This window comes from Gymnoscopelus braueri (assembly GCF_963280865.1).
Source record: "Gymnoscopelus braueri genome assembly, chromosome: 13".
In the NCBI taxonomy this organism is placed as follows: Eukaryota; Metazoa; Chordata; class Actinopteri; order Myctophiformes; family Myctophidae; genus Gymnoscopelus; species Gymnoscopelus braueri.
The window spans coordinates 53,332,451-53,434,950 of record NC_137615.1 but is presented as its reverse complement, the minus strand read 5'-3'; the positions used below and the strand labels follow the sequence as shown (position 1 = coordinate 53,434,950).

The following is a 102,500-nucleotide window of genomic DNA, read 5'->3' as shown; positions in this document are numbered from 1 at the left end:
TATTCATAAATCTCCATTTGTTTTGGGCACAGGCCGGCCGTAATCTCATCACAGACACAAAACTGTAATTTTAGCAGTCTAGTCAGTAGATATTCCTCGTTCGCTGCCTGTGAGCAGCCTGTGAATGATCCAAGCACCACCGAAGAAGAGTACACCCAGAAATCACGTGACCACAACAAAAAAAAGCGTGTGTTAGTCAGAACAGACAACATATCGACGATATGCTACGTCAACAAGCAGGGAGGCACGAGGTCCCGTGTGCTGCACTAGTTGGCACACAGACTGCTTATCTGGAGCGAACCACAATTGCTGTCTCTCAGAGCATCGCATGTGGCTGGGATCCAGAACAAAGGGGCGGACCTGTTGTCCAGGGGACGGTGCCATTAGGGGGAATGGCCCGGACATAGCAGAACTGATCTGGGCTCGTTTTGGGCGACCTCAGATAGATTTGGCAGAGCTTTCTTCACCTTGAAGTTCTATCTGGCAGCCATCTCAGCATGTCACATTGGCATAGGTGGCGACACGGTGGGTCAACACCGACTGGTATGCCGGTTCATGAAAGGGGCAAGACGTCTCTTGCCAGTATCCAAGTCCCTGGTGCCATCCTGGACCTGTGTCTGGTTTTGGACGCCCTGTCTAGGGCGCCGTTTGAGCCACTGAACCAGATTAGCATGAAGCATCTGGCACTCAAAACTGCGTTACCGATGGCCTTAGTGTCCACTAAGAGAGTCAGTGATCTTCACGCGCTGTCAACACATGACGAGTGCATGCAGTTTAGTGATGGCAATATGCGGGTGGTGATTAAAGCTAGACCTGGTTTTATCCCCAAGAACCCACTAGCGCCTAGTGTCCCTGTGACCTTGGTGCCGTGGCGTTTCACCCGCCCCCATTCTTATCACAGGAGGATAAGAGGTTGCCCGGTGAGGGCATCGAAGGTGTATGTTGACAGATCAAAGACTTTGAGTAAGTCAGATCAGTTGTTTGTGGCATGTCAAAGTCCAGCCAATGACTTGTCTGGAAGTGAATCAAGAAATGCTTCTGTGTTCATGAAAGGGGGACCTCACTAAGCCATCCGATCAGTAGTAGCGACGGGCGGTGTGTACAAAGGGCAGGGACTTAATCAACGCGAGCTGGTGACTCGCGCTTACTGGGAATTCCTCGTTCATGGGGAATCATTTCAATCCCCAATCCCCATTACGAGCGGGGCTCAGCGGGTTACCCGCGCCTCTCTGCGAAGGGTAGACGCACGCTGATCCGCTCAGTGTGGCGCGCGTGCAGCCCCGGACATCTAAGGGCATCACAGACATGTTATTGCTCCTTCTCGTATGGCTGAACGCCACTTGTCCCTCTAAGAAGTTAGTCGCCGACCACACAGGGCTGAGAAACTAGTTAACAAGCCAGAGTCTCGTTCGTTATCGGAATCAACCAGACAAATCACTCCACCAATTAAGAACGGCCATGCACCACCACCCACAGAATCGAGAAAGAGCTATCAATCTGTCAATCCTTTCCGTGTCCGGGCCGGGTGAGCTTCCTCGTGTTGAGTCAAATTAAGCCGCAGGCTCCATTCCTGGTGGTGCCCTTCCGTCAATTCCTTTAAGTTTCAGCTTTGCAACCATACTCCCCCCGGAACCCAAAGACTTTGGTTTCCCGGGCGCTGCCCGGCGGGTCATGGGTGTAACGCCGCCGGATGGCGAGTCGGCATCGTTTATGGTCGGAACTACGACAGTATCTAATCGTCTTCGAACCTCCGACTTTCGTTCTTGATTAATGAAAACATTCCTCCTCCTCTCGCCGTGGCTCCTCTTCGGGGGAGCTGTCACTCACGGGGGCGTCGGTGGTGGGCCGGAACGCCGGGTAGGCAGGCAGGGGTTCTTGTTGTCTGGGCCGCGGCGCCCGGCGGCGCTGGCGGCGGGGTGGTCCGCTCTGCCGGCCGGGGGACCAGTACCGGCCGAACAAAGCGCAGTCCGTGCCGATGAGCAGAGGGACCGGAAGGTTCGGCACCACGCCGGCCGTCACGACGGCGCTCCCACGGGGCGTCTGGACGTGGAGCTGAGTGACGGGGTAGTGGCGGACGTCGCCGTGTACACAGGTTACTGGCAGGGTGGCGTCGCTGGTCGGACCCGTCGACGCGGATGAGCGTGACCACGCTCCCGGAATCCAAGAGGGCGTGGGCGTCGTGGCCCCCCACTTTCACGGGCAGGGTGGCGCGCTGGTTGTGGCTGGTCCCCGTGTGCAGACAGGTCCGGGTCCCGTCGGATCCGGTGGCGGAAGCCATGGTCGCATCGCGGTCTCGGTCTGGGCAGGTCCAGGAGATGTGGTCCGCCTGCCCACAGACGTAGCACCTCCTCTGCTGCTGGGCCCGGCTGGGCCTCACGGGGCCCGGGCCTCGGGGCCAAGTGGGGGAGGTGGTCGGCGGCGGCGTCCGCTTGCGGGGCCCTTCGTCGGCTCGGGTCGAGTGGTCCTCATCATCTCCACACTCACTTGGTGGTTCTCGAGGAGGGCCACGAGGGCCTCGAGTGAGGTGGGACTCACTTGCGAGGCGTATCGGCGGGCATCAGGCGGCAGGGAACGGATGCAGCGGTCGATGACCACCCGGTCCACGATGGGGGGCTCACCTCCTCCCGCTAGCCAACTGTGCGTAATGCGGAGGAGGGCCACCACTTGGGGCAGTGGTGGCTGTGCGGCCTGGTAGGCCCAGTTGTGGAATCGTTGCGCACGGCCGGGGAGGCTGTGGCCCTGGCTGGCCAAGATGGTGTCTCTCAGGGTGGGGTAGTTTCGAGCATCGGCTTGCGTCAGGTCGTGGTAGAGGCGCTGTGCGTCGCCGCTGAGGAAAGGAGCCAGGAGTGAGGCCCAGTCGGCCACTGGCCACCGTTCACGGGCTGCGGTGCGCTCGAACACTTCCAGGAAAACTTCCATGTCATCGTCAGGAGAGAGTTTGGTGAGCACCTCTCTAGGTGCGCGTGCATTAGCTACATCTCTGGCCATTCTGTCAATTAATCGTTGCACCGCTGTCTGCAAATCAGTTTGGCTTTTTAGTGACGCCGTCAAGGCGGTGGTGTGCTCCATTGTTTGAGGTCTTGGCGTTGATCAGAAAATACCCGTATTCTCCACCATTTGTGGGGTATCGATCAAAGCCAAGAGTCAGACAGTGGTGGTACAAGCCCAAATCATGGGTTTTTATTCAAAATGGAGCACAGAGTTACTGCATAACGTTCAAATAATATCAATGGTGAGTGTCTAGCACGCTGTAGGATGATCAACAAAGGTTCTTCCCAGGATCGGGGCTTGGTTCAGACATCAATCATATAGCAGAGTGCGACACAAGTTCAATGGTGGGGGGGGGGGGGGCAGCGAAGCTCCAGCTCACACCTCTGGCCCAGAGGGCATTGTTTACACAGTAGGTCTCTTCATTTACGGGGCAGACCTGTCCCCCGGGCTGTAGGCCTCTTTCACTTCTCACATTACGGCCTTTTGCATAAGTTCCATACAGTGTCTATAACATATAAGAGACATAACTTTAGCGGACATTTCACTTAGCAAACACAGAGCTTTGGAAGGGAAATAGTGGAGTATTGTCTTACCGCCTGGCGCCCGTCCTTCACCATGGAGAGTACTAGTGAGAATACTAGTGAGAGAGACAGAGCAGAGAGTGTTTGTAGCCAACGCCCGGCCTGTCACACAGGTTCTCTCTGTCTCTCCTCCACTGTCTCCCCATGGTGAGGCGCTTACCTGCCAGGCGGTCTCGTAGCGAGACTCCACAACATTTATTATACTTCTAAAAGCACTATAATTTCCTTCCATTTACCATAACATAATTTCTCAACTTCTAGTAACCTGACTGTACCAGAGATGGACGGTCCATCTCAGGAACATCTAATCTACAGTGGTTATCTGCGGTCGAAAGGAAGGCGTCCAAAAGTAAGGCTTGATTGTATCAATTACAATGCAAGTTGAAACTCTACACATGTTCTCTAGTTCACATTCAAGATTATATTCCCCTCAAAAAGGAAAAATGTGGTTGTGATCTTTTCTGTGCAGGCTTTGTGCGGCGGCAGGGACTGGCGAGTTACAAAAAGAAGGCGTTGGAGAAGGAGAAGGGGAAGATGGAGGGGGAGAGGAAGTGTTGCTTTAATTCTGGCCTGTTTTTGGGGAAGCTTGAACCGGGCTGGAATGACTACTTCTCCTTGACAGCCAACAGCATGGAACAGAGGTATACCGTTTAACATCACAGTACACATTTATCCACCATTTTTAATTTTCTTCAAAACACACCTTTTGCACCTTCTCCTACAGATTTTGTCCAAATCTCACAAGAATGCTACTGTTTAGAATGCTACGCTTTGTTTTTTTCCCTAAAGCATAACAAAATGTGATTACACCCAATCTTGGCCTATTGTTTGAAATTTGATCTGTTGAAAGATGGGTGCCATATATTTTTATATAATAATAATAATGCCATAGATATTAAAATAAGGCTCCAGACATCCCAAAACAAACTGGTAAGGCTACTTCTTGGCCTTACACCTACAACTCATCTAACCCCTACTCACTTTGCTAGGGTCGGATGGCTCAGGGTAGAGGAGTACAGCAACTTGCAATGGGCCTGGTCTATAAGATACTACAACGTTAAGATACCCATGTACCTGTCAAAGTACTTCAAAAACAATCACAACAGCAGAGGTAGCTCCACTGATCACGTCCAGCCCAGATTTGGCACAAACAAGGGGTTGAATCCGTTCTCCTGCTATGCAACAAGAATTTGGAAATCCCTACCAAAAGCAGTGAAGGAGTGTAAAACCCCACTCTCCTTCAAAGCAGCCCTAAAAGAGTACCTTCAGGTGGCTGCAATTCAAAACTGGCCCCTGTAAAAGTCATACAAAAATGAAAATGTGTGCAAATCTCTGAATATATATATCTAGATATATATTATTTTCTTTTAAAGCAAACATTTTTTTAACTCAAATCTTTGCTTCTGGGGTGTCCCTGGAACCAAATATTTTGAGTGAGGGGTCCGCAGCCAAATACATATAATTCATTTTGGTGGTCCTTGGCAATTATGAAAAAGTTTGAGGACCACTGATATAGCAACATACTTTTTTGGGGAAAACTGATTTAAAGGACATTTGTAGAATGGGCTTCGTGTCTTTAATGGGTTAAAGAGTGTGTAAGTTTAAGACTAGTGTTTAATGCGTGACCCTTCTCATCCTTGGTCCAGCAACGAGCAAAAACTGAGCAAAATGAGTGATGTGGCAGGTGGAGGACTATTGTGATGACGCACCGGTTTGTGTGACAAAGAGAATAATTATGAAGTGTCAATGTTACAGGTACCAGGATCTGGCACCTAGTAGCAGATATATAGTTACCTGGAAAACAGGTTAAAGTTGTATAGAAGAATTAGAGACAGTAAAACATGGTCTGTTTCCACCGAGTCTCCTCTCAGTTATGATTTATTCACAAAACACAATTATACACAATAAACCCTAACTGTCTACTGTTTGCATTTGTCCTTTTACTTTAGTATGTACCCAGCATTTAATACTGTATCCTTTTACTCAGCATAGCAATACTGCATTTTTACTGTCTATCTAGACATATAGTCACATTGACTTGTTCATAGAACCTTCACAATTACAACACAATCCAACAATAAACATTCTCTGTCATCATTCTGATCCAAAATACATTCAAGATCAACACATCATGTAACCTTTGTGTCTCTCTTACTCTTTGCATTCAACTCCCAAATTCGTTTGGTCATTAATTAATTTGCATCTTAAGTGCATTTTTACTATAAAGATGCTCTAAGCACCACTAGGACTTGCATATCTCAGTAACAGTAACACTACTAAATGAACATACTATTTACATCTGCATGTTTTGCAGTTACAGTTACATGGTTTGAAACCATTTCCCTCAAAACCGTTTTTATCTCTGTTCAAAATATACATACACATTAAATAATAAATGGAGCCAGCCAGTATACAAATCAAAACACAAACCTAACAAAAAGAATGGAGATGTGATACCCAGACACACACAATTAACGTGGCACACAACGGAGCAACGTGGTGGACGCCATTACAAACATTTCAAATAATGAGACACTTTTCACTCACTCCTTTTACACTTAAATTTGACCCAAAAGTAAACACAGTAAACTCCAGTATTACCCACCTGGAAAACAGGTTAAAGTTGTATAGATGGGTTTCCTGTTTGTAAACATGAGAGGATGATGCGCGCGCAGCGGAGGGATGAGCCTGTAGAGGGCGCTATTACCCGCAGCAGCTCTGGCCATTGTACATTCATAAAAATAAATGGTCTTCACCGGGTTTAATGAAAGTAGATTAAATGATGCAGTTTGTAATATCTTCTTTACTCAATAAAAATGATTTGTCGGAAGTTGGATCTGTTTGTATATAATAGCAGCATTATGCCTATTATGCCTAAAATAGCAGCATTATGCCTATCTAAATCCCGAAAATAACAACAGAGTGAACGGCGCTTCCGGTTCGTTCTACCTCCCGCATGCGCAGATGACGCACTCTGCTCTGTGATGACGTCGCGCGGAAACCCATCTATAGAAGAATTAGAGACAGTAAAACATGGTCTGTTTCCACCGAGTCTCCTCTCAGTTATGAGAAGAACCAGCAGCGCATGCGCACTAGACTACCTCAAAGACAATCTCAGTGGCAAAGCAGGTCGATACCATGGTGTTACACTGCCACCTATTGACCAAAGTTATTGTTGTTTTTAGGTGAAAACATTATAATGACAACCTGGGTTTGAAAGGTAAAATAAAATACAAACACTTCTCAAAACACTGTGACACATAAAACAATCACACTAATGTGATCACACTTTAGTGGGCATCACATCAACATGGCAAAGAAAACACCGCTTCTAAGCAGTGTTGGGCATAACAGCGTTTAAATAAACGGCGTTACCTAATGCCGTTATTTTTTTCAGTAACGAGTAATCTAATTAATTACAATTTCCATCGTGACAACGCCGTTACGTTACTGACAATGAAATGTGCTCCGTTACTATGTCAAGCGTCCCCAAGCTTTCTGTTACCACGGGCCGGCTGACAGTGTGTGTGTCTGTGTGTGTGTGTGTGCGCGCATCGCTACTACAGGCTGGGGCTGCTGCTCCTGCTGCAAACATGACACGGTTAGAAAAAATACCAAGGATACGACAGTGATGTCTCTTACTTTTTGCTGTTACGCAACCAGGAAGTAACACGGACTCGACGCTGTTTAAGCAGTGACATGTGACATAACATCACTGACGAATCCTTGGTATTTATATCTTCATGGGTATTTTTTACACACAAACCCAGCGCGGCGCACGCACAAACAAACTAACTTTAACAACCAGACCAGTAGAGAAGAGATGGCGAGTCACGAGCAATCCGACAAGATGGCTTTCACAAATTGGCGGTACAAGCACTACTTTACCTTTATTGAAAGGAAAGGAAAGAATGTACATGTGAAGTGCACGTTGTGTGCCGGGGGGAAGCGTTTGTCCACGTCTGTCCAAAGCAACTCCAATTTAGTGTGTGTGACAGCCAGTTTGTGTCTTTAATTCACACTAGTGTTAAAAGCACTTGTTGTTGTTTAACTGTTTACTTCTGCTCAAAGAAAATACTTGAATTAGGCTACAGTATTGTCTACCAGTACCATACCAGTTGTCTTGTCTGAAGTTGTAACTAAGACAGTTTTTCTTTAATTTACACTAAAAGCACTGTAGTGTAGTCCAGTGTTGTTCTTTATAGTTGACAAATGTATGTGAACATGTTGCTCTGTAAAGCTTTAAACCAAATTAAGGAAGAATTTTGACTAGCACAACTGTCACTGAATGGGAAATAGGTTACTTAAAAAAAAAACGTATTTCAACATATTGAGACTTAAAAACTGGACTTTCAAAAAGTTTGAGAACCACTGGTGTAGGCAATTACACCTGTTTTACTGTTGTTATCTACCAGTTGCTGTGCGTTGAGCTGCAATAAATATTATATTGAAGTGCAATACATATATTGAAGTTTATTTCTCCCTCTCATGGCAAAGGTTATTATGTGTAAGTAGTAAGTACCTGTCTATGCTGTTCTACTCTATGCACCTGGCTTGTGAAACCTGCTCCCAAAAACAATCCAAATTCTTTGACATATTACAACTTTTTCACGCAAATAGTTACTTTTCCTAGTAACTAGTTACTTTTACAATAGAGTAATTCAGTTACTAACTCAGTTACTTTTTTGGAGAAGTAACTAGTAACTATAACTAATTACTTTTTTAAAGTAACACGCCCAACACTGCTTCTAAGGCTAAGGTACATTGGCAGAACCATATAGGGTTGCCTGCAACTATCTATTAGTCTCCTAGTGATTTATTCTATCCATTACTTTACCCATTAATCGAGAACCGTGCTTTTTCAATGAATCAACACAAAACATTCAAATAGATTTTTTTTTATAATTAACTAAACCATTGCCCTGTTTTATACTTTGTCGTATAACCGTGAAAATAGCTGATCTTTTTTTTTAATGGTTGATTAAGTTTGAACTAAACAAAGACTCATATATGCAGGTTTACAATTAGTTTAGCAAATCATTTCTGTCAGACCGGTAGGGCTGTCACAATTACACATTTAAGTTGACGATTAATTGTCACTCAAATAATTAATTGTGTGTTTGGCATTGAACATTGGAACACATGAATACAATTTTGCCTTTTAGGCTTCGTAATCACAAATTGCACAGGGCAGTTATGCATGGTCAAGCTGCCGTCAAAATGGAGGCATCCAAAATGGCAGAGACGGCTCCAAAAAGTAAGGCTTGATTGTATCAATTACAATGCAAGTTAAACTCTACACATGTTATCTAGTAGGAATGAATCATAACACAAATGTACAAACTAAATGACAATTTATCGTAAATTCACAACGCATGCAGCTAAACAATGCAGTTAATTTCAATGATATTTCCACAGATGACCAGAAAATGACCTTCCTCGCGTCCACCTACAGAAGCCCCGCCGCCAGAAACTGGGGGAGAGCGAGTGGAGGAGATGGATGTGGGAGAAGGGTCGTCGAGGAGAGGAGAGGCGAGTCGTCCCAGGCGGGCACGTCGAAGGCTGGGACGGCTCCAGATGCTGGTAACTCTGGAACGGCTCGCTGAGCGAGTCGCTCCAGCGCTAGAACGTAGCACTGCAGCGCTAGAACGCAGCACTGTAGCACTAGAACGAGAACGCAGTGCTGCAGGACTGGAGCGGCTTGCATATTTGTGTTGAGTGAAGAACAGAGGAAGTGTTTCAAGTGCAAGATGTTTGGAATCTGCCTAGTAAACCAACACAATGTTGGAGCAGAGGTATACCATTCGGTATTCGCTGATATGACGAATAAAAACAATTGATAACAAAACAAATTGTAATAGCCTACATAACAGGATAGGTGGGCTACCTCTGTATTAAATGGGCTCTTGTTTCAAAATCGTTTCAAAATAAATATTTGGAAAATGTTTTCAAGTAAAGTACATGATTAGAACATGCTTAAACATGCTTCAATATTTTGAACTTACTTACTTGCCATACATAGTGCAATTACACTGTGACATGTAAAGAAATATTAGACGAATGTTTAAGCATGTTGTAATCATGTACTTTACTTTCAGTGGTGTAAAGTATAGTACATTCACCCAAGTGCTGTCCTTAAGTAGCCTACAATTGTGAGTTTTTTTTTACTTTAATGGAGTATTTCCAATCTTCACTACTTTTACTTCTACTCCCCTACATGTCAGAGGCAAATATTAAATTTTTACTCCACTACGATTATTTGAACATTTTAGTTACTAGTTACTTTGTAGATTTGTATTATAATTACAAAACATATATTAACCACTTCAGTCCTATATGTATTTCAGCCATTTGAAAATAGCAGATCTACAAGCTCACAATGCTGGCATTGTGAGCTTGTAGATCTGCTATTTTCAAAACATTTTATACATTTGAAAACTTGTGAAATGCTTAAAGTAGCCTACTTTCTACTTTTGATACTTAAAGTAGGGTACTAACAATGTACATTTTGATGCCAATATGTGTATAGTTACTAAACTTGATTGATTGAATGTGATATTCTTAATTAACATTGGAGTGGAGCCTACTTTTTGTCACCTACCCCACCCGCGTAGCATTGATCACAATGTAGACTGAGCCAGGCCGTTGCGCGCGGGATGCCACATGCGCACGGGAAGCGCGCGCAAATCTTTTTAAATTAAATTCAGTAATTAACGACCATAAAACGGGTTGAATTTATTTCAGAGTGCGACCCTCCTGTCTTTTTCATTTGGCTAGGGTAATTGCTCCAAAACCTCTATTTCCAATCCTTTTGGGTATAAACAATACGTTGAAGGATAAATGTAGGTCTGATAATGATGTACCATGTATGTTCAAGTCATGCATAGGCCTACTTTACATTAATTAAGATAATTTTCCCAATATTTATTTTGGTTGGACAAAATAGCCTATTTGAAAAAGAAAATACTTTTAAGATATCGTTTGGATAGAATTTGGTTGTTTAACTTCATATATGTGGTCAATTAATCATGACAGAGCCTATTTAAAAATAAAAATTATATAAATAAATTATAGTATCCGAATAAGGCAACCTATTTTGGGCATGGTCGTCTCAAAAGTCCCGTTGCGTCACATTAGTCTGGAGGTGGTAAAAATGCACTGGCTGAAGGGGAACACTGCTGATTGGCTCAGTCGACATCACGGTCTTGAGCTCTTTAATGTTGCTAGCTCAGCTGTCACACCGGCCGCAGTGTGTCTATGTAGGTGGTGATGCGCCTCTTCCCCCCCTAGCTGTACCTTGGGTTGGCTTCCACAGTGTCCTCTCTACAGCGAGTGGTGCCATCGGCAGAGCACATAATGGGAGGGGAGCTCCCCGTGCTCCAGGAACTGTACAAAAACGCTGTGTAGTCAAAGCCCAGCGCATAATCAAGGAGTCAAGGACAAGCACAACACCAGCCACAAACTGTTCAAACCCCTACAACGACCGCGGCCGGGCAAGAGTCCTACCGCAGTATCAAGAGCAACAAACACCACCAGGTTCATGAACAGCTTCCAGCCGGCTATCGTCAGACTGCTGAACAAGGCATGAGCACCGCCTGTCGTCAGGCTGGTCTCAGACTTTTGCTCTTCCTTGGACCTACCTGTGGATTATACCAGGGACAAGTGACTGAGACTTTTTTTTTGCTCTTCCTCATGGACCTACCTGCGGATTATACCAGTGTCAGTTTACCTTATGTGGAATATAAGGGGAAGTGAATGCCAATGGAATGGAGCTGAAACCTTTCCCAAACATGAAGTCATAGACATGATTGGTGTCACAGACTTAGCCTGCAACCCTCCCTCCGGAAATCTCATTTGTCATTTATTTCAGGAGTGAGTCTGGCATGATCGACCATTCTGCAATTTTGGCTGTGGGCTGGAGTTGGGCGGGAGTAATACCGTTGACTGACAACTCCTTCAGCCAATCAGCAGTGTTCCCCTTCAGCCAATCAGCAGTGCATTTTTACCACCTCCAGACTAATGTGACGCAACGGGACTTTTGAGACGACCATGCCCAAAATAGGTTGCCTTATTCGGATACATGCGTGTCACTGCCTGCCCCTGCCGGTTCTCTGAATTTTTATTTTTAAATAGGCTCTGTCATGATTAATTGACCACATATATGAAGTTAAACAACTAAATTCTATCCAAACGATATCTTAAAAGTAAATTCCGTGCCTCAAAAAATAAGTTTGAGAGCATTTTAAAACCGAAAGTAAGAAGTGAAGACACCGCACAAACAATAATGGCTACCGTTCGTCTTTTGTCGGCTGCACTCAGGCTGCACTCGGTTTCATTCAGGCTCACTCGAACACGCCACCTGATTGGCCATCGACCGATAACCTATATAGGTTATTGTGGTGCCGCTATAGGCCAATGTGAAAAGGGTGGCATTTCTTCTTAGGCCATTCACGGCAATCGGACGCTGCATTCATGATTTGATTTATACAAAAATGTACCTGCTGGTGGGGCTATAACAGAACAGTGTGAAAAGGATGTCATTTCTTCCTCTGCCTATTGGGAATGTGTGTGGAAAATGTCACGGAAATCGCACGCTGCGTTCATGATTTGAGGCATTTTGTTCAAAACGGACCAATCCTGCACACTTTCGAAGCCAATCTTAGCCAATTAGGGTGGAATATGAAATATCGGACAGATCCGTCTTGATCACATGACTATAGAGATACTGTGTTACTGATTTCCGTGATTTTTGGACAGAATCTGAAGGAGTAATATCAAAACAATTGTTTTACAAAAGTTGGCCTCCTGGTGGTGCTATAAAAAAGCATGATTGATTGACAGAATATTTTATTAGACAAAAACAGCACGAGTACAGTCAAACTTTTTTATCTAAAAGGATAATACAAAAACAATCCTTGCGGTTTTGTTTCCATTGGGGTCCTAGGTTCCATTAATGGGCTTTTTAAAAGGTCCAAATTCTTAGGGCTTACCTATTAATCATTATTATCTCCCATATGTTTACTGATATATATATATATATAAAGTATGTACACTTTTGACAGAGTCTTGACTGCTCAGCTTCTCTGGATTGCACATTTGATATGAGAATGAATATGCTACTTCTAAATGTTCTTTTTAAATGTGTGTGTGTGTGTGTGTGTGTGTGTGTGGTGTGTGTGTGTGTGTGTGTGTGTGTGTGTGTGTGTGTGTGTGTGTGTGTGTGTGTGTGTGTGTGTGTGTGTGTGTGTGTGTGTGTGTGTGTGAATTACTGTAGGGCACCTACCTAGGAAGTGTGTGCACGGCCCGGGGCCCAGACAGCACTAGCCCCCAACCACAAATTGGTGTGAAGATGACATACAGGAAGACGTTGAATAAGTGTAAAACAGTTTGCACGCCATCAGGTTTTGTGGCTTAGACTAGTTTTTTTTTTACCGATCTGCAGTAAATGAAGGATGTAGCTAGTCTGTGAGATTACACTGTTTTCACAGTTGGAGGAAGAATGAGAGTGAATCTTAAGATTGCTGCCAAGATTTATACTTTGTAATGCGTGGACTACTTCATCAAAGGAAACGATTACTGAACATAAAGAGAAATGTCAGAACAAAGATCCAGTTTCCTTCACATTGGAGACATCGTCTCTCTTTACACGGAGGGCGCCGTTAATGGCTTCATCAGTACTTTGGGGTATGTTCCTCGTCCTGTCTTTACCACTTTCAACCTGCCCGCCATTGTGTCATTGTGGGAGAAATCTTTACAAAATGTTTTGTGATTTTCCAAAATATTGTACAATATTGTAATAAGTACATACAGTAGGGCTCAAGTGGTTCAGTGCTAACTGGGAAGTTTATTTGGATTAAACGTTCTGGTATGCACGCTCACATTAACACCTTACCTTATGACATACCAAAATGTTCACTGTCATTTCATAACTGAGTGACGTTAGTGACACGGCGCGGCGAGTAGAATAAAAAGGTAAATGTGTGACTTATGCTGCTTGAAATGCCACACTCCAAAGCTCACACATTTTACTCAAACTACACAGTAATATGAACCTGATCAGTGATAATGAGAGTTGACAATATAGCGCACACTGGGTTGCTGTGTGAAGAATCTTATCAGTCTAATCGAAGCGTAAATCCTCCTGTTTTAATGTGGTGGTGTTACTAAGAATGGTGTTAATTATTCATTCATTCATTCTTTTGTCAATTAGTTTTTGAGTTCCATACATACACAGTAGTTATAACAGTTGCAAACAAGCAGTATGCAGCACACACACACACACACACACACACCAATAAATGCATAATGTTAATAATAATAATAATACATTAATTAATGTATTAAGCCCAGTCCACACCAATGATTCGTAATTTGCAGCCAGTTGCAGTGGTCTGGATTGACCCGTTGCGGGTCGGTGTAGTTTTGGGATTCTGTGGGTTGCAGTTGCGAGTCATTGGTATGGCCTGGGCTTAGAAGCAATGAGCGCTATTACATCACCAAGGGAGCAGCTGGGGGTTAAGTGTCTTGCTCAGGGACATTGTGACACATAGACAGGGGCCGGGAAACGTCCGTTTCCCAGACGGCTCTCTCTATCCCAGGGGTCTTCAACAGGGGGTCCGGGACCCCTAGGGGGTCCTCAGAGTTACTACAGGGGGGCCACCAAATCTTTGCGGGATAGGAAAAAATATATACATGAACCACTTGAACCCTAGCATCCCTTTTCTGAAGGGAACTGATCTAAAAGCTCACAACGCCTCGCAGCGTGAAGCATTGTGTGATTGTAGATGGGCTACTGTATTTTCTGCTAAATGGTTTGGTGTAGGTGGAAAAAAGAGCAGAGCAAGTACAGAGTGAAAGGTAAAGTTTACTAAGTATTGACGGTTTAAGTTGTTAAATATCTGAAAATACACATGAACATGAATCCAACATCCAACACTGATGATAGCGTTGTCAAACAAGTCTATGAAGTCTATTAATCTGTAACACAATTTCCTACAATATGTGGTGAGGGGTCCCTGCTTCATCTCTCTCTCAGCTAAGGGGTCCGTCACCTGAAAAAAAAATAAACGTTGAAGACCCCTGTTCTTTCCACTCAGCTATGACCGCCCCACATGGTGCATATGGCTGCGGCAGAATGGAGACCACATCCTGTGGTCAACCCAGACGTGTAGTGGAAAGTACCTCTTGTGAGGACACAAACATTTCTTAGAAACAGAAAGAAAAAAAATGGTGTACTAGTAAGAACGAGCTAGGCCTATTCCACTAAAACAGTGTTTCCTATTAAATTAACAATAGCAACACTGAGTATTGTAGTATGTTATCTTGTGATCCCACTATTCGTTTCTCTAAAGAAATCAAGAGTACACTAGACTAAGCTTTGTCTGACCAAATCATTACCAAGGATGAATACAAATTTATGTTCAGAGAACACCCAGTACGCCCTATTCTATACACTTTGCCTAAAATACATAAGAGCTGTGAACCTCCGGTCCCTGGGCGCCCTATAGTGGCAGGTATAGGCTCTTTGACCGAACCTATTTCACAGTACATTGATTATCATATCAAAGATTTAGTGTTTAACTTGCCTTCCTATCTAAAAGACACGACTGACTTTTTAAACAAGTTAAAGTCCTTAGGAGATATCTCAGATTCTGAATTTATATGCACCATGGACGTAACCAGCCTTTATACAAATGTACCTCACCAAGAAGGTTTAGAAGCCCTTAAATACTATATGGAGTCAAGAGCGACTCAGTCACCTCCTACAGACCTTATCATGAACTTGGCCAATGTGGTCCTTACAAAAAATTATTTCAATTTCGACAATGAGTTCTATCTCCAAAAACAAGGTGTTTCAATGGGAAGCCCATTCGCCCCAAATTATGCGAATTTGTTTATGGGTAAATTTGAAGAAGACTATGTGTATAAAGACAACCCCTTTAGTACTCAGTTAAAAGGCTGGTTTAGGTACATTGATGATATATTCTTTATTTTTTGTGGTACTTCTGAAATGTTGAAAGAGTTTACAGATTACATGAACTCAAGGTTACCCTCCATTAAGACAACAGTGTACCGTAAAAAGACAGATCGAAACAACTATCTCCATTTTTCTAGCTATCACCCTTCTAGTCTAAAAAGAGGGTTACCGTATAGCCAAATGTTAAGACTTAAAAGAATCTGTAACAGTGAATCTGATTTTGATAGTCAGTCTACAGAAATGTGCAGTAGGTTTAGAGAAAGGGGTTATACCGAAAATATTTTAACTAATAAGTCTAAAATCAAGCCCCTCGATAGAACCAGTCTCCTTGCTCCTAAATCCTCTTTTGCTTTAAACAAACAACCTATAGTTATGACAACCACATTTTCCCCCATCTCCCAAACCATTAAACAGGTGGTCAAAAAACACTGGCATATACTGTCCAGTGACCCTGTGGTAGGAAAAGCCTTTTCCACCCCCCCAATTTTTGCAAACAAGAGAGCAAACAATATAAGTGATAAACTAATAAAAAATGATGTGTATATTCAACCACAACACTTTTTATCTACTATACCCTCAGGGAATTTCCCGTGCAAAGGTTGTATTAATTGTAATGCCATGATAACAGGAGACTCTTTCTCTCACCCTCATAATGGTAAAAAAAAATAAAGTCAAAGGAAGAATTACATGTAAGACAAAATATGTGGTTTATCTTTTAAAGTGCCCTTGTGGTTTTTGCTATGTGGGAAAGACCAAAAGAGAATTGAAAACCAGAATTACAGAGCACAAGAGTAATATTAGAAATAAAGATGAGAAGTCTCCAGTTGCCAGGCACTATAATATGGTTAAACATGACATATGTACACTAAGATTTCAAGGTTTAGAAGTAGTCAATCCACTGAGAAGAGGAGGGGACAGAGACCGTGTTCTATTACAAAGGGAGGCTTACTGGATCCATGCATTAAATACTGAATTCCCTAAGGGATTGAATGAAGAATTATTATTGAATTGTTTCCTATGAAATGTTTTCTATGAATTGTTTGTTCTGGTTGTGGAGGTTGTGGAAACTTTAAGAACATTTTTACTAAACAAATACTATGTGTAATGCTTAAATGTAAACATTAATAGTACAATGAATTGTAAGTGAATTGTATTCACCAATGAGAATCAGCTGTACACTATCGCATAGCTATGTCACTTCCTGTTTGATGTATTCTAGTTTGAAACGCTGAGGAAGGCCGACGTGCCGAAACGCGTCCGTTTCTCTAGATAGACCTGTCTGCTGCGGCTGTTCACCCTTAAAAGAATAAATCAAGAATATAACTGAAGAGAGTGCGGATGTTCCTTTATTTTATGTATTATCAAGAATCTGCACCCAGTTAATCCCAAGAGACTACTTCTCAAGATCCCCTTGAGTAGAGCACGCCTTCTCCTGACGGTAGTATCCGGGTAGGAGAGTTGTCCTCATCCTATTAAATTAAACAATGCCGTAACGTTAGCATCTTAATCAATGTCCAGTATAGAGAACGTATACTGACTAAGAAGTCACACAGTGCAGAGCCTTGAAGGGGTAAATCTTGCTCTGTATTAAACTATAGAGTTTGACAGCCACAAACCACAGAGAAGAGGAAGCAAATGCTCCAACATCTAAGCTGATGCTATCTGAGTTTCTAATAGCACCTTGAAACCACAGAACCAGTATCAGTCTCTGCAAATGAATTAGCTTAGTATTAGTGATGCGTAGACCACAAGGGCATAGCACACAGGTTTTCAAAGTGTGTGCATGTGATGTGTGTATGTGTGTGTGTGTGTGTGTGTGTGTGTGTGTGTGCATGTGTGTGTGTGTGTGTGTGTGTGTGTGTGTGTGTGTGTGTGTGTGTGTGTGTGTGTGTGTGTGTGTGTGTGTGTGTGTGTGTGTGCGCACACGCGCGTGTGTGTGTGTGTGTGTGTGTGGGGGTGGGGGCTGTTTGCGAGTTGCGAGTGGGGGGCTGTTTAGAGAGTGGAGAGGACCTGAGTTTGAATCCAACTCCTGTCATACCACATGTCTCCCCTCTCCCTCTACACTCTCCTATATAAAATAAGTCCTGAACATGTGACTCTTCTCTCTGTAGGCTCCTTGATGACCGGTGCGTGGTGCAGTCTGGCGCCGGGGATCTGGCCAACCCACCCAAAAAGTTCAGAGGTGAGAGGAATAATGGCAGTTAATAGTTAATACATTTATATATTAAGTTTTTTTTTAACCCATTAAAACCGGGTAAGTATCTGACATTTTAGATTTTAGCGTTTGCTATTCAAAGAAGCTGCAAGCTTGTATCTGCTATTTTTTTACATTTTTGAAAAATCTTGAAATTGTTATTATTTTGATTTTTTTTAATATAAATCTTCTCTTCTGGGGGTCCCTGGCACATAAGATTTTCAGATGGGGGATCCGCGGCAAAATACAAATCATTTTTGGTGTCCTTGGCAAAAGGTTTGAGAACTGATTTAGAAGGCATTTTATAGAATCGGCCTCAGGTCATGGGTTAATCTCTGTGAGGGTACAATTTTAACCAAATGGACCCGTATTGATGAACACTGCAATGTTCGCTATGAGTAGAGTTACAAGCTCTACTTTTAAGCGTTACTTGTAAGAGTTATAAGCTCACAACGTGTCGCACTGCGACACGTTGTGAGCTTATTGATTGGCTATTTTCAGCAAAAGCTTTCCCCACAATACGGATGCTGGGGTTTAAGTGGTTAACTTTTTTTTTTTTTTTTCCCTCTCCCAATTCATCCTATTGCCAATTCCCCCCATGCTGACCTCTACTGGTTGGCTCATTCGGGAGGGGGTAGACAAACATGTGTATTTACCAGTCTGCTTCTTTTCAGTGAGGGGTTTCACCAGGAGGACGTAATACATGCAGAGGAACATGCTATTCTACTCAATTCAGCTTCAGTTCAGCTTCCCACTGAACAGGCACTCCTGTAGGAGCTGTTAGTGCAGCGACAGAGATCACCCTCCCTGCCCGGCCAAGCTGGATGCACCCAGAGGATTCAAACCCCTAGTATATCACAAGTTAAATTTAGTTTAAAAATGGATACATTAGAGAGTGAGGAACAGGGTTGTATGTATGTATACGGATTTTGGCCATCAGAGCCTCTGCCTGATGACCAAAAGCTTAAAGGTTCTATGACATTCATTTTAACTTTTTATATTTTTAATGTTTTTTTGGGGGTTTTATCAATTACACCCCAAAAATCTGAACTTTGAACATTCAGTGGATTTTCTGTGGTCTGGGGTTTTCTGAATAATTAGGCTGAAAAGTAATCTGAGCTTAGCCCTTGGGCAGTGAAGTCACAGGCCATTAATCCCGCCCACTCTCCTCCTCGCCCCTCCCCTCTCCTCTTAAAACTTGTTGAAGGACCATGACAAAGACTTTTAATGTGTGGTAAAACTGAATGTCATGAAACCTTTAATATCTCCACCGGCCAAGGCGGCAGTCCCCTTTAGGCTAGTGGATAAGATGCTGTCTGTAAAGGTTGACCAAACGGCCAAGGCTCCAAAAAACGAACAAGTTCAGAAGTGCAGATTTTGGTGTTTTATATATCAGAAAACTCCAGGACACAGTCCCGTGCGGCATATAAACAGTGACGGCCTTGGAACTACAAATATAAAAATAAGGCTTGGAAAAAACAGACTTGCCAATATTGCAGCTGTACGGAAAGCTTGGACTATCGTCTTTGTATCTGCCAAGTTTTTGTTTCATAAAAATCCACCATAGACATGTTATGATGTCAGATATTAACACATTTTCTGCCGAGTATTAATTAATTAATTAATTAATCCGCTACTGCCAGCGTTTTTTACGCCACGGTGTGGACACGGATATAAACAAGGGGGGAGGGGGAAGGTCTCGTCTATCCACCGGAACAAAAACATTTTAACCGCGATCGTCCTTTCTGTTGTAATCGGCAGTTGAATATAGCTCGTTTTCACAAAAAAAAGAAGAAATCCGAGCTAGGTGTGTTTTTCTACATCTCATAACATAGGAATGGACTTGTGAATCTTTTTGGGATGACGTCATATCCGTCCATTCCTTCTCTTGCAGTCAAGAGATCATTCATAGGTTGCGGAAGAGTGCCCTCTAGCGTAATTTCTAAAATGATGTTTTGTTTTTTATTGACGGAAATCTCTGTTCAATGGCAGTCAACGGTTGGATTTGAAATGACAGACATTTCCATCAATGGCAGGGAATGTGTTAACAATAGCATATAAGAGTTGCGTGTATGTGTGTGTGTGTGTGTGTGTGTGTGTGTGTGTGTGTGTGTGTGCACGGGCTGCCCCATAACAGGCTTTCCACGTGAGAGACCCGGGTTTGAATCTTGGGCGTTACATACTGTATAACCAGCTTCACCACTTCAATGTGAATAAACAAACCTAATGTGTGTCTTATCTGTCCAGACAGCCTCTTCAAGGTGTGTCCCAAGAATACGTACTCAGCCCAGAAGCAGTTCTGGAAAGCAAAACAGAGCAAACTGGGAAATAACAGCAGACATGAGGAGCTGTTCAAGAAGTTACAGGTAGAATATGTCTCATAGCTGATAACATTGCACCACCTTCTGATGCATTTTTCAATTCATACCAATGCCTCGCTATGTTTTTAATGTATTACCCAGCATGCAGCAGAACTGGAGCAGAAGCAGAATGAGTCAGAGAACAAGAAACTTCTGGGAGAGGTTGTCAAATACAGTAACGTCATCCAGGTACAACCATAGCCTTGGATCAAGACTATCATAGATGTAGGCTATTTTATCGATTTTGACATTTGCATAATGTCAGACTCGATACAATACATCTATGATAGTCTTGATCAAAGGCTAGTAGAACCACAGCTCACTGTTGATGTTAGCTTTTGTTGCATCCAGAGCAATGTTCATGTTTTCATGTTCACTTGTAGTGCTGTAAACTACTTCAGTGCCTGAGGTGGACGTACGACTTGCATACTAACACAGGGGTTCCAATATTTTTTAGCTCAAGACCCAAAAGAGAAATTAGACGTTTGCCCGGGACCCAAACTAGTGAAAAGCTCACAACACGGCCCGAAGCGACACGTTGTGGATCTTGTAGATCTGCTATTTTCACTACTTCTTAAACTTTGTTTTTTTATTTTTTTTTACTTCTAAATTTTTATCCCACTATTTTGTAACCCTATTTTTTACACCCAGTGCCAATTGTCTATGTAATCCTGGGCACTACCTTCCCTCTGCCAACCTAGGGAGGCCAGGGCCGAGCTCATGCCTCCTTCAATGCATGAGAGCCAACTGACCTTCTTGTCACCTGACAGGGGAGAATTTCCCTGGTTGGACGTAGCGCGTGGAAGGAACACGTTATTCCAACCAGTTCCCTTCCCCTCCATCAGGCGCCCCGGCTGGCCAGGGGGAGGCAGTATAGTGACCAGGATTACTGCATGTTTTTGTGAGGGTACCTACCCTAGGAGACACAGGGAGAACATACAAACTCCACACAGAAAGGCCCTTTCGCCAACCCCACCTAGGGTATGGGCACTGATGACGCGGAGGAGAGAACACGCCCCCAGCGCCCATAGCTTCCCCTGCGGGAATCGAACCCAGGACCTTCTAGCTGTGAGGCGACAGCACTACCGACTGTGCCACCGTGCCCTAAACTTTGTTTTTATTTATTTATGGAAATTATTAGATTGTTTGGGAAACAGTGTACTAACACATACAGCAACAATACACATGATTGTTTCTGTTTTAGCTCCAGCACATAAAGAGTAACAAGTACCTAACTGTCAACAAGCGTCTCCCTGCCTTGCTGGAGAAGAATGCGATGCGGGTGTTTCTGGACCAGGATCGGAATGAAGACTCCTGGTTCTACATTCAGCCATTCTGGAAGCTACGTACTGAAGGAGATAACGTAAGTACATATTTTGAAAAGCATCCTTTTGCAGTGCATATATTGCCATCTACATAGGCGATTTTTGCCTCTGCCACAAGGGGGGTGTCAAAGAAAATAAATGAACATATATGTTTTTATATATGGAACATATATGTTTATCATATATGTGACACATACGAAATTGGCCGCCTGCATATATGTCTCGCTATGTGGTCTCTTAGAAGAGACATATATTTCCGATATATGCACATATATGAACCTGAATATGGCAAATATGTGGTATATATTCTGCATATACTTGCCATATATTGGCAAAAAATAAATAAAAAAAATGTCCGGCCACCAGGGGGGGCAAGTGCCCCCCCATGCCCCCCCCTAAAATTGCCTATGACCATCTACCTGACATTCAAATAAGGGACACCCGGCCGGGCGTCCCTTATTTGTCTTGGAAATAAGACCGGCCAAAAGATAAAATCTCACTGTATACACTGTATGTATAGTTTTTGTATATCATATCAACCACTTGAATCCCAGCATACATATTCCGAGGAAAACATTAGCCACAAATAGCAGATCTACAAGCTTGTAGATCTACAAGCTTGTATTTTTGGCAAAGAGGTTTGGTCTAGACAGAAAAAAAGCAGTACAGACTGGACAATTCAGGTCAGTTTACCAAATCAAGAGGGTTTAAGTGGTTTACAACCTGTATTATAGTGTATATACAGTATATGAGCTGTTTGAACATGTAAGATGGGAGTCTGTCATTGATTGATTCCCAATCATAAGGAACAAAGTGTGTCCCTTGTCAGTTCAATGAGGGGCACGTCTTTTAGTTTCCAAATAAGGGACGATTCTGTATTTCAAGGGACGGTTGGCAACCCTAGAAGATGACCATTAAAATAATCCAGTCAGTTCTTAATACACGATGATAGTAATTGCTCTTAAAGGTTTTTTATTAGAGCGGTGCTATAACTAGAACAATTATTTGCTACAATTCTTTGACTGAACCTTTTTACTGTACCCACCTCAAACACTTATGTGACAATACAGTCAGTGTGTCCCATCCTACCACACAATCATTTAGTTTTTCCTGTAGTTCCCCCTGTAAATGAATCTATGTATGCTGACATAAAGGTAGCTCTCCACCAAACAGACTGCAGATTACAACAGACTGACAGTCGAATGAAGTCGGGAGATCAGTCCGTTGGAAAAAAAAGTTGCTGTATGCACCTGAGTGCCGACACCGACAGATGGCTATTATGGCGCTAAAAATAGCCTATGGCATGATGTCTTTTTCAACGACAAGGCCGCTATCCGACGGTCGAAATCCGACCAAGCTTGCTCGCTCGGCTTTCGACGCTTCCCTACAACTTCCGACCCGGCGCAACAGTGTACCCACCCGCCCATTCAATAGCTGATTTTCGGCAACAGACATTTTCCAACACTTACTGCCACCGAGTTAGTGCGGTGGAGACGGAGAGCTACCTTTCTACATACTCCTTGCATGGTTATCCTCCGATTTTCTGTCTTTGAAGAGTCTTGCTTTTTCAGCTCACACCATGTCTGAGCCTGTGTCTCTTCTCAGAATATAACTGTTTGGATTTCACTGCTTTCTACTGCAGGTGGTGGTTGGAGACAAGGTGGTCCTGATGCCAGCGAGCGCAGGGCAGCCTCTTCATGCCAGTGACAGTGAGCTTGTTGCTAACCCTGGCTGCAAGGAGGTGGGGTTTCCTAGTTCATTAATGCCCTTTATCTTTTGTTTAATTAATTGGGAAGAACATACAGTGCATAACACTGCATGACTTAAATGCTTGTGGTCATAAACATGTTGTATCAACCACCTGTAGGTCAATGCTGTCAACTGCAACACCAGTTGGAAGGTCGCCTTATTCATGAAGTATAGTGACTATAGAGAAGATGTGCTCAAGGGGGTAAGTGGACATATGAGTGTTTATAAAGATATGAAAAAAGCTTTATTGTCCAATTAACTTTAACATGAAATGGAAATGTGCCTTTGGCACACATGGCATCCAGTATACACACAATAAAAACACAACTAATACATAAAATACACAAATGCAATGCAATACAATATAAAATACATTCCCGTAACACAGCAACAGTAATCATGGGCTGTAGGGATTGGGTGGAAGGGTTATTTTAAAATGTTCTTATTTAAAATATCCACTGCAGCAGATGGCACAAACACATTCTTGTAACCCTTCTTTGTATTGCAGTGTGTGTTTTGAGCAAAGTTTTGTGCGTGTTGTTGCATATTTTAGCATGCACCGGTCGGTCTATATGACAGTGGTTCTCAACCTTTTCAGGCTGTGACCCCCAAAAAGAATCATATTTGAACTGGGGACCCCCCACCCTGACAAGCACTTGGAATTGTAGGAGTTGAGGCATTACATTTAGTTTGCCTCGGTACCACAGATAAATACGTGAGATCACAACGCGAGGCGTTGTGATCTTGTTGATCAGCTATTTTCAACTATTTTGCCTATTATTTGACAATTTGGCCAATGTTTGACCAGTTTTATAGTGTAGTTTGTTGATTACTTTTGATGCATTAATGGATTTTTCCATTTCTTTCTTCTTAATTTTGTTTAGGTGTTAAAAAGGTCTTAAAAGTCCTTAAATTGACTCTTTACTGTCATCTGGGCACCCCCCAAAAATCATGTGGGGGTCCCGACCCACACGTTGAGAACCACTGCAGTATGACATGAATGCGTGTTCTCTTGCCAGGGAGATGTGGTGAGGTTGTTTCATGCCGAACAGGAGAAGTTCCTGACCTGTGATGACTACAGGAAACAGCAGCATGTGTTCCTCAGGACCACCCTGCGGCCGTCTGCTATGGATGCTACCAGCAGCAAAGCACTCTGGGAGATCGAGGTACGTATGTTACCTGCAACCTAGCCTGGGATCAATACTTTTTCGGGTTTGTGATCCGGTCGGGAGCGGAAGTAACCCTTCGTGTGTCATCCGCGTCATCAGGTGGCCGGAACCGCAAATCCGGAAAGACTTCACCCCAAAATAACTCTGTCCGCGATCAAGGGCATTGTAATTTTAAGGCCTACCCAATAAAATCCTTGATGCGGCGTAGTTTAGCTTATTTTTTTAATATAAATGTGAGTGTACTTTCCGGAGACTATTTAGCTCTGACAACGGGCACAGTGGATACCATGGATACAATGGGCAGAACTTGTATTGCATAACCAGAGGGGCATGCGTTCACAACTGGCACCGTTACCAACGGACATTGACTGATTTGTCTCTCTGAACTCCTACAGTTTAATTGCGTTATTGGGTTCTGAAGGGCATGTGGACACATTTTGATTAGAATGTATTGAGTTTCTAATAAAAAATGTTGTGTACCCCAGGTTGTGCATGATGACCCCTGTAGAGGAGGAGCTGGCCAGTGGAACAGTGTGTTTCGCTTTAAACACCTAGCTACAGGGAGCTACCTGGCTGCTGAGGTATTCGTTAGGCTTTAAACACCTAGCTACAGGGAGCTACCTGGCTGCTGAGGTATTCGTTAGGCTTTAAACACCTAGCTACAGGGAGCTACCTGGCTGCTGAGGTATTCGTTAGGCTTTAAACACCTAGCTACAGGGAGCTACCTGGCTGCTGAGGTATTCGTTAGGCTTTAAACACCTAGGTACGTATGGAAATTATAGATATGCCTACTAGGAAAGGGATTTGAGTTAATTTATGTGGTTTGGCTGTTTCGTTATGTGATGCTATGAAAAAAGAGAAAATTCTGAGAAAATGGCCACCAGTCGGATTAAAATGCTTTTTATTGAACAATACGGAAGATACGGGTACTTATACCCAACCGTAGTTAATTGTAACATCTGTGGCCATGGGGTAAGCACTTTATATTTGAAATCTGAACGTTTATGTAGATGTATGGGCTGTAAAAGGAAAAAGTGCAAAAACCAGGTTGAAATTTCTTCATGATATGACAGTCAGGTTGCATTGCTTCACCATCCACCACAACCGACTCCAAGAAGTATTTTAGGATTTTCTCGCATACTACGTCGGGCCATTTCAGGGTCTATATTGTAGACGGTGTGGGATTAACAATCCGTCCTTTAACAGGAAACGCTGGGAATTAATCAGTTGAGTCAGTTGAGTCTAACCTCGCGTCACCAGGCTTTCTGTGGAAGGTTTCCACAGAACAAAAAGTGCACAATGCAGGTGACAGGTCTTCTTCTTCTTTTTGGGGTTTTATGGTGGTTGGCATCCGTGAACGTTGTATTAACGCCATCTACTGATATGTGTAATGCAAGTACACCGGAAACCCTATATATTTCACACTCGGATCGGATAGGATAAAACATGAAACCTACCTAGTCCTAATGAAATCTACAATATCACACAGATTAGTTTTATTTTCAATTCACTTATCAAGGCTGGAGAAATATTAACAAATTCACAACAATGTATGACACGTCCCAAAGTTGAGAAATTGTTAAAATATTTATAAAATATATGCAACTTCAACAATAGTGCAGAGAGTAATGCAGGCCTACAGTAGAACTACTAACAATTATTTAGCAAACCTGGCTGAGGGAAACCAAGCTCCACCCATTTGATGGTCAAAGTTATCCTCATAACAGCAAGTCATTCAATTCTGTAGAATGTATATCATTTAAAAAAATTTGATTACAGGTTATATTAGTATTTGGCTCCACCTGCTCTATCTGCATCGTACTGCCCACATGGGCTTCTTCATAAACTGACAGGTAAATCATTGCAAATATTTTGGAATGTGAAAAGATGAGAAGGACCTTGCCAAATCAAGTAGCTAGCTGGAGAGTGGCCTAGCTTAAAGTTCATTTAGTGTAACAGAGCCTATCCAGTAGCCTACATTGACAATAGCAGCACATAATAGCAGTTTCACCAGATTGGAACAGAGACTTATAGTATCACTGTTAACATTAGTGCACATAGAGCCTAACAATAGTGTACTTACAACATAGATACTGTACAAATTCTGAAGTGTATCTTTCTCTTTTTTTAGTTTTTTTGTTTACCAGAATGGAGTGTGATGACATTGGATCCCAATCGTTGTATCATCTGTGGTAAACATTTAGAAAAAGTAAAGAAACAAGATCCATATTATGTCAAAAAGCCCTCAGCAGAAGGCCTTCAATGCATACTAAATGTTGCTCAACAGACAGCTCTACACCTCTACTCGTGATCCATGAAAATGTGTCCGTGACCCACAAACGTGTCCCGACCCGGTGTTTGGGAAACAGTGGTTCATTGCATGTGTGGGTGCTGTAGAATGATATGTATTCTGGTTTCTCCAAGACGGAGCATCAGGCGGCAGAGAAGATCTCTCACACGCTGGTGTCCGTCCCCCATGGTAATGACAGCTCCTGTCTGTTTGAGCTGGACCCCACCACACTGCAGAGACCTGACGGCTTGATCCCCAGGTCAGGGCGACACTTTAACACTATTGGCCTCTCTAGTTTGATGGCAATCAACTATAGCATTGGTTCTCAAAGTGGGGTCTGGGGGTCTTTTATAGTTTGGCTATACAAAAATAGCAGATATACAAGCTATATACAGGATATATATATATCTTGTATATGTATATATATCTTGCTATATATTTGGGGTTCCAAATGGCCCCTTACGGATGTGTAACTCTGAGAGTGTACAAATGGAACCAAATGGACCCTTACGGGTCCATTTGGTTCCATTTGTACACTCTCAGAGTTACGGGTGTCCTTGAAATTAAAACGTTTGAGAACCACTGTGCTACACAAAATGGAACAGAGCCTTCATTAGTATCATTGGTAACACCTGTGAAGGAAGTAAGAGGCCCAATTTATTTCCAATATGGGTGCTGTGCATAGAGCCTATTGTCTCATTTCTTTACCTTCACTCGTATTAACGGGTTGCCACCCTCAAACTAGAGGCTTCCCTGTCACAATAATAATAATAATAATAATAATAATAATAATAATGATAATAAAAAAGAATTGTATCTCTATCATCTCTACATCGCACAGCTTTTTCTTAAATTATGAACTGTTGTACTATTTATGCAATTAATTTCAGATGTTTATTGTATATTAACTGTTGTTATTGTAAATCACTTTGTAACTTTTGTTTTTGAAAGGTGCTACGTAAATAAAGTTATTATTATCAAAGTTGATGCTGCATCTCACTACATATACTGTGAACGGTCAGTCACTTTGGGACACAATGATCTGGGCTTATGAGATGAGACATTTTAGGATCTTGAATCTTGTTGTCTCACTGTAAAACTAACTACATCTGCTAACAGCAAAGTTTTGCATGTTGTGCTGTAAATAATAATTGCTACCATGCTTTCTCAGAAACTCCTACGTGAGGCTGAGGCACCTGTACACAAACACTTGGGTGACCAGCACCAGCATTGCCATAGACACAGAGGAGGAGCGACCTATGCTCAAGGTTAATGCACGCACGCACACACGCACGCGCTTGTCTTTGCACGTGCGTGCGTATGTGCAAAGATTGTTATACATTTGAAAACTTGAAATGGGACATTCTGCATAATGAGTATGTTTACTTTTGTACTTTAACTTTATTAAGACCTGGAACACATCTGTGTTTTTAGATTTGAGCTAAAAATACATATTTTACACTCTTGGCTATTCAAAAATAGCAGATATACAAGCTCATATGCTCTTCTTATGCGCTATGAGCTTGTAGATCTGCTATTTTTGAAAAATTGTGAAAATGTGTGCAAATCTTTGAATATATATATTTTTTAAAGCGAACATTTTTAACTCAAGTCTTTGCTTCTGGGGGTCCCTGGAACAAAATATTTTGAGATGGGGGTCCGTGGGCAAATACATATAATTTTTGGGGTCCTTGACATGAAAAAGATTGAGCACCACTGATATAGAAACATACGTTTTTCAGAATACTGTTGGAATTTAGGAGACATGTAGAATCGGCTTCAGGTCTTAATGAGTTAAATACATTTTGATGCCAATACGTTTGTAATTTTACTCAAGTACGTTTAGACTTCTAGACTTTTACTAGTAACAAAGTATTTCTATATTGCAGTATTGATACTTTTACTTAAAGGGATATTTCACTTTCAAAAAAACTTTTGGTCATTTTATCGTCTACTCAGGCTTTTGTGAGCCCCCCAGACCGTTTTTAAGTTGCTTGATTCAGTATTTAGATATTTAATATTCATTTTATCAGACACGCCCCCTTCCTATACAAACCCATTATAACTTCAAACTCAATTTTTAACATGTTAGATTCGTCAAAAACACCCGTCCTTGGTTCTGGTGACACACCCTGCCCTCCTAATACGCGAGGGGGCCGTGTTTTTTCGATAACTTTTTTCATTTATTTTTTATATTTTTTTTGGAAAATGAAAAAAAATGTATACATTAAAAAAATAAAATAAAAGAAATGAAAAAAGTAATCGAAAAAACACGGCCCCCTCACGTATTAGGAGGGCAGGGTGAGTCAGCAGAACCAATGACGGGTGTTTTTGATGAATCTAACAGGTTAAAAATGGAGTTTGAAGTTTTAATGGATTTGTATAGGAAGGGGGCGTGTCTGATAAAATGATTATCAAATATCTAAATACTAAATCAAGCAACTTAAAAACGGTCTGGGGGGCTCACAAAAGCCTGAGTAGACGATAAAATCACCAAAAGTTTTTTTGAAAGTGAAATATCCCTTTAAGTAAAATGTTTTTGTACTTTTTCCACCGCTGATCACAGATTGTTACCTGCCCCGAAAAAGAGGACAAAGAGGCATTTGCTATCGTATCCGTGCCCTTGTCTGAAGTCAGGGACTTGGACTTTGCTAACGATGCCAGCAAGGTCCTGGAGTCTACCGTGCGAAAGCTTCAACACGGACAGATTTCTCTGAACAAGAGGAGGTGCGGTACGGTGTGCAGATGTAAACGTTTATGCGAATAGAAGCATGAGACAAAACCAAAGTCTGATGTCTTTGCTCCCTTCCTCATTTTGTCAGGTTTGTGACCAAGCTCCTGGAAGACCTGGTTTTCTTTGTGTGTTCACTGACAAACAACGGCCAGAATGTTTTAGATGTGGTCATCATCTCCAGGCCCAACAGAGAGAGACAGAAACTCATGAGGGAGCAGGACATCCTTGCCCAGGTCAGTAGGCTACACATATCATAGCTGTCGGGCAGAAAACTCTTATCTCCATATTCTAACTTTTTGTGTTTTTTTCGTAAATGAACACCCTACTTGATCAAACTACAGCGTCACACAAAAGCAAAAGCCACGTTTCGAGCTTGTAGATCTGCTACTTTTGATACTTTTGAATTTGAATCCTGAAAAGCTTATAGATCTGCTATTTTTTGTACAGGGAAAAAAGAGCAAGCAGACCAGGTACAGAGCCAAAGGTCAAGTTAGCAAAGTATTGAGGTTTTAATGTCTGAAAACACACATCTAACACACATCTCTCTCTCCGCTAAAGGGTCCTTGGCCTGAAAAACGTTGAGGGTTATTTTAGAAATTGTAATTGCTGTGGTGTCATACAGGTGTTCAAATTGTGAGTGCCTATGTGCATGTGTCAATGTACTATAGTTACGCATGTGCATCCATGAACATTTCTGGTTTCAGCAAGTGTGTAACAGGCTAATAGGTTTCTTGTTTCTTTGTGTGGGCCCGACGTGGGGTTATAGATATTTGGCATCCTGGAGGCCCCATTCACTGACCAGGGGGAGGGTCCTATGCTCAAGCTAGAGGACCTGCGGGACCGACGCAATGCGTTCTCACTCCCGAGACGGCAAACGGCAACAGGCTATGCTCACTTAAAGTACATGCTGAGGCTCTGCTACAGGGTGCTACGGCATTCCCAGCAGGACTACCGTAAGAACCAGGCACGTTCAGGTTTAAGCATCCCCATACATGTTGATATGCACTTGAGCTGGCCAACTAGGCATATGAACAATGCTAAGTGACGTTTGCTGTACTGATGATCAATCTAGCCCAATTGCAACGGTTTCTGATGGTGGTGAAAGTCAATGAATTTAAAGGGATAGTTCACCCCCAGAATGACTTTTTTTCTTTCGATTAGTCACCCCATGGACACTTGAATTCATGGATATTGTTTTGTTTTTGTCACATTCCTAAGCCAATAATTTGATGACCAGCGGACAGGTAGGCAGCGGTTCCGGTAGGTGACACAAAGGAGACTCTTTGTGTCTCCTACCGGAACCGCTGCCGGTCATCAAATTATTGGTTTAGGAATGCAAAATCCATATATTCAAGTATCCATGGGGTGACTAATCGATAGGAAAAAAATATATTTTGGGGGTGAACTATCCCTGGGACAGTCTTTACACTCTCAGAGTTGAATCAGTGCTCAGGATTTGACTGTGTACTTATGCTTATGACTGTTGGTACATTTATAATGAACTGTCCATAACCACATGCTATCACTGTGCCTCCCAGGAGTACATAGCTGAGAAGTTCTCCATCATGCAGAAACAGATCGGCTATGAGATCCTTGCTGAGGACACCATCACAGCCCTGCTGCACAACAACCGCGAGCTGTTGGAGAAGCACATCACCTCCAGGGAGATAGAGACCTTTGCCTGCCTGCTCAGAGAGAATAGAGAACCCAGGTCAGCCAAACAGGCATCTTGTGAAGGCCCGAGTGGAAGGCCCGTAGTTCAACTCTTTTGTATTTTCTTCAATAAATCAATGCTAGTGAACATCCTTTACGTTTGTCTCTGGGTTTTAGAAATATTGAAGCAATGCATTGGTACCAAAGTATTAAAAAGTGCTTCTTTCTAAACCTCCTGACTCCAATGGATTGTCAAACTGTTGGTCAAACCTCCTCCTAACTCCACCCCTCTCCCCTGCGTGGCACACACACAGCGCAGCTGCAGAGCTGAAGATAAATAAACTTTATAAGGCATAGCATTGGCGGCCATATTCTGGTTCTTCGGATAGAAAGCCTATTTTTTTTTTAAACTAAGCCATCCAGGCTCCTGGTGAATCATGAACATAAAACATTTGATTCTGTGTCAAAACATTTTTGAAAAAAGGGTATTTATTAAATATGGTATCCTCCTATAATTTGACAAACCTCTGTAGTGCGTGGTGTAGTGCGTGGTGTAGGCCAAAATTGGTTCTGCCCGTTTCTCCTCAGTGGCTGGAGCTATTGATCTGAATTTGCACATTACCATGTGCACCTAACAGCAAAGCCCGTTTTCCGATTACACGAAATCTCAGATGTTTATTAGCGTTTTTGTGTTCGCTGGCTCCCGGGTTGCCAGATCATGTGCACATATCCCCCCACGGGTATGGTCTAGTATCATATAATTAAAGGTAGGGTAAGCTCTATATTCTGATAGTACTCATTGCTATATAGTGTTTGTTCAGTAAAAGGAGTCTCCCATGTCTCTCCAGCTCTTTATTAAACAGAAAATGCATTTTCAGTGCAAGTTCGCTTAAGTTTTGTCACCTACCTGAAAATGTACTATATTCTGTTTACTAAAGAGCTGGAGATGACCGAACAAACGCTCTGTAGCAATGATTACTATCAGAAAATAGCACTTATAACCTTTTTAACCAAAAAGACCCCAAAAAACCCCAACAAATATCACTTACCCTACCTTTAAATATAATATAATTAAATAATAATAAAAAAAAATACACAGACACAATCATTGATGTGTACTTGTGCTCACGTTACTGCATGAAGATTTGCTTGAATCCTCCCTCTCAGATTCCTGGACTACCTCTCTGACCTGTGTGTGTCCAATAAGACGGCCATCCCAGTCACCCAGGAGCTCATCTGTAATATTATGTTCAGTGTCACCAACACAGACATTCTCATTTACACCAGGTGAGTCAGACATTATTATTTACACATACAGTATAAACACGATTAACCATATGAACCTTACCGCCCCTATTCTGTGGGCGTGTGGGGGGGGGGGGGGGGGGGTCCTACAGATCTAGTCATTTAGTGTGGAGGGAAATACTAGAGGACCTACATGTACAGTAGTATAGAGCTCTGGGGGGAACCCGATAAATAAAGTGTTTAATCCTATTTTCAAAATGTTGGTTAGTATTGTAGTTGCTAAATTTTTCATGTTAAAACAGTGTGTTTCCATTGCGTTTGTGTGCACATGACAAAATATTTATTTTCATTTGACCTCTCTCTCTCTCTCTCTCTCTCTCTCTCTCTCTCTCTCTCTCTCTCTCTCTCTCTCTCTCTCTCGCTCTCTCTCTCTCTGTGTGTATGTCTCTCTCTCTCTCTCTCTCTCTCTCTCTCTCTCTCTCTCTCTCTCTCTCTCTCTCTCTCTCTGTCATTCCTTCTCCTCCTCCAGATTAACCCCCAACGTGGAGCCCTCCCTGCAGCAGGAACAGTTGGAGGAGGAAGAGGATATTTGTCTCTACTGGGTTGACAGCCACAAGAAGCATTGTGACAAATCCATCCGCCACCTGGCCCGGGATGCCAAGGGCTGCCACAAAATGGATGTTGACATCATTACTTACTACAGGTTTGTGTGGAAGGATTCTAGAAGTTCCTGTGTCTTCACTGCACCAGTAGGCCTACCCTGTCAAATATATGACATACACATTGAATTCCTTTTCTATCCTCAGTATTAATTGCACTCTGAGCTGGGTAAATTCACAGAAGGAATGTGTTGCTAAATCTGAACTAATCAGGAAACGTGCCGTGCAATTCTCGAAGCACCTGCAAAAGAAATGCATCCCTTACTGCCCTGCCAGGCAAACAGTGTCTTAGTGTTCCACTGCTATTTTCACATATTGGAATTGGGTAATTAATTATGCGTACATATAATGCTCGGTGTCTTATTTTCTTAAACACTTAAACCCTTTATTATACTTCATTGACCGGGGTCCCCCAGGGGTTTATACTTGGCTCCTTCCTTTTTTCCCTCTACACCAAACTCACCGAAAATAGCCGATGTTGCAGGATTTCCTTAGTGAAGGTGGGCATTCTCTCCCAGCATGTGTACGTATAGCTTCACCAGTAAGTGATGGTATGTAATTTTAAATAATATAAGGGTGCCCAGGTGGGTAAAACTCTGTGGAATTGGTACTCTTTACTGGTGAATACTGGTCCAATTCAAGCACTGTCTGTCTGGGAAAAGAGATCTTGTGAAGGTTTAGTTTGTAAACAGAAAATTGGCTACATTGGTCAAGCAAAGAGAGCACGTCAGGTAGTGAGGTATTTAGATTGGAGGCATAATATTAACAATTTGCTCAGCTTCTCTCCAGATGCCTAACAGGCGGCTACAGCTATGGAGGGCTAGTGTATTGCCAATGGTTCAATCGTTACATTATAGAGCAAATAACTTAATAGGCCTACCCTGGCGTGAGCTGCAATCTACATGCCATTTTGATTATTGCACCTCTCTTGGTAACATCTCAATGTTAATAAAAACAAGCTTCACAGCTCACAAAACAAACTGATACGACTACTTCTCGGCCTTAAGCCCATGACCCACCTAATTCCAACACACTTTGCTAGTTTGGGATGGCTCAGGGTAGAAGACAGGGTTTAGCTAATATCACTGGGATTGGTATAATTAAGATAGTCAAAGAGATAGTCCCCTCAGTGCCCTCAATACCCTCATACATGTCGAACTACGACACCCAATTGAGTGACCACAGCCACAACACTAGAGTGAGCGACCATGATCTACCACCAAAAAATGTAACAAATATGGGAAAGTTCTCATTCTACTGCTCTGCCACCAAAGTGTGGAATGCCCTGATGATGTGTGACACTGGTTTCTTTCAAAATTAGCCTAAACATATAAGGAGACCAAAAGGGGACTTTTGTACATATACAGTAGTGTTTTTATGTTGTTGATGACATGTATAATTGTGTTAATTTTGTATGCTACATGTTGATGAATTGAATACATAGGACCACAATGGAAACAAGTCCCCAGGACCTTTTTGTGTTATCCTTTATAGCTTTAATGTCTTGCTGTACCACGTGCTGTTTACATTTCTGACTAATACAGTATTCAATCAATCAATCAATACATGGATTTCAAACAGATGTTCCCTCATGCTCTCACCCTTTGTGTTGCTGTAGGTACCAGTTGAACCTGTTTGCAAAGATGTGTGTGGACCGTCAGTACCTGGCCATCAACCAGGTGTCCACTCAACTGCCAGTGGACCTGATTCTTCGCTGCATGTTTGACGACCGCTTGCCCTACAACCTGCGGGCGTCCTTCTGTCGCCTCATGCTACACGCGCATGTCGACCGCGACCCACAGGAGGCCGTGGCGCCCATACGCTACGCCCGCCTCTGGACGGAGATCCCCTCCAAGATCAGCATCCACAAGTGAGCCTCTACATCAGTTAGTTCTCAAACCCTTTTCATGTCAACACCCCCAAAATGATATGTATCTGGCTGTGGACCCTCATCTGAAAATATTTTGTGCCAGGGACCCCCAGAAGAGATGATTTATGTTAAAAAATGTTCGCTTAAAAATATATATACTATGTTCAAAGATTTGCACGATTAAAAATAAATAAATAGCAGATCTACAAGCTCATTGCACGGATATGCTTGTATATGTGCTATTTTTGAATAGCAATACAATACGGTTAAAGTGGTTAAAATGATTGTTTACGCTATATTAACTAATTTTGTTGGGGACCCCTTGGTACCCCCCCAAGGGGTCCCCGGACCCCACTTTGAGAACCAATGCTCTACATTACATGTGGACGCTAATGTGCTCACTGTTGGTTAACGGCTTGTTTTTGAATTTTGTCAACTCCCTCATGCCTGTATGTGTCCACAGGCATACGTATGAGTTCCCTAAGACCTCAAGAGAGGAGGAGAAAAGGACGTTTGCCCCCACCATGGAGTTTGTTGAAAAATACCTTATGGACATGGTCGACCAGCCATTTCCATTTGGGGAGAAAGAGAAGAATGAACTGACTCTAGAGGTAAAGTACTTTAACCTCATCTACTGAACCTCCTACAGGAGTAAGTCATCTTTATCCACTATTAATTGTGGATAAAATTATCTAATCTTAATTAGGGGGACAAATAAGTGTGTAGGCACATCATGGGATCTGTTTTTCCACAGTTCAGGCACAACCGCCCACTGCGCCCAGTCGCTTTTTAAGAAGCATTACAGAATGGCAGAAGGTTGTGCCAAATGTTGTTGAAACTAATCTTACTCTGATTGCTCAAGAGTTACACTTTAACAAAACACAAACTTGGAACAGGCATAACTTATGCACCGTTTGACCTACGGCCAATTTATACCTATGCCTCTCCTCATGAGGAACACATTTGCATTAAAGGTACTATTACATTCATTTTCACTTTTTATTTTTTTTACGTTTTTTTATCTCAATTACACCCAAAAAACCTGAACTTTGAACATTCAGTGGATTTTCTGTGGTCTGGGGTTTTCTGAATAATTAGGCTGAAAAGTAATCTGGTTTTGGCCCTTGGAGAGTGAAGTCACAGGCCATTAATCCCGCCCACTCTCCTCCTCGCCCCTGCCCTCCCCTATCCTTTCCTTTGCGGGGGGCGGAGCAGAGGTGATGATTGACAGGCACAATCCCTCAACAGCGACACCCGCAGGCAAAGATTAATTTTTTCATTGCAGTTGAAAAGGCTTTAGAAATGTGAGAGAAAAACACCTGCAATGGCTCACTAGAGTGGAATTTTCAGTTAAAAAACGTTTATACACGTTTGAAGGACCATGAGAAAGACTTTTTTGTTGTAAAACTGAATGTCATGAAAGCTTTAAGGACCCGTAAAGTTCCGCCTACAAAGATTTTTCACAATTTAGAATTTTAGGAAAAACTCATACAATGTTTTTGAGACGTCTCTGTGAAACAACCCATTGACCAATTTTTCTGAAACTTTGTACCGTGGTAGGAGGAGGAATATAAAGCTGGTTGGCCTCATGGTGGCACAAGTAGGCGGTGTCGTGTGGTGCCATGCCAGTGGGAATGGGGCTTAATTGTCTCCGCCAGGCCGAAAGGCATGGCGAGAGAGTATGTTTTACCCCCTGTCCGTCGGTCAGTCCGTCCATCCGTCCGTGTGTGTGTGTCCTGTCCGTCCGTTAGCAGCTATGCCAATTCAGACCTTCTGCCCCAAATGTTTCACATGGGCCAGTTATAGCGCCACCAGGAGGCCGATTTGTGCAAAACCCATAATCTGACATTACAGATTTTATGCAAATTGGTACACAGTATCTCTATAGTCATGTGATCAACACGGATCTGTCCGATTTCCGATATTCCATCCTGATTGGGTAAGGTTGGCTTCCAAAGTTTGCATTATTGGTCCGTTTTGAACAAAATGCCTCAAATTATGCACGCAGTTTGCGATTTCCGTGAAATTTCACACGCACATTCTCACTAGGCCGAGGAAGAAATGCCACCCTTTTCACATTGGCCTGTTATAGTGCCATCAGCAGTTCTAATTTAGCAAAACACATTTTTGGAACAAAATGCCTCAAATCATGAATGCAGTGTCCGATTGCCGTGAAAGGCCTAAGAATAAATGTTACCCTTTTCACATTGGCCTATTATAGCGCCACCAGGAGGCCACAATAACGTACCTGACCTGTGCTCCGGGGAGCACTTTTTCTAGTTAGGGATTATTTTGTTTTTCAAAGTTCAGGCATAACAGCCCAGTTGATTTTCATGAAACTTTGCAGAATGACAAAGGCTCATGAAAAAACTTGTTTGGTTGCTTGGACAGAGTACGGTCGTGAACAAGAACAATAGAACCTGCACAGTCACATGATAAGGATGTATTGACGACGTGTCTAGCCTAGACAGATCAAATATATGCTGCTTGCCTTGCAGGTGGTTAATCTGGCTCGCAACTTGGTCTACTTTGGCTTCTATAGCTTCAGTGAGCTGCTGTGTCTCTCACGCACTCTGCTGGCCATCCTGAACAGGAGCCCAGAGGCTGGTAAGTATTACCTCATGTGATCTATCGATTGATTGATGTATCTCTGCAATAGTTCTCCCAAAAATGCATATTCTGTGATTATCCGGATGCCAGTTGAAACACATATTAACTTTATTTGTCCACAGAGAGGTTGCCAACGCAACTTCAATCTTCAACAAAGCAGCTCAAGTCAAATTTGAGTCATATTGTTTGTGCACACTCCTGTCATGAACGTGAACATGTAATTTCCTGCATGAGGTCTCGGTGTGAGCATCAGCATTTTAAAACATTTAGTAATTTGAGTGCTGCTATGAATGTTGGGTAATACTTGTTATGCATCCCATGTCTATATGTATTATAATCTGCTTATAACACTGTGTAATTATAGTTGTAATAACTCATTAATGCTTATAATTGTCTCTATAATCTTTTAAAGCAACAAATGACCACTTATACAATTACAGTATAATGCATTTTAACAGTGATTACAATGCATTATAAGGGTGATTATAAAGCATTAAAACAGGATTATAATGTCTTACAACTATGATAATTAACATGGGATCTGCCATTATAAGATGGTTTATAATGTTTTATGATTGCATTATGAGTATGTGTGCTTATAACTGTAATTATACAGTGTTATATGAATATCACAATGCATTTATACTTGACCGGTAACACTTGCTATGCAAACCATGTCTATAATGCACTTTAACCAAACTTATAATGCATTATAATCAATGTGTTAAATTATTGTTATAAAGCATTATGATTTTGTATAACTATAATTATACTGTGTTATAAGCTGATTATAATTATTATAATTATAATAATTATACATTTGTTTATAATGCATTATCGACACGGTATGCATACTTCAACTGTGTTTGCAGCAGTCATAATGGTGAGTAGACAATGACAGAAAAGTGATTTGTGGGTGAACTATTGCTTTATTTCACGATGTGTGTGATAAAATTGTGAATTGAATTGGGGAAATTGTGCTTCCAGAGCTATGGTGCTAATTGTGCTACTGTTCTATCTACTTCCTTCCCACAGTGCATCAGGTCACATATATACACCCAAATATGTCCTTTTCAAGCAGCAATGGGCTGCGTACAATCCACAGCTGTGCAGAGTTGATGACCAAGATGGTGCTGAGTAGAAGTCTCCCACACAACCTCACAGACACACCTCCTTCTCTACACAACGGGGAAGGCAATGAGGACATGGAAATGGACACCAAGCTAAAAATAATAAAGATTCTACAAGTAAGTGCCATGTTTTGGCCTGAACAAGTTGGGAACGATCCAAATAGGGAATGCATGCCCCACCCTGTTATGCAATACCCGTTGTCAGAGTACCCGTTGTAACCGTCTGTCTGTGTCCGCCTGTGCCCCTTTTATGCCCATATAGGGAGATAGCTATACCCCCCGAACATGCACACTGAGCGGTACAGACTCTCATTCATGCCAACTGCCATCAGACTCTACAATGCTTAAGAACTCTCCCTAAATGCATGTTGTCGACCCTGGTCTATGTTGTGTCCATCTGTCTCGTTGTGTTTTTGTTTGTCTGTTGCTTACTTATTTATTGTTACACTGTGCTGCTGTGACACCATAATTTCCCTTTGGGGATTAATAAAGTATTTCTCATTCTCATTCTCATTCTCAGTATATGTCTGTCCTTGTCCATTTTATGCCCATATGGTTCTCGAGATACGTGGACTACAGACGTACGTACGTACATACTACATACATACGTACATACAGAGATTCCCTGCATTTATTGTAAGAAGATAGCACCTTATCAAAAGTGCATTACAATGTGCATTACATTCACCCATTAACACACCGATGGTGAAGGAAACCATGCAAGATACCAACCTGCTCATCGGGAGCAGTTAACCCAGGGGGAGCTGGGGATCAAACCGAGGAACCATTCGATTCCCAAGTGGACGCTCTACCTCCTGAGCCACTGCCGCCCCAATTGTAAACACATTGTACATTCTATGTTATTATTCACATTGTGTCTATTTAATTCCTCAGTTCATCCTGAGTGTGAGGCTGGATTACAGGATCACCTACTTACTGTCCATCTACAAGGAAGAATTTGAGGAGAAGATTGTTGTTGATAACTCTGTGTCAATGTTCGATCTCCCTGCCATGTCAGGTGAGAGTCCATATTTCATTTTAGCTCTCTTTCTTTATACCTTTCTCATGATTACTCGCCCACTAGGGTTCATCCATCATAATTCTCTCTTGCTGTTGTTTGAATCTGGTTAAAACACATTTAACCCAGATCTAAACATAGACAAAGGAGTTACAGAGGTAATAACTCACTGAGGTGATCCATTGTGCAGAAATATTAATTTAGTCATTATCAAGTGTTCTGAATTGTAATTGCAGTTCAGTTTCCGATGATGGCATTCCCCAAAAAGCACACCGCAACTCAACTAAAATCTGGACTTTCTCTATTCTTTTGCCCTTATCCGCAATCACCTGCAACGCTTAATTGATTTGCTGTGATGGTTCTTTTTGTGGAGATCTTTTCATCGTTTCTTTCATCTCCAGTGTCCGAGCCAGACATAGACAAGATTGCAGCCAAAGCAGACGACATGTTTGCAGGGAGGTAGGTGAAGTTAATCTCACCATGCCTAAATTATAAGGCTACTAACGTTAATCATTAGTTTTAATGATTAACTCAGCTTTCTAGGGGAAATACCATATGCTGTACATGTATTTATTTGTGTGTGTCCGTATATGTGCCCTCAGCTCAGAGCTCAGCACAGTGGAGCTGGATGATGAGGGTGGCCTCACATTTCTGAGGGTTCTGCTACACCTCATCATGCAGGACTACCCTCCTCTGGTGTCTGGATGTCTGGAGCTCATATTCAAACATTTCAGCCAAAGAGCTGAGGTCCTACAGGCCTTCAAACAGGTAAAGAGCACTGCCCTTCTACACTGGAGCATACTATTATGATGTCATTAGATGTTGGCTTTAATATAATCACGTTGTTTGGATAAAAAAACTGGGTGTTTCAATTCTCTGGGGTTTGAGTTTAGCTCTCAAACGCTTTAGTCGCTCTCAATATCTGTATGTTTGTTTGATTGAATACGTTATTAGTCAAAAATGTAAGCAGCATGGAAGTACAAAAACACTTGGGCTAAAAGGATAACACAAAAAGTCCTGGCAGCTTGTTTTTTCCATTGTGGTCCTATGTATTCATATCATCAACAGAGCATAAATATAAACACATTAATAGATGACATTAAGAAATACACATGGATTTAACATACATATACATGTAGGCTATTACATGTATGTTCCATATACTGTGTGTGTGTGTGTGTGTGTGTGTGTGTGTGTGTGTGTGTGTGTGTGTGTGTGTGTGTGTGTGTGTGTGGTGTGTGGTGTGTGAGTGTGCGAGTGTGCGAGTGTGCGTGTTTGTGTGTGTGTGTGTGTGTGTGTGTGTGTGTGTGTGTGTGTGTGTGTGTTTTACCAGGTCCTGTTGCTAGTGTCAGAGCAGGATGTGGAGAACTATCAGCTGATCAAAGCGGACCTGGACAAGCTTCGTGTGACGGTTGAGAAGTCTGAGCTCTGGGCTGAGAACTCTGAGGTCCCATGGTACAGGCTGAACCAGGAACACAACGTTCTCAAACGGCAGACGCAGACACGGAAGGTACCCCTTTTGTGTCAGTTTTCAACTTCCAGGGTGCTCTCTGAGTCAAGTGTGTGATGACTGAATGCAGACATGAACGAGAACAAGGCGACACGCGTACAAAACGAGTTAAAACAAGGTATAAGTGGGCTTGAGCCCCATGAGGCATGCTCGAGCGAGTGCCCGCGCCGAGCAGTACGGTGCACTTATTCAGTGGTTCTCAACCTTTTCAGGCCGTGACCCCAAAATAATCATATTTGAACAGAGAACCCCTCAAAAAAACATATTTGAACTGGCGACTCCCCCACCCTGACAAGCACTTGGAATTGTAGGAGTTGAGGCATTACATTTTGTTTGACTCAGTTCCACAGATGTGAAAATAGCAGATCTACAAGATCACGATGCCTCGCAGTGTGTGACCTTGTAGATAGGCTGTTTATGATTTTTTTCTTATATTATTTGATGATTTGGCCAATGTTTGACCAGTTTTTATAGTATAGTTTGTTGATTACTTTTGATGAAATAATGGACTTTTTTCTTTTCTTTCTTTCTTTATATGTTGTTTTATTATTAAATTAAATTCACTGTCATCTGGGGATCCCCCAAAGATGATGTGGGGACCCTTCTGGGGATCCTGACCCACAGGTTGAGAACCACTGCACTAATTAACGGTGATTAAAGGACCCATTTGTTTTAATGGGTTAGGTTCAGCAACCTTTTTGAAGTCAGCAGTTCAGCTGGCAGTATGGAGAATGAAAGGTGTATCAATAAGAACTCTTTTGGATGAGTCATACGAAGAAAATGTGCGCGTCGGATGCCGGATGGTGGTAGCATGTAGCTACTTTAAGAGTCAAAGGCTGTATTTGTCACATACTGATGCATGTATGAACAGTGACATGTTGGTGCAGCAGACTTACACAGCCTTGACAGTCTGTTGTGTATTCAATAACGCGTGCGTGCATGTGTGCCTGATCGTTAGATTCTACTTCGCATCAGTGAGCAATGTTACTGTGGTAAGAAGAACCGTAGGCTACTGAAGAACATGGGGGCTCACAATGTGGTGTTGGACCTTCTACAGATCCTCTATGAGAAGGTGAGCCAGTTGAACAGCTTGTTCCCCTCTCCTATGATACTGAAATGTTGCTTTTTTTTAATCATCTGTCCATTTCTTGTTGTCCGCTTTGTCCTGCCTTCAAACCGTGTCTCTCTTTGTGTGGGCTGTATCAATTCCCAGACGGATGAGAAGATGAACGAGATCATGAGCCTGGCCCATGCATTTCTCCAGAACTTCTGCCAAGGGAACCCTCAGAACCAAGTTCTGCTCCATAAACACCTTAACCTGTTCCTCACCCCAGGGGTACGCTAACCTCTGATCCTTCCTTACTGATTATTATAGGTAGATGAGGACATTTCCTGGGCCAGACAGTCATGTCTGTTGCATTATTAGTATGCCATTAGTTATAAACGTAGCAACAGCACATCACGTCTCTGAAGGGTGGAAACCTCATACTGTATGTCCAAAACTGCTTCAAATTCAAAAACAGCAAAAGTAACAGATATACAAGCTTGTGGATCTGCTACTTTTGCCGTTAATTTACGAAAAAAACATAAAAAGTTAGAATATGGAGATAAGAGGTTTCTGCCCGACAATATGTTTCTTTACAATATGCATTAGTACACTATAGATGAGGTAATGTGAGGGACTTGGTCTACAGAAGGTGTTTTTTGAGCGGCAGAGTGCTTTGGAAATGCGATGAAACACGATGCTTGCTGCTTATCATAGAAATGTGAATGTTGGGAACTCAAACAATCCTTTCTGTGGACAAGGCCTGAACTGAAACCAAGTTTATTGATATTTCATTCTCTATTCTCTATATTTTGTCCCAGTGACTCAACACAATGCATGTGCGTATACCAACATTACTTTACAGAATATTTAACTATCACTTCTTTTCATCCAGTTGCAGGAAGCTGAGACTCTACGTTGCATCTTCATGGACAACTACCCTCTGTGTGATGAGATCAGTGATCACGTAGTCCGCCACTTTGTCCACTGCATCGAGACACACGGGAGACATGTTCAGTACCTGAAGTTCCTGCAGACCATTGTGAAAGCCGACAGCAAGTGCATCAAGAAGTGTCAGAGCAAAGTCATGACAGAGGTGAGAATAATGACATTTTGTCACGTGTCTGTTATGTACACTGTGTACAACTGTGTTCTAAGGCAGTGGTTCTCAACCTTTTCAGGCTGTGAACCCTCCCAAATAATCGTATTTGAACTGGGGACCCCCCACCCTGACAAGCACCTGGAACTGTAGGAGTTGAGGGATTAGATTTAGTTTGACTCAGTTCCACAGATAAATATTGTGAAAAAATTGACAAGCTCACAACGCCTCAAATTGCGAGGCGTTGTGAGCTTGTAGATTGGTTATTCTTGTGTGTGTGTGTGTGTGTGTGTGTGTGTGTGTGTGTGTGTGTGTGTGTGTGTGTGTGTGTGTGTGTGTGTCCAGCTGGTCAGCAGAGGTGAGGATGTGCTGGTGTTCTACAATACGCGCTCCTCCTTCCAGGAGCTGCTGCGGATGATGTGTAGCGAGGGGGAGAGGGCCGACACGGACGGGGCCCTGGCCTACCACATGGCCCTGGTGGAGCTGCTGGCTGCCTGCACCGAGGGCAAGAACATCCTCACAGAGCTGCCTTGCATCACTCTGCTACCCCTGGATGACATCGTTAAAGTAGTTGCGGATGTTCACTGCATACCAGAGGTGAGGGGTGCACTGATTGAAAAATTATCTGGCCCCTTTTCCACCGTAACAGTTCTGTAATTTGTTTCCGCCTAATTTTGAACTAGTTCAGACGTGTTTCCAAAGAAAATTAATTGGTTCAGAATCAGAACCATAAAAGTTGGTGCGGAACTGGAACAAAAAAAAAACACTTGTTTTTTCTTGACCTGAACTGGGAATCAAAGTGAGCGTGTCACTATCCCACAGGTTGGAAGATGCAGATGCGATATACAAACAAAATTAAAAAATCATAAAAACTAGAAAAGAAATGGGAAACTGTCACGGTTTGAGTCAGGGCAGGATGCAGGACCTAAAAGGAGGAGAGACAGAGGCTGAACAGATTGGTTCAAAGTATTTATTAACTTAAAGAACAGGAATACAAACTAACGGCACTCAACTCAAGATACAACACATAGTTGTATCTTGAGTAACATAACTCAATGAACTAGCAACATAACTCAATGAACTAGCAACCCTGAGAACAGGGAGGTATAAATGCACAAGGACTAACTAGACACAGGTGAACACAACTGGACAATCAACACTGATAGGCTTGGGAACTAAGAGGACACAGGTGGAAACACTGGCAATCACAAGACCGGTTAGACAAGGCAGGTACAGAACTACAGGGGCAGACAGGAAGGCACAGAACAATACTACAAAATAAAGGTACACAAAAGCAGGGCAACAACAGAATAACAAATAACAAGACTAGATACAGAACAACAGAACAAAGGCCTAATAAGTCCAAGACCTTAAAAGGGCATTCAATGGCTAAATAATAAAGTCAAAGTCCATGACAGAAACTGTAACTGCCATTGACAATTGAAATCCCCCTGTGAAATGGACACTTCCACCGGTCATATTCGACACATTGCTGGCCAGGCCTGGAATCGAACCTGGGGCAACTAGAGACTCACTCTCCACAGGCAGGGCTCTCTAACCATTCAGCTATGCCGCTCACAATTACAATATTTGCTTAAAGCACGACTTCACCCATTTTCAACTTACCTTCATATAATTGGTCCTCATTAATGCTCATGATAAAATGGTAAAAAAAATCTACTTAGTCAGTGTCTCATATAGGGCTGTGGACACTTCAGAAACCTGCCTACCAGTGACATCATAGTTTGGCAGATTAATTTTTCAAACAAGATTTCAATATTTTTTTTTTTTATTAACGTGAGAACAATGGCTTTCATTATAGCATGCTAACTTTTCAGGAATAGAAAGCCTGCAGTTTCTATTAGCTTGCATTCCCCATCGATGATGTCACTGGTAGGCGGGTTTCTGAAATGTCCACAGCCCTCCTCTGGGACACAGAATGAGTAGAAAAAAATTGTACCACATTATAATGAGCATTAGTGAGGACCAATTATATGAAGAAGATACATTGAAAATGGGTGAAGTCGTCCTTTAAAACTGGTGGCCGGTTCGTGGCCGGTTCCGTGAAAGCACCAAGGTTCCATGAATCTAGAATGGAACCAGTTCTAGAGACAAAGCCCTTTTAGTGGAAAAGGGGGCCTCTCTGTGGTAAATGCATGGTTGTTTAGCCTACTGGTCACTCAATTGCATCTTTTGGATTGTTTTTGTCATGTAGGTGAAAACGGCCTACGTGAACTTTGTTAATCACTGCTACGTGGACGCCGAGGTTGAAATGAAGGAGATCTACACCTCCGACCACGTCCGGAAGCTTTTTGAAAACTTCCTGATGGACATGTCCACTGTAAGACAAATACACATTGACAGAATCTGCTTTGTTTGTTTTCTTTGGATATTCAAAAATAGCAGATATACTGATCTGCTATTTTTTTTAAAGAAATTGTGAAAATGTGTGCAAATCTTTGAATATATATATATATATATACACTAATAATATAGCAACATACTGTAAGGGAAAAAAAGAAAAAAAAGAAAAGAAAACAGAGATCAGCATTGAAGCTATCTCGCCAATATTGGAGTCATGGCAGGGTAACTGCAGAACCCAAACCTCTACCATTGTGCTTTAATGAGCATTTCCGCTTTGCTTTTCACTCGTTCAGGTGTGTGACAGCACCACCACAGACCGTAACCTGGCACTGGAGAAGTATGTGACAGACACAGTGATGGCTGTTGTCAAAGGCTTCTTCAACTCCCAGTTCTCTGTCAACAACTTCAGCCTCCAGGTACTTTTATCTAAGTCTAAGAGAAAGCTGAAGTGTGGAGCGTGGAGACAAAGACTCATTGGTGAGCACATCTGTCCTTGGCCAACTTTTAACTTAGAGTAATACTTGACAGCAGACTGCTTGCATCACAGATGGGATGTAGTGAAACATATTTTTGTTTCTATCAACATTCATTTTTTCAGCAGCTGATGCTTTAAACAGAGGTTGTTAGTTTGATCTACTCCCACAGAGGAAATGTTCTTTTTTCAAGATCTAATCAACTTTATTGTCACATCACAGGTTTACAGGTGTAAAGAAGTGGTAAAAAAAGTTTTTTCTGTGCGCACTAGAAACAGTTAAAAAACGATCTAAGCTATAATACATAAGTGCAAATTTTACTAGGTATTGTATGTACACGTAGATATGAGATGCATAAATAAGGTGAGGTTAAAATAGCAGCAGGTGCAGAACATAGGCTGCAGCACTAGAACAGTGATAGATGTGGCACACAGGCCTTCGTGCAAAAAGGGGAAAACAAGTCTCATGCTCCTTCCACTCCAACCAGGTAAACCAGTCCATCTTCATGCAGCTGCTGGAGTCTGCCATCAGGATGTACGACTGTGCCTGGATCACCTCGACTCAGAAGACAAACATTGAGAGCTGTATCGAAACACTGGCAGATGTGGGTGAGTGTTGGTCCCTGCATTTATCCAGCTTTGGGGGGTTGAACAGAATGTGTACACTGAGACGGTCACCACCTACAAGGCCCTCAATAACCAGACTCCCCGCTACCTCTCTGAACTCCTACCGCTCCCTCAGTCGGGTGATGCCAACCTCATGGATGTTCCCAAGACAAAGAAACGAACCTGGGGTGACAGGGCCTTTCTCAGTAGTTATTATTAAGGTTTCGAGGCCTATCAGGCTCGAAACATTATTGCATTCCTTGGCTTTCTCTTTCCTCCGCCGTTTTTTCAGTTCTGGCCCAACCGTGCATACACTTTTTACGAAACTCGGCAATGTGGTAGAGGGCTATGCCAAACGGCGAAGACCCGAAACCCACAACCATTGGCCAAAGGGTGGCGCTGTAGCACTCAATTGAAAATGCCAACTTTGAACAGGTACAACTCATGCCCTGTTTGACCTACAGCCATGAAACTTCGATACACACATGCGTCTCCTCATGCCTAACAACTTTCATACTTTTATGAGCCAATGAATATTGCAGTTTTATGAAAATTATTCGTCTGCCCCTAACACGTACATGCAGACTCACATTTGTTTGAAACTTTGCAATAATGTAGAGGGTCATTCCAGGTATCACTGAAACCAATCTTACTCCAATTGGTCAAAGGGGGGCGCTATAGCAATTATTTGAAAATGCAAACTTTAAACAGGCAAAAGTCATGCCTCGTTTGGCCGACAGCCGTGAAACTTGCTTACACATGTGCCTTGACTCATGAGGAACACATCTATCACTTTGACTAGTAAGCTCCGCCCTTAGATTTTACGCCATATTGAGCAGTTTGAAAAACATTTAAACCTAGGATTTCTGAGAAATTTGCGTGAAACTGTGTCAAATGTGTGAGCTCCTTTTTCACCAGTTCAGGTCTGTTGGTCCAATGGCTTGATCGCTTAATCATCTGCCTTGAAACCGCAAGGTCCCCAGTTCAAGTCCCACCTCGTGCAGACTTCATCTCAATTGCATTGCACATAACATGACTGTATCAATGAATAACCGTGCAATTGTTAAATGAAACGCATTTTGAGGGTAGTTATTTTCAATGTATGACGTACTTCATTCCCCCTTTTGTTTTGTTTTGTTGGATTCTCCTTTCTCACTGACCAGGGCTGTGGATTGAATAGCTCAATCAGTAATATGTTAGCCTCTTGTTCAGATGGTCACTGGTTCAAACCCCACTCATTTCAGTTTACATTTAAATTGCATTGTACAAATCATGACCCTGTTAATTCAATGTGCAATTTTTAAAAAATAACATGAAATGCTTTTTTGAGAGTAGTTATTTTTTATGTAAGACATACTTTCTTGTGAAAATAGCCGATCTACAATCTCACAATCTTTCAGATAGCAACGCGTTGTGAGCTTGTAGATCGACTATTTTCACTAGTTTCCATTCCGAGAAGACAAAAAAAAGCTTTAATGGTAAATGTTTTGTGAACCAGTGATCTAGAGTAGTTAGCGAAACAGAGGCTTGGTTCATAACGGACGGAAAAACCTATAGATATCAACAGACACCACCAGGGAGGCCATATCTCTAGCTCAATGAGAAGAGAGGCAGCCTGTGAATTCATAGGTTGCTGGTTCGATCCCTATCCCCAACAATGCGTTAAGGTGATCATTTGGAATTTTTAGTTTTACAAAGTGTTTCTTGAGGTTAGGTCGTTGTTTTACTGAGGTTAAGGTTAGTGAGGGTGGGTGTAGAAAAGAGTCATCTAGTCAGCAGTGATATATACATTTTGAGTTAAGACCATTAATATCAACCCATGTCCCTCTGCACTCTAGCAATCAGTGCACCTGGTGATAGCCTGTCAGTCATTGGCTCCTCAATGGTGCTGAAAAGTAACTATTTACATTTACTCAAGTACCAATACAAGTGATTACAATGCACAGTACAATGTTGAGGTACTTTTACTTTACTTTTCATTTGTGTTACTTCTACTCTACTACAATTACAGCATAATATGACAGCTTTAGTTACTTGTTACTTTGCAGATTTAATTATTAATACAACACCTACAGTAACCACATACAGCCATTAATGCATGTTCACTTTTTAAAGACAAGATGAAATGGCATTTTGACAGTATTTGTTTGTCAATTTTCTGACTTATGTTCTTGTAGAAGAGTCATCCTAGTGTGCAACACTCCCCCTGGCCTATTCCCATGGATTGGATCCACCCACCTCACCTGCTGTCACTCCCTCTCATTCCATAATCACACCTGCCCTCGCTCACTCTCTCTCTCGCTAACTGTCTCTCTCTCTCCCTCCCTCGAAACCGCTTGTTGCTGCTTGCAGCCATATTTATTGTTATTATTATTATTATTATAGACGATTGTCTACAGCTTGAGTACCCGAAGTCAAATATGATTCCACCCTTTTAGTCAAAGTTGACTGAGTGTTACGACCTTACAAGGTCTAGAGGATATAGAGGCGCAACATATTTCAAACAAAGTCAGGGTCAACCAAAAAGTGTACAATTTATTAATTTGCAACTTAAATTCACAGGGGATCAACAAACAGGGAAGGCATAAACATCAGGGTGGCCAAAGCCAAAATACTCCCTACCTGAAAAGAAAAAAAACTGAACTACACCAAAACCAAAAGTACAATCTAAACTCCCTACCTAAGAAAAACAGGGACAAAAGGGGAACAAAGAAAATGGCGGCACACCCCTACCAGCTTCCCTGTTCAGAGGTACTCAGGAAAAGGTTTGGGATGTAATTAAGAAATAGCTTATATTAGAATTGTCTATACTTTAAACACTCAGTATTAAAGGTACCTTCCGCACTAAGCCGGAAGGTATGGCACACAGCCTACATACCTACTAAACACTAGCTAACTACAGCAAAAAGGGATCAGCAGCATGTGGTGTTGCAATGGTAAAAGAGAGCTTATGGGCTGATCTTTCCAGGCTTTTATAGTGGCTGGTTGATTTGGGGAATGGGAGCCAGGTGTGTCCCCAATCTCCACGCCACTCCTCCAATCTCCATGGCCACTCCCACCTTCATTCATCCTGCAGCACTGACAGAGGGTTAAACACACACACTATGGCCATATAGGGCCGTAACACTGAGCAAACGTATTTAATGGCCTTTCCTCTATCCCAGCCAAGACACAAGCCATACCCATCCCTGTGGAGCTGGACATCCAGGTTCAGCGGGTCGCAAAAGAATGGAGGATGTCAGCCTGCACACAGTCCCGCAAGGAGTCTCTGGGCGGCCCTGACTACAAAATCGACATAGAGAAGCTGCAGGTGCATAATGCCGTTCTCGTAATTATGACTTCAAGTTTATTCCTATGAGAGTCAGGCTATATTCCATTGGAGTATTAACCCATTAAAACATCTGTGTCATTTTTAGATTTTAGCTATACAGTATATCGTCTCTGTCGGGTTGAACCGTCATGCCTAAGACTGTTACTTTTCAGGAATCAAATTCAAAGGTAGCAAAAGTAGCAGATCTACAAGCCCGAAACGTGCTTGTAAATCTGCTGCTTTTGATGTTTTTGTGTGCCGCTGTAGCATTACCAAGTAGGGCATTAATTCACGGAAAAACACAAAAAGTAAAAATATGGAGATGAGAGGTTTCTGCCCAACAGCAACGATATATAGCAACATACGTTTTTCAGAAAACTGTTAGGATTTAGAAGACATTTTATTATCGTCCTCAGGTCTTAATTGGTTAAGGCCAATGCGTTCTCTGAGCGACAAGTGTTGACCGACGTGTCGTGCTACGAAAGGGACGTCAAATGACAAAGAATATGTTGAGGAGGACCTCCGCCGAAGGTGTTGTGTACCTCTGGAAAAACAGGCAGGCGCGTACGATGATTGGTTGGGAAGATGCACAAGACTACATTCACTTCCTTGTTTATGTTTTGTGGCAACGCTGTTGTGACACCTATGGCAGACAATACGAAAACTAATAACGCTGCGAGACGCGTAGTTTGACATGACATTCAACATTTGTCGCTCCAACTAAGCATAAACTACATTGGCCTTTATTCCCTGCAATAAATGTTAATATAAACGGTATATTGTCGTTGTCGGGCTGAAATGTCCAAAACTGTTCATTTTTAGGAGATTCAATGTAGTTATTATTTAGTCACAAGCTCTTGTTAATACTTTTCATTGGTGAAATATTTATTTAACTCACAGACAGACTGGCATTATAGATGTAAAGCAAAATCCATCTAATCTGTTTATCCGGACTCAGGTCACGGAGGCAACAGTTCCAACAGAGAATTCCAGACTTTCCTTTATTTCCCGAGCAACAATAAAACTACTTCATACTGTGGGATCCAGATGCTTTCCAAGTGGAGATTTAATCCCCCCATCTGGTCCTTAGTCTGCCCCGTGGCCTTCTCCCAGCTGGATGTGCATGAAGACGTCCCTAGGGAGGCGACCAGGAGGTGTCTCCTACTAGATGCCTGAACCAACTTAACTGGCTCCTTTCTATGTACAGAACAGAGCAGTGGTTTTACTCCAAGGGCCCTATAAAGGGCCTAACTGGCTAAATCCACTAATTGGGGATTTAGGACTGTGCAAGGGGCGTTCCCCCGCAAACGTTTGTCGCTTTTTTCCCCTGTAAAGTTGCTTGCAAATAATGGTAGTGCAGTGGTGAGTTTGTAGATCGGCTATTTTCAAATAGCCAACATACATAAATTTGCACATTATTTAATGGCCGACATATATAGGTTTGAAGTGCTCATGTGGCCTATTATAGTCGCTTCTTTTGGGCTTGTTTTTATAGACCTGGTTGCTTAGTCCTCTCACAAATTCTGGCAACAGCTCCTCTCGCTGCAGCCGCACCGTGGGGATTTAACATGGACATCATACACCTGACGTTTGGTTTCTAAGCTCTATACTAGCCTTTGTTTACCTTTCAATAAAACCACATTTGATAGGCATACGTATCACCTACATACTTACTGATTAGAGAGACTTTTATATTTTTGTAATCAGTTCATTATTTCCTGCTAATCAATGAATAAAACTCAAGTGTGTAATTTGGAGAGCATTGCATTGTGCGCCGCACAAATTGTCTTCTTTGAATAGACTATCATCTTATATAAAAACAATTGACTCAAGGAATTGACACTCTCACTTCTGCTGATTATAGGAAATTTACAATCACATAGATTTGTTGAGAATTAGGTGAGAGGGAGACCTCGAATGTGCCACTGTGCGCCCTGGCCGTCTGTCCATTGCAGGCGCGCCCTACCAAACCAAGTTGGCATTGCGGGTGGTTTTAGATTCCACTATGCACTGTCCAAAACGTGTGTGGGTAAAATAGCAATCTTGGGGATGATGCAACAACACGACCACGGCCACACCTCCAGGCGCAAATAGTGGAGTCGGCATAATGAATAGCGAGCGGGTATAGCGGCCGCAAAATAGCTTTTAGGGACAGTGCCAGCTCCCTTATCCATTTTTCACAGGTAATGGGCAGAAATTCACGGCAAGTGGTCAACGGCTGCGGGTATAGCAGTGCCAAAAATAGGGGCCCAAGTCTCTCCTGGGTGACTCAGCTTCTTACCCTATCACTACAGGAGATGCCAGCCACCCCTGTGAGAAAACTAATTTCAGCCGCTTCAATCCGCGATCTTGTTCTTTGGGCCATGACCAACATTTCATGAACGTGGCAATTGTAGGAATGAAGATAAAACTTATATCGAGAGCTTTGCCTTCTGGCTCAGCTCTCTTTTCGTGCAGTGCCATACAGCGAAAACCAGTATCGCTCTGATTCTCCGGTTACTCTTCCGCTCCATCCTTCCCTCATTCTTGAACAAGTAATTTGGATAAGTCACCTAGAGTGGGTAATCCACCGGTATCCTGCTGAGAACCATGGCCTCATCCCAGCCGTTTCACACTCGACTGCGAACCAATCCAGTGAGATGAAACCGAAAAGAAAAAAAAAGAATAATGAAAATACCAGATCCCCAAGCAACGTGTTGCAACGTGACACATTGTGAACTTGTAGATTGCCTTTGTTTGTTACTTTTGCGTGTGACACTGTTATATAACAAATTACATTAAAACTAGAAAAAGTGCTCCTCGAAGCACAGGTCTCCGCCAGGTCAGGTAGGTTGTTGTGGGCCAGCAATGTTTGGAATTCGCCAATCAGGATGGAATAGGAAAAATCTGACGGAACCATCTTGATCACTTGACTATAAAGATAATGTGTAACGATTTGCATGATGTTTGGACAAAATTTGTAGGAGTAATATAAAAAAGAAATGTGTTGCAAAAATCGGCCTCCTGGTGGGAATGATGTTAAAATGGTGGCATTTGTTCCTCAACGTAGTGCGTACAGTATATGCGTGCAAAGTTTCACCGCAATCGGACGCTGCGTTCATGATTTGCGGCATTTTGTTCAAAATGGGCCACTCCTCCAAACTTTAGATGTCAATCTTAGCCAATCAGGATGGAATATGAAAAATCAAACAGATCGGTCTTGATCACATGACTATAGATATCATGTGTGCCAATTTGTGTTTGTGTGCACAGTTTCGCTGCGATCAAGCCAACGGTGCCAGAGATTAGCTGTTCACAGACACACACACACACACACACACACACACACACACACACACACACACACACACACACACACACACACACACACACACACACACACACACACACACACACACACACACACACACACACACACACACACACACACACGGACGGACGGACAGACAGGGGGTAAAACATACTCTCGCCATGCCTTTCGGCCTGGCGGAGACGAAAAGAAGAAATATGGAGGTACAAGGTTGGGCCCGATAGTAACATAATATTGGGGGATTCAGTATATTAAATAAATGATGATGATGATGATTATTATTACTATTATTAAAGTGTTTGTGTTTGTTATATGTGTGCTGTGTATATAGGGGGTGGTTTCCTGTCTGGAGAAGCAGTTCAGCTCTAAGATGCAGGCAGAGTTCTCTGTACTGGTGGACGTTCTCTGCTGCCCTGAGCTGCTGTTTCCAGAGGCTGCTCGCATGCTTTGTGAGAGCCAAGCCTTCATGTCCAAGTACGTTTCTGTACACATTTTAAGTAATATGAAAATTGAGATGAACAGCTGTGAATTGGCTGTATGTATTACTGCTCATATTGTCCAATATATTGTCCATATGTCAATTCAATGCCAATTTTTGGGCGGTGTAGCCGCCCCTATAAGTGGGGTTGGGACACCTCATTAGTATTAGTTTCCTGCACTGTGATTGGCCCAGCTGGCCCAGTTAGCTGTACTGTGATTGGCTGACTCTATTGGCTGACTCTATTCAGCACTGTGATTGGCTAGCGAGACACATGATGACATTAATAACCTATAAATAAGATTATGGACTTCCAAAAATCCATTTTTTTGGGAAGTGAGCTTCCATCACTATGATGACCACCGCCCACTTCACACTGGGTGTGATTTTTAGTATCATTTTGAGGGGCCTCTATAGAGCTCACCTCCAAAAGCAGCTGGAAAAAAAGTGTGTCGTAGAAGTGCTGTTTTCCCTCAAGCGTTCCTTGGGTTCAGACTGCTGGAACACATGACTTGGGTCAGGCCAACCACACTTTCACAAACTTATCTAGTTTGTATTACTTTCATAGACCAACTGATCAGCTAGCACCACACTCATCCTGGCTGCTCTATCTTATCATCTGTATGTCAATTTGGATAGAGATGGAGGCCACTGTCATTTAAACTCCTGCCCTGTTCTGTGTTCTCAGTCTGATCCTGCATAAACATAACTGACACAATGGATTAACATTCAGTATCCTTTATCTTAGCCTTCCCCCATTGTCCTTTTCATACATTTACACAATGCCAAAACAATCACATCACATCACATCACACACACACACACACACACACACACACACACACACACACACACACACACACACACACACACACACACACACACACACACACACACACACACACACACACACACACACACACACACACTCACTCACTCACTCACACACACACACACACACACACACACACACACACACACACACACACACACACACACACACACACACACACACACACACACACACACACACACACACACACACACAGGGCCGGACTGGGACCCAAATTCAGCCCTGGCATTTTTGGTCCGGACCGGCCCACCACCCCCCGGACGAAAATATTTGATTAAAACATTTTTTTTTTTTTTTTTTGGGTGGCCCACCGGGCATTTGCCCGGTACGCCAAATGGCCAGTCCGCCGCTGCACACACAATGATGGAGGGAGGAAGATGTGTGCCCCCTGGTGGACATTTGCGTTCTACCGAGCAGCCCTTTTTGAAATGCTGCCTACATGTTGCACTCTTTATGGTACATACTATATGCTATGCATCTGCATGTTCTGTTTCTGTTGTGTAAGTACACATATTTGAGAGGCAATGAGGCATTGACAAATGTAACATTCCTTGTGGTGTGAAAGTATACTTGGCCAATAAAGATGATTGATTTATTGATTGATTATTCTGATCTATGTCACACTCATAGATTAATCAAACATACCAAGAAGCTGATGGAGGAAGAAGAACAGCTTTGTATCAAGATTCTACAGTCTCTCAGAAAGATGATGGACAAGAAGGAAAGCTTGGGGGAATGTGTGAGTAACACAGAGCTGTATGGAGGAGCTCTAACACTGACCATGAAGCCCTGTGAGAAGCAGCCCATCAACATTATTCTTGGTTTTATGTTCTCGCCCTCTAGGGAGACTAATCAATCCTTTCGTGTGTGCTATCCATGTTAACATTTTTAACCAATCATGTCGCTTATATTCCCATGTCTGTTCTTGGTTAAGGTTTTTAACCAATCACGTCACTTATAATATTATTAGTTCACATGAGGGGTTGGCCTTAGCTCTGATTTTCTGCCATGTTCCGTACCCTGCCAGCGCTGCTGGTGAGTTGTCACAGGTGTGTGACTGACACCTGAGCATGGGTCCTGCAACTTTGTGCAATCAATAGAAACTGATGTTCCGTTACGCAGAGTGGCAGCATTATTTGGTACCCATTTCCAAACTTAGGACCAATTTCCGTGAGACTGGTGAAGTCACAGACAGACCGTAAAGTGGCCGTCCCAGGGACACAACACCCCAAAAAGATCAGTTCCTCATCCTTGCTTCACTGAGGAACCATACGCTTTCTTCCAGAGATTTACAGGATTTACATGCTACCCACACATTTAGCTGTGTTGCTCATTCCACGATTGCTGTTGTAAAGGTGACTAATCAACGATAAAATGTTATACAATACAATACCAATTAGTATTAAGGGGAGAAATAATAGACCAAAGTTACGTTTCCACATTTTTTGTGAGGAGTTTTGACAGATTACACAGTGGTCTACAGTGATGAGCTGTGGATTTTTGAGCTAGGGGGGCTCTATTTTCTGACGTCACGTGCACGCATGTGCACATAGCCGATCAGCTCAGTGCTAGTTGAAATACTGTATTCAACATGTGATTTTTAATGTTATTATATCTCTTATTATTTAGTTGCATTGTTAATTTGTTGTTTTAATTAAATTAATTAATTATTTTATTTTCCTTTTAGTTTTATATAAAAGCCCTTTACATAGACTCACCCACACATAAGTACTTAAAATAATCAGACAACTTGTCTTTGTCTTGCGTGCATGTGGAGCACGCGCGAGCCCCCAGCCCACATAGTGCCAGAGCTAAGGGGTCGCCGACCCCCTGAGCACCCCCTACAGCTCATCCCTGTGAATGTCTCCACCACATGGACATTTTGTGTAATTGCAACATGATGACGAAGATGAAGATCTCATAGTTAATAGACCAATTATTTGTTTACAAAAATTGAGACTGGACGAAATATGAGAAATATGAAGCGGTTATCATTTCACAGCGACAATAGATTAGACCAATAATCACAGCAGTCATATTGACTTTAAATAGTAGGGCAATGTTACATCCTTCACTGGATTGATTGATTGATTGATTGATTGATTGTTTTTTAGTTACCTAAACATGCTGTATTACACACATTGGTGTTAATAATTAAACTAGTTAAGGTTGTGTGCAGGCAGGGTTTGTGTAATGAAGGCATTGTTATGAAATCTTAATACAATGCCTTTTCAGTTTACCTCCTAACCTAACCCATTGTTTTAGTAGGAGCATCGTCATTCAGTCACTATGTTAAAAAATTCAATCTGCTCAATCCTCTTATGGAAGCTTGGCTTGTAATGTTTCCTTTATTTTGATGTATCTGATATGCAATATGCAGATCATATAGATATGATGAAACAATAACTATGCTTTATTTTCAGGAGCAGTGAAACAATTCACTAGGAATTGTTTAAATGTCGATTTCCTATGATGTGCCTCTCTCTCTCTCTCTCTCTCTCTCTCTCTCTCTCTCTCTCTCTCTCTCTCTCTCTCTCTCTCTCTCTCTCTCTCTCTCTCTCTCTCTCTCTCTCTGTCTCTCTCTCTCTCTCGCAGGGAGAAGTGTTAAGAAAGTCTTTCCTCGTGCGTTACTTTGGAAATCAAAGGCTTCATTTCAAACCAGACGTTGGGAGTAGGAACAGCTCATCAAGAGGTTTCATCAAGCCATCACCTGAAGGTAGATACTGACTAGGAGTGGGACGATATGGGTACCTCACGATACGATATATATCACGATATTAGGCCCCTCGATATATTGCGATATCACGATATTCGATATATATTGCAAGAAATTTCACCAACGATATATCACGATATCTGAAAATATCGATATATTGCAATATCACGATATATTGCATGAAAATTCACCAACGATATATCACGATAGTCCTTGTATTCAATTCATAAACACATAAAATAGCACCAAACAGTTCAAAATCATCATTACACAAATACAGAGTAGGAAAAACAACGTATCACAAACAAAAAAATAAAATAATAATAATAATAATTTATATCGATATTTTTCGGCAGCATATCGATTATTTATCGCGGGAGAAAGTATCGCGCCACCCCTAATACTGACACACACCCAGAAACCAGTGTTGCCATGTCTGCTTATTACAAGCGACTTTGGGCTTGTTTTTCTGTAAAGTTGCTTGTAAATAATGGTCGTTGCCGGTTTTGTTTGCTTATTTGGGCTTGCTTCCTGATGTTAGTGGTTCTCAAACATTTTCAAATCAAGGACCCCCAAATTAATATGTAGGCTATATATTTGTCCACTGACCCCCCCATCTGAACATATTTTGTGCCAGGGACACCCATACCAGATTTGTGTTGTTAAAATGTTTCAAGCGGGACATTGTGTGACACCCAAATACAATACGTTCAAGACTCTGCACATAGTTCTATGTTTAATGGTCTTTAAGGAAAGTTGCCTATCAGTTCCAATAACCAACATGCTAGACCAGTGATTCTCAACCTATACAGAGGCTGCCTGGTAATCAGAAGGGCACCAATTTGCCTCCTGGCTTCCATGTCGAAGTGTCCCTGAGCAAGACAATTGACCCCCAATCTGGGCACCACCTCCTTTTTTGTGTAGAAACAGGAACTCGGTTTGGCTCCTCCCCTCTCTCAGTCCACTTCCTCTCGGGTGCTTCTGTGTTTATTCCTACAGCACTACATGTTTAGGCCAGTGGTGCTGTCTCTGTCTTGAGATTACTTAACCCCTAACTGTAGATCGGCTATTTTCACTATTTCGTTACCATTTTTGTTCCATTTCATGAAAAAATAACGGCTTTTGGACATAATGAGGTTTCTACCCGTCAGCGACCTTATATAATGCATATTACTCTTCCACAGGAGAGTCAGGCAGTACTAGGATGGAGATTCAGTGTCACCTGGATAAATGTGGGGCATCAGAGCTGGTTGTTGACCTAATCGTCAACACCAAGAACGACCGTGTGTTTGAAGAGAGCGTCATTCTGGGCAGTGCCTTGCTCATGGGTGGAAACACACTAATACAGGTACACCGATAACTCAACTAACTGATTAACTGAGCATGCAAAAATGTACTATAAAAGCAGTGGTTCTCAAACGTTTTCAAGTCAAGGACCCCCTTTTTTATGAATACAATGTAATTATCCAATCCAATCTGTATGGTATGAGTATGTTAATACAATATAACTTATCCAACCTGTATGGTAGAGTATGTTAATACAATATAACTTATACAATCTGTATGGTAGAGTATGTTAATACAATATAACTTATCCAACCTGTATGGTAGAGTATGTTAATACAATATAACTTATACAATCTGTATGATAGAGTATGTTAATACAATATAACTTATACAATTGGGGTGGTTGTATTTTGTGTCCCTGCTCTTCTATTTAGACATTTAAATTGTGTAAAAGGTCATGTCTCACAGGATCTGACACAAATTGTTGACCTGATGGTCAATATTCAATTTATCCCCTGAGCAAGCAGGCAAGCTCTATTAGCTCAATGGTAAAATTCCAGCACTTGCGCTGGGAACCGCGTTCAAATCCGGGGTAGAAGTGGAAAGTTACATAGTGCAGCCCAAGTCTACCTCAATTCTCCAGGGGAGGACAAGGAGGACGACATCCTCTCCCCCTCCTACAGCAGGCACTCCATCCCCTCCACACAGCGGTCTAACACAGCGAAGCCTCTCCCAGTGCCTGAGCCAGGCTTGGAGCTCGACGATGCTAGCATGCACAAGCTACTTCACCGAGCGGCGGACCGCACAGGTGTGGTTTGGCCCCGTCCAGAGGAAAGGACCACACCACAGGCCTCCCTCCTTGATGGCATCGGAGGAGTCAGGGTAAAGCGGGCGACGCTCGTCGCCCTGGAGGCCCTCCACAAGTCATGGGAGAAGCCATACTCCTCGCCTATCCAGCCTTTTCGAGGCCTCGACTGCCTGAGGGAGCAGGAGGATGGGCTGAGCGAGATCCCTTGGATGGAGATGGCCATGGCGGCCCACCTCCTACCGGCAGGGTCAGTGAATCTGGGCCGCAGCACGAATTTCTCATCCAAACAGGATAGAGATGTCTCTGCCCTCAACAGGAAGGCCTACACGGTCCTAGGCGCAGGAGCATGCATCCTTAATTCCTCCGTGCTCCTGTGTTCGGGGGGGGGTGTTCGGGGGCTTGGTACCGACGCCCCTGGGGCCACGGCTACCGGCGATGGTCGGGACGGTCTGAGCGGCGAAGGCCTGCGTCATCGCGACTATACAGAGTGCCAGAGCCCTGTCCACCCGTAGCGTCTATGCTGGGAAATGGCGCACGTTTGAGCTATGGTGCGGGAATGCTCGCACTATATCCTATTTGGCGCCCTTGAAGGTCATCCTGTGTTTACAGGACCTGATGGACAGAGGACGGGCGATTGCCACCCTAAAGGTTTATTTGCCATTTCAGCGTTTCACGTTGGCATAGGTGATGACACCGTGGGCCAACACCGCTTAGTGAGCCGGTTTATGAAAGGTGCGAGACGTCTTTTGCCAGTATCCAAGTCCCTGGTACAATCCTGGGACCTCGGTCTGGTGCTGGACGCCTTATCTCAGGTGCCTTTTGAACCACTGTCCCACATTGACATGAAGCATCTGGCGCTTCAAACTGCGTTACTACTCGCTTTAGTTTCGGCTAAGAGAGTCAGTGATCTTCACGCCCTGTCCACTCAGGGTGAGTGTATGCTGTTTGGTGTGGGCGACAGACAGGTGGTGGCCTTGGTGGCGTTTCATCCGCCAACGTTCTCGTCACCAGAGGAGGAAAGACTACACTGTCTCTGCCCGATAAGGGCGCTGAGGGTATATGTTGACAGGTCAGGGGCTTCGAGGAAGTCGGACCAGTTGCATGGCTTGGACACCGTGCATGCGTGGTAAACCAGTCTCAAAGCAGACACTTTCCCACTGGGTTGTACAGGCCATTCAGTTGGCGTACTCCGGCAGTGGTATGGTGCCCCCAGTAGGTTTGAGGGCACACTCCATGAGGGGTATCTTGGGCCCTGTCTAGAGGTGTCTCTATTGAGGACATTTGTGATGCTGCCAGCTGGGCTTTCCCCTTAACCTTTACTAGGTTCTACAGCTTTGACGTCACTGCGCCTCTGTTGGCGCATGCAGTCCTAAGTGTCACTTCCAGGCATTGATATGCCTTGGGCTGGTGGAACTCAGTGGAACTTCGGGATTACAATCAGGGAGTTTATCAAATCTCTCCCATAGCGAGACCTCGAAGCGGAGTATTGAATTTAGAACTATAGGTTACTATCGTAACCCCGGTTCTATGAAATACGAAGCGAGAGGTCTCGCAAAGACCCCCTTCTTGTTAAAGGCAGACGAGAAGAGGAAGTCTATTTCCGAAGGACTGAATGAAGCCCTGACTATATAGGCGGAGGGCGGGACCTCCGCTCAGGGGAGCGAATCAGAATCCAGCCAAGGGACCTTGTCTGGAATAACATCAAGAAAATGCCTCTGTGTTCGCGCTAGAGGGCGCTCTCCCATAGCTAGACCTCTCGCGTCGTATTTCATAGAACAGGGGTTACGCTAGTAACCTATAGTTATGTAGCGCTATATTGGATCACTCCAATATTGATATATCCCTTTGTGGCAGAGCGAAGGCACAGAGGTAGATTAACAGATTCATCTCTGTGTATGGGGGTGTGCCACGCCCGGGGGGGCGTCGCCCTTGCTACTGCCTCAAATCCATGCGTGGCACACCACCACCACTCAAAATAGTCAAAGCATATCGTCTCTGTCGGGTGGAAACCTCGTATGTCCAAAACTGGAGCTTTGAGCTTGCAGATCTGCTACTTTTGATGCTTTTGTGTGACGCTGTACTATGATCAAGTAGGGCGTTAATTTACGGAAAAACACAAAAAGTTCAAATATGGAGATATGAGGTTGTACAGGTTTCTGCCCGACAGAGACAATATATACATACCTTGCTGCTTATCAGAAATGGACATTCTAAAATAAAATATATATTTTAATGAACGGAAATGAGGAACGGATGACAGCTTCCGTTCTCTGCTTTCAGGAGGTGTAGTTCCAGATTCTATATAACATTGAGAGATGTTTTTTCTTTTCTTTTTAAAGATTTATTTTGGGCTTTATATGCCTTTATTATAGATAGGACAGTAGGCTGACAGGAAATGGATAGAGAGATGGGGAGTGACACGCAGCAAAGGCTGTCGGGATCGGGACTCGAACCCGCAACGCGCTGTCAGGCTAAATTGTAGCCTAGGTGCCCAGACCGCTACGCCAGCGGTCCAGGCCATAACACTGTGGAATAGTTGTCTGGCTACTGTGCAAGACTACTAAATGCCTAAAAACTGTAACCCACACATTCAGAAGTTGTTTCTGACGGACGTTTTGTCACCCTCCCACCCACAAAGAACTCCTTCTACAGCCAGCTGCACCAGCAGAAGAAGTCGGAGAGGTTTTTCAAGGTGTTCTATGAGCGCATGCTTCTGGCCCAGCAGGAGGTCCGATCCACCGTGTCTGTTGACATGTTTGAGGTCAGCAGCAGGAAAAGGGACGATGACAGTGACACCGCTGGCATCAGGGTCAGGAAAGGTACGGTTAATGATCCACTATCAAGTACAAAATATGTCTCTGCTGTCGGGCAAAAAACAAAATATTAACTTTTCAGAAAAAAAAACAAAAAACAAAAACATATTTTTTAGAACAACACAATACTGCCTCATCAAAGTTGGTATGGTGACTTAATACAGTAAGTACATTGTCAGATACTTGAATGTGTCCTTATATTATCATCACTTTACACAAATACAGCTCAAGCGGAAGTTTTTGACCGTTGATAACTTTGTCATTCTAATCAATGGTGGACAAACCACCTAACTCCACAAGTTGGAGTTAGGTGGTTTGACCGACAGTTTGAGGAGTTAGGAGGTTTAGTCAGAAGTGCTTTTTTAATACTTTTCATTGGTTCAATATTTGTAAAACCCACACGCAGACGTGAAGGGTGTTCAATAGCAGTGATATACAGTGGTTATCTGTTCGTTCATGCGCGATCTTCAAACGGCCGCCTATTGCCGCCTATTGGACCTCAGAGGTACCTAAACATACCTTTAAAAGTTGACGCCCACAGAATCTTAGCGCCTCCCATTGCAAGGATTAGAACGTTTAGTGTGGCCGTTCAGCCACCAGGTGGCGCTTGGTATCAAAATTAAAAAAAGTTAAAGTACTCATTATAAAGAAAGTCCAGTTTCACATGTTATGTTAAAATTGAAAATAGCAGATCTACAAGCTTACAACATGTAGCTTAGTTCTGCTATTTTTAAAATAGACAACGTTTATATAAGGCTGAAGTGGTTAATGTATGTTTTGTAATAATAATCAAAGTAACTAGTAGCCTAACTAGTTTTCAAACACTGCGCATTGCATCCGTCTGTGTGTGTGTGTGTGTGTGTGTGTGTGTGTGTGTGTGTGTGTGTGTGTGTGTGTGTGTGTGTGTGTGTGTGTGTGTGTGTGTGTGTGTGTGTGTGTGTGTGTGTCAATTCATAAATAGACATATACCTTAATGTAATGTAATCTAGAGTAATTTCTTTCCTCTGCAAACATTTTAGCTCTCTTATGCCACCCACTGTCCACCTACTGTATTACAGCGGAAAACACACCTCCAAGGCATAGCCACACCCCCAACCTTTCACAACCTAGGGTGAGGTGGGTCGTGGTAGGTACCTTTCAGAGACTGGGGCGTATAGGTCAGCAGGTAACCACTGTATATAGGCCTATATATAAGGTTTCTGCCCGACAGCGACGATGTGCATTTGCTTCTTACTTAAATCATCATTATGACAATTGATTCCTAACCACACACATTTGTGTGTAGTACTGACTGGCCTACCAGGGAGGAGCCCCCACCGGGAGGACGTAGGGCCCTCGTCCAACTCCTCCCGCCCAACACTCCCTGCTGACAGTCTCCGACCCCAGCCCATAGGATTACAGTGTGTGCAGTGCACTTAATCCTACAATTCTCACCCTCCCCGCCCGGCTTCCCTCCCTCCCTCGAACATGGGCCGATTACAAATTGTAATTGTAGTTATAAGCACTGATAGATAATATGTTCACAACATTCATAAGGCTTTATAACAATAATCAATCATAATGCATTATAAAGCATTTTATGGTTCATAAGCTTACCATTTCTGTCCCCATAAACTCGGAGATGGGTAGAGGAGGACGAAAGTGAGAGAATGTTAGTATTAGTACCTATCAGCCATTGCTGTGCTCGTGTCATCTGCATTATAATTATTAAATAATGTTAATGACAGGGTAGTCAGACACAGCCAAGAGGTTCAAACATGACATTGGCTGGTGCTCCGCTCCAAAAGTTTAACTATTGTGTACTCGACGCACCCAGGAAGCCAAACATTGCTAGATGCCGAGTGTGTAGAAATGCATGGCGGAAAGGCAGTTTGGAAGTGGCAGATACAGAACCTGTCTAATGGCTGGGCCTATACAAATCTGGATGGCCTTAGTTTTCTTTTAAGTTTAGCTATTATAAGGGCCGGTGTATGATGTTAACATGACCATTTATTTTTACGCCAATTGTAAATGTAAGAGCCATAGTCCAGTGGGGATGATTGCTGCCCTGTACAATGTAATGTGGAGTAGTAGTAAAGTACTATCTGTGATCTTTGCAGATCTTTGTGATCCTGACCTCTTAGAAAATATAATGTTCCCTGTGCCTGAGGTCACATGTGAGAGTCCACATCACATGGCTAGATGATCTGTTTTTTATATTCTAAAAGCCTACTCAACATGCAGCTGCCCTCTGTAACGGGACATTCAAATGCTCACTTATTACCCTGCCTGCAGCTATTCCTGTTTCCCAACAAAATAACTCATAAAAATGGGCACATTTTTATGAAACTCTATGGAAATGATCCATAGGCTTCCCCGAAGAGGTGATTAACTTTTGGGGTGAAAAGGGCAAAGTTGCAATTAAGGTTGAGACCAAAATTGCATATTCATTACTCAGGAATGGAGTTGCGTACTATAGAGAGATGTTTGTTATTTATAAATTATATTATCATTAAAAGCAGATTGACAAGCTCACAACGGTTGTCAATCTGCTATTTCAGCGAAAAGCTTCCCCACAATAACAAAAATCACACCCAGTGTGAAGTGGGCGGTGTGGTCACAGTGGTCATCACAGTGATGGAAGAAGTGATGGAAGAAGTGATGGAAGAAACCATAACTTAAAAAAAAAGTTTTTAAGTTATGGTCCTATTTATAGGGCTATGCACATGTGTCATGTTTCCCTAGCCAATCACAGTCCTGAATAGACTGTGATTGGCCAATCACGGTGCAGGGTTAGGGGGGTACATTTGTGGCCAATCACAGTGCAGGATTTGGTGTGCAAATATCCAAACCTCACATATAGGGGCGGTTTCACCGCCCAAAAAGAAAACTGAAAATACACTAGTATAGAACCCTGAGGGACTCCGGTCAACCACATGGGGTATAAGTGGTTAAAGAAAAGCTTGGCTCTCATTGTGTCTGTCCAGTGTGCCCTATAGGGAAGGACTCAGGGCTTCATATGAAGGAACACATGTTGGAGGAGGTCTCTGTAGAAACAGACAGCTGCCACACCGCCACCAGCATCATGAAGCCCATCCTGCACTACCTGCAGCTACTCTGTGAGAACCACAACTCACACCTGCAGGTAAAACCTTAAAGAACCTAACATCTTGGTTTTCTTTAGGTTAAAGCGCTATATTCTGATAGTAATCATCGCAGTGTTTGTTCAGTAACAGGGGTCTCCCTGCCTCTCCAGCTCTTTAATAAACAGAAAATACATTTTAGGTACAGTAGGTGACACAATTTCAGCCAATCAGGAGAGAGTACCCATTTATCAGCTTCATTTTTATTCCATTTCCAATTTTGTCTGCTAATTTATTTGTCTCTTCCAATTTCACTGGGTTTAAAATCTGTATAATCTGTATCCTGACTGAGTTCTCTATCCTGATTGGATGAAAATGGTATCCCGACTAGAAAATGACTTTTAGGTAACACATTATAACACTTGCTATAGATGTTTATAATTATGCATAACAACTTATAACAAGGTTATAAAGTATTATAACTTATAATAAGTGCTGGTCATAATGCATTATAAACTCAGTGGAACAGCACATTATCCCTACCGGGTACCACTTTACTTAAAGGTCTTGTCTATAATGCATTATAATCACATTTATAATGCATTATAATGCACCATAATGCATTACAATGCATAATAATGCATTACAATGCACTTATAATTCTTCATAACACCCGTTATAAATGTATATAATTATGCATAACAACTTCTAACAAATACACTTTATAACTGACTAAGTTAAGGTAGTTATAATGTGCTGTTCCACTGAGTTTATAATGCATTATGACCAGCACCTATAATACATTTTAAACGTTGTAATAAGTTGTCATTCATAATTATAAACATTGATAAGAAGTGTTATAATGCCTTATAAGTGCATTACAATGCGTTATAAATGTGATTATAATGCATTATAGACGCAACCTTTAAGGAGAGTGTTACCGAATAGTCTGTTTAATAAAGAGCTGGACAGACAGGGAGACTCCTGTTACTGAACAAACACTCTATAGCAATGAATACTATCAGAATATAGAGCTATTTAACACTTATTTTAACCAAAGAAAATCACTTACCCTACCTTTAAATATATTTGTATTTATTTATTTTATATTGAACATAAAACGGTGCATTTGTATAGCACATTTATCCAAACTGTTTTATTATGTGCACTTTCACACATTGAGGAGGAAACCATACAACACAGCAATGACAGACACATTGTTGTCACACATAATGACAAGATGGCGGCACGCAGTTGAGCAGCAGCTTCTCTAGCTCCTGGAACTCTTGCTACCCTAGTGTATCTAGTGTATTGATTGATTGATTGAATACTTTATTTAGAAGTTTGCAAGGTCAACTAAATAAGATTAAAAAGCCCAAGAAAGCCATTGGCTCGTTTCAATTGGGGTCCTTTTGTACTCAATTCATAGTGACATTAAATGACAGACAGATATACACTACTATGAAGAAGATCATATAAACAGTTTAGAAATGAAAAATAAGAAAAACAAAACATATGTACAGTGAAAAGTTTGAAGGGGGTGAGGGTTAGGTTCTGACTTTTATAGGGGCCAGTTTCGAATTGCAGCCACCTGAAGGTACTCTTTTAGGGCAGTTTTGAAGGAGAGTAGGGTTTTACACTCCTTCACTACTTTTGGTAGGGCATTCCACATTTTTGTTGCATAGCAGGAGAACAAATTCAACCCCTTGTTTGTGCCAAATCTGGGTTGGACGTGATCAGTGGAGCAGTGGTTGTGATTGTGGACTTCATTTACGTTTTTGAAGTACTTTGACAGGTACATGGGTATCTTAACGTTGTGGTGTATCTTGTAGACCAGGCCCATTGCTAGTTGCTGTACTCTGTCCTCAACCCTGAGCCATCCGACCCTAGCAAAGTGAGCAGGGGTTAGATGAGTTTTAGGTTTAAGGCCAAGAAGTAGCCTTACCAGTTTGTTTTGGGATGTCTGGAGCCTTGTTTTTAAGGCCTGAGTGGTGTTGTTGTACCATGAGGTGCATGCATTGTCAAACTGACCTTGTATTAGAGCATGCTGAAAACAGCGAGTGTGTGCGGTACAGTTCGGCTGAGCTTTTGCTGTGACACATGAATTGTCTTTTTAATGCTGTTTTTAATGTTGCTGCTTTTAATACAGTTGTTATTGCACAGTTTTTATGTTGTGTTTAGGTGTATTTGTATTTATTTTTCCAGATTCAGCACAAACATGGGGATGAATTCATTCTACTGTTATGCCACCAAAATGTGGAATGCCCTACAAACAGCAATCAAAGTGTCACTCCCTAACCTCCTTCAAAACCGCCATAAAAAAGCACTTCTCTGCAATTTACAACTTCTTATCTAGCTTGCCAAAATAAATGACCACAGTTTTTCTGTAAATATACTTTAATTGCTCCTAGTATTGATTGATTGATTGATTGATTGAATACTTTATCAGTCAGAAATGTAAACAGCACGAGGTGCAGTCAGACATTAAGGCTAAAAGGATAACTTGGGGGACTTGTTTCCATTGTGGTCCTATGTATTCAATTCATCAACATAGAATAACAAAAATAACACAATAATACATATCATCAACACATACAAAACACTATATGTACAAAGGAAAAAAAGGAAAATGTTGGCAGGGAATGACGCCTCCTTTCTATGGGAGAATTGTATTTATCTCCCCTTGTGGTCTCCTGATAAATGGTTTTTCAAGCCTGTTTTGAAAGAAGCCAGAGATCCACATTTTTTAAGGGATGATGTCAGGGCATTCCACATGTTGGTGGTAGAGTAGTAGCATGAACATTTAGTATTGTTTGGACCACAATGGAAACAAGCCCCCAGGGCTTTTTGTGTTATCATTTTAGCACAGTGGTGTTCAACCCTTTTCATATCAAGGTCCATTATTTATTGGGCATTTGAGCTTGATGAGATTTAGACTCTCAGACCAAAAACTTAGAATATTGTGTTACCGTTGGATACAATCTTGTCCACAATTCCATCCATGCTGTATTGATGTGATACCAATAGGAGAGATAACAGGCAAACGTTGATTAAAATAATAATTAATTAATTAAGTAATGCAGATGTTTAACGATAATTTAACTCTTGAGAGTTTAAAATGAAACCAAATTAACCCGTAGAAGTACATTTGGTTTCATTTTACACTCTCAAGAGTTAAAGATCTAAGGGTCCATTTGCCATTTGGTTACCAACTCTCCATCATTTAGCTGGGGACCACCTGGAACCCCCTCTGGTGGTCCCCGGACCACTGGTTGAGAACCACTGTTTTAGCATGATTGTATAACTGTACCTCTGTACTTTTTGCAAACTGTTAATAAAGTATTCAATCAATCAATCAATCAATCAATCAATCAATCAATCAATCAATCAATCAATCAATCTTGTTTCACATTTCTTTTCTGTTCTGAATCCAGAACCTTCTGCGCACCCAGAGCAACAAGACCAACTACAACTTGGTTTTTGAGACTCTCCAGTTCCTGGACTGTGTGTGTGGCAGCACCACTGGAGGCCTGGGTCTGCTGGGTCTCTACATCAATGAGAACAACGTGGACCTGGTCCTCCAGACCTTGGAGAGCCTCACAGAGTACTGCCAGGGACCCTGCTATGACAACCAGGTAGGAAGCCCCCCCAATACATCACCTCTACTTGTTATGTGTTCTTAGTATGTGTTTGATTTGTCTAACAACCACAATACTAACAATACCAACCATTTTTAACCGCAACCAAAAGACGAAACATAGCAGATCTTACACGCTTGGCTATTTTCCGCTGCAAGACTCGAGCGCGCAACTGTATGAAACCCAGGCATAAATCTAACCCTAACCCCTAAAACTAAATGCCAGTTTTAACCGTAAAACAAGCATTTCTCTAGTGAGGACCTGAAAATGTTCGCAAATCTTTGAATATGTTTATATTATATATATTTGTAAAATATTTTCTTCCAGGGACCCCCCCCCCCCCAGAAGCAAAGATTTGAGTTACAAATGTTGTTAAATATATGCATTCAAAGATTTGCACTTAACTTTCAAGATTTTTCAAAAATAGCAGACCTACAAGCTCGTACACGCTATGAGCTTGTAGATCTGCTATTTTTGAATAGCCAAAGTATCTGATGGTGTGAAATCAGTGACGGCCCCCTCTTATAGTCCTGTATAGTGAAGCATGAGTCCAACGGCATCAACATCATCATTGCGCTGGTCCTCAAGGACATCAACCCCCTGGGGGAGCATCGCTTGGACCTGGTGATGGAGCTCAAGGTGAGCAATGAGCGTGTCCTGTCTGTCTGTCTGTCTGTCTGTCTGTCTGTCTGTCTGTCTGTCTGTCTGTCTGTCTGTCTGTCTGTCTGTCTGTCTGTCTGTCTGTCTGTCTGTCTGTCTGAGAGCCTCTTGCATGATGCTCAATATGAAGCATATACAAGTAGTGTTGATTTTGACAGCACATTTTGATTCAGTTTTAGGCATAGTCTTTTGAATCAAATTCCATTTAGTTTTAGTCATGTTTTAGTCACCTGAAATGTTTTACCCTTAGTTTAGTTTTAGCTGACTAAATATCATGAGATTATAGTCAACTAAATCTACAGTTGATTTAGTCGACTAAAATGTATTTTGGCGGTGCCTGCTGAAAATAGTCGATCTACAAGCTCACAACGTGTCGCGCTGCGACACATTGTGAGCTTGTAGAGCGCAACACCCGAGCGCAACCAAGCATAAAATGACTTGTCTTTTAGTTCTACTGGTTCTCTTCTCCACTAGACCCTCCCTAACATTTTAGTCTAGTTTGTATTTGTTGACAAAATCGTCAATATATTTAATCTTAGTTTTAGTCATTATAGCTTAGTTTTTATTTTGTTTTATTTAGTTTTCATCAGTGAAAAAAGGAAGTCGTCTTAATCGCCGAAATCAACACTGCAGACAAGTCCAGGTGTGGACATTTTGCAGACATGATTAAATGACTTAGATTTTACTCCCTCTCCTCCGTTATGTTTTGAGTGCTCGGATCTTTCCTCCGTCCAGATTGAGATTTCCTGTTGTCTGTGTGATTTATTCTGTTTTGTTGAGTTGAAGGTTTGTTTTTTTCTGGTATCCAATCCCTGGTTATAGGTGTTTATGGTTCATTTGCTTAATGCTCTGTTAAATCCATTGTAAGATTGTAAGGTTGACTTATCTTTAAAAGCGGTTTTGTCAACAAACTGGACTCAATCGTGTCATTGTCCTAACTGGCACCCCAAAAGTTACTTTCAATCCGTTACAGCGTGTCTTGGGATTTTGTGACAACCACACATTATTATTGCAATATGCTGTGTATAACTACACAAGGTTATGAATATTAGATTTACCACAGCATAGCAGTATGTTGTGTACACTCATTCCACAATACAGTGAAGGAGAATAGTATTCTACAACCTAAAAATATATAGACTATATATTAGCCACTTTCAACCAGGCGTCCCTTGCACAAGATCAATGAAATGAAAAATTATGAATAGAATATACTGGGCACTATCTACACTGTATATTGGAGGTGTCACTAGTCAGGAGTATTGCTATGCTTTTGCCAGTGGAGAGGATATTGTGAGCTTGTAGTTCGGCTATTTTCACAATATGTATCTGTGGAACAGAGTCAAACTAAATGTAACTCCTACAATTCCAAGTGCTTGTCAGGGTGGGGGTCCCCAGTTCAAATATGATTATTTTGGGGGTTTGCGGCTTGAAATGTTTGAGAACACTTGCTTTAGCTGACTGGATTCAGACTGCCCTTATGTTAGGAAGGAGGCTATTGGTCAGGGACTGGAAAGCCACCTCTAGGCCGTCCCTGTGGCACACATCTCTTGGGCAACTGGCAGTTGGCACCTATATTGCCATATAGTCTGTTTGATAGTGAAATACAATTTGAAATGGGGGCAATACCATTTGTATATGATGGGGGTCTGATGGTGTTCTTGCTCTTAAAGCGGCACTATGTAACTTTGTTTTATGAATACATTTTTCACTTTTGTCCAATCTGTATGGTAGAGTATGTTAATACAATATAACTTATACAATTGGGTTGGTTGTATTTGGTCACCGTGCTCTTCTATTGAAACATTTAGATCCTGTGTCTAGGTGAGACCTTTGACACGATCCTGTTAACCCTAACCAGTTGGCCATGCCATTCTAAGTCAATGTTTTGAATGTATTTATTTATTACAATTTCACAATTAAAAATAAATAAATAGTGATACAAGCTAGATTGGCTATTTGAATACAGGTGTGCCTTGAGATTGTGACTTGGGCACGTAAAACGTTTTAAAACAGAATTATTATGGTTATGTATGGGAATAATATGACTTGTCTTTACTCGGAAAGTAGTATTAGGTATTTCTTCTCAATGAAACAATTAGTCTCAGCTTAATAGATCGATGTGTCTCGTAGAACAACGCGTCCAAGCTGTTGCTGGCCATCATGGATGGTCGCCATGACAGCGAGAGCGCAGAGAGGATACTGTACAAGATGAGACCCAGTGAACTGGTAAGTGCTGACGCAGCACACACGCACATACAGCCACCATGTGCTGTCTGAAAAGAGTGTGCTTTCAGTTGAACTGCAGAGCAGTGGTGGAAAGTACATTTACTTAAGTACTGTACTTAAGTAAAATGTTGAGGTATTTGTACTTTACTTGAGTATTTCCAATTTCCAATACTTTTACTTCTACTCCACTACATCTCAGAGGCAAATATAGTACTTTTACTCCACTACAATTATTTGAAAACTTTAGTTACGAGTTACTTTTCAGATATAAATTATAATATTGTAAAACATACATTAACCACTTTAGCCCTATTTTATACATAGGCTATTTTAGTACTTTTACTTTTGGTACTTTAAGTATATTTTGATGCAAATACTTTTGTACTTTTACTCAAGTCAATTTTGAATTCTGGACTTTTACTTGTAACAGAGTACTTCTACATTGCAGTATTGTTACTTGTACTTAAGTAAAGCATTTGAGTACTTTTTTCCACCACTGCTGCAGAGTCGCTCTGTGTTAACAGGTGGATGTGGTGAAGGTGCTGTACGCTCAGGGAGGTGTGGGATACCAGATCGAACCCAGAGACGTTGGACATAACATCTACATTCTGGGCCACCAGGTAGAAGGAGTTTCCTATTAAATGAGACATAATGCTGTAACCTTAGCATCTTAAACCATGTCCAGTATAGAGAACGTATACTGACTAAACACTGTCACACAGTGCAGGGGCTTGAAGGGGTAAGATCTTGCTCTATATTAAACTAGAGTTTGACAAGCACAAACCACATGGAAGACAAAGGAAATGATCTCTGTGTGTGTGTGTGTGTGTGTGTGTGTGTGTGTGTGTGTGTGTGTGTGTGTGTGTGTGTGTGTGTGTGTGTGTGTGTGTGTGTGTGTGTGTGTGTGTGTGTGTGTGTGTGTGTGTGTGTGCTTTGGCAATGTAAACGTATGTTTTCTCATGCCAATAAAGCCCTTTGAATTGAGTTGAATTGAATTGTGTGTGTGTGTGTGTGTGTGTGTGTGTGTGTGTGTGTGTGTGTGCGTGCGTGCGTGCGTGCGTGCGTGCGTGCGTGCGTGCGTGCGTGCGTGCGTGCGTGCGTGCGTGCGTGCGTGCGTGCGTGCGTGCGCGTGTGCGTGTGTGCGTGCACGTGCACGTGTGTGTGTGTGTGTGTGTGTGTGTGCGCGCGCTTGTGGTTATGGCAAACATGATAATCACAATGTTGCGTGCTATTGAAATCACAGTTTTTAACCATGCATGATTGATTATTGATGATGATTTTTGATGTCAAATTTTGTCATAATTGATGTTTTCATAATTGTCTTAATATCTTTGTTGCCCGTAGCTTTATCGATGCCATATTGTATGCTGCATTCACAGTAGCAGTGACAAAGTGTCAGGCTAGAAACCACTTTCAATGGAAGCCAAATCTATCTTTCCATCTACAGAATTAGTCAGATGTTTTCAATCACACAAATAAACAAGGTTTGACAATATTATTAGCGTAAAGGTGAATCTTTAAAAAAAAAAAAATGTTTATGCTAATGCAGTACCATTCGAGGGTTTCTGGACAATATTTGTCCATAAATGTGCTGTTAATTGAGTTCCAATAATAAATAAACATATATTTGCATAAATCAAGCATATTAGTCCACACCCATGTTAATAAGAGTATTTATGACTTTAAGGTACAATTTGAACAGATAATGAAATTAAACAATTAAATATGAAAAATCATGCGATTAATCGTGATTAAACATTTTAACAGCACAGTCCACTCTATGGTGATAACCTGTGCCCTGCTCCCTTCCTAGCTGGCCAAACACAATAAGATTCTGAAGCAGAGCCTGAAGCCAGCCACAGTGTCTGGACCGGGGGCGGGGCCACATCACCACCAAGAAGATGATGCTCTTCGTTACTATGCCAACCACACTGGTCAGATAGAGGTAGGTCTTGGTGTCATCATGTGTCTGTATGTGAACCACCACCAGACTGTTTTGAGTCTGAGTATCACTATTTCTATTTCATGCAGCAAATCGCAGCTGTCGGGCAGAAACCTCTTATCTCCATATTCTAACTTTTTGTGTTTGTTTCGTAAATGTCCTGCTTGATCATACTACAGCGTCACACAAGTATCAAAAAGTAGCAGATCCGCAAGCTCGAAACACAGCTACTTTTAATATATATTTTTTTGAATTCTGAAAAGTGACAGTTTTGGACGTATGAGGTTTCCACCCGAAATGACACTTATAGCTCGATTGATACAGAATTTTTGGATCTGATGCTGATCTCGATTTTGACCAGCGATTACTGATGTTTTGACCCATAATTTTGTATTTAAAAAAAACAATACCAAATCTATATTAGAATATTTAACTTTTAAGCAAACAAATTAACACAAATAACTTTTTTACATGTAATACATTAACATTGAGTATAATATTAAACTTCAATGTGTGAATGGACCATTTAGCTTATATTATACAATGAAAATGCAAATATTACATAAACTGAACTTAATTTTATCTAACCACCACATAGACCTAAGCCTGAAATAATAATACAAATAATGATAATAACCTATAAGCTCACAATGCACCACATGTTTTCAGCTTGTAGATCAGCTTTTTGGGCTTTTTTTTTTTTGGTTGAAAGTGGTTAAAAATCAGGACACATCGGCTTATTACTTATACTAAATAAACTTATACATAAAAAAATATTCAAATAATTATATATATGTGAAACTGATACATCGATCAGGCTCTCATGGATTAAAGTTCGCAGTCGCCACGACTGATTTTAGTCATTTAGATTCCATACAAGCCAGCATGTCTTCTATGAAAGCATGTTGCGCGCCGGAAATAGCAGATCTACAATCTCACAACACGTCACGCTGCGACGTGTTGTGAGATTGCAGATCTGCTATTTTCGGTTAGTAGTTATTTTAAAGGTATCATATATTTATTTTCTCATTGCTCACTGGAGTGGATTTTTCTGTTAAAACCTTTTAATACATGTTTGAAGGACCATGATAAAGACTTCTAATGTTTTGTAAACTAGCATGTCATGATACCTTTAAGAGTGTTTGAAGTGATCAAACTAGCAATAGAATACACACTTAGAAGCATGAATGGTCTCAGAAATGTCATAAAAGCAAAAGGTTAATGCCTCAAATCTGTGATTTATTCAACTAGTTTGCTGTTTGTGGAACAAGCAGCAACATAAGTTCAGAATGAATAATACCTAAACATCATCATGAAACTCAAACTTTCAGTCATGAGATTACATTTTTGCTTTATTCCATGGCGGCTCTTATGGTGATGACATATTGACACGTGTGTGTGTGTGTGTGTGTGTGTGTGTGTGTGTGTGTGTGTGTGTGTGTGTGTGTGTGTGTGTGTGTGTGTGTGTGTGTGTGTGTGTGTGTGTGAGAGAGAGAGAGTGTGTGTGTGTGTGTGTGTGTGTGTGTGTGTGTGTGTGTGTGTGTGTGTGTGTGTGTGTGTGTGTGTGTGTGTGTGTGTGTGTGTGTGTGTGTGTGTGTGTGTGTGTGTGTGTGTGTGTGTGTGTGTGTGCCAGATTGTGCGTCATGACCGCACCATGGAACGGATCGTGTTTCCCGTGCCACACATCTGTGAGTACCTGACGAAGGAGTCGGAGGCGCGCGTGTTCACCACGGCGGAGAGAGACGACCAGGGCAGCAAGGTCAACGACTTCTCCCAGCAGTTTGACCTCCTCTACAACGAGATGAAGTGGCAGGAGAAGATCAGACGTAAGTCCAAGCATCGTGACATGAGACGTTGTGGTTGTTAGGGAGACAACAATGTCATAAACCGGATGCTTATGATGGTTTTGATGGGTAATGCATGTTTCCCGCTAATAAAGGATTAAGTGATATTTCTTTGCTCAAACAATTTTCTTTTCTTTTTTTGTTTTGTTCAAACCTTAAAGCTATATTCTGATAGTAATCACTATAGAGTTTGTTCAGTAAAAAGGGTCTCCCTGTCTGTCCAGGTCTTCACTACACAGAAAATAAATGTTCTATTTCATTCCTTCTGTTTTCAACACCTGGATATCCATCGCACGCACGTGCATAGGTCGAATTTTAATACCAACAAAGTCACTCCACTATATACCAACAAAGTCACTCCACTATGTACCAACAAAGTCACTCCACTATATAGGTGTGGTGCACACAGCGACCATTCTCTCTCATCTGTTCACCTCCAGAGTCGATTGATTGGACATTAGCAATAGCTGCGCTGGGAGTCTTGTAACCTACACGGTGGAAGCTACGATTTTCGTCCTCCAGAGACTGCGTAGCCTGCTTTGTGCCTTGGGTTTTACCCCGTTCATTTCACGTTTGAACTTTATAGGCTAAGTAAGCTTTATTTCCAACAGTGTATTCTGCTACCACTGGTGCTAAGCTTGCATGCTGGAGCTGCACCAGTGTGTTGATTAGCAGTAGCGTGGGAGTGTTTGCGCCTCACCACGCCGACTGATTTCAACGACGGTGTACTCACTGTCAGTTGTCTGTGAGTTTGTTTGCTCTCGTACCTAGAAGTGTTATGACCAACTAACCACAGCATGTGTTTTCGCTCTACCGCTGCGGTCAGATCGTGCATATCAGCCCTGCACGATGGTGAGCTACCAAGCGTCTGCTTGCGGCATTGAGAGTCCACCCCGCTCCACCGCTGTTGTTGGACCTTAATTACTATTACTATAAGCATTTCAGCTTACCTTATGGGTGGTATCAACACTATCCAAGGGTTACAGTATTCAGTTCAGACGTCGGCTCCCAAGTTTCACTGGGGTAAGGATGAGACCCGCTGTGGTCTCAGGCCCTCAGTCGGGAGATTTCAGAGCTCCTACAGAAGAGAGCCGTAGAGTATGTAGTTCAGCTCAGCTAAAAGGGTTTAACTCCATTGAATTTCTTGTTCCGAAGAAGGACGGCGGCTTTCGGCCGATCCTCGACCTCAGGCAGTTGAACCAGTTCCTGAGGGTTTTTCATTTCCGAATGCTGCGCACAGTGGATGTTCTCCACACCATGTCAGAGATTGGTTCACAAGCATCGACTTGAAGGATGCTTATTTCCATGTGCCAGTGGCACCACACCACAGACAGTTCCTCCACTTTGCTTTCAAGGGGTGGCCTTATCAGTTCCGTGCACAGTCTCAGGGCAATACATCTGCCAGATGCACAACCAGGCTGCGGATATGCTTTCCCGTCAGAATCCTCCTCCAGGCGAGTGGAGATTGAACCCTTCAGTGGTTCAGGAGATTTGGGAGAGGTACGGGAGAGCAGAAGTGGATCTGTTTGCTTCAAGCACATCAACACACTGTCGACTATGGTTCTCCCTGTCGGATCCGACCAGTCCATTGGGGAGAGACAGCGAAATCCGCCACCGACTCGACTCAGGTTGTGTCTGAAGTCGCCTAAGTCGTGATAGTCGGTTCCTTAGTCGCTAGTCGTTTCCTTAGTCGCGGCCCCGCGACGCTGCGTCGTGCGCCACGGCCAGGTCGGGTACGCCACGACCAGGTCGTGACCCAGCATAGCTAGTCACGACTCACGACGTCCAAGTCTCGACCTTAGCCGCCTAGGTCGCTAAAGTCGCGACCTCAGCGACCTATAGCTTAGGTTCCGACGCACGGCGCGCCTGCCAGCTAGGTCGCCAGCTAGACCAGTGTGCCAGGCTCCATGCAGACCGACGCACGGACCGCTCGGCAGCTCATGAAGTTATCCCATTTAGCTCCCATTGTGAGCTTGTAGATCGGCTATTTTTTCAAATAGCCTATGTATAAAATATGGCTGAAGTGGTTAATGTATGGTTTATAATATAATACTTTTTTCTCTGCAAAGTGTAGGATTATTATTATTATTGTTATGTCTGTCTATCTATCTATCTATCTATCTATCTATCTATCTATCTATCTATCTATCTATCTATCTATCTATCTATCTATCTATCTATCTATCTATCTATCTATCTATCTATCTATCTATCTATATTGTCAGCTAGCACAGTTGACATCAATAGATGTCTAAATAGGCTACGTTACAGACAGCGCAGTCAGCGCGGTCTTTCTTTATAGAAATGTTCAAACTTACCTGCAGGTTATATGAAAAGCATTATTCCCCGTTTGTTTTAATGGATATTTGATATGGTTGTATGAACTGGATAAAGTTAATGTTTAATATTGCAGCTCAGCTCCAAGACTGGACAGACAGTAGCTCTGGTCCATATACTTAAGGAGAACACTTTTACGCACTGGCCATGTGTAATTCATTCGAGCTTCGAGGGGCTAGGGAGGGGGGTGGACACGCGGCCGACGCAGTCCGTGCGGTCGGTCGGGAGCATGGCTCGGGCCCGGCAGGCGACGTGCGTCGGGACCTAAGGTCACTAAGCTCGCTAAGGTTTGCGACCTAGCGGCAGCGACGGGTCGGCTCAGTCAACGACCTGTTACTCGACGGAGGTCGCTAAGGTCACGACTTCAACGGAGGTTGCGACCTAGGTCGCTAAAGTCCCGACGCACCTCGCGAGTCGTGACCCAGCATAGCTAGTCACGACTCAAGACGTCCAAGTCTCGACCTTAGCCGCCTAGGTCGCTAAAGTCGCGACCTCAGCGACCTTATAGTGACCTTAGGTCCCGACGCACGTCGCTTGCCAGCTAGGTCGCCAGCTAGACCAGTGTGCCAGGCTCCCGACCGACTATCTATCTATCTATCTATCTATCTATCTCTCTATCTCTATCTCTATCTCTATCTCTATCTCTATCTCTATCTATCTATCTATCTATCTATCTATCTATCTGCGGTAGAGTTCATGTCGGAATTTAATTATTATGTATATAATATCATCATATTCTTTATTATGGTGGAGAAATTGATGCTATTCAAGGATTATTATTATTATTATTATTATTATTATTATCCTTATTATTATAGACCTATTGCAATAATAGACTTTATTATTATTACTGGAGTATTTCCATTTTTCTATACTTTTACTTCTACCCCACTACATCTCAGAGGCAAATATTGTAGCCTACTTTTAATCCACGACAATTATTTGAAAACGTTAGTTATGATGTAGATTTATATTTATATTATAACATCCCCAACAACTTCAGCCCTATTTCAACGTTGGCTATTTGAAAATAGCCGATATACAAGCACACAATGCTCAATGTGACTCATTGTGATCTGCTATTTTCAAAAGATTTGTATACATTTTAGACATTATGATAACGGTAACATGGCAGTGGTTCGACATCCCGTTAGTCCTACCACTGTCTCTAGGCCTATACCCCATAGTTTCAGACTCACCGAACCCCACAGATAGGTGGAGATATCAGAACCATTCCCACCAGCAGCTTTTTCAGAGCGCATTTGTCACACGCAGAAAGCAGCCCAATAGACTTGGGTGAGCTTTATTTCAACACACCCTAGGCCATAGCACCCCCAATTAATATGCAGTAGGCTACATGTAGGCTACAGTATGTTGTGTATTGTATGTTAGCCTACTACTGCGCGTGCGTGCGTGTAGTCAGTGATGGAAGAAGTACTAAACATATTTACTTATGTAAAAGTATCAATACCCTATTGTAGAAATACTCATGGGGATTAAACATGTACTTGAGTAAAAGTACAAAAGTATTGGCAGCAAAATATACTTAAAGTACCAAAAGTAAAAGTACTTGTTATGCAGAGTGTACCGTTTCACAAGTTATCATTATGTCTAAAATGGATAATAATCAAAAACAATGAATGTAAGTTTAATAATAATAATGATGATAATAATAATAATAATAATAATAATCCTTGAATAGCATCAATTTCTCCACCATAATAAAGAATATGATCCGTTTCACACACAGCCACGGCCGAGTCCATTCAGTGTAGCGACCATCACCCATAGGAATAAAAAATATGTTGTCCTACCTGGTAGGCTACTGTATAAGGGCACAGGGTACATGCTTTGGCACTCAGTCAGTATTACTAAGTGGGTCAGAACGGGTCGATACGGCGGACCTGAACGTCGTACCTGCTAAGAGGGGCTGTCCTGTCCCAAAAGCCCATGTTATAACCTGCCATGATGAATGTCCAACAATAAAACAATACATAAGTGTTAGTTTTCTTATAAAGTGCTTCTAAATCACTCCAGTGTGTTTGTGTCAACGTTTGTAGTGTTTAAAGGAGCTACACCATGAATTAAAAAAAAATATTTGATATTTAATATCATATGGTGTATGTCCCTCAAACCTTTTTCAAAAGGTTTGAGCCTAAATCATCACTCAGATATACTCATCCCAAGTCAATTGTCTCTGGCTTATACAGCGCTTTCAGCTGCAATACCAAAACGTCCTCTTGGGCAGGGGGGGGCTACTGAGCAATTCTGTCTGTTAATACAAAAAAATATTAAAAAAGATTATTTAAAAAAAGAAAAAAAAAATGGAAAAATTCTGCATAAAAAGAAGCATCTAAGAAAAATACAAAATCGAAATAAAAACACTTTGAACATTTTTGAACAATTCCACCAAGTGTTTGAGGTGCCTGTTTCACCCACTTCCGGGGGGCGGAGCCAAAATCCGAGCCCGAAGTATTTGTTCGTAGACCCCCACTTAGGGGGGGTAGAAAAGGTTTCGGAGCGATTCGGGCACTTTTCATTTAACATTGGGTTTGCCATCAATAATGTTTGTGACATCATAAACATTTCCATTCTGAGATCGCCTGTTCAGACACGCCCATTCTGGAAATCCATGAAATGAGAAGGAATGACTGAATTTTAAAAAAAATACAAAAAAAAAAGAAAAAAGTGATTTTCATGGTGTAGACCCTTTAATTACTCCTCCACGCCACGGAGAGAATCTCTTGCAACTTCAAGCCGTGGTGCCGTGGATATAACCGGAAAACTCGCCCCAAAACACGCTCGCCCCCATTTCTTTTCGCGGACCAGCGGTTCTTGTATTCCTGTATTTGTTTTACTGAGGATAAGGTTAGAAATAAGTTTACGGTTAGCCATATTATTAGTTTTACTGAGGTTACGTTTAGGAATAAGGTTAGGTTTAGGCATAGTTTAACGAGGTTACGTTTAGGAATACCAGGTGAATATCACCGGATTTCCCCGGGGGTGACTGTTTTGGGTTCGTCTGTAGTGGGCAACAGCGCATGCGTCCGCAATAACGCTATCAGGATCAGATTATTAGATATTATTATCAGATATTAGAAGTATATTGGGTACCAAATATACTTACCAAAGAAGAACTTGAAGTGACCCAAGTGTATATATTTGTAGGCCGGCCAAAGATTTATATATTTGTAATGGTCAAGGTTTCTTTATACCTGCCCAATAATCTCTCTCTCTCTGTGTGTGTGTGTGTGTGTGTGTGTGTGTGTGTGTGTGTGTGTGTGTGTGTGTGTGTGTGTGTGTGTGTGTGTGTGTGTGTGTATATATATATATATACCGTATATCTAGGTGTGCCCTGGGATCTTTTGGCTAAGCCAAGTGTGCCTTGGCACAAAAAAGGTTGATAAACACTGAGATAGATAGATAGATAGATAGATAGATAGATAGATAGATAGATAGATAGATAGATAGATAGATAGATAGATAGATAGTCGGTCGGGAGCCTGGCACACTGGTCTAGCTGGCGACCTAGCTGGCAAGCGACGTGCGTCGGGACCTAAGGTCACTATAAGGTCGCTGAGGTCGCGACTTTAGCGACCTAGGCGGCTAAGGTCGAGACTTGGACGTCTTGAGTCGTGACTAGCTATGCTGGGTCACGACTCGCGAGGTGCGTCGGGACTTTAGCGACCTAGGTTGCAACCTCCGTTGAAGTCGTGACCTTAGCGACCTCCGTCGAGTAACAGGTCGTTGACTGAGCCGACCCGTCGCTGCCGCTAGGTCGCAAACCTTAGCGAGCTTAGTGACCAGGACAGGACGCATTGGCTCACCCATGGCCACTAGACTGCCTCTTATATGCATTCCCTCCACTTCCACTGCTCGTGCTGACGCTTCACAGAATAGCCATGCGGCCCCACAGTGCTGCTGGTGGCTCCATACTGGTGGGGGAGGATTTGGTTTCCCATGATCCGACGGCTTCTCAACGGAGCACCTTGTCGTCTCCCATCGAGGCAGGATCTCCTGTCACAAGTAGGGGGGCGCATTTGGCATCCCCAGTCAGATCGCCTTCAGCTTCATGTTTGGCCCCTGAATTCACTGCTGAATTCCTGTGATCAGGCAGTTGTCCAGACCTTGCTTAACGCTTGTAGTGCGGCGGCGTAGGACGACAATCGTTCACTTTTGTGATTAAAGCGCCAAATTTGGTAGAGGTGTTGATTGATATATTGGGAACAAAACTGGATATTGGGACATCACAAATTCTCACCTTGGTGGGCGTGGCAGCCATTTTTCAAAATGTCCACCAGCGGTTGATCAAATCTTCCTAATTTTTGTCCTAGGGGCCGAAATGTTGCTCAATTATGTGAGTATGAAGGTGTGTGGGTGTGTTCATGCTAATTGCCTAAAAGGGGGCGTTGCAATGGGAGTGGCCTAGATAACAGCAATACTATGGGAGAATTGTTCAAATGGTGATACAAGCGGGAAATTTGGTACAAATCATCTTTGGAGATCACGCTTCGATTTAGGAAACCAGGCCACTCTTAAATCAAATATGGCAGCCTTTTTTCAAGATGGCCGCCAAAATTAGTTTTTGCATTTTTGCAAATCTTTGCCTATAATCATTTGAGGTCAATCACCAGATCACCAAATAGCACTCCCATAGTATGTTTTTGAACATTTTCAAACAGGAGTTACCATTTATAACCATCTAAATTAAAACTTTTCAGAAACACGCACTACAACTGTACTCACAGTCAAACTTAGGGATTAAAGCAAAACAAAATCTCATGAATGAACCTGTACAAAACAAAATCCCATCTGGTTCTGTGTCTTCCTCAGTGAATCCAGCCACCTGCATGTCGTCTCTCACCGCATCCTTAAACATCCGCTTTGGCCTTCCTCTTCTCCTCTTATCTGGCAGCTAAATCTTCAGCATCCTTTTCCCAATGTACCCCTCATCCCTCCTTTTCACATGTCCAAACCATCTCAACCTTGCCTCTCTCGCTTTATCCCCAAACCTTGTAACCTGGGCTGATCCTCTAATTTAATCATTTCTGATGATGTCCTTCCTTCCTCATCCTCAATTCTGCCACCTCCACCTCCTGTCTTTTCGTCAGTGCCACCGTTTCCAAGCCGTACAGCATCATGGCTGGTCCTCCTCCCGTCTTATACATCTTCCCTCTCACTGGTATACTTCTGTTACAAATAACTCCTGACACTTTCCTCCATCTGTTTCCTCAAAGTGCTCCTTCCATCTTCTCAACACACTGTCTTTGGTTGCTAGAACATTTCCATCCATCCTTTATCACCTTAACCTGTTGCTCATCCTTCCCATCTCAGTGCCAAAAGGTGCAGGTCCTTTTCTCCCTCCTTGGTGCCCAACCTTCCATACAACTACTCATACTATTTTCCTTAACCCTCACCTCACCTTTCTCTCTGCCTTACCCCTCATCTCTTTGTACTCCTCCCTACTTTCTCTCTGGCTGCCTTTCTTATCTCCTCCCTGAGCTCCACACAGCATTGTTCAATCTTCATCTTCACACCTAACACCAGCTCCCAGTACTAAAGCCGTGCTTGAGTACTGCAGGCTCCAAGGGCGGGGCTTCCTGCTTTGAAATAGTCTATAGAGCGTCGCAGTTCCCGCCCACTTCCTGTTTTTTTTGGTGCCGGAAGAAAAAACTCAATGCATTTTTCCATTGACATTTCCAAAAATATTTATATCTATTAATTTAAGCCTCGAATCAAGCCATCATGACATGACATGAATCATGACCATAAACGTTTGATTCTGTGATTTTTTTTTTTTGAAAACGGCAAAACAAAGGGTATTTATTAAATATAGTATATCATATAATTAAATATAAAATAAAAAAAAATCACAGAAAAAAACGTTTTATGGTCATGATTCATGTCATCTCGTGATGGCTTGATTCGAGGCTTAAATTAATAGATATAAATATTTTTGGAAATGTCAATGGAAAAATGCATTGAGTTTTTTCTTCCGGCACAAAAAAAAACAGGAAGTGGGCGGGAACTGCGACGCTCTATATAGGAAGTAAAAGTTCATATGAATGGCCAGTAGGTTCGCTGTTTTACCCCTGCTGATGTCAGAACGATTTTTTCTCCATTCAAGTGGATGGGTTTTTGACGAACTTTAGGCTTGATTTTCTTACCTTAATAAACATTGTCATAAATACTATATGCTTCCAGTCGCTAGTTTAAAGTCTTCTTTCAATCACCATGATATGCGTTTTGGGAAATTATGGTCCCATTTATTTTTAAATTGATGATAAAGTAGGGTATGCTGGGGGGCGGGATGATTTGATTGACAAGCTACCCAACCAATAGCATTCTTTCCGGTTGTGCAGGATATGACGCGATATGACACGATATAGAAAGATGGCGGATTTGAAATTCCTGAACAATCGGCTTCATTTACGGTCTGTAGAAACCAATGGCGTCACTTTGTCCATACATTTTTACAGTCTATGTGCTACTCATACGCTGGCACCGTCACCGTAAATGGTAACTCCTGTTTGAAAATGTTCAAAAACATACTATGGTCGTGCTATTAGGTGATTTGGTAATTGACCTCAAATAATTTGGTGGCCATCTTGAAAAAAAATGGCTGCCATCTTTGATTTATAATGCCCGGTTTCCTAAATCAAAGCGTGATCTCCAAAGATGATTTGTACCAAATTTCCCGCTTGTGTCACCATTTGAACAATTCTCCCAAATGTTGCTGTTATCTAGGCCACTCCCATTGCAACGCCCCCTTTTAGGTAATTAACATGAACACACCCACACACCTTCATACTCACATACTTGAGCAACATTTCGGCCTACTAGGACAAAAATTAGGAAGATTTGATCAACCGCTGGTGGCCATTTTGAAAAATGGCTGCCACGCCCACCAGGGTGAGAATTTGTGATGTCCCAATATCCAGTTTTGTTCCCAATATATCGATGAACACTTCTGCCAAATTTGGCGCTTTAATCACAAAAGTGAACGATTAGGCTGATATATCGTGCCACGCCGCCCCACTATTGTGCACCCTCCACTAGAGCGCAGTACGCTAACAGATGGAGATTGTTCTGTAGTTGGTGTGAGGGCCAAAATGTGGATCCAGTCATGTGCTCGGTGCCAATGCTGCTCTGCTATCTACAGACATTGTTGGATAAGGGGTTCTCAGCCTCTACGATGAAGGTGTCTGTTTCCGCCATTTCAGCTTGGCATGTGCTGATGGAGGTGGGAGGATCTCATCCTTTGGTGAGTCGTTATCTGAAAGGGGCTCTTAGATTGCGCCCCCCGCATGCCACTCGGGTGTCCTTGCCTATGGTCCTAGAAGCCTTGAGTTCTCCACCGTTCGAGCTGCTGGAGCAGGCTGATCTCAAGTCGCGAACCTCCATTCAAGAGCTATGGCCGTTTCAATGAGGCTTTGCCGTAAAGCAGGAGGAACGGAGATCTAGCAGATATATGGCCGTTTCACTGCAGGAAATAAACAGGAAGTGAACAAGCATAATTTTTTTTTAAATGACGTCATTTCGGGGTCTGTCGTCATCAGGCAGTGAAAGCATCAATGATAGGATAGGTAACAGCGCCATCTAGTGGAAAACCACTGAAAACAAAAACTCGTCCAAACTCGTTGTTGGCAAGGAAAGCCTTGGCAATGAAAGAGTTAAGACCGCCTTTCTCCTCGCCATTACATCTGCCAAGCTAGTGGGGGAACTCTTCTGTCGCTAGGGACTGTTTGAGGTGGACTTCGGATGGGTCTGGGGTTACTATGACCCAACCCCTCTTTTCTTCCTAAAAGACTTTCAGCTTTCCATATCAACCAGCCTGTCGGATTGACAGCTTATGCGCCTCAGCCAGGGGCGGAGGGATTGCATCCTGATGTGGGGTTGTTGTGTCCCATCCGTTCTGTGTTTCGGAAGTCAGAAGTCCCTGTTATAGAGGGCACAGGAAAGGGTGTGCTCTGTCCAAGCAACGACTTTCCCACTGGACTGTTGATGCCATTTTGCAGGCCTACAAACGCAAGGGTTTGCCGGTTCCTCCTGTGAGATGTCATTCAACCAGGAGGTGTTTCCACCCCCTGGTTGATTGCATTGAAGGGTGTCCCACTGGTTGACATATGTGCTGCAGCAACGTGGGCTTCTTCCTGCACGTTTGCCCTCTTGGGTGAATGTGGCCGCCCCTCATCCCATGGCGATGGCGGTGTTGTCGGCCTCTTTAACCTGCACCTGATGTTCGGTAAGGGCAGGTTTCTCATGACCATGTTGGTATTAGTCATCCAGGTGTTGAAAACACTGCCTCTGGCGGTCAGAAGGAATGAAATAGAATGAGAGTTACGCATGTAACTAAGGTTTTATGAATTCCGGATGACCGCCAGAGTTGACTGTCACTCAGAATCCCGAGGATGAGGATGGCCGCTTTGTGCACCACACATATATAGGTGGCGTGCGTGCACAGAGGTCACGAGTGACTTTGTTGGTATTAAAATTCTACCTATGCACGTGCGAGCGATGGATATTCAGGTGTTGAAAACGGCGCCTCTGGTGGTCATCCGGAATTCATAGAACCTTAGTTACATGCGTAACTCTTGTTTCAGTTGGGTCACATAACTCATCCAATTAGAAGAGAAAACATCACAATTATTATTTTATGTATGGCGAGAGACGGGGAGACTGTTACTGAACACACACAGCATTGCAATGATTTGTCTCGTCTCTACAGTTCCCTTTAACACAATAAATTGTAATGCTTACTCTGATGTGTGTTTTTGCATATCGTCTCTGTCGGGTAGAAACCTAAAAAATTGTTACTTTTCAGGATTCAAATTCAAAAGTAGCAAAAGCAGCAGTCTAGCAGATCTACAAGCTCAATCTGCTACTTTTGATACTTTTGTGTGACACTGTTGTACGATCAAGTAGGGCGTCAATTTACGAAAAAACACAAAAAGTTAGAATATGGAGCTAAGAGGTTTCTGCCCGACAGCAACGATATGTGTGTGTGTTTGTACTTCTGTGCATGCATTGTGTCCGTCTATCCTCTACTAAATCCCTCTAATGTGTTGAAAACAAGGGAACACAGCCCTCATCTGGTTTTCACGACACATCTTCCTGTGGGAGAGTGTGTCCTTCTACCTGGCCTGCCTGCTCAACATCACCGTGGCAGCTTTCTACCCGTTTGGTGATGCTGGAGACCTGGGTGAGATATACTGATTCTTATTGCCGTTTATCACACCAGTGGTTCTCAAACGTTTTCATGCCAAGAACCCACAAATTGATATGCATTTGACCCCCCATATGAAAATGTTTTGTGCCAGGGACCCCCAGAAGAGAAGATTTGTGTTCAGAGAAATTCAAAATGAGTTTTCCAAACATTTTCGATATTTTTCAAAAACGTACAAGCTCGCAGCGCGGCACAAAGTGGCGCGCCGTGAGCTTGAAGATCTGCTATTTTTTTATAGTCAACATACAGTATAAAATATGGATAAAGGGGATAAAATGATTTTGGTGATGTATTAACACATTTTGCTGGGGACCCCCTGGAACTTCCCGGTCTTAATGGGTTAAAGTAATTTCAAAACGTTCTGTTCCCATTCCCAGGTACCTTGCCCCCACTGTGGAACGTGGTGCTGTGGGTGGCCGTTGGGGTGTTGTCCTTGCTTCATCTCCTCCTCAAGCCCAGGCTTAAGTGTGTGCTCATGTTGTTGCTGGTGTCTGCCACGCTGTGTGTCATCTACACTGTGGGCCTCCGTCCTGCTATGATGCTGATGGGAGCCATCAATGTAAGTCATGTGACATCTGACCAAGTGTTTACATTTTCAGGTGGGTTGCAATTTCAGCCAATCAGGAGAGAGTACCCATTCATCAGCTTCATTTTTTATAGTGTTCCAGTTCCAATTTTGTCAGCTCACTTCTTTTTGTCGTCACTTCCAATTGCACTTTAATGTGAATCCTGTCTGAGTTCTCTATCCTGATTGGATAAAATTGGTATCCACACCTGAAAATGCATTTTCGATTTAATAAAGAGCTGGAGAGACATGGAGACTCCTGTTACTGAACAAACGCTCTATATACGATAGCAATATACGATATAATCACGATAGCAATGAGCTATTTAACACTAATTTTAACGAAAGAAAATCACTTACCCTACCTTTAATTGGTAATAAAATGCAGTTCATTTTTACATGTTTCTGAGATAGCACTGCTTTGCCGTGTCCTTCCCTTTCAGCTGTTTAACAAGCTGGTGTTTGTGCTGAGCTTCGTGGACAACCAGGTAACGTTCACCCGGGGCTACAAGGAGGTGCTTCTGGACACGCTCTTCATCTACCATCTGACCTATGCTGTCATCTGTGTGCTGGGTCTCTGTGTGCATGAGTTCTTCTACTGCTTCTTGGTGAGACACACTGTTCATTTTGTCGACTAAAACTGTGACGAAAAATGATTACTACCTTTTTTCACTGACGTACAGTGGTGGAAAAAGTACTCAAATTCTTTACTTAAGTAAAAGTACCAATACTGCAATATAGAAATACTCTTGTTACAAGTAAAAGTCCAGTAAGTATTGGCATAAACATATACTTAAAGTACCAAAAGTAAAAGTACTAAAATATTTGAAATGAGCAGATCTACAAGCTCACGTGTCGTGATGCGACGCGTTTTGCCTACTCCACTTTTAGTGCCGAAATAAATTTGGTTCGGCCCAGACTACAATATGACGTCATTCAGAGGTTCAGGTGGGCGGTACCCGTCCTAATGTCAGCTGTTTGGTGCTGCAGAGATGTTGTGAGATCCCGAACTCGTTTCGAAGTTCCGCATTGTTTCCTCATTCATTCAGCCCAGCTTCTAGTTCATTCTGTCGGCAGTGAAGCCAGGGAAAACGGAGGTAGTTTAGAAGAGACACAAGCCAACTTCCAGGAGGAACAAACACCTCTGAAAACTGACCATTCATAAACACAACCTATCGCTAGAAAGGGAAAACCTCCATATACCTCCGTCACAGATTCCTCACAGTGCGTCGGGGTATTAATTTAACCATCTGTTCCACTTCCAGTAGTTCTGGGGACAGAGGAGAGTGGAGAGCCGTTCCGACCATCGTGGAATCTGTGTATATAAAACATACCCTATTGAATCTCTAATCACAACAACATTGTTCAAGTGAAGCAGTTTCTTTATGCCTATCTATTGACATGATAAAGAAATTGCTTTTGTCTTTTTTCACTCTGGGTCTCCCATGGGTGTCCCGTTCTCGTAGGGAGTACGCATTTGGGAGGCTTTATATTAACCCATTAAGACCGGGAACGCATCTGTGTGTCATTTTTAGATACCTTTGGCTATTAAAACATACTGTAGCAGATATACAAGCTCATAGCCGCGCTATGAGCTTGTAGATCTGCTATTTAAGAAAAATCGCGAAAATCTTTCAATATATATATTTTTTTAAGCGAACATTTGTAACTCAAATCTTATTGCTTCTGGGAATTCTACAAATGTCTTCTAATCCTTTTATTTTTATTTTTTTTTACTTATGTTGCTAAATATCAGTGGTTCTTAAACCTTCGCCTAGTAGCAGATCCACAAGCTTCAAGCTTGTGGATCTCCTACTTTTGATGTTTTTGTGTGACGCTGTAGTATGATCAAGTAGGGCGTTACTGTAAAATATGGGGATAAGAGGTTTCTGCCCGACAGCAACGATATGTTTTTTTATCGATGAGGCGTGGTTTCACCTTTCTCACAGGGTCTGACCAGCCGACTCCGTCTGCAGCACGCTGCATCACATGCATTTCCTGGTCCCAGCATTGTTCCTCTCGTATCGTCTGGAATTGTGTTTCCCATGTGATTGTGTTGCATGTAATTGTGTTTCCCATGTAATTGTGTTTCCCATTTAATTGTTTTCCCATGTAATTGTGTTTCCCATGTGATTGTGTTGCATGTAATCGTGTTTCCCATGTAATTGTGTTTCCCATGTGATTGTGTTGCATGTAATTGTGTTTCCCATGTAATTGTGTTTCCCATGTGATTGTGTTGCATGTACTTGTGTTTCCCATGTGATTGTGTTGCATGTAACTGGGTTTCCCATGTGATTGTGTTTCCAATGTGATCGTGTTGCATATAATTGTGTTTTTCCCATGTAATTGTGTTTCCAATGTGATTGCGTCTCCTCAGCTGTTGGACCCGGTGATCAGAGAGGAGAAACTGCTGGACGTTAAAAAGAGTATGATGAGGAACAGTCATTTTATCGTCATGGCAACCATGCTGGCCATTTTCCTCATATATGTCTTCTCCATCGTGGGCTTCCTCTTCCTCAAGGATGACTTCCGTTTGGAGGTGGAGCCACTTCCTGTACCAGGTGACTAACTGTGTGTGTGTGTGTGTGTGTGTGTGTGTGTGTGTGTGTGTGTGTGTGTGTGTGTGCGTGCGTGCGTGCGTGCGTGCGTGCGTGTGTGTGTGTGTGTGTGTGTGTGTGTGTGTGTGTGTGTGTGTGTGTGTGAGAGAGAGAGAGATGCTTAACCTTTGGGTAAAAAGTTCAAAGGTCATTTGTGGGTTATTGATTGGTGTCGCTTCTTCCTCATGGCAACAAATGAATCAATCAATCAAGCAAGCAATAAAAAAAACAATAGATCAACCAATCAGCCAAGAGTTGGTACATCTAAGTCATATTGATCACATTTGCAAGAAATTAAGTATGTTGCTGTCCTTTGTTATAATGGCGTCTCTGTGTCTTAGAAAGAACGGCATTTTGGGAGTGAAGCACTCCTTCAACCCTATGTATGTACTTAGGGACTGGAGTCCAACAGGGCTCTATACTTGGTCCTTTAATATTTCCCTCTACACCAAATCTCTTTGCTGAAAATAGCCGATCTACAAGCTCACAATGTGTTGTGTGAGCTTGTGGATCAGCTAAGTGGTTAATAAACTCATGTGGTTTCTTCTCATTCCAGGTCAAGTGGTTTGTCAGGCGTGTCCGAGAGACAGCTGCCCTGATCCCTCGTCCAGCTCTGCTGCTGGTAATTGTTGACTGAGAACAACACAGAGTTCACTTTCCCCCCAATGTATTTATTATGTCAATTCCTATAGTGCTGCCCCTCCCGTATAGTCCCTGTTGCTTGGTCATGTGGGAGGGTGTAGACAGACAGCCATGTGTCATTCCATGGAGTACTTACTTGCTGCTTCTTTTTGGAATGCAGCGGTTCTAATGCAGCGGTTCTCAAACTATGGATCGCAAACCCAAAGTGGGGTCGCAGGAAGGTGCTGCTGGGATCGCGCTTTGGCAACTGTTCTTTTTTATTTTTTTATTTGGAGTAGCCAATTCTTTTTTACCCCTTTTTCTCCCCAATTTAGTCGTTATGCCAATTCATTCCTCCCCATACACATTTCTGTGTTGTCACTGTTGTCGTATCCTACTGACACACCTGCCAGTGTAACAGAGTGGTTCACTACCTCAGCCTGATGGCTTGAAAGTCTAATATCTCCCCCGGGCGATAGGGACATCCCTTTGGCTTAGTGGTTAAGATGTTGGTTTTCCACGCGGGAGACCCGGGTTCGAATCTCCGGGCGTTACACCAGTGAGGAGCCCCCACCAGGAGGACGTAGAGCCTTCGTCCTACTCCTCCCGCCCCAACACTCCCCGCTGACAGGTGCCGCCCCAGCCCGTAGGAGTACGTGCAATGCCCGGCTTCCCTCCTCCGAACACGGGCCAATTGTGTTCGTGTAGACGCTCGACAAAGCCGGTTGCACCACGGTGGATTCGAACCCACAACCTCTGTGGTGGTGGGCAGTGACTTTACCACTGTGCCTTTTTTCTTTTTTTATAAAGTAACACACAAGCCCCTGCAGAGACATACAAGAACTATATAGCCTAGTTATTTAGCAAGAATTATGTTCGGGTTCTTTAAAGAACTGTTTTGGGTGTAATGCATGGAAATAAATGTACGCTTACGGGTCCATTTGGTTCCATTTGCACCCTCTCTGAATTAAATTATCACCGGTAAATTGGCGCTGGAGGGGTCCCTGTGTAACTATCTGTTGTGCCAGCAAAGAAAACAAGCCCCCGAATCTGCATTTTAGTCAACAAACCGCATTCAATACGAATCGTGAAGTGACATTCCGTGCGGGGAGGTCCTGCTGCTCACAGACAACTAGATCAGCAGCCTACTGCTGCCCCCGCGATGGAGAAAAACTCAAGTTCAGGGGGATAAATTCGAGAGCTGGATTAAGAAACTCCAGTGATTCTTAAAGGTTTCATGACATTCAGTTTTACCACACATTAAAAGTTATTGTCATGGTCCTTCAAACGTATATAAAAAGTTTTAACAAAAAAAATCCCTCCAGTTAGCCATTGCAGGTGTTTTTCTCTCACATTTCTAAAGCCTTTTCAACTGCAATGAAAAAAGAAATCTTTGCCTGCGGGTGTCACTGTTGAGGGATTTTGCCTGTCAATCATCGCCTCTGCTCCGCCCCCCCCCAAAGGAAAGGATAGGGGATGGGAGGGGCGAGGAGGAGAGTGGGCGGGATTAATGGCCTGTGACTTCACTGCCCAAGGGCCAAGCTCAGATTAATTTTCAGCCTAATTATTCAGAAAACCAGACCACAAAAAATCCACTGAATGTTCAAAGTTCAGATGTTTTGGGTGTAATTGAGGTCATAAAACCCAAAATAAAACATTAAAAAAAAAAAAAACGCGCCGACGCGCCTATGTAAATCATTTTCAATAAGAGGCGGACGATTATTTGGGACGCGTAGAGAAGAGTCAAGAGCTGGATTGTGGTGAGCTTTTCTTTTCCCCGCACCGTGCAGGAGGACAAAACAACAATGATTGCGGCGCGATCCCTGCTCATCCGAGCGGTAAAGCCCGCGTCCACCGCTCCCCGTCTGTTAAGACCTTTATGCTTCAGTTTACAAATGTGTGTTCAGAAACACTTCCGTTTCCCGCTTTTATTGATATTGTAGCGTTTTACTGCTCCGAGCTGGAATCAAACCCCAATCTCCAGCTCAGCAGACCAGGCTCTGCCAAAAAATGGCTCACGTGAGGAGCGAGTCATGACGTGACATAACATGAAGTATTTTTCGGCCGTGCTACAATATTATTTATTAATTCATTTCATTGATAGGATAGGCCTAGAAATCTGCAGGAATCACTATTTTTTTTTTTTTTTCTTTTTTCAAGTCCGACTTGAACTTTTATTTTACGGTATTCTTTATTGCCACTTTGAAATTGCTTTATAAATAAAGCGTGTTGGGGTCGCCCAAAAAAATCCCCCATAAAATGGGGCCGTGGCATTAAAAAGTTTGAGAACCCTGCTGTATTGCATGCAAAGGAACACTCAATCCCTCCCAGTTCCCCTCCAGATGAACAGGAAACCCAAACCAACCTGTAGGAGTTGATAGTGCAGCGACAGAGATCACCCTTCCCACCCTGAAGCCACTGTTTCAGCACCCTGAGCAACATGCCTGTTTGCTGCTTGTGGGCGTGTCACTCCAACCCTCTGCGCACCAAAGGTTTTGTCCCACTTTGACAAAAACAGTATATTAAACCTGTTATTACCGCAGAGGTCATGGGTTCGACTCCACCGTGGTGCGTCCGACTTTGTACACCAACACAATTGGCCTGTGTTCGGGGGAAGAGGAGCCGGGTGGGGAGGGTGGGGCGGCACCTGTCAGCAGGGAGTGTTGGGAGTGTTGGGCGGGTCCTCCCGGTGGGGGCTCCTCACTGGCAGGTGAGTCAGTATACAACAGCAGTGACAACACAGAAATGTAATAAATAATAATGTGTGTGTCCTGTGATAGGCGAGGATGAGGGGACAGAGAGGGTGTGTGACACGCTGCTCATGTGCATCATCACGGTGTTGAACCAGGGACTGAGGAATGGAGGAGGAGTGGGGGACGTTCTCAGAAGACCCTCTAAAGAGGTCAGGAGCCCACACCCTGTCTGAACGACGCCATCAAAACATCTGTTTACATGGGAATGTCACCTGCATAGTGTCTGCACATCTGGTGATTGTGTATTATGTCCATGTCCAGTAGCATTATATGCAAGTACTACTACTTCTATTAGTAGTAGTAATAATAATAATAATAACTTTATTTGTGTAGCACCTTTAAAAAACTAGTTACAAATTAAAGTGCTTTACAGTAGTAGAATCTAGACCAGGATACTAGACTAGGATCTACACCTTCATCAGGGCAAAATAACGGTGCTTTGCCCTGATGAAGGTCGCCTGACCGAAGGTTTAGCTTTATTTAAAGGAACTTGCATTGATTCGAGTGTGCAGAACCTGTAGTTTATAGTTGTGAGTGCTGTGATTTTTTCTACATCCAACCTACCAGGAGCCTCTGTTTGCTGCCCGGGTGGTGTATGACCTTCTGTTCTACTTCGTTGTGATCATCATCGTTCTCAACCTCGTCCCCGGTGTGATCCTCGACGCCTTCGCTGACATGCGGATCCTCAGGAGCGAGATCCAGATGAAGAAAGAAATCCTGAAAAACACCTGCTTCATCTGCGGTGTGTGTTCAGCTGGACTTCACACAATATTATTATTCATACAGTATTATGAAACACACAAACTACTGTACATGAAGTGCAACCATTTTCTTTTTTTACATAACCAGAGTCACATAAACTGTGAACCTGCTAATTATTAGCAGACGGGACCCCAGGGGGGTCCCCATGTGATTTTGGGGGGGTCCCCAGATGACAGTGAAGTGACAATTTAAGGACTTTTAAGACCTTCTTAATACCTCAAAAAAAGAGGGGGAAAAAGAAAAAGACCATTACTGCATCAAAAGTAATCAACAAACTACACTGTAAAAACTGGTCAAACATTGGCCAAATTGTCAAATAATATAAGAAAGAGGCAAAAAAAATGAAAATAGCTCAAAAAATCTACAAGCTCACAACGCGAGTGAGCTTGTAGATCGGCTATTTTCACAATATTTATCTGTGGAACCGAGTCAAACTAAATGTAACGCCTCAACTCCTACATTCCAAGCGCTTGTCAGGAGGGTCCCCAGTTCAAATATGTATTTTTGGGGGGGGGTCACGGCCTGAAAAGTGTTGAGAACCACTGTGCTATAATGTCATCACAGGGCTGGAAAGAGACAAGTTTGGCCCGAGGACGGTGTCGTTTGAGGAGCATATCAGGTTGGAACACAACATGTGGCACTATCTTCACTTCCTGGTCCTGGTGAAGGAGAAGGACCCCACCGAGTACACCGGCCCTGAGAGCTACGTGGCCCACATGATTAAGGTTTGTTCATATCAATGCCCAGACCGGTTGCTCACAGGATTCCTGTGGAGGGACAAGAAACATTAGAATCAGTAAGAAAAGATGAATTAAACCTAGAAGAAGCAGGTGGACTGGGAACGCTGGATGTTTGTTTGTATTATCTATGGATAAACCTTATTGTCCATTACATTTTACATATCTGATATATAACTCTAGATTATCATGGGCCTATGTATGTAATTATTGGCATTTGGAAATGGATTGAGAAGAAGCTAATATCAGAACATCAAGAATGTTTTTCATCAGCATTATGGTTTCATCCTTTACTGTGAAATAGTTAAATATTTATTATGGAACTGCCACATTTCCCCCACCATCTCTATTCCATCTCACTGCCTCCACCTCCATTAAAGGAGTAGTTCACCCCAAAATGGACTTATTTTCTATCAATTACACACCCCATGGAATGACGCCTTGAATTCATGGAGATTTCTTTGTTTTTGTCATCGGTCTGTAGGAGACTCCGTGGGTCATCAAATTATTGATGCGAAAAAAATTAAAATAAAATCTCCATGAATTCTAGGCTTCATGGGGTGTGTAATTGATAGGAAAAAAAGAGTCATTTTGGGGTGAACTACTCCTTTGAGCTGTATTTGTCTTTCTCTCATCCTGGTCTCTCCCTGTGTTCCCTCCTCTCCCAGGAGAAGAACTTGGACTGGTTCCCCCGCATGAGAGCCATGTCTGTCAGCGAAGATAGCGGCCAGCAGAACGGCATGCGCTCTCTGCAGGAGAAACTGGACAGCAACACCGCTCTGGTGGCCCAGATGTCTGACCAGCTGGCTGAGCTGAAGGACCAGGTGACGTCCTGCTTCATCAATATATTTGATCAACACTAGTTTAGTGTTATAAGTCAGTGGTTCTCAAACCTTTTCATGTCAAATAATGGAATAAAACTCGTACTTCAAGTCCTCTATAAAGATCTGGCTGAATAGCAGCTGGACTAATTATAACTATCAATCAGTTGAGTTGTAACAGGTTGGTTTTACAGTACCATGTTGTTCTATGCTATTTTACTCGTCTACGTTGAAATTGCATGAATGTATGTATTCTAAGGGGGTGGCGCAGTCGGTAGCGCTGTCGCCTCACAGCTAGAAGGTCCTGGTTTCGATTCCCGCCGGGGGCGCTGGGGGCGTGTCTTCTCCTCCGCGTCATCAGCGCCCATACCCTAGGTGGGGTTGGCGAAAGGGCCTACTCTGTGTGGAGTTTGCATGTTCTCCCCGTGTCTCCTAGGGTAGTTAATACCCTCACAAAAACATGTAGTAATCCTGGTCACTATACTGCCTCCCCCTGGTCAGCCGGGGCGCCTGATGGAAGGGAACTTGTTGGAATAACGTGTTCCTTCCACGCGCTACGTCCAACCAGGGAAACTCCCCCCTGTCGGGTGACAAGAAGGTCAGTTGGCTCTCATGCATTGAAGGAGGCATGAGCTCGGCCCTGGCCTCCCTAGGCTGGTGGGGGGAGTGTAGTGCCCAGGATCACTTAGGAAATTGGCACCGGGTGAAAAAAGGGTTACAAAATCGAGGGATAAAATTATAAAATAATGTATGTATTCTTTTTATTGTATTTGTCTCTGCTTCTTCTGCTTTCTCTGTCTCTGCTACGACAATCTATATACTGCCATATCATCCCGTGGGCTTATATGTAAGTGTTATCAGCCCTAGCAATGACATGGCTTATCATTCTTCTGTTGTTTAATCACTCCCCTCATCCAGGGAAAATAAAGAATATTATATTTATACCATGGTTATGGGTTGTAAAGGTACTCCATTCATGTCATGCCAACAGCACCCATTGCTGTGATATAATTATGATATACTCATGTGTTATTGCTTAATTACAGCACTTATCCATGCAGAAAAAGTTACAGACAGAAGAAAATCTTTTCAACAAAACTATTATGAACGACTTGTACTGCTGGGTCCAATAACCCATTAAAACCGGGAAAGCATCTGTGTCATTTTAGATTTTAGATTTGAGCAGATAAACAAGCTCACACTGCGTCACTTCATGCCGCGCTATGAGCTTGTACATCTGCTATCTTTGAACATGTTTTAAACATTTTGAAGTGTGTCTTGAAAATCCTTAATAAAAACTATATTTTTTAACACAAAACTTTTCTTCTGGGGGGTTCCTGGCACTAGATGGTGTCCCGCGGCCAAATATATCAATTTGGGGGTCCATGTCACTGAAACGTTTGAGAACTACTGATTTAGTAGGCATTATTTTGTAGAAGCTGCCTCAGGTGTGTTGTCTCTCTCTCTCACACACATCGTTCTCTCCACAGGTGACAGAGCTGAGGAACAACAAAGAGAGGCTTGGTTTCCTGAGGCAACGTCAGGCCAACATCACCACTAAGACCCCTGAGGACCCAGGGGAGCAGACCCCTGAGCAGGGGAGGAGCTACGCGGGGGCTTTGGTGGCTATAGCCACCAATGTTTTCTCCAAAGCCACCGATCAAAAAAAATGATTTAATTTCTTTTTTATAATATGAATGACAGGGCGGTTTTATTTGAGAAATGAATGGTCATTTTGCTGTCCTACTCGGCTGCTCCCATTCCTGTCTCTCTCTCTCATTACTGTGTTTACTGTGTGAGAGTCTGCATGTGGATCTGGTGCCGTCAGCTTATTGCATCCAGCTCATTGGCTCAATTACTCATGACACGACCAATGAGAAATCGCTTTCAGCGTTGCTAAGATATGACAGCCCTTCCTGTCTATAGGATATTTGGCTGCGTCCCCACAAACACAAACAAGCATGGATTAAGGTAGCCAGCACTATTGCTCAGAACAGAAGTGTCATGTCTAAAGGAAAAACAAAAGAGATGTCAGAAGAATATATTAATAGAACTGGGGAAAATACAAGGGTGGCTAGAAAGAAAGTGTGACAGTTTTTACAGTCTAATCTATGATGTAATTGTAAACAACATGGATCACAAGAAAAGTGAGAAGCAGAAGCAAGGGGGCACACAGTTTCTTGTTTGCCAAGTGACCACAGAGGCTAACATGGTATGTGAAATAAGCATGTTTATTTAGTTTTTAAAACCCACTTTTTCTTAGGGCTATGCAAATATGACTAGTTAAACTACTGTTTAACCAGAGGAGTGGGCACATGAGAAGGTAACATGATAGGTGGGCACTATGGACATCTGGGCACCTCAATGTAAAATTGGCTATTTTGTTAAAAAATATTTATATGTTAAAAAAAAGAAAATGAAATTTGAAAAATGGTAAGTTATACATGATTAGAACTAGCCCTAGAATGTCTGTGATCTTACACCACTTTTCAACAAGCTGCACACGGACAACATTCTGTACGGGCAAGGGGCCCGACTTGAGTGAAGGACCGAATTTATCAAAACTTCCTTTGATCACCACAAACGTCATCACAAATTGACAGGGAAGCACAAACGAATGGGGCACACAATTGACAGGTGCGTTGTGATTAGTGCGGGTTAATGAATCACACCACCTGCCAATTGTGTGCCCCAAACATTTGTGCTTACCAAAGGAAGTTTAGCAATTAAGGTCTAATATTTCTACAATTGCTACAAATTGCTTCAAAACATGTATATCCAGTCATTTTGGGGCATAAACAACAAGTTGAAGGATAAAATTAATGATGATATTAAATGTTTTAACAATTTGGATAAAATAGCACATTTTACATCGAGGTGCCCAGATGTCCCTAGTGTCCACATATCCTGTATCCCATAAGCCTGCATGCTTTGGAAAATGGTCTGAAATAAGGTATGGTCTGAAATAAGGTATATATATACTGTATAAAGTATACATGGCATTATGATTGAAGGGTACATTTTGTAGGATTCAAATCATGTATACTTAACATTATTTCATACCATTTTCCAAAGCATACTTTTATTATTAACGTTTTCACATATTGGAAACAATTGCCAATTTCAAATTGCAAAACATACACAACACATGATCTAGTAGTGTATGGTTGAAGTATTGAATTTCCTTGTGATTATGGTATAAAGAGGACTTGGTACCTACACCCATGTTACCGAGTAATGCATGTGTAGACCTGTTGTGTTTGTATGGTGTGTGTTATATGGTTTCAGGTAGGCTATGAGAATCTGTTAAAACTCTTACATTGACTTGACATATTCTCTTAGCTTTAGCCAAACTACTGTCCTGTCTTTTATTATTCCTGCTGTTCCTGCTGTTCCTGCTGTGACACCTGAATCTCCCATGGGATTATATGCTTCTTCAGGGACTTCAGGGCTTGATAATACTGCTTGAGGCACCCCAGAGAGCCTATACAGTATTTCTGTAGGTTTTTACATATTTGGTGAGAGGGGAGAACTGTGTGAGGACTGATGAGGACAGGAGGAGAGTTGTAGTTGAAGTGGTTGATTGGTTAGAAGATAAGAGAAATGTTGTCAGAAACTTCTTTATACTTTTTAGTTTATTATGTCATTGGAGATTCATGGCTTCTGCATCATACTCTGAACAGTGACATCAACAAGCTGCTGATTAGACTCTAAGTGTTTGTATATCAACTAACTAAGTGTGAATTAAGTGTGGGAAAAAAAACATGATTCTGACCCCTCCTAGGCCCTGGGGCTAAGCCACCGACCTAGTTGAAAGCTAGCTCCACCTCTGCCCCTGAGTGATGCCAGCATGGAAGAATAGCAAGTGCAGAATAGCAACGCACACGCACGCACACACGCACAGGGCATGTACCCAGAAATTGACCCACAAAGCCATTATCACAGATCATTACGTTATAAGGAATCATTGACCACTGATATTTTCAAAAAGTGCCTTGTCTTTCACACACATGTTGCCTTTTTTTTAAATAAAAACTGTTCTTTGTGTGCATGGATCCTGCACAAAGGAGGTGACATACCGGTCCGGTAGTCCACTGCCACTCTCTGCTAAGAGACTTTTTTACTGTATTTTTTCGACTGAGTCAGGAATGTTGAAAAGACTGGCCAGGCAGTCTTTATTTCTTCTAAAATGATGTCAAGATGACAGTATGTGATTGGATTAGAATTGATTGTTTTCATATTTTTCCTTTGTGATTGAAATTGAGCTTTTATATAGTGCTTATGCGACATTTCCATTCATTAAAGGGTTACTTTTTGGACTTAAAGCTGGAGGAAATACTTGCCATAAATGTAGTGGTTGCAAAGGTATTAATTGATTGCCAGAGTCCCGTGGTCAGAGTTCTGGTCCGGTTCTGGTCCGGTTCTGATGAATATTAAGTAGTTCTGTGATATGGTGGGGGCCGCTCATTAAAAATAAATGTATTAAAAAAACTGTCGTTTTTTTGATAAATTTTTTGATGATCAATTGTTGACCTATTTCTACCATATAGTGCAGGTTTCGTTCAACTTCGACCCCACTGTCACATGGTACTATTTTTCATATTTTTTGTGGGAGAGTGATCGCAGTGATTCTGGACACAAAAAATAGTACCATGTGACAGAGGGGTTGAACTTGAACGAAACCTGCACTATATGGTATAAATAGGTCAACAATACAAATGACACTAGTTTTTTTGATTAATTTGTTTATAATGAGCGGCCCCCACCAAATCATGGAACTACTTCATATTCATCAGAACCGGACCAGAACCGGACCAGAACTCTGACCACGGGACTCGGGCAATCAATTAATACCTTTGCAACCATTACATTTATGGCAAGTATTTCCTACAACTTTAAGTCCAAAAATCTGAACTAACCCTTTAAGTTTGCCTGCTTTAATAAAACGATTTAAAAAAAATATTTTTCTTTATTTTACCTTGATCGGAGGTGGAATAGGCATTATTTATTCATGTGTTAGTAAAATGTTAGGAATATACTTTTGAAAGGTTTACTCTAGCAGGGCTACTCAACTTAAGATGGCTCAGGGGCCACTCAGCAAAATACCAAAAGTCCAACGGGCCGCAAGCTAAAAATGACGGTCCTATTTTGGATTTTTCGATTTTGTAATTTTGTAACACTACGCATTGTTATTGTTATAAGAAATGTACATTTTGACATCATATTCTTTTCACTGTACCTGTTTATTTTGTGTGTATGTCCAGTGGCATCAGTTCAGCAAAAGCTAAGGTATGGCAAGGTTAGGGTTGCCAACTCCCAGAGATTGAAATAAGGGACACCTACCCTGGGCGCGCGGCAAAGCGGCGCGGCCGGAAAAAAATGGGGGTCAAACCCCCCAAAAAACCCGAAATGCATAGAAAACTATGCATTATACCTGTAACAATTGATGTTTGTTTTTGAAAAAAAAATTAGCAACCCATATATTTGAACGGAAATGTATATTTTTATCCTGTGCTGGTTTGACCATGAGGGGCCGCCAATACGCTGCGTTGGGTAGCGCTAGCCTAATAAACAAATATCTTGTAGTAAAATAATGCTAAATAGCTGACAACAGCATTGCTATAACAATGCCGTTGTCAGCTATTTAGCATTATTTTACGTATACTTCTTATACATGCACTTGGGTTGTTTTCTGTCTCCAACCCATCTTTCAACGCTCCACACATCAAACTCTGCCTCACCACCCGATGTATCATGGGCCATGGCCCTATGAATGGTTCTCAAACCCAGGTCTTTAAAGTTAAGGTTAAATACATTTTTTTTTTAATTATTATTATTACTTTATTGCAGGTTCATACATTACATTACATGCTATTGATTTCATTTATCTTACAAGTTCTTTACTTGTTTAATTCATCCTGCATCATTTTTTACATTTTTTTAAATTACATATACCAACAAAAATGTATACAAAAAAATGGAAAATAAAGAAGGTAAAATAAGAGAGTAAAAGAAGAAGAGGACAAAAGAAAAGAGAGGGGTAGGGGAGGGGGGGGGGGGTAGCTTTCCTGCAGTACTCCCAAATCTACTTTTACACCTCATGTATTTCTGGGTCCCATTTACTCCAGTTTCTTTCAAATTCATCTCCACGGTTTCTCATTTTGTAAGTAAATCTTTCCATCTCTTTAATATTTTCAACTGTTATTTTCCAATTATTAATAGATGGTGGGTTTACCTGCAACCATTTCCGTGTGATTTGTTTTAAGGCAGCGATACGTAGTATTGTATACAGATATTTATCTCCCTCCCTGTGTATTTCTAATGGAATAATACCTAATAAAATATTGATTGGGTGTATTGGTTTTCTTAGAAAATGTATTAATTATATTTGTTTTCACAATCTCCCAAAACCTTTCAATTTTGGGCATGAATAGAAAATGTGTGTATGATTTGCTTCCAGTTCTGCACATTTCCTCCAGC

At 42.4% G+C, this 102,500-nt stretch overlaps 1 protein-coding gene across 1 annotated transcript; it reads left to right on the top strand.

Annotated features, from left to right (window-relative positions):
- Nucleotides 1–13,036: 13,036 nt before the first annotated feature.
- On the top strand, nt 13,037–97,969 carry LOC308099695 (inositol 1,4,5-trisphosphate-gated calcium channel ITPR2-like). The gene is made up of 55 exons (XM_080448428.1): nt 13,037–13,256; nt 17,661–17,731; nt 19,991–20,109; nt 20,206–20,292; nt 21,308–21,466; nt 23,071–23,169; nt 23,296–23,379; nt 24,197–24,343; nt 24,832–24,927; nt 26,771–26,895; nt 27,808–27,904; nt 29,203–29,363; nt 29,459–29,603; nt 30,137–30,334; nt 30,909–31,081; nt 32,191–32,310; nt 32,798–32,971; nt 34,546–34,797; nt 35,261–35,408; nt 37,296–37,404; nt 38,443–38,654; nt 39,432–39,555; nt 39,957–40,014; nt 40,158–40,323; nt 40,889–41,065; nt 42,024–42,137; nt 42,279–42,401; nt 43,006–43,206; nt 43,555–43,806; nt 45,425–45,550; nt 45,867–45,989; nt 46,534–46,654; nt 49,816–49,961; nt 53,603–53,745; nt 55,233–55,341; nt 57,198–57,318; nt 58,503–58,666; nt 62,052–62,232; nt 65,193–65,350; nt 68,723–68,923; nt 69,455–69,565; nt 71,720–71,815; nt 72,340–72,435; nt 73,629–73,760; nt 75,391–75,583; nt 87,015–87,140; nt 87,542–87,723; nt 88,173–88,337; nt 90,107–90,290; nt 90,883–90,948; nt 93,728–93,849; nt 94,268–94,442; nt 95,027–95,187; nt 95,868–96,023; nt 97,511–97,969. Exons 1-55 carry the CDS (start codon nt 13,165–13,167, stop codon nt 97,691–97,693), a joined length of 7,824 nt encoding a protein of 2,607 aa, XP_080304554.1. The 5' UTR covers nt 13,037–13,164; the 3' UTR covers nt 97,694–97,969.
- Nucleotides 97,970–102,500: the final 4,531 nt, after the last annotated feature.

Excerpts from the sequence above, each read along its gene's own strand:
- LOC308099695 (XM_080448428.1), top strand. The coding sequence starts at position 13,165 with ATGTCAGAACAAAGATCCAGTTTCCTTCACATTGGAGACATCGTCTCT. Across the intron at positions 17,732-19,990 it reads CCCACCCAAAAAGTTCAGAG|ACAGCCTCTTCAAGGTGTGT; the intron begins GTGAGAGGAATA and ends TTATCTGTCCAG. Across the intron at positions 31,082-32,190 it reads AGAGAGAATAGAGAACCCAG|ATTCCTGGACTACCTCTCTG; the intron begins GTCAGCCAAACA and ends CCTCCCTCTCAG.